Source organism: Python bivittatus, unplaced genomic scaffold, assembly GCF_059951505.1.
Source record: "Python bivittatus isolate LINGU-HERP-01145 unplaced genomic scaffold, Pbiv_v1 ctg000070_np1212, whole genome shotgun sequence".
Lineage (NCBI taxonomy): Eukaryota > Metazoa > Chordata > Lepidosauria > Squamata > Pythonidae > Python > Python bivittatus.
In genome coordinates, this window is record NW_028277034.1 from 46,450,510 (window position 1) to 46,561,186 (window position 110,677).

Consider the following 110,677-nt stretch of genomic DNA (forward strand, 5'->3'; position numbering starts at 1 on the left):
AAGGTGTATGTGGTCACTAAGAGTCAACACCAACTTGATGGGACATAGCCAATCAATCACCAACGTGCAACTGGAAAGCAGATTGCTGCCATTACTAGACCAAACATTGTGGCAGCAATAGAAATTTGCATAAAAGTCTCAGCGTCAACTAACAAAGATTGGATTCGGTTAAAATGCATTTGCTCTGCTTGAAGGCAACCATGTACTTCCAACTGTGGCTTTCAGCAATGCCAGGCAGCTGTTTATTTTTGCTGTGAAAGCATTGTCAAGCAGGAAACAAACTTCTGTAGTGCTTTTCTTAACAGAAGCAAAATACCCTATGCAGCTGCATAAACTGTTTGTGACAACGACTTGCCAATTTGGTCTTGGAACAAAGCAGATCAATCAAGGTTCTGTTGCAGTGTTGAAAATTGATGGACTTAATTGCAGAATAAAGCACATAGATATGAAGGACTCCACAGTTCAACCCTGAGCTACACATATTCTCTTCTATTGGAAGGATCATCTGTTTAGGTATTCATAAGAATAAGGACTTAACTGAGAATTGTTAAGTACGCTAATACTTTACAATTGAGTTAAGAGTTGCTTAATTCAATTGTTAAGCAGGATTTGCTACTGCAACTCTAACAATTGACAATCCTGCTCTCACAAAACTTCTGACAGGAGAGCTGTATTATGAACTACTAAGAAAAATGAATATGTTGCATTAGCCAATAATTATTGAGAAGAGGTGTTGGAATATGCAAGAGTTATGTCCCATAAACTATTTAGGTCAATAGCACTGTTACAGTAGATTAAAAATGTATACAGAAGGGGAAGAATTGAATTGAACACTCTGGTTGTGGTTGTTATCCTGTATCTGTGTTTGTTCTGAGCATTGCCTTTTCACCTAGCGTATTATGTCTGTTTTTCAACATTGCAGCCTTAAAGTACTAGATTTCTATCCATAAGCCAACTGGCAATTAAGCTTTCTTAAGAAATCCTTTTCTGAATTTGAACCCATTACTTTGCTTTGGTCATAGTTTATGGCCTGATGTTCTGTCAAGAGTGTGATGGCCCCTGATTGGTGGATTCCCCTTCTTTATCTCTCCTGGACTGATAAAAAGAAAACACCAGGATTGTATCATTTCTGCCATTACTCGGGCTAGAAAGGGTAAGTGGCAGAACTCAGTCCTGTCAATTTCATCTTGATTTAAAAAATATAATAAAATGTCCTTTCAGTGTTTCATCACTGAACTTCTAAACCCTCCTACCCCAAAACCACTCCAGTTTGGTATACTGGCTAAGACAGCAAATATGGTGTAGTGGGTAAAGTGCTAGTCTAGAAACTAGGAGACCATGAGCTCTAGTCCTTCCTTAGGCAGGGAAGCAGCTGGGTGATTTTAGGCCAGTCACTCTCTCTTAGGTCACTCCACTTCACAGGGTTGTTGGTTGTGGAGGAAACATTATATACACACCTTGAGTTGTACAAAAGAAATATGGGATATGCATCTAATAAACAAGTGAGCTCTATTTTTTTATTGTTTCATCAGTGACTGTGCAAACAGCAAGGAACAGGTCTGACGTTTCCCTGTTTCATCAGTGAACATGGAGGGAGGGGGCACTGGGTACACAATTAGAGTTGAGGGTTTTGCCTCCAATGAAACAGACAAACTGGACAGCCCTGCTTGAGCCAGCCCAGGTCAGAAATAGTACTCCTGAACTGTAGCAGACAAAGATGGGTCTAGGTTTGCCTTCCTGGTGGGCTGGGAATGGATAGGGACAATGTAGTGCATTCCTGCCCTCTAGGAACGGACAATGGCCAACACTAGTGTGGGACAAGTTGGTCATTCATATCACCTTTAAATTAACTTTAACAAGATCTGACTGGCCCCAACCTAGTTAGCCTTCAAGAAGGTGTTGAAGACCCAGATGTTCCCTCAAGCACTGGGGCCAAGGTGTGAAGTAAGCTCATCCTGGGAGGTTGAGTATGTGTGGTTATGCCCCAATAGTGTGATTGGTTCTTTTTTTATTGTAGTGCCTCTTGTTGTCATTGTGATTTGTTTTATGGTTGTAAGCCTCCTGGAGTTATATTTTTGTGAGTTGGGCTGCCATATAAATTTTATATTAAATGAATTAGTCTTATTTAAGTAAAGTGCCATTTGAGGGCTACCAAGTCCTTTATCAATTGTTGTGCAATAGAACCCATTTGGCTAACAAGCTGAAGGGCAGTGGGACTAATCAGGTGACCATGCATTCTACTTTACAAAGGGTAGGGCCTCTCTTTGAAGGACTGGTTAGGAGAAATTTGCTTTACAGCCAAAGAATCATAAGAAAGTGAATAGAATCCTTGAAGTTATCTGTCAACCGTCATTTAGAAAGCACGTGGAGATAGAAGGTGGAGAATGTGAACACAGTCTACTGCACTGTTATGCACTGTATTATTCTATTTATTTGTTGCTGTTCAGTCATTAAGTCGTGTCCGACTCTTTGTGACCCCATGAACCATATCGCGCCAGGCCTTCCTGTCCTTCACTGCCTCCTGGAGTTTGCTCAATTTCATGTTCATTGCTTCAGTGATGCTATCTATCCATCTCATCCTCTGCCGTCCCCTTCTCCTTTTGCCTTCAATCTTAGCTATGGTTTTTCCAGTAGCAATGTATGGCTGTGAGAGCTGGACCATAAGGAAGGCTGAGCACCAAAGAATTGATGCCTTTGAATTGTGGTGCTGGAGAAGAGTCTTAGGAGTCCCTTGGACTGCTAGAAGGTCAAACCAGTCAATCCTAAAGGAAATCAACCCTGACTGCTCATTGGAAGGATTGATACTGAAGCTCAAGCTCAGATACTTTGGCCACCTAATACGAAGAGAGGACTCTTTGGAAAAGACCCTGATGAAAGGTTGTTCTATTTATAGCAATTCCCAACTTGAGTCTAACCTTATATATTTATACATGCAAGGATCTGGGTGCGTTTTTTGAAATATTGTTTTTTATTCTTTTACTTGGTGATATTTAACTCACCCACCAGCTGACTATACTAGCTGAGTGAGGGCATTTTTTCTTCTTAGACTGCCATGCTATTTACACCCTGGCAAATTAAACTAAAGCAAACCACGGCTATGGAAGTTTTCAGGATATCAGCAAGTCTTTCAAATTACTCATTACGTCAAAATAGAAAATTCCACTGTTGTACAAACCCTGTCTGAATTATCAGTTTATTGTAGAGTGTTTTTACCGAAACTCAGTAAATTGGGTTGAGTTAAAATAGTATTAACTATGAAACTCTGAGAACCAGTGTGGTATAATGGTTAAGGCACCAGGCTAGAAATTGGGAGACCATGGGCTCTAGTCCTGCCTTAGATCCAAAGCTAGCTGGGTGGCTTTAGGCCAGTCTCCCTCTCTGAGTCCTGGGCTGGAAAGTCAAAAATATCTATCCACTGAGACTTTCAGGGGAGGTATGGCGAACTGAAGACGGCTCTGCGAAAGTGGAGCCGACGACCGCAGCAAAGACCAAGGAACCGGCGAGTATAACAGTTCCTTGGAACTTCTCAGGATACAGAGAAGAGGGAGATTGCCCACATGTGTTCTGACAGCTGCTCCTCATGAGGAGACCGCAGGACAGCAGTTTTCTGAGGGTTTGAGCACCAGGAGATGAAGGGATTAGCCATCTTGCTCGCAACTGCGGCAGAACCTTTTAAAGGACACCAAGTTCACCAACCACACTTTCTAATCACTTCTGGAAATTGCCTATTAACCATTTTAAAGCTATTAGAGACCTTTGGAATGACAAGTTTGAAAAGTCCTCATCAGGTGAGTTTATCTTCAACTCTGAACAAAATAAAAATTAATTATAAATTAATTATAAGCTTAAGAACTTAAAGAAACTGAAATAAACAGGAAAAAGCTAAATAAGATTTTAATCCTAGAAAGTTATAAACAGACTAAGGGTCCAGATACATTTTGAATATTAAAACTTTTAAATAAGACTTTGGGATTAATTATGAAGAACAAACAGCTTCTTGTGGGAAATAGATTCTATTTTGGTTTTTGGAAGACATAACGGAGGTAAGTAATTTGAAGATTTAAAAACTGGACTCTAGAGGGGACTAAAGATTTTAAGCGGAGGAAAAATGCAAGCGTATAAAATGCATCAGTGTAGTTCATTGCAAGACTCCCGGGGCCTATCTCTCCATGGACTACAGACAACTTCCTCAGTGACCAAAGATTGATTGATTTGATTGACTATGTGCATGCTACGGAAGTAATATCTAAAATCTTATAATGTGCCTTGTTGCCATGATTCACACATCTACTCACAAGGTGTAGCAGCAAAGAGAGAGCTTGAGGCTAAAAAGAAAAGTCCCTTTTAAAAACAAGGCTACATTCCTGTGGTGTTCCAAAAATATAGTTCTCAATGAAAGGCCAAATGAAAGAGGGATCTTGTGTGCAGAACACTTTGAAACCCTTCTCCTTATTTTTCGTTGTTGTTGTTGTTGTTTCTCTTGGTGGTGTACTATTATATGGGGGTGGGGGACAAACAGACATTGGGGATACATTTGTGTGCATAATTAAGCTTGAAGGTTTAATATTATATTTTGGCGTCCTAAAAAATATAGCAAAAAAATAAAATAAAAATGGGAAGGGCCAGACCCATGTATTTGAAAAAACAAAAACAAAAAAAACTGACCACAGAACTGTGGTGAAAAACTGGAAACATATTTAGAACACTGACAGCCCTTAAAGAGAATGAACATCAGTGAGATACTGACATTTTTTTTTTCAACGAAATAGTCCAAGAGACAGTATTTTGAGGGGGGAATAGGAACTGAATTAGAGGAGAATATAACTGCCACAGAAACGTAAAAATTAAAAGTAGGTTTTCTTTTTTGACGTGTCAAAGTTTGATTAAAAATACACGTTGCAGGCATGTGTCTGAAAGACCCTATTGTGCCGCAATAATAATTTATAGGCAATAATCATCAGAAAAAATTCCTGGACAAATTGCTCATGCCTTGCTTTTCTATCCAACATCCCAAATTTTAAAAAGGATCATTTGCTCTCCCAGCAGCTGCAGCTGTTGATTTCACCTAAACTAAGGGAGAACATGGAATTTGCTGTAAGGATATCATTTTGTATTTTAATTGATACTTACTGTTTTACCCATTATATCTTTTAACAACTTTCCTTTCCAGATTTAGTTATAAGAGAAAAAAAGCTTTAGCTCAGTGGTTTGTTCTTTCTTGAATAATACAGCAGATCTGGTTGTTTCCTTAACCAATAAAAGGTCACAATTATAAAATGTATCATTGATAATACTGTCATACTACTACCTCAGTATTGAGATAAATAGGACAATATCTAGGACCAAATAATTGAAAATAGTCTTTTAGACCATTGAATCCAATCCCCTGCTCTTTGCAGGAATACAAATTAAAGCACCTCTTTTGAAAGCATACTTTTGAGTAGAAGCCACCATCTCTCTGGGTGTATAACTGGTTCCCCCACAAAGTGCTCTTATATTGTTTGGAAGATTTTCCTAATGTTCAATTTAATTTAAGGCCATTCATCCATATTGTTCATTTTGGAATGATAGAAGATAGGTCTCAGCCTTCAATGTGACATCCTTTCAGGTAGTTGAAGAATCCTATGATATAGTCATATTTGCTCAAGGCTAGCTACATCGTCTATGCAGGGGGATGAGTGTAAATCAGAAATCAATTATTCGTTTTTTTTGGTGGGGGAGCTTGCCTGCAAGTCAGTCTTGACTTGGCAACATTTTTCAGAAAAGTTTGCCGTTGCCTTTTTCCTAAGATAGGGAGAGAGTGACTAGCCCAAAGTAATGCAGATGACTTCATGCCTAAGGCAGGACTTGAACTCACTCTCCAAGTTTCTAGCCCACTGCCATTAACCAAACTGGCTCTCTTCAGTCTTATAAGACACTCTACTCTAGACTTGGAAATCACCATGCTTTGGGTGAGAAGAAAGAGAAATGTTCTCTTGTGAAATTGGCAAGCTAGAGTTCTTTCCCAAAGTGATGTTATTAAGTGAGGTCTTCTTAATAGGGACTATACATTCTGTCCTGTTACAAATGTTGAACTGAGGAATGGCCATAGTTAGGGGTGCATGGTTTGAATACAGAAGGTCACAGGTTCAGGTTCTTATCATTCTTAGAGGAATCTGATAACAGGTGATATAGATGTCTTGGTAGATGAGACCCTGGAGAGCAGCTTCCAGTCAGAATAGCTACTCGTCAGCTAAATGGACAAGTAACTGGACCCCATAAAGGGGTTTCCTGTATTCCTACCAGTGTAGCTAAACTACAAAACTAGGAAGTTAGCGATGTATTGTCATCAAATAGTCCAGGCCTTTTAAGCATTGTATGGCTATTGTTTACAACAGAGTTAGGCAATCTGTTACCCTCCAGAAATTTAGGATTTCAGCCTCCACCACCAGCATGGGTAGTAGCAAGGAATTATGGGAGCTGAACTCCAAACCTTCTGAAAGGCACCAGATTGTCTCGTTCCTCCCCATTTCCAATTTTCCTTTTTATACCAAATGATGAAAGCTTGCACTTCTGACATTTGAAAAAAAAACCTCCCCAAAGTGTATGGTATGCATTTGTTTGTCTTTGGGGGTTTTGTTTTGCTTTGGTTTTTGGTTCTGTTTCAGTGTCATATATTATGGAATTGGTACTACTATGACAAATCTAAGATGACATTTTGCATAAGCCACAAAGACATTCCTAGGTTAAGGATCAATGAACTGAATTGGGTTACAGGAAAATCTCCTGGCTGATTGTGTGCATGAGTTAGGACTATGTTACACTTCAACCATTTCCATATTTACATGGTTCTGAGCCAACTCTAAGAACAGCCAAAGAATACTCAAGTTCACCAAGGAGCTCTGGAAAACCCTGAATAAATGGAAGTGTCCTTATTTTAGGAAATTGCTAATAAGTGCCTTTGAAAGAAATTGAAAGATTTCCTTTCAGGAATTACAATGACACTCTCATTCTGGTTTTATCGATCTGTTCCAATTGCCACGACAGCATCTTAACCTCAATCCTCCAGGAAGGATGCCTGAAGTTATTAATACTCCAACCCACAGTTTCCGAAGTGTTTAATCTTCTGTGCTTCCCAAAGCAGGTAGAAGAATTCTGCTACATTAATCTGACAACTGCAGAGACTAGTCTAGGCAGTCGCCAGGAGTCAACACTGACTTGAAGACACCAAAAAAACAAATCAACCCTGACACAAACTCTATGGTGTATCTTACTGCAGAGAACTTTTGACCCAGACATCTCAGGAGATTCAATTTTTTATGACCTTTAGGCATCATCAGCACTCTTCTTCCTTCCAGGTGAGATACACAGCTTAAGGCTCCAGAGCCACACAAGACCTGTAAAACCTTGGTTCTATCTCCCTGAGACCTCAGAGTTGATACCAAATGTTACTCAGTGTAACAGAAAAGGAAATTAAATTATTAAATACATGACTGAGAATCAATCATATAAAATAGGTTTAATTTTAATTAAATGTACATACAAATGACTTTTTCCCCCCGGCATGCCATCCACTATTTTTTGGAGTGCAACCCCTCAGCATCCCACTCGAGCACAGCTCATAGCTTGAAAATTTGTGCCTTAAGGACAATGCTGGTGGGAAATACTTGTTTGTTTGTTCATTATGAAGGTTTTTATACAGCCCACTCTCAAGATTCTACAACTTCCAAGCCAACTTTGGAACAGCAATAGAAATATCTCCTATTAGATACAGCAGATGGCTATCTCCATCCACATTCCTCTTCAGGAACTGGTAAAGCATTTCTCTTTAAAGGCCAAGTTTTCTTGTCAAGCTCCATCCCTGGTGATTTTGTGGACACAGTCATGTTGGTTTTTTAGCAGCAAGGTTGATGTCCTTTGCTATTGTCATCTTCAAGAAGTTTGTTCAACTTGCCAGCCTAGCCTACAATCCTGGTTCTTCTTATGGTCTCTCATCTCAATCAAAAACTTTTCAGGGCCATTTCTTCCATGAAATAAGGAGCAAAATCAGCTTCCAACCAACTTAACACACTTATTTTACTTTTAAAAATCCAGGCATTAAAAGCAAGATTCTTCCGATTCTTTCCTGTAATGTCAGTGTAATTACCATTCCCCTTGTGGATCACTTTCTTCAAGTTGAGCTCAACTCTAGGTGATTTCATAGACCCCTCCATATAGTTTTCTTGGCAACAATTTGGAAGTGGTATGCTGTATTCTTCTAGGAAGATTTTTCAACAACTCTAGACTGCAAAACAACCCTGATACTTCCTGATGATCCAAGCACTACATAGTTTAGTCCAACCTTGCTTGCTTCTTTGAAATGAGGTGAGGTCAGCTAATTGTGGGGCAATACTGTTTTTACTAGATCCCAACTTGAGTCCTCAGATCTTCAGAATATGGCAATATGCCAACATGATAATCTAACCATTACAAATTCAAATAACTTCAGAAGCCCCAGGACCACCTCCACACTCATGTATAGATTGCTGACACATTACTCTGATGTGAAAAGTGAGTCAAATTATTTTTTTCTTTAGGGAACACATTTGTGAAATTTGCTGGTATTGTTCAGACACAGTGATAAGAGAGAGCATCACCTGCTAGTCAGCTCTCCTTCCAGAAGAGAGAGAAAATACAAATCTTGCAGAAAAAAATAGGATTTGTTGCTTAAAAGACACAGAAATATGTATTTCCTTATACCATGCTCAGTTTAGAATGGCCTTCCTCAGCCTAGATATTTGGATTTCAATTCCAAAATCCCATGCAGGTTCCAGATTCTGAAAGTTTGTTTGTTTGTTTTATCCAATTTATATGGCCAGCCATCTCAACAAGTGACTCTGGTAGGTGAACAGATATAATAAAAATAATTATAAACCTTGCAAAAGTTAAAATACACAGTGGTCAAGCAACATCAACCCAAATCACTAACATAACCAAGAAGTGGGTCCCTGCATATCCTTGGGGCTTCAGGTCCAGGCCCAGAACCAGGTCTTCGGGGCCTTAAGAAAGGCCAGCAGGGTTGGAGCCACCCTGATCTCTGGTGGGAAAATGTTCCACAAGCTGGGCGCTACGGCAGAGAAGACACGTCTTCTAGGCTCTACCAACTCACATTCTTTGGCCAATGGAACCCAAGGCATGCCCATCCTGTCTGACCAGATCAGATGGGTAGAAACAACTGTGTAGGGACGGCCCCTCAAGTAACCCGGTGCTAAGCCATGAAGGTGACAACCAACACCTTGAATTGCACCTGGAAGCCCACTGGAAGCCAATGCAGCTCATGGAGTAGTAGTGTTACATGTGCTGAATAACTGGTGCCATTTATTACCCATGCTGCTGCATTCTGTATCAGTTGAAGCTGCTGAATGCTCTTCAAGGACAGCCCCATGTAGAACACATTGCAGTAGTCCAGACGAGAGGTCACAAGGGCATGAGTGACAATGAGCAGGCCCTCCTGGTCCAGGAACAGGCACAGCTGGCACACAACCCAAAGATATGCAAAGGCCCTCCTAGCCACAGCTGCTGCCTGCTCTTTGAGCAGGAGCCGTGAGTCCAGGAGGACCCCCAGATTATGTACTGGGTCTGTCTGAGGCAGTTCCAACCCACCCAACAGCAACAATGGAAGGCTTCCAGCACTAGAAGGTCCAGTGCCACTCAGTCTTGCTTTCATTGAGCTAAAGCCTGTTGCACCCCTTCCAGGCCCCACAGCCTCCAGACACCGGGACAGGACATTCATGGCATCACTCAGGCGGCCGGGATGGAGGTAAAAAGCTGGGTATCATCCACATAATGTTGAAGTCCAACTCATTGATTCATTCTTTTTTTAAAAAAACTACTTGCAGTAAATTGGCAGGCAAAGTAAAGACGAAGGCTAGATAATGTGAAGCAAGAATGGCAAAAAAAGAGGTGGGTATTTAAAATTAAATTCATTACATACAGTTAATATGCTTGCATACATGGAAAATTGAAATGCTAACATCAGAGGTGTTCCCAACCTTTGTGAGATACATCAATCCCTTTGCAGGTAGAAAGCAGACAAGAGACCACTTAGACAGTTTTTATATTAACAGAGCTGGAAGTATTTTAAACGTTTGTACTAGTACTAGCATAGATATATCTAAATCAGTGGTGCTGGTGATAGTGGTGTTGTTAAGAAAACAGTATGTTTTTCATAGGAAGAAATTAATCTTTACACAGATCATTATGCATTGCTGCAGGCACATTTCCAAGTGGGTTTAATAATCCTACAACCCCCATTTTTCATCATCTCTCTGGAGACACACCATCTTATGTGATTTCAGCATCTAATAAACTTGCATGGAATGTTTGCACAGCCAATCTCCAAGTCCACCCAAAAACAGTTGGGCAGTTACAGTTCTTGATGTTACACAGCAGTGCCCCTTGCTGGCTATTTGCAAAGTTGCAAAGAATTTTCACAACAGCTTTTCTGGTTAAATTGTAGCCTTGCGACAGTGTTGAGGTCCTCTGGCGCCACTGTGACTTCACTGCCTTGTTCTGAGGAAGCATCCATTACTCAGGGTCAACTCAGTTGAGGAGTACTTCAGGGGCCTACAGTACTGTGACTGGAATCCTTTCTATATGACAAATACTTTTAAAAACTAAACAGTGGCTGGGTTCATACAACATACTAAAACTTAAACCCATATTACCTAAACACAGTTGCTGCGTTAATGTAACATGCTATGCCCAAATAAAGAAACTATATTATGCCTGAATGGGATAGCCTGATTCTTTAGTGGGACAAGGGAATGGCCTTGAGGAAGAGGAGGAAGAGCCTCTGCCAAGACAATGGTCAGATAAAAAAAAAAAAAAACGGAGTCCAGGGCAGAACTATAACTTGACAAAATGTCTCAGACAAGACCTTTACCAGTTCTCATGAAGATAAAGGGGGGGGGGGGAGTGCATTCAGACTTGCAAGGTTCTGTTTCTATGTCTTTATAATAAAAATAATATTGACCTGCATGACTTTGGTTTCCTAGTCTGGTCTACCTTGAAGAGCCCTTCAGATTCATTGATGATTATGATCTTGTGCCATCAAGTCGTTTTCGACTCCTAGGAACCACACAGATAGATTTTCTCCATGGTGATCTATCCCTAACCTGTTCTTTCAGGACTCCCAATGCCACTGCAACTGAGTCCATCCACCTTGCTGTTGGTTGTCCTCTTCTTCTCTTTCCTTCTACCTTTCCCAGCATTACAGCCTTTTCCAGAGAGCTAGCTCTTTGCGCAATGCGTCCAAAGTAGGATAATTTAAGCCTGGTCATTTGTGCCTTGAGTGAGAACTCCAGGTCGATTTGTTTGATGATCCATTTGTTTGTTTTCTTGGCTGTCCTCAGTATTCTCAGGAGTCTTCTCCAACACCAAAGCTCAAAAGTGTCAATACTCTTCCTGTCCTGCTTCAGATTCATACAATATGGTAGATCAATGGCTGGGTTCCCACAAGACCCTAAAGCCTCAAGTATCCAAATGTTTTAGCCTAGCATGTTTTGAGAATCCAGCAGTAGCAGCAATGATCAGCAGGAGCTGCAGCTATAGACAATATGGGTGCACCATGGCAAGACAGTGGGGGGACCAAAAATGATACCCCTTTCCAAGGGCATATGTTATTCTTTGCCGCATATCTTGCTGTGGCTACTGGCAAAACTCCTTCTAGGAGTTGAGTCCCAGACAACTGGAAGTAATTAGGTTGAGGAAGATTCATTTCATTTTGTATCCCACCTTGTGTCTAAGAAACCCAGGGTCCCTTGAGGTAAGTACTGCAAGTAGTGTTGTGTATTGAGTTATTATTATTGATTGATTAAGCATACCTGTGTATCATTAGTTAATTAACTTGGGCCTCATGTGTATGTTGTAATTCTTGCAGATTCACTGGAGTTAGTTCTTCTGCAAGTTTCAGAAAAAAAAGCAGCAGAAAACCTGCTCCTGAGGCACGCATCTTTTCTTTGATCAGTAGCACTGCTCAGACAAGAAGCACTGACAGAAAATGACTGGCACAAAGTCCTCTAGGTCTCAGCCTCAGTCCCCATCTAACACTCTAACTGCTACCCCACACTGGATTAGACTTAGATTCAGCAGTCTGTTGATGATGGAAATAAATTCACCACAAGGAAGACAGTTAAAAGCAGTCATAACCCAGAGTGTTTGTGCACAATGTGTGTTCATGTTTATAACTTGCATTTATCAGTATTGCTTGGATGTTTGTGTCTAGTTTCATGTGTGAAGGTACATATGAGGAAGATGGCTGAGATAATGAAGGGGAATTGAACAAAACAGCATAATCTGTATTTGTACAATGATTTATCACTCCCCTAACTCAGCTAATTGCTAACCCAACAGTAACACTTCCCTGAGCCCAGGACAAGCTGGTTGCACACGCTAGCTTTTCATAGCCTTGTACCCACAGGGTTTTGCATGTGGCTGCAACCTCTGGCTCTAAATGCTTCATGTCTCCTGAACAGGTCTCTCTTCTGGCCAAAAGGATACGGTCTTGGGGTGTGGTGTGGAAGGAGGAGATGGCAACATTTAATTTCTAAGAGTTTAGAAATACAGCAGACTGTTTTCCAGTGGGTGGGGAGGAAGGGCTGGCTTCTTGTGTGAGCCTCTTTTTTCTTTTGCTAGACATAAAGAAATTCCCCTTGTTGCTCTAAAGCAGCGCTGAGCAACTTTGGGGAAAGCAGCTGAGGACCACAAGTGGAGGGAAATGCTGGAAGCAGCAGTCCAAAAATCAGATGGGACCATGAGAAAAATGACATTTGGTTTGATTTCCTTTGTATTTAATTCAGACTGAATGTAATCAGTGAAATACAAATTATATAAGACTATTACCCTAAAGTCACATTAAAAGAAACCATTTTGGGAAAAGCTCTAGCAACTACAATGAACTTTTTCAGGTTGAGTACTTCTACTATAAGGTCTCACATTGGCCAGTTTGTTGCTTAAATGAAACCACCACCCTTTTCTGCCCCTGCTTGCCTGCTCAGAATTTGATTGCCATCCAGACTGACTGTGATGGTTTCCTTGCAAAATTAAGAGAAGTATTGTATACATTTTGTTTCATCAGACATCCAGATATTATGGTAACAGCAGCCTTTCTCCAACCTGGCCTTCTCCAACTCTGTTCTAAAATTTCCAACCAGCACAGCTAAGGATTGGCTGGGAATTCTGGTCACTGCAGTCCCAACATATCAGAAAGGTGCCAGGCTGAAAAAAAGCTGTGCTATCACAAAATGTCTAGGTTGCTTGGGACCTGTTCCCACAAGTCATCTAGGAGGAAGGTGAGCCTGATCTGGTTGTAGGCCTAGTTATAGGTGCATAGTTTTGGAAAGCGACTATTTCTCTTGAATTTTCAAATGCTTTTAGGCTTAAAAACTAGGGGGACGGGTATGAGGAGGAAGGATGACCTTCATAACACTATTTCCCAAATACATATTTGTTCTGCCATTACTTTGATGCACTGAACTTCAAACCTTAATACAATACATTAAAATCACTCCTAGCATAAATGTTAAGACAGGCAATCAACTTTTATATGGCTTAAAAAAACTTTATTGCTAAGAAGAGGATTGCTTTTTTTTAATTTAACTCCACTAAGGAGGGGTTAAAACACAGTATTTTCCAACACAGCTATACATTTATTACAAAATATTACATACATCCCATATTATTAATGATATTTCTAAGGCTGCAGACCAACTGAAGTGCATTGGAATTTAACACAGGACATGTATTCTGTTTGTCTTGTTCTATGCGGTCCCTGTAGTAACTAACTTGCTTTAAGTGCCACTTAGTCATAGGCCATTGAGTCTAATCCTAATACACTAATGTTGTACCTATAGTGTACTACTGTCACTAAGCAATCAGTGGAAAGGGACAAGGATTCCTTATGAGCATGGCTTTACTTCAGGGGAAAGCCTGCTCCTAAACATGAATAAAACATGTCTGAACACCCAGCCAGCCAACCCACCTTGCAATAGATTTTTTTTAAAAAAAAAGTTTTTAGGGATGAAAGCTGTCTTGCATGTACTCATCCCATTGAAACAGTAAAAAAGAAGACAGACATTTATTCTTCCAAAAACCTTTCAAAATGGCAAAGTATCATTCCATCTTATCATCAACAATGTCAAGGCACTAGCCAGTTGATGCCTGGAACCATGACAGTATCAAGGAGCTTCTGTATAGAAATAGGCATTCCATGGCTGGATAGCAAGAATCAAAAAAATTCTAAGATACTAACCTTTATTCGGATGGGTAGAGCTTGTGGAGGAGGAGAAGTTACATTAAGAAGCTAGCATTGGACAACTTTGCGTGGCCAAGGATTCCTCCTCCTCCTCCTCCAAACCCAAACACACTCCAAACAGTGTGCTGATGATATGTTGACATCATGATAAAGAATTGGGACTGAAATTTGCACTTTTTGAAAGATTTGCTATTGGAAATTGTCTTAGCATGGAAGGATCTGTGTTGTGTCACCAGATTTCAGCAGTGTAAATTAAGGGACAGGGGCTTCCATGCACACACACACACACACACACACAAAAGGGGGAACCATGTGTGGCCTGTGAATCCAGGTTGCCCAGCCTGTCATGTGTACTTAAAGGGAAAACTTCCTGTTAAATAGATCATAGGCACAATCTACAACAGTAATAAACTACATGTCCTGGATTGTTGTGTGCACATATGCGCACAAGTATAAACTGAATCTCTTTTTAGTAGGGTTGTGTGAAAGAAATGAATATCAGCCTCTGAAAAAATATTCAGTGACAGCAGAAAGAGTTTGTGAAGGAAAACTGCTGACAGCTGCCACTGTTATCCAAACGCTTTCAGTCTCTGCAAAATTCTTCAACTGTTCATTCTGAGAAATATCGCCCAACTTTAGCTCATATTTCTCTTTGAACTTCATTCCATGACAATCAGTGTGTGTCAAATCTTGCCGAAACTGATTTTGTCGTCTTTGACACCTCTCAGGTGCATTTGTGCTTCATTGGAGCCTCTGGTTCTCCTAGAATTGCCAATTCTACCTGTCAGCTTTCACATTGCCAGAACAATTAAATAAATTAAAAGAAAGAATCCTGACCTCAGACTACTGTACAAAGTTGAGTTTCTTTGTTTTTCATGCATTAAATTAATACCCATCCTGGCAATCATTATCATCATAATCACTAAAGGGTTTGTTATGGTAAATGTCAAGCATTAACTTTCGGTTTTCAAGCTCCATGCTTCTTGACCAGCTGTTATCCTCCATGCTGTCAGACTGGCTCATTGCATCCTCTCTGGATTGACTACTTCGTTCAGTAGGATAGCTATCTTCCTCTTCTTTGGATTCACTGGTTTCTGCTGATTGGCTTTGTTGATCTTGCCCTTCTTCATTTGAATTACTGTCATCACTGCTGGCACTTTCTTCAGATAATTTGCTGCTCTCAGATGATGCACTTTGAGACAATCTGCTGTCATCCTTTGTATCTTCAGCTGATTCTTCACTCTCTTCCATAGAAGAACTCTTCTCACTTGATCTGCTGTGATGCCACTTGAATTCTCTGGATTCAGTGGCTCTTGGTGGCATGTTTCCTGATTTTTCAACAGAGTGACTTTCCTGATTTTTAGATTGGCTAGAACTGTGCTCATCTGATTCCTCTTCTGTCTCTTTAGACTTTTCCACAAAGTCTTTTTCTTGGGAACTTCTGGTATCTTCAGTGGATTCACTCTTTATATCTTCTTCAGATATTGTGTCTTCATCCTCTCTCGATTGCCTAGAGAGTTCTGTAGACTGACTGTGTACATCATCTTCCCTTGATTGGCTATGTTTGTCTTCTCTGGAATGGCTGCTTATGTTCTCTTTAGACTGGCTCTGACTATGCCCTCTGGTTTCATCTTCCCTGGACTGGCTGTGTTTATCATCTTCCCTGGACCGGCTGTGCTTATCATCTTCCCTGGACCGGCTGTGCTTATCATCTTCCCTGGACCGGCTGTGCTTATCATCTTCCCTGGACCGGCTGTGCTTATCATCTTCCCTGGACCGGCTGTGCTTATCATCTTCCCTGGACCGGCTGTGCTTATCATCTTCCCTGGACCGGCTGTGCTTATCATCTTCCCTGGACCGGCTGTGCTTATCATCTTCCCTGGACCGGCTGTGCTTATCATCTTCCCTGGACCGGCTGTGCATATCTTCTCTAGAATGGCTGTTGAAGTTCTCTCTAGATTGGCTGTGACTATGCCTCTTGGATAAACTCTCTACAGACTTCCCAGAATGACTGGTTGCATCTTCCCTGGACTGACTGGGAACATTTTCTGTTGATTGACTAATATCTTCTACAAGACGGCTGTCTACTTCAGAGTTATCATCATCTTCTTTCAAGGATTTGTTCTTTTCATATTCAGGGCTGTTATCTTCATCTGAATCACCATCAACATAATTATATACATTTCTGTCAAAATGTTCTATGGTTTTGCTCTGATGTATGGTTTCCCCTTTCCCCCTTTCTCTGCTGATTTCCTGGCTGCTTTCTTTTGAATGAACAGCCTCAGGAAGCATGTGGGAATCACTGTCAGGGCTCTCAAAAGCCCTTGGGTCATCTCCTTGCATTTCTTCACTTTGATAATCATATCTGTCTTCTTGGCTGCTACTGTAACTATCACCTCCATGTCGTCTGCCATAATCAATAATGTGGTTGTCATCTGTCTCAAGGTTTCTGCTTTCACTGCTGCTACTGCTGCTGCTGCTGCTGCTACTATCATCAGAATGTTGACTTACAGTATTACCATCCTGTTCTCCATGAGTTGCTGGAGGTTGCAGAGCATCTACTTCACTTGGAGATTTAGTGTGCCCAGGATCTTCATCTAAAGAGTCATCACCACTGGTGTCTTCCTCAGTTGTTAGATCACTTCCTCCTTTCTCCACAAAAGTATAAAGGACTTGTTCTGGGGTATAAAGCATGCCATCATTCTCAACATCAAACTGTTCTTTGGATTCTTTGTTAGCCCCATAAAGGTGGCCTTCACTTTGGTCCTCCTGTGCCAGAAGACAAATAGGGAGGAAAACAACATAGGCTCATTTTAAGGTTTCATAGAATAATTGCAGCTCTTGCTTCTACCCACCTTCAATCACAAAAATGCATCTCATAGTATAGGGCATTATTTCCTACATTATTGAAGGGCCTCCCTAAAGCAATGGTCATAAAATCTATTTAATAATTTATATTTATACTGAAGTGGAACAGATGTGTTATGAATCATTCTTGTCTCTGAATAGCTGGTAGCTGCTTCCACTTCTTTTATCCCTCTTCATGTAGTCCTTGAAATCCATTTTGCAACTCCCAATCTTTCCCCAATCATAATGCCTAAAAAATAGGCATTATCATTTCATCTAAAGATAGGAAACATACCAAAACTGAACTCTGGCCCCTAAAATAGGCTTTATGCTGTTAAAAATGCAAAGAATCCTTGCAGTCATTCCTCAGACCTGAAAATATGGAAATCACAGTTCTGATAGTCTTCCCTAACCATTTGGCCTCCTTCCCCCTGTCCAAATTAACTGCATTTTGTATCATCAATGTTGACCATCCCTAGCTTCTGTTTTTCTAGGTTATTCCCAGGTTCTTGAGAATGCAGGGTAAATTTCTCATGATGCTTTTTGAGTGCATGTTACTGTTGAAGATGGCAGAGAGTGCTATTGCTGGCATTGTCATCTTCCATTAAGTATCTTTCCATCACTCTGAAACCTTCTTGGCTGACTATACTTTCCAATCTGGAAAAAAAAACCTTCAAAAGAGTTCCTTTATAATATCTCCACTTGGGAAGACTTACTGAAGGAGGGAAAGTGAGGAAGGCTTTCTGCAATCTGTTGGAGAGATCTCTGCATAATGAAAGATAGGACATTCTCATACCCCCTTAATTCCTGTCCCCCACCCCATAGCTAAAAAAGTGCAAGAACACTACCCACCACTACAATAATTTTTCTTACATGTTCTTCACCTTAAAAAAAAATGGAAAGCACCTTCTTTACTAGCATTTTGAATGAGAAGTGGGAGAAAAAATGCAGAATAGTATGTATGCATAGCTGTAATGTGGATATCTGAAGAAGACCCTTTAAATGCCATCTCTCATAAGAGGAACACCTATTCAGAAGCCTACTGATTATGGGCAAACAAATAGAGCAGGGCAAGCCCAACAGTGCTTCTATTAGGAGGGGCAGCAACATCATCTCCATCCCTGTTCAGAAACAATTAGTGCTATGAAGAGCTTTGGAGTCCAAGAAGAAAAGAAGCATCAGACCACGTGAGTCACTCACATAACACCTTAAAGCAGCTATGTCTTTCCCCCATGATCATATAGCTGCTAGCTGCAGATGCAGCACAATCCCAGGGAAAGATACCTTAAAATTGATTTAAGCAGTGACCAACAGAGGTTACATGTGCTCTGAAGCTCCTTTTTCGCCTAGAATCTAAAGTGTTGCAGGCCCAGACTAATGACTGACATTCATATGAAGAGGACTCTGATGGAACCAGAATTCAGTGGGGATAGAATGCAGCATAGCATAAAACTGGAAAATAATATAAGCAGGATGGTGATTATCTGGGGTGATGCTTTGGGTCTTCCATTTTATATTCAATGGGACAAATTAAGATGATGAAACTGTAATTTTTTCTTTCTAATGGGAAAATAATTCCACCCATTGCACTTCAGTGCTTATATAAGAATGTTGTGAAGACCTACCAATGACATTCTGCCAGCAGATTCATCATCAGAACTCTCCTCATTTATTTCCTGCTGGTGATCGTGGTTATGGGAATCCTTGCTGTCTGGCCATTTCCTATGGACCATTTGGGGTCTGAAATAACCTCCCTCTTCATTGTCTTGAGTGCTCCATTCATGATCATTTTCTGCAAAGCTCTCAAGGCTACTGCTGGAAACCTTCCTGGGGAAACTGTTCCTTTCACAATTTTCACAGCTGTTGTCTCCAAGTTCTTTCCTTCTGTCTTCTGTGCTTGAGCTTCGTCTGTTTCCTGCATCTTCATGGTCTGTGGAATCAGCTATCTTGTTCAAGCTTTCTTCAACTGAAATAGTCTATCCAAGAAATGGAAATAAAAGGACACATTGCTAGTTATATCTGGTACATATTCTTATGCTGAATATAGAAACAAGATAATCTTATTGTAATCCTAAGAACAGTTTAATATCAGATGTTTCAAGAAATACAGCACCTGATGATCTTCTGCTGGCAAGACAGAACTCAGAAAGGAGATGTTTTGCCACCCTTTTCATCTAAAGAATCTTATCTCATTGCTTACAATGATAGGGAATGTATCTGCAGCATTTTCAGGGCTAATATAGAATCTTGTCACACCAAAATCCTCTGGACTTGCAATGCATCCCCCATGAAGAGCAAGTCCAGTCCACTGACTCTCCATGTCAGTCTCATTACTACATTACTACACTCACTCAGTGTGAGCTGAGAGTCAGAGGGTGAGGTGAGGAAGTCTAACAACTTTCCTCCATGGCCATTTGGCTGAGCAAACAAAGAGCACTAGTCAGGCATTATACAGGCTCTGAATTTACATGGGTAGATAAACATTCTGTCTGATCAGCATCTTGCACATTGGAGCAGTACTGGCAGAAGCGGGAAAGTCCACCCCCTAGCAACCGTCAAAAGCCCCTGTGGCAGCTTTTTTTTTTCCCCACAAAGAAACAAAGCAAGAGAAAGATGCACAAGGGGGGAGGATGGGTGAGTGAGTAACAGAAAGGATAAGTGAGACGTGAGCAGTAGAGTGAACAATGAAGCAAAACAGTAGAGGAGGTGACAGACTGCCTGAATAGTGGAACAAGCAATGGAGCAGGTAAGTGACAGAGCAAGAGATAGATCAAGTGACCAATAGAATGAGATAGAATGAGCAAGACAGCACAAGAGAACAAGTGAGGGAGGAAGACCAGTGGGCGAAAGTAGGCAGGAAAGAATGAGAGAGAGAGAGAGAGAGAGAGAGAGAGAGAGAGAGAGAGAGAGAGACTGTGCAATGGAGAAACATCAAAAGAACAAAAGAGATCATCTGCAAGGTAAGCATAGGCTGCAGCCCTTGATCTACAGGGTAAGTGGTAACTCTCCTGCTTTCACTGGGAAGCCCCCACTGACCCTGTTGTGACTTAAATTATTCATGACTGGCTTTACTTAAATGGGGCTGCTGTAAGGGCGACCATCTGAACCCAACTCTCTTATGTAGATATTCCCACTCTCTGGCCCTAGAGGACTTATGCAGAAGCTGCTACCTAAGAAACATCATCAAAGGAAGACTTGCTTTATTCACAGGTCAAGTTCCAGCTGCTCACCTACCATTCCCTTAGAAACCATAAGTGCAAACATAAGCCTAACAGAATTACAGAAGCTCTTCAACCAGGATAGAAAATGTTGCTTCAATTATGCTGCTGCCATGCAGCCCCTATGTGATTTCACTGGCATTACAACTCAGAATGTTGGGGGTTCACTGAGTTGGCTTAGTTTGTGTAGCCACGTCCTTTCCTGTCTTTGATTTCCAAAATAATTTTGTGACCGAAATTGAGAAAATATAGTGATGTTGATTTACTTACCCAGTGTTCTTTGGAGCTGCTGTGGTGTGCACCTGGATATCTGGATATCTGAAAATATTAGAAAGAAGAATCATATTACTGTCCATCATTGCGAGGTACCCAGAGTTTGGTTTTAAGAAGGGTGGCTATACAATGTTATAAATAAATAAGCAAACAAATCTCTTAAAAAGGAACTTGGCTCAGAGAGGCAAAGTTCAAACTTTCAGAAGAATATGTTGAACCACCCTAACACTTTAAAGAGTACTTACAGGACGAGCCCAGCAAAGAGACCATAATGAGATGAGCAAGAGACCAGTTGTCTTCATTTTTATTTTAGGATGTCTGTAACAACAAAAGAAATGTTCCCAAGTTACACTCAGCCCTTGATTATAGCAGTGGAAGGGATCTCTTATTGTTACTTTCTTTTTCTTGTGTTGAGATATGTCTTAGCTCATTCAGGGCAAAAAGGCTCTGTTGACAGAATGGCACAAGTAAATGATAAATCCACTGGTGAGTCAAGTCAGCTTTGATCCATGGGCTGCCAGATATAGCTTCCCAAGACACAATTTTCAGAAACATTGTGCCATATTTACTATAGGAAGACAAGGACTTTTCCTCCCAGATAATTATCTGTGAATTGGGAAAGATGTTGAAAAGTGTGAATACCTTTGAAGTCTAGTCCTTTGAAGTTTAGCCATGGCTAAGGAGGAGGCTCCTTTCTTATGGAATTTAAACCCTTTTTATGACAGCTAAACAGGACTTCTCTTTCTTTTATTTCTTTGTCCAATAACCTCTTTCATCACCTTATCTCCTTCCGATTTTGCTTCTCTTTTTTTCCCTTTCTCACCCCTTTCTCTGACTACATCTCCATCCTATTTTTCTTCTTTTTAGCTGTTTCTGTTGGAAAGAGGGAGGGAAATTGGTGCATATGTGTATATGTTTATGCGTGTGTGGATATTTGCGCATTTGTGGATATGTGGTATATATGTAAGAGAGAATGGTTGCTATGTGCAGTTGGGGACACCAATTAATTTTAAAATGAACATTTACAAATTAAAATTCTTAGTTTACATATAACTAATTTTAATCAATAGGTATTACTTCAATTACTATTAATTTATTTATTCTTTGTCCTGGCCCTGTCTTTTTCTGGAGTTCTGGATTTCTGACAGGTATACCTACATATAGACACACAAAAGTGAACTATTGAAGTAGGGAAGTTGGGCACTGCACAAGATTTTTACTGTTTTTAATTTATTTTCTGTTTCTTCATGGAGAGAGCTTCTTAAATTCAGGGCTTACCTTTAAGCATCTTAAATGCATTTTAAATTTTAGGTTAGTGGAGAGAATGCATGCAGAAATCCACCTTCTTATTAGCAAGCTGTGTTCTTCCTTGAAGAACACTAATGTTGATAGTTTGTCAGAGACTGAATAGTAGAAATGTTGTTTATTTCCCCAATACTTTCACCAACTTTTAGTTATAGGCTGGAAATGCTGAAAAGACTCCATAAACACATGGACCAACACCTACATTAGTCACAATTGTTGGTGTCCTTTAGACAGAACTCCATACACACCTCACACCTTGTAATGTCAATTACAACTTGCTCATATACACATAGAAAGTGTGCACAACTATCAAACTACTGATTGTACTTCCATGATCATGGTAACAGAGAAGTGAACATCATATATGTTTGTATGTACACAGGTTCATATGTACATGGTCTTTTCATAATTCACTGAGAACAATTTTAATGGTTGTCTGGAAAATAAATTTATAGGCACCCTAGTGCCATAAATTAGACCTGCCTTTTCCCTCCACATACACAACCTACAGAAATTTTATTTTGTTGGCTTAAATTTTGTCCAACCAAAATCAGTGAACGTATAAGTTTTTCCCTTGTTCCATAAATTGATACCTAGGAATAAATTTTCCTGCTTCTGAAAGCCACCCACATCTTCTATAGAAATAATTGGTTATATCACACATGCTTCTCTTGTTTACTGTAGCATCAGGTAACGACTTCCACATATTTTCTATCACAGATTAATAATGTTTAATTGATTATTAATAATAACCTTTGGCTAAGACTCATCAATTAAGGTGAAAGATAGGAAACAGTGAGCAGAAATATATGAATCATCCTTAAGTCCACCAATACATTTAGCTGAGGGGCAATACATAATTCCACAGTTAATAATGAAATCAAAATAAATCTTATTCACAGAGGTGAAATTAATTTATATTCAAAATCCATTGGTTTTTGTTTGCACCCATTCAAATTTTATTTTCGTTTTTTTAAATTATAATTGTTCAATATTTTAAATTATTAATTATCAAAATGATTTTAAAATGTTACTTTTTAAAAGAAAGTCTTCTTTGAGGCTCCTATTCTAATCTTTGACATGTACAGACTGGAAAAATGAGATAATTAAAGCTATAAGATTTATAGGCTTTGCAGTTAATAATAATCAACTTATTCCCTAATTTCTCTCGCTAACACACACCAGCAGGTGTTTTCTGTATTAGCTTTTATTCTTAACGATTTCAGAACGAAAGAAGGAATTATTATTTTTTACCTTTGCTTATTCCAATGGCTTGCTCCAGAAGTCCTTGTCTTAAAAAAAAACAAAAACCTCCGTATAGCAGAAAAATATTGAATCTTATTTTCAAATATCAGGTTTTGGTATCCTCTATGACAGTGCATGAATTTAAACTCTGCCGCAGTTAAGACAGGACCAATCAGCTGTCTTGGGAAAGAGGGTGATGTCATCAGTTGTCACCATCTATCCAGCCTGCCTACGCTTCCCTCCTGCCTCCAGAAGGATAGTTTTCCTAAAAATAATCTGTGGTTCTCAAAATGACTAGACTAGTTTTCTTTTAATGAGAGATCTCACTAAGGGTTCATTTGGCTTTCTAAAATTATGCTGTTTCACATGAAGGCAGGTTTATGAGTATAAACAATTGCAATGTCACCCCTGTATAGAGCCAAGATACTGTCATACCAGAAACAAGGATGCTTCCTGCTAACATACGTGTTGTACAAACCATGGGTTTGTCTTGAAATGCTCTCAAGAACTGCTTTCCATAACATTATTTAAGGGCTATCATATCTTCTGACTTGACAGCCACTATGTAAGAAGGTACTTGGAATACCTTTCAAATTAAATTGCAATTGTTGATTTTTTTCCCTTTATAACACTAACACAACAAAACTGTATGTTTGCTGTAGACAGATACGCAGAAGTGGGCAGTTTCAGCTGGGATTTTATCGATATTTCCATTGCGGCTGTTTTCATTGCTGAAGAGTCAAGCCATTTTGGAAATCTGGCTTTAATGCTCACTCCAAAAAGTAGAGGAGACATACTGAATGGCTTTGAATAATATCTGGAAATAAATCTACAACTGAACAAACACTCTCACTAACTCTGTATTAGACTTCTTTAAACTATGGTACTAAAGTACCTTGAAATTTGTCAAACTTCAGGTCCCAGAATTCTCAGTGTGGTTGGTGGGAACATGGAGAGCAACACATCTGGAAGACATAGATTGGGAAAGGTCACTGTTGTAAGTTAAAGTGATCTTTATTCACAGTGATCTCCTACATTCCTGAAACACTCATCCTTAGGTTAATAAATGCACAATGAAGTACTGTAGTAAGGAGCTTGAGGAATTTGAAACTGATGCAATCCAGGTTTTGTGCATTCATGGCTGAATGAGGAAATAGTTATCCATCAAATTTTGAATTTCGTCCACTGCTGACATGTATTTTGAGCTATGTTTAAAATGCATATTTAAATGCATGATTTTAAAAAGTCATGGTTTAATGTGGAAATAGGACAAAAAGGAATGAATCAATGTGAATATGACAAGACCCTTTCTAGAAGATTTGTCTATGGCTATGAAGAGACACTAGGAAGCCTCACACCACCAACTGCACCCAGCTGGATTGAAATAAAACTTGGCCACATCCTGTTAGTGAGACATGAGGAACTGAGGCAGAGAACTACTTAACCAAGTAGAAGGAGAACAGGGAGAGCAACAAGCAGTTTCCTCACTTCCCCACGCAGAGCTCAGCCACTTCCTTGTAACACCCACAAAGAATGTTAGGAATAGCTGCCAGGAAGGGCTTCTCCCAGGCTGGTTTGAAAAGCCAAATTTTCTGACCCATTATGGGGACAAGCTTTCAAAAAAACTTAAAACATCACTAATGGTCCTCAGAAAGGTTCTTACCACAAAAACTGGAAATTGGTTTCTCTTTGTCCAGCTTGCAACTTGGACAGTCCTCCATCACACTTCTCCTCAATTTTTTTTTTTAATGTTATCAATTTTTATTAACTGTTGGTTCTGATAGGGTGAAGTTTAGCTGTGGTGCCAGCTCTTTTTCGTTTTTTGTCTTATTGTTTTCATTGTTGGTATATATTTCATTGTTTCATTGTTGGTATATATTACTTTTATTCTTGGGTTGTGAGCCACACAGAGTTTAATTTAAGATGGGCATGTTTTAAACAAACGAACAAAGTATAGTTTATTATGAGAATCCTGCTATAAGGTGGAACTGCAACTTAGTGGTTAAACCATGGTTGACAGGATGAATGGTCTTGATTCAAATCTTAATATTTCCAGTTTATGAAGGGCAGAGCTTAAGAGATGGTATGAAGGATTATTTTAGGGTGAAATGAAAACATGCGTAACATGGCAAGAACTTAACCACCATATATATAAGCTGAGTTTGCGCACTGTTCTCTGTTATATTATGGTTTGTTTGTTGTTAGCTTGCAAGTTGTATGAATCCAACTAGCATATATTGTAAGGTTTTATGGCTTAGTCTGCTGTGTGATCTCAACTAATTGTGGTTCATTGAATAAGACTGGGTTTACAGATGCTGAAACATATTTTTAATTATGGCTCGTTGAATAAATCACAATTGCATGAGATACTTGTTTAGAAGGCCAGGTTAGGGCCAATTTCAAACCACATTTGATCATGGAATTGGCACCCATCTGGTTATCGCATAGTAACACCAAGATCTCTTCACAGTTGCAGTTTACATACTGTGCACATTGGACGTCTCCTGTGATAAATAAAAGAGGTTTATAGCATGGGTTTGCGTGCCAAAGACAGCAGACTCATTTCCGCAGCTGCATGTTTATCCTGTTCTGATAATTATGAGGTTTAGAATATAAAAAGAACAAATGCTCTTAAAATATATTTTTCATACCTTAACGTGGTACTCAGACACAGACTGTTGAATCTGGTTGATTTTTTCTTCCACAGTGAATTTCTCAGACACACCTTCTGCAATAGCATCTGGCACTATTTCTTAGCCAGGCCAGAGTTTAAAAAATATTTTATATCTATGGCTTCTTGGGCTATGAAGAACACCCCCTTTTCAAACCTTTCCCCTATCACCCAATCATTAATATTATCAATTTCAGGTCAGCTCTAAAAAGAAATGGCAAAGCATGGCATAATAAACCAGTGGGAAAGTTCTTGATTGAGGTAAAATACCTTTGCTGAAGGATGTCAGTTTTGGAAAATCTGATTCTAAATTGGGAGTTTTTGTGACTGAATAGAGATGGTCAAATCTGCCAATCTGAATTTCTCTGTTTTTACAAAACTAATAATTTTGATTTCTCCCAGACTATATATTTTAATTCAAAATACAATTCATTCTATTCCTACAGTATATTAAGCTGAGAACTTTGGATCTTTGTAGCATTAATTTAAATATCTGTATTTTTGTACACAACATGCACTTTTTGCAGAACAAAAACCCTCTAATACAATACATTTTAACATTATTTTCTTTTGGGGCTGACATTTCTCTATACATTTTTTTCCAGTTAGTGAATGATATTGCATAATTCAGAGATGAAATATTTAAGCTTTGTACAAAATACAATATTAGATAAGTCTATATTCCAAAGCAAATTAAACAAAGTGCTCCCTATCCAAATGAATCAATGGGAACAAGTGTTTTAAACAAACAAACAAACAAACAAAAATCATACTCAGGCTTTTTTTAAATTTTATTTTGCTTTCCCCTATATTAAAGTAAGTTCAAAATGCTATAAGCCTCCAAGGTTTTGGGTGGGGTATTTTTCTGAAAATTTGAATCTGTTGCTACAGCTGTTGAGAGTTGGTCTTTTCCTTCAGAAGGACCAATCAGTCTCTGAGTAGGAGTGAGGAACAAGATAGAAAAGCACCATAAAAGAACTTGTTCTGAAAGAAGAACAAAACTGGTGGATTTTATAATATCTGTTCAACTGCTGTGCTTATGAACATGCCTACTCTTTAGAGCAAAAGTCAGCAATCTCTAGCTTTCAAACACAGCTCATCCTTCAATATTGGTCATACAAGGAGGAATTACAGGACTTAGAATTCAACATCTGAAGGAGCCCAGAATATCTGTCCTTGCATTAAAAGAAACAGAGAAAAAATGGAAACCACCCGGTTTTAAAGATACTTATTGGATATACCAGATCCAAGAATCTAGATTTTCAGTTTCAGCACTCACCAAATTCTGTCTGAATTGGATTGCCACTTGAAAATGTTCCTTGTAAATAAAGGGACTATCTAGGAAGAGATTTTGGGGTCATCAGGCAAAAGGCATTTTTCAGCTTTTTCTTTTGTTTCTGCCTTAATAAGAGCTTACCCTAAGAAAAAGATAAACTCAAGGCGGCTTACAAATAAAAGTCACCTTCCATGTCTAAAGCAGGACCTTTATGTAATAAAAGCTCTGCATGGAAACTAAGTTGTATCAAATAGTGCTTCCCCTGACAAATTATATTTAAGATAAGATTCCTGGATGCAGAGAAGACATTATAGCCTCTGCCCATGGATAAATGTATGCAGTTTAATCCTTTTTCTATTTTGAATCAGAGAGTAAAAATTGGGTGAGCCATTCCCAAGAAATATTCATGAGACACCATGAAAAATAATAATTTATTTTATAGTTTACACGGGGTATATGTGGAGTTAAACATGTGATGTTGGAGCCATAATACTAAACAAGTAAACAAATCAGATCCATGGAAATTGTTCACAGATCCACACTGGATTGTTCACAGGAGATATATCAGTAAAGGCTCATTCACACTTGCAAGCCATCACTTCACGTTGCAATCAAGTAATGAATGTTCTTATGTAAATTAACCCCACCCTTTTATGAGCAGACATGTAATATGAAGACTTGAACTGGAGGTTTAATTTTATTTTCTATTTACTGACAATCAAAATTCCACTCGGTGAAGCTACATAATTCATTGCAAGCAAAGTGGCTGTACTTAGAAACAAGAGCTCTGAGCATTGTTGACTCATGTCTATCAGAACTTGACATGGTTTTCTCTTAATATCTCTCTAATTTGCGTTAACTGCACTTCCTCTGAAGTCTGATGGATTTTTAGAAAAGCTTTCAGATAACCAGGTTTAGGACTATAGACTTGGCTTCTACAAATTGGCTTCGGGTTTTTTTCCCCCCTCTGCCATCACAATAGTTCCCATTGCTGTAAAATATTGTCATTTGATCGTTCTTCTCTTTTGGTCAGTAATCACTGGTTAAATCATTGCTGTCACTTCCTTCACTTACAGACTCACTTTTAGAGCCTGCACTGTCTGGCTGAGCACTGCTGCTATCATCCTCGCTTGCTTCCGATTCAGTTTCGTTTGAATTCTCCGTTGTATCTGCAGCACTGTCACTGCTGGACTGGCTTGCTGAATCACTCTCATTGTCACTGTCGGACTGGCTGTCATTTTCACTGCTGCCTGCTTGAGGGTTACCATCATTCTCACTGCTACTCTCAGAATCGCTCTCGCTGCTGCTGCTGCTATCACTTTCACTGCTGCTGTCAGATTTGCTGTCACTCTCACTGCTGCTGCTGCTATCACTCTCACTGCTACTACTGTTGCTCTCACTGCTGCTACTGCTATCGCTCTCACTGCTGCTCTTGGAGTCACTGTCGCTCTCACTGCTGCTACTGCTATCGCTCTCACTGCTGCTCTTGGAGTCACTGTCGCTCTCACTGCTGCTACTGCTATCGCTCTCACTGCTGCTCTTGGAGTCACTGTCGCTCTCACTGCTGCTACTGCTATCACTCTCACTGCTGCTCTTGGAGTCACTGTCACTCTCACTGCTGCTCTTGGAGTCACTCTCGCTCTCACTGCTGCTCTTGGAGTCACTGTCACTCTCACTGCTGCTCTTGGAGTCACTCTCGCTCTCACTGCTGCTCTTGGAGTCACTGTCACTCTCACTGCTGCTCTTGGAGTCACTCTCGCTCTCACTGCTGCTCTTGGAGTCACTGTCACTCTCACTGCTGCTCTTGGAGTCACTCTCGCTCTCACTGCTGCTCTTGGAGTCACTGTCACTCTCACTGCTGCTCTTGGAGTCACTCTCGCTCTCACTGCTGCTCTTGGAGTCACTGTCACTCTCACTGCTGCTCTTGGATACACTCTCGCTCTCACTGCTGCTCTTGGAGTCACTCTCGCTCTCACTGCTGCTCTTGGAGTCATTGTCACTCTCACTGCTGCTCTCGGACTGGCTTTGGCTGCTGTCTGGTTGACTGTCACTTTCACTGCTGACAGATGGGCCACCATTCTCACTGTCATCGCTGCCTGGCTGACTGCTACTTTCATTACTTTCCTGCTGGCTGTCACTGTCTTCACTTTTGCTCTCTGACTGCTCACTGCTGGCATTACTACTTTGCTCCTCTTCCTCTCCTAAAGATGTGCTTTCCGGTTCTTCCCCACTACTTGCCTGGCTGGGGAGATCTTGCTGGCTGCTGTTTTCTGAGCCTTCAGAATCTTGGCTTTCGCTGGGTTCATCCCCTTGCATTGATTCATCACTGAAGCTATACACACTGTTGCTCTCATTTTCACTGGTGTCCTCATGACCACTGCTGCCTTCCCCATCACCTCTGTGCATAGTCTGGATGGTATCTTGAGAGGAGGTTCCATTGTTGAGCATATCCCTACCATTATCATTTGTATTACCACCACTTGTGGCGCTATTATTTACAGCTGCAGTGTTATTTTCTGTGTCCTGATGACAAAAAGTAAAGGAAAGCATAAATTTAAGCACATCAAGAAACAGCCATGTCCTCATCCAAACCCTTAACGCCAACATTGGTCAAAGCTTCCAATGCAGTCATCAACACTGAAGCTGGTAGATGTAGAGCTTTAGTCTATTATGTCCAAATATATTCCTAGTAGGCTGAATTAGTAGAGCCACATCTTACAAAGCAGGATGTGTTGAAATACTGTAAGATGGTAATATAAGTATGATGGTAATTTTAAAGAAAGAAGCAGTGAGGGTTGGGGAGTATCTTCTCTTCCCTGAGGCTTCTTCACTGTCTTGCAAACTGGCAGGAGGAGATGTCAGAGGGGTAAAGTTTGCAAGCAGTGAAAGAATTCAATAGATCCCTCAAAATACAGCTTCGCCGCTTGCAATAATTTCTTCCTCTCCCTGTTACTGTATAATACTTTGGCATGATGCCCTTTAGAGATATACTGGCCTACCATTGTAATTTGTTACCAGACTTTCAGTTTAAATCTGAGGCAGGCCCTCAAAACAAACATTTGTTACTAAAGCCAGAACAGATCAAAGTCCCAGAATTTGCAGGCATCATTTCTTCCTGTGAAAGAAGCAGAACTTCTTTCTACAGTTCCAGATAATGTGCTGAATGTATCTGAGTTGAAATTCAAATTAATTAGCAAGGCAGAGGCTTGCTAATTATTTCCTCCAGGAGCTCAAGCTGGTATACACAGTGCTCCCTAGTAGGCTAAGATAAATTGTTATCTCCAAACAACTCTGTGAGATAAGCTGGACTGAGTGCCTTAGTCCAGAACCATCTAATTCTGTGGCTGAGGATGGACTTCATTTTGGGTCTCTTGATCACAAATGGGCATCCAACAACCATTGGGATTGTGGAGGCAGTGGTGGAACTGTCTTAACACTACTTTGATCAATCTTCTTACCCTGTTCCTAGAATCCCCAGCCTACCATGGCCTGAAGATTGTGAGAATCGAGGACTTCCAATTTGAATACTGTATGTCTAAAAAGCATCAGATGGGGGAAGACTGACTTAGAGGTTAAATGTCCCAAAAATCATTAGAATTGTAAGTTAATTTATTCTGCAAAATACATAGAAGGAAACTTTCCTTTTCTTTATCTCTTCCTCCATCCCCAGTAGCTGTTTGCATGCCTGAAAAGCAGTCTGAAGAAATCAGTGCAAAGAACAGCAAGAATTTATGTCCCATGATACTAACACCACTATCAACTGAAAATCATAAACTGATGATTTGATCTTTTCTAGCCACAAACAGTAGGTACATAACAGAATAAATAAATAATCAGCTCACCTTAGCATTGCCATTTGAGCCCAGAACATCATTTCTTTTCTTTTCAAAGCATGTCACATGCTTTTTTTCAGGGCTCACATCACCACGACCTTGAAAACCCTCTTCATTACCAGTGTTGAGTGAATCATCCACATTGCCTGCATCACCCTCTCCTTCCTTGTTTGGAGTGTTTATTTTTGTACCATTAACACAAGCCTGAGTATTGTTCCCATTACTATGGCTTTCCCTCTCATTTTCTCCAAGGTTTGTTGTACCTTCTGAGGTTCCATTTCCCCAGTCATCACTGGAACCTTCTTCATTGGGATCTCCATCATTACCACTCCCACCTTCATCAGTGTTTGCCCAGGGTATACTTTCCCCATGCTTTCTTCCTATCAATATATTTATTGTGCCATCTCCAGGCCCATTAATTGCATATCTATGTCCATCCATGTCAGGTAAGCTTTGAATGTGATTGCCCTGGATTCCTCTACTGCCTCTGAACTCTTCTCCAGTCTGATTGCTGATATTGGTTTGATCTTTAATGCCATGCTTCTTATAATTTGGATCACTCTCAGAAAGTTCTGTTTGTGTTCTATAATTAATATTCTCTTCCCCAATTCCATAACTGGAATCATTGAAATATTCACCTTCTAAAGTATCCCTATGTCTTTCTCTTTCAGTAGCATTTTCCTCTGCAGGCATATCTTCTCTGTTTCCATTTGTTCTTGGATTACCTTCAGGTCTTTCATTTTCATTTTCACTGACATTAACAAAATTAGCAGTTCCATCAACTCTCTCTGCATTTGTAGTAGATTCTTCTCTTTCACATTCTTCATGGCCAGGGGCAATACTCCTTCCATTAACACAATTAATATTTCCACCAGGATATCTTTGGTTGTTGAATAAAACCTTGACATTCTCTGCAGCATTGCCATTATGACCTGCATTTGATGTATCCTATAAAGTGGTAAAATATTAAGAACAGGAGTAAAGAAGCAGGAATGAAAGGAGTGAGATTTTAAGGGTGAACTTATCGGTTGATTCATGTTCCATTGTTATAAGTGGTGGTTGTCATAAGAGCATAAAAACCTAAGAAGAGTCTTGAAGGATCAAACCAAAGGCTGAGTTAGATGAGGTTTCTGCTCTCAGAGTAGGAACATAGCAACACATGAGCCCCCCAGCACCTTCACAAAATTTGTAGTTGATATAAAGAAGATTCAAAGCTGGGCCATAAGCTAAGTAGCTGAAAAATCTCAAACACGATATCTGCTTCTTGGTGGTAAATGGAAATATCTGATTAATCTGGATGGCTGCTGTAGGAAAAATAAGTTTTGTTTATTTTTACAAATTAGTACCTCACTTTTTAATAAAATCTGCTCACAAGAGGAGATGTGTATCTGTATGTCAAGATCGATAACTCAAAAACAGCACAGCTGACATGATTGATTTAAAAAGAAGAATTTAAAAACAAAAGATAAGCGGACTTCCTAAATAAAAATGTTTGCAAGGAATGCAAGGAAGGGAGCTCATCAGTTTCCCATGGAAAGGGAGATTCTGTAATTGAAATCTGTGGCAAAAAGAGCACAATTTCTAATACATGCTGAACAAGTTTATTTAAGGTCAGAAGAAGCAGCCTGGCCCGGATTTTATTCCCTCAAGGCCCAGTCAAATGATAAAGAGAAAGCCACAAACAGGACACAAGTTTGAGATAAAGAATATTGGGGAGCAGAGACTGAGATGACAAATTTAAGCAATTTATGTTTTTAACAAAAACAGATCCAAAACAATTGCAATTAAGAACCTAGTTTATTAATCAGCCTGATCACCCCTCTCTCTCCATCTGCCGCATTCATTATAATCATTACATTGTTTTTAAAGAAATATATCTTTAATAATATCTTTCCTAACATGTTTTAAAAATTGTAAAGTTCACTCCCTGTTGATCAAAATAGGAAGATGTCCTAGCAAACGGATGTGTCTCTCTTGCTTGGTCTGAAGGGTGGCAATGGCAGATGGGTAGGGTGCTGTTGTTAGGTTTAAGGCCAAATGCTGGCACCTGTGTGAGAAGCTAAAACAGGAGCTTAATTTGGCACAGACAGGAAAACCACTGTTCCTTAAATATTAGTTTGTCAGGAAGTACTAAGTTAAACCTGGACAGAATGTCAGAATTCAAAGGCACACGGGATCGAAACGACACAGTTGGTGTAAAGATAGCATCACCTGACCCTTCTATTTCTATCACCAAGAAAAATGCCAGAAGAGTAGCTGCATTATTCTTTGACCTTTCCTGTCCCCCCACCCCCAATGCTTCTTTCAAACTAGAGATGTATCCCAGCTAGGAAGCCTTTGTCTCTGAAAGTTCATGACACAATCATCAATTTGTACTGCGAATGGAGAAAATAGCATTATGGTATATTGGTACTATGCCCATCAAGATTGTATAACCAGAAGCCATTGGTGGCCCCTGAAAACCTTCATGTGGCCAAGTCCACATTTGCCACCAAACTATGTGACTTCTAGTGACCATTGTTAAATATACAGGGAGAGAGAATGTCGTATCTTAAGCATATAATTAACATAAAGCCATTTTAAATTAAAATTGAAATAACTATAAATCAAATACTTTCTGGACTTGCCCCACTTACTTCTTTGCATTTCACCTTTGGCATACCACTCAAAGGCCAAGGGCTTTTAAACAAATGGCTTGAGCTTATCCTGGTAGCAATCTCTTGTTTTTTGACATAGGTAACATGGTAAATATTAGAAGCAGGTTTTACTGTCCCTGTTCTGTCTTGGATATGACAATAATTCCTTCTTTGCCTTCAAGAAATGTTTGGTATTCGTTCCTATCACTGCCAGTCATCTCAGGAAAAACACCTTCTGTGGAAGAGCTGGCTGCATAGAAAAATGGCAGGCCCCCGTGCTGCCTTCTTCCCCTCCCATCTGAGCCCCCCCCTACATCCGCATGGCAGAATGGCATGGCAGGTGTGGGGGGAGATGCGTGTTTTCGAAGCTCTGCAGCCGCCAGCAAACAGAGTAAAGCAGCGGAATGAAAGAAGGTGTTTTTCCTTCAAAGGGAGTAGATGGTCCAGAGGAAAGAAGCTGAGAGGCACAGGAAGGGACAGTGCAAGTATAAAAGCACAACATGGAAAGTTGCAAATACTCTACGTGCTGGTTAGTAACAGAGAAGAAAAAAAGCAGAAGAAATTTCAGAGAGAGGAATTAAAGCAGAACAGCATTTGTAAGAATAAAACATTGCTATATAATAGAATAGTTATACTATAGAATATAGTACAGAGGAAATATTGTAATAGCAATAGACCTGGTTATGCCAGCAGGCCTGGAGACCCCAGGGGACAGGTGAACGGGTGAGGTGGCTCTGTTATTTTTAACATCCCTTCATCTATTAATTTTTGTCTTAGTTTGGTTTTTATATCTTTTAATCTATTTATTGTTTTTAGCCCTATTGTACACAGTCCAGAGTTGCTTGTTTGTAAGATGGGCGGCTATATAAATTGTATAAATAAATAAAATAAATAGGATACGTTGTAGAATAGAGGTAATAGACAGTACTCACACATAGATTTGGATGTTTCACATTTCACTTTTATATCTTTTTCTTTCTTTTTTTCAAAATAAAACATCTCCCCAACACTTGTAGGGAGATATAAAAAAACTACCTGCCCAGCGTCCAATGCTTTTATGTCTCTCTTGAGTCTGGGTCAATCTAATTGGGTACAGTTTAAAAAAAACCTGTGATAATTGGTGGTGGCAGTGGGATTGGGTCAGACTTAAGGGACTCATTAAATACTGTGCTTGAAAAGGAAAAAAAAAAAAAGCTTAGCTGCTAAAGGAAGGGAATTTGGCCCTCTCAGACCTCAGACTTTGCAGGCAGTAGCCAACATTCTGGCTGCAGAAACCAGACCTCTCACTAGAGCCTATATCAAGCAAGCAGGGATGGAAAAGGTAGAAGGGGCTGCTTCTCCTCTGGACACGGAGGAGGGTACTACTTTGGTAGAGACAGGTGTCTAGCCTAAGCCTGTAGTTAAAACAAAGAAGGTAGAACAGCCAGAAGAGGGGCTAGGCCCAGATACATGGACCAACATCATATCAGAAATGTTGAGGCAACAGCAAGAGTCAAGGCTTCGATTAATTGAAAAAAGGAGGAAGTGCAGCTCTGGAGGAAGACAGAGAGGAAGGATAAGTTAGAATGGGAAAAGAGTGAGAGAGAGGCAAGGAAGGAAGAGTTTAGGGGGCTGATAAACCTACTTAGAGGGGTCTAGTGTCCAGGAGGGGCATGTTTACCACTAGAGTTTCCTGAACATATAGAGAGGGGAAATGGTCCCAAAGATATCAAAATTCCTAAATTAACAGAGAAGATATAGAATTTCATTATGTTTGAAAGGATTGCTACCTCTTGTAAATGGCCTGAGAGTGAATGGGTGGTCCAGTTGGCCCCTAGTCTAACAGGAAAAGCTCTACGGGCTTGTAGCAGTCTTCTAGCTAAGGAAGTAATGGATAGTTACCATGTTAAAGAAGTACAGGTATTATGTAACTTCTTATACCTATAGGCAGCAGTTTAGGAGCTCCACATATAACAAACATGAAGGGGTTCATGAATTATGGGCAGGACTGGAAGACCTAGGTAGGAAATGGTTGAGTCCAGATGAAAGGAGCAAAGAAAAAGTGGTAGAGGAAGTCATTTTAGAATAGTTTCTACATGTACTCCCTACCAAAGTGAGATTTTGGGTACAGGAATACCACTGGGAGATACTGGGGGCAGAAGGACATTAGTACATCCTCACTTAGTAAAAAAGGCAATATATATGGGAAAAGAGCCTCTCACAAGTGTGATTGGGCAGACTGAGATGGTTGCATTGGTTAAAGCCAGAATACAGTCAAAGGGAAATGAACAGATAATGGTGGTAGGAGTAATCCCTAAATTACCTTCTAACCTAGTGATTGGAACAGATTTGCCGATTACTGAGGGTTGGATTCAAACAAAAGGCTTCAGAAAGGAGGTTCAGATAGTGGAGTAACCACAGGATCTCAGTCTAAGGCAGAGATGAAGAAGGAGCAGAAGCAGGAGGGGAAGGAACCTGGCCATACCTAACCATACTGATTTAATAGGGGGACATGGGATATCCTAGAAAGGAGAAAGGCTTGCGAAAGGCTGATAAAGCCAGAGGTGAACCCATAGGGATAGGCCCTCCTAAATGGGAAATTGATTTAGGGCCCTTACTAAAGGATCACTGCTTAAAACACTGTTGGTTAGCAGCAGAACAGGAGGGAAACAGGGACACAACACCCACATTCCAAGAAAAATCAGGGCTGCTGTTTTGAATTAGGCTTCATCTATATACCAAGGAACAAAAAGTATTATTTTGCCATTTTGTTGAATTATACAAGTGAATTACTGCATGGACTACCCTGGATAGCACCAAGATAGTTTATTGCTCAAGATGGAGGAGATTTATGATACCTGAGACTGAAAAAAATTCACAATGTCTTTCTACCTCCCCATTAAATAAAAGTGGCTCTCCTTTCATCATAATACCCCAAATTTAGAGGATGTTGCCTCACCCTCTGTAATGGCTCTGTGAGAAATGTGAAGGATATTTGTGGAACAGAAACGCCCAGTTCAACAAATGTAGTACCAAACTGTCCTGTTTATTAAGCTATTATTTCCCTACCCTTAACCATGTCTGCAACTTAATGTGGCTAACTCTTCTGCCATCCTTTTTAATCTGCTGAATTTTTCAATAAACAGTATTCTGGGGGGAGGCCTGAAAACAAACTTCAAGATTCTAAACTATATTGGAGTTCTTAGTAATGAGAAAAGCAGTATAGAAATAATATCCTAAACCAATTAACTATACACATATTTTAAAGGAAATCTGATATGCCATTGTACAATTAAGTCACATACACGCATGCTGAGATTTTATAGGGATTTACTCACCTGATTGTCCCCAGTGCTACTAATATTCCTTTGTTCATTGTGAAGGAGCTTGTAAATCAGAAAAACAATTGAAAGAACAGTTAAAGTTTACTGAAAATAATCATCAGTGCAAAACATCCAGAAAATTTGTGCTTGATTTGTAAATGGCATTGCAGGAATGTATGCGATATGACATAACAATCTGGGAAAGGATGTAGAGGAAGAGGTTGTCAGCAGTCCATACAAGTTATCTATTTAATTTGTACAAAAGTGATTTGTCACTCGAGTGAATATTTTTTGCACTTTGTCATCTGAGTACTTTAGATATTTATTTCTTCCTCTTTCTGATATAATAATGATTAACAGATTACCAACTTCAAAATGGAGTACCCACCTAATAATGAACAGTAAAGTAAATGAACAGCACAGTTCTGAATAATAAATTACCAAATAATTAATTGCTCCTGAACATGAGCAATGTTCTCTCTGACCAGATATGGCATGATAAAACCATTGCATAATAATTGAGTATGGGGCATTTTCTCCAAGAGCTTGACGTGGCCCATAATAGCATAATGAAAATTCTGGGCCACACTGTCGTTTACACATACAGAGTTGTGTATGTGTAACTCTGGCATGTTGCTGAATTAATTACGTAATTCATCAGGCAGCATACTGGAAGTATATTTTATCTACCTCTATGTACAGCAATGGATGGGGGTAGGGGGTGAGGGAGGAATTAGTTGGCTGGTGTGGGTCTTCCGGGCTGTGTGGCCGTGTTCTGGAAGTTTTGTTTCCTAACGTTTCGCCAGCACCTGTGACCGGCATCTTCAGAGTGCAGGAACACAGAAGGAGCAGTCTGAAGATGCCGGTCACAGGTGCTGGCGAAACGTTAGGAAACAAAACTTCCAGAACACAGCCACACAGCCCGGAAGACCCACACCAGCCATTGTATGCCGGCCGTGAAAGCCTTCAACAATACAACGAGGAATTAGTTCTCAGGTTTTATACAAAATATCCAGTTTGCATCTTGATCAAAACACAAATTAGCACAACTCCTTTGGATTGGATGGTGCCTAAATCATTGCAATAAATAAATGGGCAGACGGATGTTCCAAATGTGCAATTTTCTGAATTTCACAGTGCTGTTTGCAACTGAATAAATGCATACAAAAATGCATCTACTAAGAGCAAAATGCACAGAAAAGCCTAGGTTGGTAGAAGTACAAACAAAAGCATATTATAGCAAAGAAAAGTCACTTGAAAAATGGGAGCATGCTAGGAAAAATAGTTTTAAAAGTGATTTTTCAAAATAGTGTACTAAAATATGCAGACATCTTATGGACTTCTTTTTTACTGAATTCTGAGACTGATGTAGAAATAAGCCAAAATGGGAATACCTACATCCTGGCAGTCTGATCTACGTAATAGTCTTTGCTTTCCTGTAGAAGAATATTAATTTCCCTCTATAAACTATGCAGTTCCTAATTTATGCTAGTGAACAGATCTGACATTGATGCAATGAAGCCATGGAAAAGACTTACCGGGAGTGCCCAGGCGGTTACAACAATGCAAAGAAACACAATTGTTTTCTCCATCCTCACTGACAGGCACAGCCTGACCTTAGAAACAGGCTGCAAATAAATAGATCATTCAATGAACCTGAAATCCAAAGACACTGTAGAATGTGTACAGTGATGTGTACAGTTTTGAGGACATTGTATTATACTATTTGGGACAGACTGAAAGGAAAATGGAACATTTAAGCAATGGGGTGTGCATGTTGCAGACAGGAATGCTCCTGCTGAGGGTTCTTTCCTGGATACTCCATCCCCTCCCCTCCCCTCCTCTCCCCCAACAGCTGGCCAGCAGTCTTTGCCATAGAGCATGCTCTGAACTCACTGGCCTTTGTTGGGTCTCTCCCCACCAACCCTTAAGCCAAGGACTTTTTAAAAAAAAGATACTATTTTGTACTTTCCAAAGTTGGGGTGCCAACAGGTTGGCTGATATCTGCCTATGGGGCTGGAGGGTTGTATGGTTGTGGCTACATAGGAAACATACTTGGACAGCCAAGCAATGTTTTGGTGACCAGAGACTGCACTAAATGGGGGGTACAAGGTCTATAGTGGGTGGTGTGAGGATGCAGACTGGTTGTGGCCAACTCACATGTGTGGGATTAGCATTTTTTCTTGCTGTCTTCCACCCTCTTTTCCACCCAATTTTAAAATGCTGATACAGTTTATCTCTGAATATTCTGGCTTAGCAAACTGACTTTTACTGAGTCAAACCTTTGTTTGGTCCCTGCTTTAATATACAGTATATCAGCTAACAATAGTAAAAAAAAAAAAAGAGAGAGAGAGATAGTAAAGATAAATAAGAAAGATAAAAAGTAAGAGAGACTGGTCTACAAATCCAGTGTTGTTCCCTCTGAATAAACTCTTCAAGATTACACATTTCAAAGGTCTTTCTCAGTTTTATTGAGACCTAATCATGTCCCATTCCATAATCTCAACAAACCCTTCCAAATTAGTTCAGTCAGCCTCAATTTCTGTCAACAGCTGCTGAAAATACTTTTTTTTTTTTTTTTGCTGTTTTTAAATGTTTGATTGATCAAGCCTGCCATTGCTGCAGTTTAGGCTGTTGCTTATACTCTACCTGAACCAAGGCTTTAACATTAATTACAATTAATTAAAATGAGAATGAGCACTGTATTATATTATTGTGATGCATTTTATGTATTACTTATTTAGAAACATTTTGGGTACAGAAACAGATTGCTATTGTTGTTGCTGCTGCTGTGGTTATTTTCTATACACTTTTCACTGAAAGACTTTGAATATTAATGGGCATATCTGGAAGCCTTACTTCACTGTAGGCAACTGTAAAAAATCAGAAGGGCCAACACCCTACCACCGTCACCATCTTTGGTCTGCTTCCATTCTATTCAGTTGACTGGGATGTGATCAATTTATCTGTACAAAAGACTTACTTTCATTCTCAGAAGTTCCAAAATAAAACATTTGAGACTGATTTCACTGAAGATACACATTGCTTCAATTCACATCATGCATATGATGCAACTGCTATGTGCACATTAGCGGTTTCTGCCTTCAAAAATAACATACATGAAGGCTTAATCTGATAGCTCACTTCTTCCAACATGCTAAGATAGCACACTGACCTACAAAATATCCTATCCAAGATTACACTAATGAGCTATACAAAGCATACTGCTTTCCATCAAGTGTGAGGAATGTAATATACTCCAACTTTAATGTGAAACACATCTCCGCCTTGCAGCAGCTACTCCAGCTTTCTCACTGGAAACTGTTTGATGCCACAGGACACCCAGAGTATGAAAACAGGTTGGATGGAGGGAGTGATTCTTGCTTTTGCTGTTTTTTTTTCTTTTCTCACAATCCTTCCCCAGACAAGGATTGTCTGAGTTATGGTTGTATTTACAAAGCCTTGTGATACAGATTTGCACATTGTACAATGTCATCAAAAGCTTTTCTCTGGAGTTATTCAAACGTCTTAACTACAACACTACTGTATATTCAATGGCAAGTGACTGTTCAGTATTTTCTCTTTGCCATTTTGACATGCATACTAGCAGAAAAGAGATCTGAAATGTTTCCCCAAGAGAGGAAAGAGAAAGGAATATTAAGATTTCATTCTGCATGCAACTGGACATTTCTTGCAGTTGCATACTCACAGATAGACCTACTGAGTGGGAAGAAATCCCTCATCTCATATACCGAGTTATCTAAATTATGCTGCATCTTAAACTTTAAATTGGGCTCTCATCCTTGAAAGCAAATGTCACAATAAATCTATTAACCTCTAAGGCATCATGACTCCTTCCTGTTGTTCTAATAGAAATAAAATAGGTGATGGTCAAACTCTGTGATTTCTTACCTTGACTTCCAAGAAAGGCACTACTTCTGAGATCTCAAAACACTGCAGCAAGTCTGGTGGAAATTTTCCCTGTCACCTTTGAACCTTCTGAAATTTAAACTCTTGCCTGGGTAAGATACTAACCAATCATTGCTCTTGGGGCGCTGTACGATGCAACTTTGGTGGTGAAGTACATATTAACTGCCCACGCTTCCTTAACTGGACAACAGGCTTTCCTAGCCCCCAAAATCAACCCGGTTCCAGTGTGACTAGACTGCTTTCTGTCCACTTAATTAAAAAGCTCACATGAAACGAGTTTACGCTCTCTTAAATATATAGAATCAGCTGGCTACAGTAGCGAGCTCTGCCTCCAGACACGGTGACCTAGACATTTTCTTCTCCATTGTGGTAATTCAGCTTTATAATCAACTTTCTCCAGGGAATAGCCTTTCTTGGTGCATCCCCTGGTTTGTTTGAGATGGCATTAATTAACCAAATAGCGTGATAAAAATTGCCCAATTGATGTGTCATGATACATTCAATCTCTCGTTATGTACACTAAAAGGATACAAGCGTGGGAGTTGGTGAAAGTTAATAGATTATCCAGTAAACCCGTTAATATGGGAGACAGAAACCTCTGTACAATACGTTCAGTCCTATATATATCTATGCAGTCCTAAGTCCTAATTAGTTCAGCAAGACTTACTCTCAATTAAATAAGGTTGCAGTTGAAATGTTCCAATTTTCGAGAATTTGATAAAGCCTATCCAAAGGTTCTTTTTATTTCACCACCCATCCCTGACAGTTCCCTGGAGAAAGTTTGCAGATATGCGGGTGTATATATTTAAGAAATCAAAGCAAGCCATCAAATTGATATCCGTTCTCCATCATGGTCAGCCAAAAACTCCTGGACAGCTGACACGCAGAGTATAAGGATGATTATTCTCCCAGTGGTTTGCCTCCAGTATATTCCCATGTGATGGTGAACACACACCAGTACACACTGGACAGTGTTGATGTAGAAAATCCTTGCAGAGTGCAATGTAAGAATGGACTATATGTATTATCTGGGTGACAAGCAAACAGTTGGCAAGAACGTTTATTGATCTACAGTATCTTACTGATGTTATAAAAGATAAAAACAGCATTCTGCAAGTTCAGCCAATAATGATGGCTAGTGCCTGGTGTCAGATTTACAGAATCATACAGCTGGAAGAAACCCTTTAAACCATTCAATCTAACTCCCTGCTCAGAATAGGAATTCACATTAAACCATTCCCAGTAGACAGTTGTTCACCCTGTGCTTATAGCGCATCCAATGAACGACGGTTCTGCTCCTTAACTGTTCTTACTGGTAGGGAGTTTCACCTAACAGAGTCACTTGGAAAAGTGAGATGGACGGCTAATAGATTGTGTAAATAAATAAATAAAACAGAACTTGTATTTTAGGAACTAGCAGACTCGGTGATGCAGAAAGACAAGTCAGAGTCATATTTCAGGGCTCGTGATTTAAGGTTATTGGGCAATGCTTCAACCAGAAAAATGCACAGAAGTATTTCAGCAGTGGCATTACCATTCTTAGAACTTCCCAGCAGAGACATGACATGCACTGTTCTCCATTTGTGTTAACATTCCTTGGCCCATGGAAAACATGTTTTCTTCCCACTTTTAAGTATAATGCACTTCTCCCCTTCCCTAGTGTTATTATTAAGGTACAGTATTACTTCTTTTTGCTGGATCTGAGATGGGTATTGTGCCTCAGAGAACTGAATTATGAAGAACGCACATGTGCCTACATACACACACACACACACACACACACACACACGCATAGGAGAGGAAGATCTGCCAGTTTCTATTTTCCTCAATTTCTCACTTTTGTGAATCTGATTTCTATCAATTTCTCATGTTTCTGTTTGTTAAGTTTTATTTGGTCCCTTCCTTTCATACTGTTTTTAAAAGTTTATGTTAATAAATGCAAGTTTGCATTTTTTTTTCCCTGCACATTTCTCTAAACATGAGTTTTGTTTGCATTTTGCCTAATGGATACATTTTTTGCAAATAATTTTGCCTGCTATACCGCTGATGCATTTTTACATTCTTTTCATGAATATGTGGCTAATATGAATTATTTTAAATAGGTGCACTGACTTGCAAAATTCAAGGAAGTACTCATTTCAAATATTTGGTCATTGAGCATAATAAAGGATTTGTATGGCTATCGCCAGTTTTAAAGGAATGACAGAGTTTTGATCCATATTGGATTCAAAAATGCAAAATTAAGTAAGTTCTTCTTCCAGTGCAGAATAAACAAATATCTTCCCTATTCTAAATATGTATGGTAAACTCCGGAAATTTTACTGCACTGTTCTGCCGTAGAAGCCGTCCACAAAACTCCCCTGTGTAAATAACAAAAACACTTCTCTAGAGTACAGACGATAGAAGTGGGACATTCTAAGCTTCTATTGCCCATGAATGGGCAATCCATGATCTGCTGGCACAGGTTATCATAAGAAACCCCACTGTCATGCATATCATGAGCTCATTAAAAAAAAACCTTGCGTCAGTCAAAGTGTACAATGACATAATGATATATGTGACGTCACTTGCCCCTTTTCGCCTGAGGTTTTTGTCTCAGTACTAATCACGTGGAATCCGTGGAAACCCTGGAAAAACTTACTGTACATGCTACCCAGGGCTTCCCTGAATACAGTTTGAAAGTTAGTGCAATAAGAAATCATTATTCAAAACAGGGGAAATATTGGCATTTCTTTTGTATTTATCAGGCCTAGGCAACTTGATCTTCAAGTTCTTGTTGAATTCTAACTCCCATTGGCCCAGTAAGTATGCCTAATGATCAGGACAATGGGAGTAAGTTTCCAGATTAGAAAAAGCCAGGCTAGATGAACAAAACTACAGGCAAAGTTAGTCATTTTTTTCTTAAACTTGTTTTGATGCAAATTCTACGGTATAGTCTGTGTTGTCCTACATTCAACAATGTAATGTAACATTTTTCATACAAATGGAAGGCTCTCAAAGTGTACCAAAGTCTCCAGAGCACAATGTGACAAACTCTCCTAAATAATATACATGCATATAATTTACCTCTGGACTTACCTTTAAATAAAAAAGAGTAAAATTCAAAATGCTGTATTTTTTGCAGTGACATAATTAAAAGTATCAATTAAGCAGAATTTTGGAATAAAATAATGGTCCATCATTCAGTCTGTGGGCATAATTTTTTATTCAAAATGAAAATTTCAAGAAGCAAAATGGTGTTGAGAATCTTTTTGTTTATGTTTATTATTTTTTTAATCAAGGGTTATCCATCCATACAGTAATAAGAGCAGCCTGTGATGGTATCCATAATCTATAAGAAAAGCAAACCAAAATGTATAGGTTAAAAAAAAGGGGGGGGGAATCAATTGATTAAAAAATGGACCTTTTAAAAAAATGTTCAGTTTGAACATTTTCAGCTCATTCATGCATGAGAATTAAGGTCCCATTTAATCACTGCTAAAGGCAAATGTTGTTTATTAATGTTACTTATCCACCAATTTTGACCATTTTTGTACTGATATTTTTGCTGCAACTGAATTATTCTTGAATAGCCACTCAGCCCCTTTAAGCGAAATACAATTAAGCATTATACTGTTGATCAGATGATGCTACAAACTAAGTGGGAAAACTTATAAAGCCAATCATTATAGTATTTTCAGTAATATTTCCTTAACTTTCTAAAAACGGCACAAAATCCTAACAGAGACCAAGGAATGATTTATCTTTGTCTTGTCCAAACTGACACCTCCCCCATTCCCCAATTTATTGACACTGTAATACCCAGAATTTACAGGTTGAAACATCTTGGAGATTTTTATCATTCTGATCTCTGTGTGAGGTGACTATCAAATACATTTTCTTTTTAGTTACATTACATCCAACAAATATTTAATAAATCTCTGAGTTTATGTAGTAATAGACTAATCATTAAAACATACAAGACTTCACACTATTCTCAGAGTGATTTTACGTTAGACCATTTTAAAAATGCAATAATATCCCAATAAAAACATATAAACGGGGATAAAACCATAAAACCTTAAAGACCTAACCCTAAACACTCAGAACAATGCTAAGAGAATAAAAAGGTGTTTTTCTGGTGGGCATTTGTTGGAGGGGGAGTGAATCTTGATGAATGTGTGAATGATGTGAATCATGATGTCACTGCACAAATTGTGACATTTGAACGGTGATATAGTAACCCATGAGACGTCATCACGGCTTGTACCGGCCCACCTATGGGAGTTAGAAAAATAATAAGGCAGATACTAGGCAGTGTTCTCTGAGTCTCAATTGCCTCACCAAAGACAGAAATGAACAACTGAAAGAAGGTTTGAATTTCTCAAATTTGACTTTTCCCAACTTGTAGCACTTTCACCTACAGGAGAGATAGTTGCATATTTAACCAATTAACACACAAAACTCAGCTGGGGAGAAGGCAAAACTACAGTCCTTTCTTTTATTGATAGGTTCATTTGAATTGAGCAGGATTTTTCCTTCGAGTTCAGAAAACATTGTTACATCCAACATCCAACATGGAACATTCTGGAAAAGTCATTGGTCCAAAGTTCTACTTTTGTGCAGCTGAGATGAGATCGGAGGCAACAACAGACAGACCTCAGCAGATGGAAAAATGAAGTCAAAGCAGATGTCAAATTTAAAATGCAAAGAAGGAGAGAAACATAAGGGCCCCAGAGGGAAAAGAGCATTTCTATAGGATGCCTAAAGCCGTTCTCATAAAAGAAGCCAAGGACCTCTGGTTTTGCGTGCCACAATTATGCCTCCAAGCGATCTAAATATATGAGTTCTCTCTGTAGCAAATCAGGGAGTAGCCCGCAAGCCTGGGAAAGCGGTTTAGCTAATGGCACCAACATTCCCAAGCAAGACGTTACTCCGGGTGCTATGCTTTTTGCCTATCTCTTAATTGATTTCTTAGCAAATAGCCTTTCTGTGTGTGCCAGTATAATATCCACAAACCAGGATATTTCCAGGTGTGGGTGAAAGTCTGTATAGTAAATGCTGCAAATTGCACAACTTAGTAGTGGTGTTTAGCACTTGACAGACAGTATCGGACACTGTATTGGACCGTACTGCTGATGCTGTCTGGGAGTTTTTTAGGAGCTGCAGCCCAGCAAGCCTGCAGGAGAAAGGGAAGGCTGTTCTCAGGCATTCAGCCCACAAAGCTTCATCTTCCCCTTCAGGATGCCTAGCCCTACCATTAGACACAAGGAAGTGGCTGTTGCTGGATGTGAACGTGGAACATTAATTGTGGCCACACCACAGCCATTCAATATCTAAAGCAGGTGCCCAGCTTATTGCCCTCCTAAGATGACATCACAGCAGAGCTCTGGAGCAGATGGCCTAAGGCAGTGTTGTCCAAACTTGGTCACTTTAAGATGAGTGGACTTCAACTCCCAGAATTCAGCATGGCTGGCTGGGGAATTCTGGGAGTTGAAGTCCACTCATCTTAAAGTGGCCAAGTTTGGACAACACTGGCCTAAAGCCTCTTTGCAGGTGCTGCCAGAGTGATGCCCCGAGGCCACTGGGTGCAGGGAAGTATCTAGCGCCACTTGCAAGAGCACACACTAAGGATGATGCAAGGTGTGAGGTGGTTGTGTCACCTGCTGCTTATGACATCACAGCCCCTGGCTCTAAGGAGCATTCCCCCCCAGCAAACCCTTTGGGCCGCCATATGTCCCTCATTTATGTCCTGTTTCTTTTACATTTTATTTAAATATGCAGTGATGAGCCAAGCGCTGAAAATAAAATAGGAATAAAATAAGTGTCAAAATGCAGAACAGCTTCGCTCAGAAACCAACCACCAGAGTGGAGGCCAAGGTGGGGCAATGATGACTTTGCTTGTCGTGCTCTCATAACACAAGTTCCGCCCCTTTGGATGATGTGTGGTGGTGTCACACACACGTAGAAAAAGAGCAGCGCTTGTGTTGTGACAGGGCAACCCTGCTTTCGTCGCTTTGCCAAAAGCCTCCAGTCCTGTGGATGATTCTGGCAAGACGACCTTTGCACAGTCTTCACAGTTGGATCGTTCGGGAAAATTTTAGTTCTCACCTCCTCATTAATTTTCTCACAACAGTCCTGTAAGGTAGGTCAAGCCAAGAGAGACGGCTGACTCAAAGTCTTGCCAAGTGTTGAATCTGGGGCTCCGGTTCACTTTTCCAATTCTTCACCAGCGTTGTTTCTCACCCACTCTTTTCAAACTGGGGCTCAAGAGTTAAGCAGGAAAAGCTGAGCTGGTGGAAAGCTGAAAGGGACAGGTTATTTTATAAAGTTACCTTTTTGGGACTCAGTAGGATCAAAAGAGGTGTGCTGTCTAAATAACTATGCTCACCCCAGTCATTATCTGTCTGGCAAAACAATATTCATGTGGGATGAGACGGGCTTTAAATAGATAAACCACCATACATTAAATACAAAGGGGGAAGTTTCATATGCAGGTCATTTGGGAAAGGAAACAAAATAGCTCCAACCACAGACACCACACAGAAAATATATACATACATTTTAAAATATGAGCTTATCAGAAGAGCAGGTCTGAGGAGTCCTTTTCTCTGCTGATTTAAACAAAAATGGATGTCACTGTATCTAAAAGTGGTACTTCTCAGCATATACCTGTCCTAGAGAGGGATTGTCCACGTAGCCCGATCAATGTGCCTTCCTCCCGTCCTTGAAAGAGCAGAGAAGTTATTACGAAAAAAACCTGTCCCTAAATGGTAGTAAATGTTCCCTTTTACTACACTTCACCAATAAGGTCGGCAACATTGCTGCCCTCCCATAAAGCAGCTCTCAAGAAGAGGTAGAAGCTGAATTAGTCTAATGCTTGGTTTATAACGTTGAAGTATTGATAGTCGTTCTGTTTTCTTCACGGGGTCTGTTCCTCCCGTCCCGCTGTTCCTTCCATTGCTTCCTTGCAGCTCTGGAGTTGCATTCATGGTAAGCAGCAGCCAACAGAGAAGGTTAGGAAGGAAGGGCCTGCCTGAGAAGGAAGGCAAGGGGCGGGGCTTTGGCTGCATGGTTGTGGCCACCATCTTGACTTTTTTTACCCTTTCCCTGCAAGGAGGGCTGAGTTTGGCGTGGCTGCTTGCTGGATGGTAGGCAGCGCCTTCTCGGTGCTTACTTAGTTTTCTTTGAATTGTTTGTGAATTTTGGTTTTACCTCTGTTGGCCACCCGGTGTTCCTTTGGTAGATGGGCAGCTATACAGATTTCTTTAATTATTAAAGAAAAGCTAAATAGTCAAGTAAAAGGGGTTTACCAATGAGCATACTGACCTTATGCAAGGCCCATATTTGGTCTTCCAAAAGTCTGATATTCTCCTGAACAAACCACAAGAAGAAAAGAAAAGGAAGAAAAGCACAGAAAGACAAATGGTACATCAGCTCCCCAGAGCTGGGCAAGACTGAAGAAGGAAGAATATCTTTAATGCTGGTCTGGGGTAAGTACAGAAACTTGGAAGTTCTGAATAGGGATGTTCCAGACTCTTTTACAGTATGTTCATCAAGGCAGGGACTCTGAATGATCTGAAATGCTTCTTCCCAGACCTGAGCTACTGGTTATAAGATAAGCTATCAGTGGACTCCCTTCTATCTCTGGATGGTTTGTGTCTTCTCATCTCCCTTCAGTTTCATTCCCAGCTTCCTCACAGTCTATCACGCTATGCAAGCAAGTTGTCAAATCTCTTGGGCAGCCACAACCCTCGGAGTCAGAGTGCCCAGAGGATAGATGGGAGAAAGTGGCCCTGGAGCAGACCAATTTGAGCCCACCAAGTCCCCAATCTGCTCACTTTCACTCATGTCTTTGTGACCTCTCATCAGGACTACTGCAACGTGCTCTACGTGGGGCTGCCCTTGAAGAGCATTTGGAAGCTTCAACTGGTACAGAATGCGGCAGCATGGGTAGTAAATGGCACCAGTTATTCAGCACGTGTAACACCACTACTCCATGAGATTCCACACTGATTGCCAGTGTGCTTCTGGGTGCATTCAAGGTGCTGTTGTTCACCTTTGAAGCTCTTCATGGCTTAGGACCAGGTTACTTGAGAACCGTCTCTCCCCACTTGTTTCTTCCTGTCCAACCCAGTCAGGCAGGATGGGCATCCTTCGGGTCCTGTTGGCCAAAGAATGCCATTTGGCAGGGCCTAGAAGACATGTCCTTTCTGCTGTAGCACCCATCTTGTGGAACATTCTCCCTCCAGAGATCAGGATGGCCTTGACCCTGCTGGCCTTTCGTAAGGCCCTGAAGACCTGGTTCTGTGCCCGGGTCTGGGGCCCTGAGGGTGTGCAGGGCCCCACTCCTTGGTTGTATCAGTCATATGAGTTTGATGTTTCTTGGCTGCTTTGTATTTTAGTTTTTGTAATGCTTGTAATTTTTAAAATTTTATTTTAATTCTGTTTGCCACCCAGTGTCATTTGTTGAGATGGGCAGCCATATGAATGAATGAATGAATGAATGAATGAATGAATGAATGAATGAATGAATGAATGAATGAATACTCCCTCTGACCTAGACTGTCTGCATGGGAGATCTTCTTCCATTTTCCCAGGGAAAACCCTACTGTTCTGCCTTGGACCAATTTTAGCCTACCTCAATAGTGGGCTGGTATCCATTGTAAAGACATGTCCGCAAACAAACAGTAATTGGGCTTCTTTGAACCTGGGCAAGGAGGCTGGTTGGATGAAATAAAAGTTATACTATTTGAAATATTAAGTCAAAAGTAATATTTACATTGCCAGCTATCATAAGGTTCTGTAGGTAGTTTTCAAATTTTGAAATATGCCAGCCTTTTCTTCCTTCACCCATATATGCTCAAACACAGGTATTTCAAACAATAGTTTCCTTCCTTCCTTCCTTCCTTCCTTCCTTCCTTCCTTCCTTCCTTCCTTCCTTCCTTCCTTCCTTCCTTCCTTCCTTCCTTCCTTCCTTCCTTCCTCCCTAGGACAAAACTACTGCCCTCTTTACATTAATTGAAGCTGACCTTAAGGAAGCATTAATGCTTCCAAAAAATGCCGGGCTTTATTCAGATCCTTCTGTACTTTTCTACCCACTGAAAAAGTATTCTAAGAGTTTCCAGTCTTCACCTAGTTATCATGATCCTTATTATTAAGAACTGCAAATCTTGTTTTTAAAGTGCTTCAACACTCTCTAAATTGCAACATACTGAAAAACTCTACTTAGTGTTTAGGAATATAAATCAGTCTAAAATACCTGCATCTATCACTTAAAAAAAAAAAAATAGAACCAGTGTATTCATCCCTTATATGGGAGGAATAGAAAGTCCACAAGCCTTTTACTCTCCAGACACCACCTTTCACAAGCTGATACTGTTGTCTGTGTTGAGCTTGAGGTAATTACACAGAACCCACTCTGGTTGCCCTCAAGGAAGTGGAATAAATATCATTTTCTTGGGAGACATTCTTTTGGAGAACAACACCAGCAGTAGGGAATGCATCTCCATATAAGGACTTCCTTGTCATAGCCGTGTCTCCCTCCTGGATTAAAAGCCAAGATAAACTGAGAACTGCCATGTAGGAATAAGGGAGTAACCCAGTTTCTTACACACCTCTGCACACTCATTATTTTCAGCTGTGTGGGCAGCCAACCCCAAGGTACACTGAATGCACCCAGAGCAAATATACATAGGTTTGTTGCACATTCAGAACGAGCATGCTTTATTTCAACAGTGGAAATGCTTTCCATGAAGTTTTTTATAATATATGAAGCAATCCTAGAGGTGGGTGGGGAGGAGAGAAAGCCAGCATGGTCAGGCTGCTGGACTAGGGCTGGAAAGCACCAGGTCCAGGTCCTTATTTAACCATGGGAAGTTCACTGGATGACTTGCTACTATCTCAATACTCCTAATGCCCCTAATGGTCAATAGGATGAAAAGTAGAGTTTTGACATTCTGGACTTGCTTCTCAAAAGCATACAGATTTATGAATTAATTGTGATGGTCTCACTGAATTAGTCAATGAAATTTAGTTTTTCTTCCTCTACTTTTCCCATCCAGAGCAGTTATTGGCTGGGTTGCACTAACCCAGATTATAGCATGATTGGCTTTGGTTTAGCATTTTGTATGAATCCGGGCATCATAGTTTGTAAACTACAAATTATGGCTAGGACAATGCATGAACCTAGCCAAGTGTGGATTATTCAGCCAGTCGTGGCTAAGCAAATTATGATCTGAATGTGTGAATCCAATAATTTGTATGAGTTGCTTATCGTGTTAGCCTATATATGTTTCTGTTGCTATACCATTTTGGGAAAATTGTTAGATATATATTTCAGTAAGGGGGAATAGGAGGGTGTCACTTGCCAATATTTATCCATCTGTCTCTGTAAAAAAGAAAGCAAGAATCAGCTTTTTTACCATTTGAAAACAGGAGGGGCAGAAAACTCACATGTTAAAAAGTCAATTAAAAATAGCTAAATTAACAACAGAAGAAAGAAGTTCACAAAATGAGATAGGGTAATACGTATGCTGTTTAAACACCCCAGATACAGAGGTATACTGGAATTACACTGGAGTACACAGTCAGGAAGAAATAAAATAAAGAAAAATATAAGTTTTCAATTAATTATGAGATGAGTCAGAGATGTTATTGAGGAAAGGAGGAAATATTGCTTTTTCTTCAGGTTTCTGATTAAGAGAGGACATATTAATTACAGCAGTAAATAAGCAGTGGGTATTCAGTTTCGCCTGACTTGATTCAAAGCCAGCCTTCTGCACCTTGGTAGTCCCCTAGCCCAAGACCCCAGCCAGACTAGCGTTGATGGGTGTTCAGCCCAATCCATCTGGATGGTACCATGTGGAGAAAGGCTGTCCTACTGGAAGCTGTTATCTGAAGGAAGGAAACCAAGTCTCGGATCCAAGCCTATGTTCAATCAAAAGCAAAAGTCCAATAGAAGAGAATACTGTAGCTCAGGGTTGAACTGTAGAGTCCTTGGTGCTCTCTGAGCTTGGTTGTTTGCTTGCAGACATTTCATTACCTGACTAGGTAATATAATCAGTGCAAAAGCAAAAGTCCCAGGTTACTCAATGACCTCAGTGGCTGAGCATGGATTTAAAAATCCAATTTGTTAATCCTATCTAGGGATAGAGGATAATTTTATGTTGTTTGAATGTTGATGGCACTGGTGATGACACTGGTGGGAAATTTCACTCCAACACTGTAATCACTATGCAGTATGCAAATCTTAGGTATGTTGTATAAAAATGTGAATTACCATGGAAAATTATAGAAAGCACCACTATATTAAGGAAGGTACAACTACATGGAAAATTGTATGTATTTCTCAGTATTTTAAAAAAGAAAGGGAAAGCAGACAATATGGAAAGAAATGTGTGTTCCACTTTATTTTGAATCTAGTCACAAGAATATGCTGGAGAAATTTCCATGGAAATATAGATTAAACATTTAAAAATTAATAGATGGGTGGGCTCCGTATGATTCAATATTTCTTTACAGAAAATACAGGTATAGTATTGTCTCGAAATACAGTATTTATGATAGGCTGAGGTTTTCAGGCTGTACTCCTTAAACATCTAATTTTCTGGGGAATGGAAAATAATGTTTACTCTGTGTTCTCCAGTATAATATTTCCATGCCATATTTGTTTACTTTGTTATTTCTTCATTCAGACCATATAAATATAAAAGAGTGTATCTACGTACAAAATAAAATGTGTGTGGGTGTTTCCATAACTTGATTGCTATTTCCACTGCCACATTCCTGAATAAAATTATAATTTGATAGAAATCCTTCATCTCACCACAGTTCTTTTAAGCTTAATTTTTAAAAAAAACAACCATGAACCTATCAGGGTACTTCCTTTCAGGAATAATCTATTCTCTGTATTGAGTTTTCCTGATTACATCCTTGAAGGGAAAAGCAATCTACTTGTGGTCCATCTCACATTATTCTGAAATAAAAATATGACGCACCTACCGGTCCTAATAACATTCATACCCCACCCTGTGAAATACAGCCTTGCTTTTAGTAGCCGTTCCTGTAGGTCATGGAAAGGCAAACAAATGCTTAAAATTTTAATTTAGGAAGGAAGGTTCTCTGTGGATGTTGTGGTGGGTTTTTTGTTTTATGTTAGCGGGCAGTCTTGGGTGCTTTGGGGCATCAACAACAACAATCCACAAAAAACATTTTTTTTAATAACTTTACTAAATTTTAAAAAAAGAACAGTAAAAACTAACAAGAGCTAATATTATGAAAAAGAATGAGAAGACGACAAATTGGGAAAAAAGGATAGTAAAGCTCAAGAGTGCAGGAAAAAAGGAAAGAAGAAAAGAGACAAAAGGGGAAAAAAAGAATTGACTTCTGACTCTCCTTGCAACCGATATAAGTAACAATATACTTAAACTCTTGCTCTAAATATACAACATAACTTCCATTATTTCTGTTAACCCATATTATTTCAATCATCAAATCCATACAACATAATTGCATTTTTTTCTGTTTCCCGCAAAAAGTTCAAAAAAGGTTTCCAGTTAGCATTAAAATTACACAATGTCTTGTCTTGAATCGAAGCTGTCAGTTTCGCCATCTCAGTCAACTCCATTAGCTTCACCACAAAAAACAATATCATTAAACCTCTATCGACAAAATCTCCAAACAAAATTCAGATAATCATAATACATGGCCCACAGTTGAAAACTGCCATAACGAACATTAAGAAATAGTATAATAGAATAGAAACTGTTCTCTTCAGTTCAGTAACACAGACAGCTGAAGAATACAACGTGACTAATATTTTGTGCAGACTGTCAATTAACTTAGGTAGTTTTATCCCACCTTTTGTGAAAGAGTTTGGGCAGTCTTAAATTGTTCTGGTATGGATCATGTCATTATATGTTATGGTCACTAGATGGCACTAGACTACATAGTATCTGGATAAAATCAGGAGTGCTTCTTACCATTCAATTTGTGTTAGAGAGAAAAATAAAGCATTGACTTCCTATCTAAACTTTCCTTGGCACACTCCATTTTATCCTCCAGAATCCTAGGAGGCAAATTATAGAGGAGGAGAATGAAACCTGAAAGAAATAATAAAACTGAAGTTGGCTCCAGATTTAGTCATCAATAGAGTTGATCCATTGGAATCCAGCTTAAGTCTTACTGACTGAAGTGTAGCTTTTCTGATTGACCATCTGGATCCAAAGTTTTTCTTGGCAGATGTAGTAGAAAACACATATTATTCTCATTCAAATGAGACTTTGCATTTGTAATTTGTAATTTTAATCCAATAAAAAAAAGAAAGGAGGGGTCATAAAATGGCTTTTTAGAAAAGGCTGTTTCTTAATAATTTTATAAAATATATTCTTGACATATTTCTCTTGCTTCTTTATCTTAAAATGGGACAGTTAAATTTTATTGATTATGAACTCTTTTTTTTTTTTTGCCTCTTCCCCATTTTAGTTGCTGTGAAACAAGCAGAAATAACTGCAAACCTGATCCTAGTTATTTTTAAAAACCTCAATTTCTCAGAGGTCCAGAAAGGGCCGCTAACTGAGGAAATTTGCATGCTTACCCAATTTCCAAATGGGTGGAAACTTCTATCTTTATTGCCTATCCTTGTTAGTTTCGGAAGTTCTCAAATACAATATAATTTTCCAAATGATAACCCACAAGGATATTCTATGGTTAATTTTTTTTTTCAGGGAATTTTTGAAGAAAAATAAAAATAATGTAAGGCACACCCACACAAACAGAAGAAAGCATACTTAAATCAATATTTGCTTGTATTAAAATACTATGCAGTTTTCTTCTACGGAATAGAAACAGGTTTGCAACAGAGTTGTTTGCAACAGAGAAGAAACATGATGAAGTGACTTGTTGAAGTCAACTTTAATTATGTCTAAAATTGTTCAGGACTTTGACCGATCGGGGAGGTGGGCAATAGCATTTTGTTTGTTTAAATATTATATATATGTATGTACAGTATGCATGTTAAATACTGTATACTATTTTATATATCCCTAGTTAAAAGTCAGGAGAAATGAAATGCATCAAAGTTTATATATGAATGAAGGCTATCTGTGTATGTTGATCCAGTTCCTTAATTCTTTTTAATTATCTTATATTGCACAACTTTTCATGGTGATTTTAACTGACTTACTATTATTCCCTGGAAAGGAGGATCAAATAGGATAGTGAACAAATGTATTGTGAGTTGTGGGACCATGCAGTCCCAGCTTACTCCATGACCATTGTGCGGCACGGAAATATAGCCTCACCATTGACTAGGAATGGGCTTATCTGTCAATACCATTTTATTCATTTTACATTTTTAGAAATCTGTCAAATGTGATTTGTCAAACTTGAGAATGATTCTTAAGTTTTCACTAAAATGTCTATGCCTTTTGGTGCACAATCTTCTGAATGTTTGCATTTTGTTTGCAATTTTTTCTGTACCTAATTTTGCAAACAATTTTCTGTAAAGTAATTAATTTTTGAATATGCCTTTATGCCTTTTTGTTCAATTTATTCCTAAGGTATATGTTTTTCTAATTGGCCAACTGCATTGCAAAGTTTGAAAACTGCAAATTAAGTAAGTTTGCGTTCCAGTGTGAGTGAAATAAATTTCTCCCCCAACCCTACCACAAAAGAAAGGGTTAGAATCATAGAACTATTGAGGTAGAAAGATCCATTTAGGCCAATGGGTCAAATCCCCTGTTCTGTGCAAGCATCCATAAGGGATGGTTGTCCAGCCCTTGCTTGAACATATCCATTCAGGGAGAACTCATACCTCCTCTAAAAATTGGATTCCATTGTTGAACTGCTCTTACTGACAGGAAGTGCTCCTAACATTCAACTGGAATCTGACTTTTTTTAACTTAAGATTGTTATTCTATGTCCTCACTCTGGTTTGACAGAGAACAGGTCTTGGGCTTCAAAGTATTTGAAGAGTGATGTCACTCTCTGTTATCTTTTCTCAAGGCTAAACATACTATTCCTCTAAGTCTCTCCTTTTAAGAGTTTAGGACTTTTCCAGATGGTTGCATTAAGTTATTATCCACTAGCCTTTGAACCAGTAGAAAAGTATGCCAGCATAAACTATGATGCCCTATCGTCAATCACTATTCTGTTTGGTGAGTGACGGTACCCTTACATACCTAATGAAGACCATGTTCAGGAAAGTGATTACTGGACTCTCCCAGCTCGGTTTCCTCCAACAAAAGGCCACTGGCCAGCCAGCATGAGAAACAACTACCAATAACTTTCTTTAAGGTGGGGGCGATCGTTTGGTCAATTGACGGTGAGTGGTTTGAATGGCAGGTTTAGTCCCCTGTCCTGTTGCCTGACTAACAGGTCACACATCCAGTGGGGTACATAGTGTGAAGGGGAAGGAAGTTCTCTGATGCTTCTTCTGGGCAGAATCCATCTTCCAGTCCTTTGACCTATTAGTTGAGCCTGATTAAGCCTGGCTGACAGGTCAGTGGGATGGAGGAGGGGTACAGGATAAAGCAGGAAGGAGAATCATGAGCAAGCTGCATCCTCAGCCAGTGCTGAAAGGGAATGTCAGTGCCAATAGCAAGTAACCAAGAATTCAGGTTCTAGCCTGGCTAGGTGCACTCAGAAGTAGCTGGTGGACAGCTACGGAGAACATGCAGTTGTGACTGTGCAATAACTAATGCTGCCAAAGTGCTACCAATGGAGTAAGCTAAATAATGCCAAATTCCCCTCACCAAAGGCAAGATAAATCACCATGGGGCATTGCACAAATGTCCATAGCAACCACAGCTGGATGATACTGGTCCTGGGAGTGTTTACCAGTCAGAGTAACAGTCCTAGGTTGATCCTCAGAAAGGATAAGAATAGCCAAAACAGTAAAAATATGGCCATAGAAAACCCTGTTTCAGCAGAAGCAGTGGAAAACTTGTAACAGAATCAGTAACATGATGCTGGCAGAACCCAGCTGACTGTCCTGACTTAAATTGATATTTTAGGCAGGTTTTTAAAAGTGCACTCCTTGAAAAGGAGCCCACGTAAGACCTGAGAAGTGTTTGGAAGCTCCAGTCAGACATGTGGGAAGATGCCTCCATGTGAGTCTGGTGACCATTTCTTTTGCAACCTTATCCAAATGACCTTGGAAAGTGACTGGGAGGGAGGGTGCTCACAAGCAGCCAGAAGTTACTAACAGAAGCTGGGCAGCGCCTTCCCCTTGACCACATCAGCAACAAAATTGTTGACGAAGCATGTCAGATCATATCCCTGGTGGAAACTGTGTTGGGAGTAGAGGGGAAACATTACTTTAAAATTGAAATGACTAAGGATGAGTTTAAGCTGAGTCAGTAATGAAGGATGAAGACATGAAGGAATGAAGGATCACATTGGTCGCACTTGTGGACGATCTTTGGAGGACTTGGGATGGGGGTGGTGTGCCCATCCTGGCCCTTCTGGATCTCTCAGTGGCTTTTGATACCATCGACCATGATATCTTGCTGGACTGGCTCCAGGGACTGGGAGCGGGGGGCACTATTTTGCAGTGATTCTCCTCCTTTTTCTGGCCAGTACCAATCAGTGCTGGTGGGGGAGGAGAGGTCTAGCCCTAGGCCCCTATTATGTGGGGTGCCTCAGGGCTCAAGTCTCTCTCTCCTATTTAACACCTATATTTAGCTGCTGGGAGAGGTCATCCGCCAGCATGGGGTTTCATATCATCAGTATGCTGATGATACGCAATTATACATCACTACCCTATGCCATGCAATTTGCTGTTCAGGTGCTGGCTTAGTGCCTGGATGCTGTAAGACCTTGATAGGGAGAAACTGGCTGTGACTCAACCCTAGCAAGACCGAGCGGTTGTGGATTTTTGGGCCCCCAGGGTCAGGGGAGTTGACATTGACATTTCTGACTGGATGGGGTAACATTCCCCAGTGCACAATTTGAGGGTCCTCTTGGACTTTCAGCTCCTGCTGGAAGAGCAGTGGCAGCCATGGCCAGGGGGGCCTTTGCACAAATCTTGTGCACCAATCGTGCCCATTCCTGAACTGGGAGGCCTTGCTCATAGTCACCCATGCCTTAGTCACCTCCTGCTTGGATTACTGCAATGCATTCTATACGGACCTGCCCTTGAAGACAATCCGGAAGCTGCAACTGGTCCAGAACGCAGCGGTACATGCAGTTTTGGGTCTCCCATGGTTCACCCAAGTAACACCACTGCTTCATGAGCTGTACTGGCTTCCAGTTGCTTTCTGGGTGCAATTCAAGGTGCTGGTTATCCCCTTTAAAGCCCTACAAGGCAAAGGGCCAATTACTTGCAGGACTACCTCTCCCTGAGGGTATCTGCCCCTCCTACTAGGTTACATAGGGTGGGTGTGCTCCAAGCCCCCTCCCTTAAATGTTGCCATCTGATGGGACCTCAAACATGTGCCTTCTCGGTGGTGGCCCCAGCCTTTTAGAACAGTCTCCCACTGGAGATCACAGGGACCTCTACCATTTTAGCCTTCCAGAGGGCTGTGAAGACCTAGCTCTTCCCCCAAGCATTGGGCTAGGATAGCGGGTTGCGCTGTGAGGAGGTTTGGTGTGGCACCTAGGGGGAAGAGTATGTTTTTAACTATGTTTTATGGATTGTTGTGAGCTGCCTAGAGTCCTTGTATGAGATAGGCAGCCATATAAGTCCTGGAAATAAATAAATAAATAAATAAATAAATAAATAAATAAATAAATAACATGGATATAGCAGGGGGGGAAATGAACACAGTATTCAAGAGTACTCTGGCCAATGCAGAATATGGAGTAAAAGAGATAAGTCCTTCTACGTGACATCCTTGGTGGAATTTGAAGAACACGATCATATCCCTACTCAACTGTCATTTTTCAAGGTTAAACATGCTTAGCCCCTTCGTTCTTTTTCTAGTCCCCCTAATCAACTTTGTTTCCCTTCTCCAAACTTAACCTGTACCAGTCTGAATACTTTTCAAAATATATTTTCCAGAATTGGATGCAGTATTTGAAATGAGGTCTGACTACAGCAGAATAAAGTAGAATGATTATTTCCCATGAAATTATACCTCTCTTGATGATATTCAGTACACAGATGTGAATAATGTCTTTATATAATGTGGTTACACTCCCAGGATTCATTTAATTAATTCAAAGATTTTTTTGGAATGCTCCTAATTCCTACATATTCCCCCATCTGTTCTTGGTTGCTTCTCATACCTAATTTCCTGATTTATCTAAAGTATGTAGGTCTACCAGATCTGGGCTGCAAAAATCCAGAAGACCAGTAGATGGCAAATAAAAGGAACAAGAGACTCTATTTGGTGACATCTAGCAGTCAGTTGGATTTTTGCAGGTGAAATCTGTTGGCCCTAATATTGGGCATATATCCTAGCAACATGGTTAAGAAAATGGGGTAGTAAAAATGTTTGGGGGAGAGAGAAAGAGACAGCACACATTTAACAAGCAAACCATATTTTGTTTCTTTGTTTCTCTAAGCATATTAACCTAGTCTTCAATGGCTGGCTTGCAATGAAGACTCACTCACAAGGTTTTTTGGAACTTGTCCAACTCCTGTTGGCCATTTAAGACTGCTGTAAGCATCCTTCTTCTTCTCCAATTACTCCACTCAGCTCTCCATGACATTAGTGTCCATAGTTGATTATTATGACACCCCCCCCAAAAAAAAGAGTAATGACACGCACACCTTGGTGTCCTGACACAAACCCCACCTTTTTGTCTTGTGTCTTGATGGGGATGCAAGTACGTAAGTCATGGAGTTTGCATATTGAGATAGTGACATTACAATGCATATTTCATCACTTTCCATCCCTCCTGTGGATTCCTATGCTTTAGAAAAAACTTCTTTGACATGGGAATAGTAGTAATAATAAATATAGTAATGAAATGGAGTTTGTTTGTTTTTAATTCTTACACCGATGCCTAAGGAATCAATCACTGTGGAATTGTACATAATCGTCTTTCTGAAAAAAGTCTATTTTTGTTTTGCACTTTTGCCTCAAAGGAAAAACAACTGAGACAAGTTCTTAAGTATTTTTATTAAATCTGAACATTACTGTATAATCCAGAAGATGGTGATGTCACTGGAAACACTCCCTGTGGTTTCCAAGGGATTTACAGAGGAAACCAATTAAACATTTGCAAGTTAACACCAGTTCTTGAAGTAGGTAATGTGACTGGAGTGATAAGAAAAACCTTATGTAACATTTTGCAAAAAACCCCATGTCTTGCAGAGGAACATCTGTGTTGAAGGATGGAAAATGGAAGGGAATGTGAGATTTGCCCCGTTCGACAGAGAAACTCTCGTGACACGTGTGGTTCACAAAGAAGGTTTACTCATGCGTAACGTAGTAGTCACAAGCAAAGCCAGGACTGGCTTGGTACAATTGCATCACTTGTTATATTCCCCCCTTCCCGCGCTTTTTCCCGCCTCGTGATCGCGTTGCGGCTGTGGGCTATTAGGCCCCCCAATGTCCCCCCTGATCGTTCATGATGGCAGGGTCGGTCAGAGTCCATTGTCCTTGATTGCCAGTCCCCCTCCGGCTGGGTTGGTCCCTCCCTGCTACGTGCAGACCCGCGGGTTCTGTGCTGCGTTGCGATCTTGTTTCGCTGCCCTGCGGCCCCGTTCCTTGCTTGCTCGCGCCGTTATCAGTTCATAGTTAAAAGCTTCCGCTGCGGTTTTCCTGTTTAGCTGGCCACAGGTGGCTCGTTAATTAGCGGCGCTTTCGGTTCCTCTTTTCCCCGCTAGCTACCGCCGGTGGATTCCGCGTGGTCTGGTTGCGAGCTTCCCTGCAACCCCGTGCTTCCCTGAAGCCTCGTGCTGACCGAACCTGACATGCCGCCCCCCTGACGACAACTCCCCCCCCTCGGTCCTATTTCGGCTTCCCGGGGTATTTACTGTAAAAGTCCCGCACTAGGTCCGGCGCCCTTATGTGGGTTTTACTCACCCATTCGCTGTGGGACTTGGGGAAATGTTTCCATTGCACTAGGAGCTGGGTCTGCCCCTTGTGCCTCCGGGCGTCCAGTATCCGGTTGATTTCGAAATGCTGCTCCCCCCCGACCATGATGGGTGGTGGTACTCCCTCCGCCTTGTGCCAGGCGTTCCCCGGCTGGTGCAACTTTAGCAGGCTGCAATGGAACACCGGGTGGATCTTCCCGAGGCTTTTCGGGAGCGTCAGCCTGACGGTCACCGGATTGATGACCTCCGAAATGGGGAACGGCCCCACAAACCTCGGGCTGAGTTTTTTCGATGCCTGGTGCGTCTTTAGGTTTTTGGTTGACAGATACACCTGGTCCCCCACTTTCCACTTTTCCTCGGGGAGCCTCTTGTGGTCCGCGTGCTTCTTGTAGTCGGCTTTGGCTCTTTGCAATGCCGCGTGCGCCGCTCGCCGGGTCTCGTCGATTTGGGCGAACCAGGCGTCCAGGGAGTTGATCTGGGATTCCGGCTGAGGCAGCTCCGGCATGGGGACGAATTCTCTCCCGGTGGCTACTTTGAACGGAGAGAACCCGGTGCTCTTGTGGACGGCGTTGTTGTATGCCACCTCCGCGAATGGTAGTAGCTCCGCCCAATCGTCCTGTTGGTGCCCCACGTAGCAGCGCAGGTACTGTTCGAGCCCCCGTTCAGGCGTTCCGTGGCTCCGTCCGTCTGCGGGTGCGCCGCGGAGGATAGGGCTTGTTTCGTCCCCACCCGCTTCAGGAACTCCCGCCAGAACCGTGCGATGAAGTTGCCGCCCCGATCGCTGACGATACGTCGAGGTGCGCCGTGGAGTCGGTAGACATGTTGCACGAACAGTCTCGCCAGCCCCTCGGCCGTGGGGACTCGCCGGCACGCTACAAAGTGCGCTTGTTTGGAGAATAAGTCCGTGACCACCCAAATGGCGGTCTTCCCCTTACTCTCCGGGAGCTCCACTATGAAGTCCATGGCGACCTCTTGCCAAGGGCCGTCGGGTTCCGCTACCGGCTGGAGTAGGCCTCTAGGTTTGCCTTTGGCTCCTTTCGCTGTTGCGCACACCGGGCAACCCCCGAGTACGCCTCCACGTCCTTCCGGAGCGTGGGCCACCAAAACTGCCGCCGGATTAAGTGGAGTGTCTTTACGAAGCCGTAATGCCCCGCGCTCCGGCTGTCGTGGGCTCTCTCCATGACCTCCCGTCGGCAACCCTCGGGCACGTACAGCTTTCCTTCGTGCCACCACAACCCCTCTTGGCCGGTTAGCGCCTCTCGGTTCTGCTTGAGCCAATCGTCCCGCTCCGCCGCCTCCGCGAACCCTTGCCTTACTTCAGACGCCGCGTCCCGTCGCTCCCCCTTGGTCTGGCTTCGGGTCACCGCCTTTGCAGCCAGCCTGCTGGCGGGGATGACGGAGTCCACGATCTCCTCCCGTAGGCTGGCGTGTTGGGGCATGCGAGACAGTCCATCCGCTAAGAAGTTGCGCTTCCCGGGGATGTGTTTCAGTGTGAACCTGAACCTCCCGAAGTATTGGGACCACCGTGCCTGTTTGGGGGATAGCTTATGCGGGGTCTTCAGGGCCTCGAGGTTCTTATGGTCCGTCCACACCTCGAACGGTTCAGTTGCCCCCTCCAGTAGATGCCTCCACGTGGCCAGCGCCCACTTGACCGCGTACGCCTCTTTCTCCCACACCATCCACCTCCTCTCCGTCTCGGTGAATTTGCGGGAGGCGTAGGCGCACGGGTGGATGGCCCCCTCCGGGCTGGGTTGGAGCAGGACTGCTCCCGTTGCCACGTCTGATGCATCCACTTGGATTATAAACCGCCGGTCTGGGTCGGGATGGCGCAGGATCGGCTCCGCGGTGAACCGCTGTTTTAGTTCCTCAAACGCCCCCTGGCATTCTGCAGTCCACGCGAGTGCCATGCTGGGCTTGGGGGTTTCCCAGTGCCCTTGGTTTTTAGCAGGTCGGTTAGGGGAAGGGCGATTTGGGCGAAGTTCGGGATGAACTGACGATAGAAGTTCGCAAACCCTAGGAAGCTTTGGAGTTGCCTCCGGGTTCGCGGCGCTTCCCAGCCCAAGACATCCCTTACTTTCGCCGGGTCCATCTCAATTCCCCGGCTGGATATTCGGTAGCCGAGGTAGTCTAGTTGCTCTCGATGGAACTCGCATTTCGAGAGCTTTGCGTACAGCTGTGCCTTCAGCAGTCTCTGGAGCACCGTGCGCACCAGGCTCACGTGCTCCGCCAGGGTCTCGGTGTAGATGAGGATGTCGTCCAGGTAGACCAGGACGCCCCGGTAGAGTAGGTCGTGCAGCACCTCATTTATTAGCTGCATAAATACCCCCGGGGCCCCTTTTAATCCGAACGGCATCACGGAAAACTGGTAGCTTCCGAGCGGGGTGTTGAACGCCGTCTTCCACTCATCTTTTGCGCGGATCCTAACTCTGAAGTAGGCTTCGCGCAAGTCCAGTTTTGTGAACACCCTCCCCTTCGACAGATGCGACATCAAGTCCTTCATCAAGGGGAGGGGGTATTTGTACTCCGTGCTGATTGCGTTCAGCCCCCGGTAGTCTACGCACATACGGAGCGAGCCGTCCTTCTTCTCCCGGAATAACACCGGGGCCGCTAATGGTGACTTCGCGGGTTGGATGAATCCCCGCGCTAGGTTCTTGTCTATGAACTCGCGCAGGGCCCCCATCTCCCTCCTCGACAGGGAGTACATTTTCGGCTTAGGCAGGGTCGCTCCTGGCTCTAGCTCGATGGCGCAATCACTGGGCCGGTGTGGTGGGAGCTGGTCGGACTCCTTCTCCCCGAACGCTGCCGCCAGGTCTCGATACTGCCTCGGGATTCCGCCGCCCGTCGGGGGTTCCCCGGGTCCGGCCCCTCGCTTTGCGGTCGCCTCGCCAGTCGCCGCTGCCTCCCTCGCCTCGGGATCGTGGCGGGTCTCCGGGGTCCCGGCGCTGCTGCTGCTGCTGTTGCCGCCCGGGTCTCGGGCCCCATCTGCTCTCGCCCCGTCTCCCGGTGTCCCGGACCCTCCGCTTGTCCGCCGGTGGTTGCGGCTGCCTCCGTCTCCACGGCTCGGTCCCCTCTGCTCTCGCCCCTCGCCGGTCTGTCGACCCCGAACCGCACTGCCTCCGCCGTCCAGTCGACTCGTGGGTTCCGCCGCCGCAGCCACGCCAAGCCGAGTACCACCGCGTAGTCGGCCACCGGGACCACCACGAACCTCAGTTCTTCCCGGTGACTCCCGATCGTCATCTGGACCGGCTCGGTGTAATACTGAGCTGGCCCCACTGCCAGCGTGCCATCTAACTGGCTGAATGAAATGGGCTCCCGGAGGCGCCTCAGCTGTAGCCCGAGCCCCGAGACCACCGCTGGGTGCATCAAGCAGTGGGTGCAGCCCGAGTCCAGTAGCCCCCGTAGCTGCGCCTCCCCTCCGGATCTCACCCCCCGGACGTGTATCCTCACCCGGAACGGTGGGCAGTCCTCGTCTCCTATTGGGTCCGCGCGCCTCGACTCCCCTGCTCGCACTGGGACGCCGTTCAGTGCGAGCGCGCCTCGTTTCCCGCCGGCTCCGAGTCCTCTCCGGAGGATGCTGTCTCCGGGGTCGACCACCCCCCGCGTCCTTTCTCGGTCACCGCCGCCACTGCCCCCTTCCGCGGTCGGTCACCGGTCCTTTTCCCGTTCGCACGCGGGGTTTTGACTTCGGGCCATGGTGGGGCGCCTTCCCGCTCCGTCGGGCACTGCGCCGCTCGGTGGCCTGTGCCTCCGCATCGGAAGCACAGATTCGGGACTCTGGTCGCCTCTCGCCTCCCGGTGGACTGCCGTCGACCGCTCCGTCTCTCCTCGGGGGTCCTCTCCCTCGGCCGGTCCCTCGTCTGGTCCCGTCGTCTTGTGCTCTGTTGGATCTGCCGCCACGCCGATTCCGCCGTTCCGGCCAGCCAGATCCAATCCTTCACTGTGGACGGGTCGTCCCGCCCCAGTGCCCGTTCCAGGATCTCTGGGTTGAGTCCCCTCTTAAAATACTTCACCTTCAGGGACTCCAGCCAGTCCGCGAGCTTCTCGGCCAACCTCCGGAACTCCAGGGCATATTCCGATACCGATTTGCCCCGCTGTCTGAACTGTAGGATGTCGTCCTCCGCCCGCTTGGCGCTCAATGTGTCCTCGAATCTGTCCCGGAGCGCCTGCATGAAGTCCGGGAAACTCCGTAGTTCCGCCGCGTTGGCATCGTACAGCCCGATCACCCAGCTGGCTGCTTGGCCATCTAGCAGCTCGGCCACGTAGGATACCCTGTCCTCGTCTCTAGCGAATAGGTGACCACCCCTCTGCATGAACCCCCTGACGTGCGTCAGAAAGTGCGGCAGCTGTTCGGGGTCCCCTGAGAACTTCCCAGTGATACCTCGAAGTCTCAGGGCGTCTGCCGCCCGTTGGTCCTCCGACCGGGGCGCCGTGGGTGGTGCCGGTGGGGGTGTCGGACCGCCCCCCCGTCGCTCGCCTCCTCATTCACCGCCGGTGGCCCCACTCTCTGTAGTAGGGTCTGGAGCATCGCCTCCACGGCGTCTAGGCGTCGCTCGACTCTCTCCTCTAGTCGGGCGAATTTCTCGCTCCACTCACGGTTCCGGAACCCCGAACCCCGGGTCATCGTAACGCCTGAATCGTCTGGTCCTTGGTTCACGCCCATCGACCACCGCTCGGATGGAGTGCGCCCGGCCCTGGCCGCTGCCCCGTCGCTCCCGGGCGGCTCCGACCGCCCTTCCGCGAGCCTGGATCCCTCGCGCTCCAGCTGACCCACAGATTCCTCGTCGCTGGTCATGCCTGTATTGAGAAAGAAAACGCTCCTCGGTGGTACCGGGTAGCGCTGACGGTGAGTCCTGGCTTTATGTGAGATTTGCCCCGTTGGACAGAGAAACTCTCGTGACACGTGTGGTTCACAAAGAAGGTTTACTCATGCGTAACGTAGTAGTCACAAGCAAAGCCAGGACTGGCTTGGTACAATTGCATCACTTGTTATATTCCCCCTTCCCGCGCTTTTTCCCGCCTCGTGATCGCGTTGCGGCTGTGGGCTATTAGGCCCCCCAATGTCCCCCCTGATCGTTCATGATGGCAGGGTCGGTCAGAGTCCATTGTCCTTGATTGCCAGTCCCCCTCCGGCTGGGTTGGTCCCTCCCTGCTACGTGCAGACCCGCGGGTTCTGTGCTGCGTTGCGATCTTGTTTCGCTGCCCTGCGGCCCCGTTCCTTGCTTGCTCGCGCCGTTATCAGTTCATAGTTAAAAGCTTCCGCTGCGGTTTTCCTGTTTAGCTGGCCGCAGGTGGCTCGTTAATTAGCGGCGCTTTCGGTTCCTCTTTTCCCCGCTAGCTACCGCCGGTGGATTCCGCGTGGTCTGGTTGCGAGCTTCCCTGCAACCCCGTGCTTCCCTGAAGCCTCGTGCTGACCGAACCTGACAGGGAATAGGAAGTGAGCACTTGGAGATGTCATGGTAAATTAAGTAGGAAGTGGAATAGAAAGGAGTATGAAATAATAATGAGAATGTGGTTGTCAGCTGGATGAGGAAACGGGTAAAAGCTTGATATACATAGGATTAAGAGTTGTAAATAGGTGTAAGAGATTATGTTCTAATCACAACACAGTAAACATTCAATTGACTATAAACATGATATTCTTACTTTTTTTTTTAAGTAAAAGTGGTCAGTTCTGTCAATTTCAGTTTACCCCAACGTTTTTTTCCAATATTGAGTTTGGCTCATCACTTCATATATCCATTTAAGTTAGTTGGGAGGGAGGGGTGTCAAATAATATTTGATGACATTTTGGTGCACATTTCTCTTAGATACATTTCTGCAAGCACATTTGCCTAATATCACCATTATTTTACAATGATTTCCATTAATACAATGCTCAAAAGTCTTGTGAAAAAGCAATATATTTGTAACACGTTTCAGAAGATGACTGACTCCTGCTTGTATATTAGCTTGAAAATTAGAAGTAATTTGTATTAGAACAAGAACTGAACAAAACGTTGCTCCTCAGAGAAACAAATGTTATTTGTAACTCCTGGACAATTATTAAAGGAAATCAAATTGAAAGGGTTTGAGCCACTACCTCAATACCTAGCCTAGCATTATGAGCCAAGCTAGGAAACATTTTGAATCTGGTATGGGTATGGGTGGGACAGGGAGAGAGCAGATGGTAGCATTTGCTGAGGACAACTCTCAAGCTTGGAGCTAGTTCTGTTGATTGACCATGGTTATTTAGAAATCCCCCCCTTCCAACACTGACTACCTTTAATTCTTAAGCCATAATGCCACTCTTTCATTTGCCTTTGGACCTTTCCCAGCTGCTGAGTTGATGCTCTTTTTTGCCTCAATACTTGGCTGCTTGCCAAATGATGTTGTCCTGAATTCTTATTGTGCAACACAGAAAGCCAAGCAATTGGCTGAATCTTCTGGCTTTGCTGCTTTTCTCAGTTCACAACTTGGCCTCCCCATGAGAAAAAGCCATCAGTCCTGACAATGATCGATTAGCAATGTGGTGGGAATGGAGTAACAGGAGAGTTGACAATCCCTTTGCTTAGTGTACTGTGCAGATATAAAGTCAGAGCACCATTTGGCAGCAGAATCATGCAATTAATGTAGGTTAGAAATCAACAATGTGGGCAAAAAATGTTATAGGGATATACTTTTCTGCCAAATAAATGGTGGATAGATAGTACTTCAATGGAGCAGTGAGAAAAGGCCCTGACACCAATTCAGCTGGCTGACCAAAGGCTATTTCATGCAAAAGCTGAAGATGAGATGAAGGCAGCATCATGGGGACACAGCAGAAGGAAATGTTAGGGGATATTCAAACTGTGGTTAGGTTAAACTGTTAGATTAAACTGTGAGGGAAAGCCCTTTTGACTTTATTACATTATCAGACTTTCATTCATAGGAGTGTAAAAGCAGTAAATTTAGAGGGTGTCAGCATTCTGAGGTGACAAAAGATGGAATTTCCCTAAACAGCCATGGGACTCCTGCCGCAAATAGGATCTCCTATTGGATTGTATCTTCCACAATGTATAGTAGTAAACAATTAAGCCAATTCCAACAACCCATAGCCTAACCTTCTTGAACTGATTTAGACTTCATGGAGACAACATCTCCAGAACATGATGCTATCAGTACTCCTTTGTCAGATCTAGAATAGCTAGCTAAATATTATCAAGGGCAATGCATGCTGAGAACCATATGTAGAGAAATCTGATAGAAAACCATAACAATTATGACTAAGCTCTGTCAAAAACCATAGAAGAGCCACCAGCAGAAGAGGATTGGGTATTTCTCAAGCTGAGACTTTAATTATGATGAAATTTCAGAATGGAAAGACTTTAAAATATATGTTGTATCCACTAGTTAATCTCACATAAATATAATAAATCCTGTATAATCATTATACATTACAAAGCAAGTTTCTGGATTTACTAGGATTAGGACAAGTGTTATTCACACACACACACATACACACACACACAGAGTCAATACATCATGCCAATTTCTTGTTATATATTATCAGAATCTCAGGATTTTAGAACATCACAGAACATCACAGAATTCCTCCTGATTTAATAGGTAGATAGCTATATGTTCAGTCTGCAAATGATGGTTATTATGGCTGCAAAATAATTTGTACCTCATATGGTGACTTATATATGAAAGGAACCTGGGATGAACCTATGAACCCAGTGAGGTAATGTCATTTAAATTCCCCATTATGCCATGATTTGATATTATGTCACTACTTGGCATTACACAAAAAGTGGCTTACGCCTGCCCAATATTTGGTGCAGGGATTCCAGGGAAATAACAATGGGGCTAGCCAAATTTCTGAAGACAGAACTGGGGATGTAAAGTTTTTACTCTGGTCCTGAACCTGATGTCCAAAATAATGATTTTCCACCCATTCCTCATTTGCAGTTGCAAGACAACAGAACTCTTTTATACTTTCAAAAAAATCATGTTCTTGTTTTTGAAAAATCAGCTTCCTTATTTTGTTCCCTTCTTATTATGTATTAGTTTAGGAAATGCCTTGTTGTTAAAATATAATTTGCTAAGTCTTGGCAGATCTTGCTTGCTTCCTTAGAGCATCTTGTGAAGTGTGGAGTGGCTCCTACATTTAAAGTACAGGCATTTAAATGCATGTATGTAAAATTAAGGCACAGTTCAGCATGCCTACTCTATTTCACACATTGCAGTAGCTGAGATAACCTAGTCATTGTATTCAGCCATAATGACAAACCTTTTTTGCACAGACCCATAAGAAGTCTATGTTGTACTTGTACTTGTACTTCCTATTTAGACAAACTACTGTTCATTGCATCATCTGAACTTGAGAAATTGTGATTAAACCTACCCATACCCTGCTTGAAGCAAACCAATATCAAGTGTACTGGGGTATTCTTATTTACCTCCTGTTTTTGTGTTGTTCTTTACTTTGTGAGCCTCCCAGAGTTGGTTGGAGTTGGGCAAAATCAAAATCAGATCAATAAACAAAACAAGGAAGCTGGCATATTTAGACAAACCACAATTAAAATAACAGGCTCAAATGGCACCTTTATTCATAATTAGTGAAAAGTGATTTTCCTTTGCTCCTTTTGTGGCCTCTCCACTTTTGTGGCCTCTCCACATAAGTGAACCCAACATTTGCTGGCTTTATTCTCAAATTAAACTAAGGTCATTATAACATTTAATATGCAAATTAAATTAAAGCCATTATACCATCCTTAGGGTTTTTTAATCCATCCCTTACAAAACAACAGTTACTAATGGAAGAGATTAAATAAGTACAGAATACAAAATATAATGCTGGGGGAGGATGAAAGAGAGTCCTTGCTGTGAGAATTAATACCGTTCTTTTTATACTGCCTTTACTGTTGTACCTGAGTGCCAAGGTTGAGCTGTAGTAGGTATCAGTTTAGAGGTGACCAATGACCCAAGAGATCAAGGTGAAGAGATATACAGAAAGATATGAGAGCCAGGTATATCCTATTGCCCAGTCAATTTCCCAGGTCATGCAGGAAGTTGTTTACAGCTCCAGTAGGACCCAATGGCCAACTATGGTAGATAAAATCAACTCAGCGTAGAAGAGTATATTGCTGCCAAACAGACCTCCAATTTGATTACTTGTCGCACAAGGCAGCTGCGTGCTAAGTCAAAGGTTCTTGATTCTAGTACTGATAGATCCTAACATTGAATCTACAACTGATCAAGTGTTTAACAAGCTTACTTCTACCTCTCTCTACAGCTGTAGAACAGATACTCAGAGCGGTATGGAAGATTGAAATAAAGAGATAATTATTTGTGGCATATGATATCACTAATAGTTCACAGAGGGATTTTGTGTTGTTCAGGGATTGTTTTTGCAAAGAGAATTACCGATTGGCAAAGACTCAGAGAATCAGCTTTCAAAGTAAACAAGCTACTTGAGCATAGAGAATGTTTGGCTGAGTTGATTCCAAATGAATGCTTGAAAAACCTTGCTAATAATAAGAGTGAAAGAATTGGTTGCCTCCCTTTTGCAGGACGTGTTCAAGAGGAAACAAAACAGCCATTTGTCTTGGTTGCTTCAATTTGGACTCCTGCACTGAATATTGGGCAATGGTCCTGTCTAATTCTATGATTCTGTGCTGAAAAATTCTGTCCAGAGATCCAACTGTGCCCCTTATAAAGCAGTCCTAGTTGTGTATTCCTACCTATTGTGACTAATGGAATTTACTTACATTGACCTCCAATGCAATCATTCTAATCATTCCAATATTTGCTACAGGACAAGATCTATTCGATGGTCCTTAGAACTGTTAAACAATTTATTGCCCAGGAAATTCTGTCTTCTTGGTATGTATTTTTATGCGCCTGAACAATATGCACTACAGTATATACCTCGACATTACCCTTCAACAGAAAAACACACAGGTTGTATAAATTATTTTAGATATGTTAGAAAGACATTCTTCTTTTATTTATTCCATTATTTTTTTTAAGAAACCCTAATAAATGCATATTATGAAGTAATCTGGGAAAGCTTTTTATTCTTTTTATTTTGTATAGAACAATTTCTTTCTTTTTTTAGATAAAAAGTATAGGTTCACACCCAGGTTGAGAAATGCCATCAATTTGTGGCCAACCCAATAACCACATTTAACATAACATTCAGATATCGAAAAATTTTCCATGTACTGTATATCTAAAAGAGTAGATCATGGCAGAATATTCCCAGTGAAATAACATAATAAGTAATAATCACCTTACTATTCAGTTGAAGAATCTATGAACTTTTGCTGAGAGGCTCACTAGCATCTGGACATGCTTGAAGACACTGGCAGGCCAAAGGCCTAGTCTAGAAATCATGATCTCCCAAACATAATGAGTAATTCATTAGTAAACATTCATTAGTAATTCTAGTTAATATTATTAGAAAGAGTTGAATTACATTTCTCTGTCTGTAGAAAAGAAAACAACTGATTAATAGTGTCTTTTTCTTACTGTAATGGCTGGTCCTATAATAATGCAACCTAGGGTGACTTCCTCAGGGAGAAGTTGCAGGATGCTATCCAAGTAATGATATTCCTTTTGGTTATTCCAGCTGTAGATGCCATTCCTTCCTCCCAGCCCCTCCACTAAATTAATGGATGATGATATAATGAGAACAGTATCCCATTCCAGCATTGAAATAAGGTCCAATTACCAATCCAGTCAGTTTCTTTATATGTAAGGTGGGTACAATTCCTTTTCTTGCTTTCTTCTGGCAAAACACCATAGGCAGCCCTTCTTCAATAACTAAAAACATCCTTAAAAGGCTCTTTATTACAAAATGTTTTCAAATTGTACTTTGGGTATTTCTAGCCATATGGAAAAATATGTAACATAAATCAATTAGAGCAAATTCTTTTCACAGCAAGTTTTGTGTCAAGATGAAACATTCATCCAGGGATTTCTGTAGGTAAGTCACAAAACCCCAAATTCTTAACCCAACAGGTGTTTTCCAAGTTCTGATTCATGTAACCTATGATTATATTTTTAATAAATAAAACCAGGTCATCAGGACAGCATATAAATACCAGCTACTGAGAAAACCCTCCTGGATCCAGCTGATTTCTTGGTTCTTCTTCTGCTAATCTTGATACAAAGCAAAGGTAAGGCAAGGATTCTAGTATAATTTAGAATAAGCATCCAAATAAATTGGATGTATTGTAATATGTATTCTATATACAGTTACATACTGTTTAGTTATATTTTGTGATTATTTAAGATACGGTTAGCTTAGTTGCAGATAAAACTTCAGGTTCTTTCAGACAGAGATCTGGTTGCCAAAATTATTTTCTTCAAGAAGTCTATAGTATTTGGCCATTCTGTTCAAATAATCTATTTGGCATTTCCAAAACCATTCTCTTGCCTATACTGAATTTCAATCAGTCCAAATGAGAGGTTAAAGACCTAGCAGAGCCAGCATAAATTGTGTAGTCCACCTTTGATTTGTATGAAGGACTGACAATCTTTTCAGCTACTGGATAGCCACATCCAAAAGCATTTTTTTAAAGTATTAAAATAACCAAAACTTTGCGAGAATACCAATATCTTGAGCTTTCTCACATAAAATACCATGAGGTTTTGGCATTCTTGTTTCAAATCTTGTAAGGCTTCATGAGAGAACACCAAAAACTCATAAATTTTAGTTTTCTAATACAGCAAAAAAATGCTTATGTTTTTGTACCTTATTCTCAGGATTCCTGATAATTTCTTTCAAAATTCTTTGAAAGTGGAGCTGAACCTGCTGTACTGTTAGAGATAGCAGAGGATGCTCCTATTAGTACTGGTGTTTCCCATCATACATCTTAATTATTCAGAAGCCTTCGTAGCTACCCAGATTCTGAAAAACTCCCTGGGAGGAGTTTTTCTTCCTGATATCTTCCCTTGGGGTTTTACTGAAGTGTAGAAACCGGGGGGGGGGGGGGTCATACAGCTGGAGACAAAACTGTCCTATGACATTCACACACATACAGCCTTTGGCTTCCTGGTCATTAAACAACTGCAAGAATCCATGAGATTTTCTTTGAAATTATTCTCTCCTTTGAAAGAAAGTTTGAAAGCAAATCCTCTTTCATAAAACGGACCAAAAGAAAAAGGAAAAATGCAGGAGTTTTTTTTTTCTGAATAAGACTAAACCTAACAGAATGTCAAAAAGGGGTTTTAACTAGAACAACACCCTTGCACATCTTCCAAGTTACAAATCCATATGGGAGCAAGACTGTTAAGTCATCTTGGAGACTTTCCAAAAAAAATTATTATTGGACATAGGCCACATTTACACCTGCACCTTTCAGCCTATTTGTGCACAAAGATAAGAGTGCAAAATGAAAGCCTCTTTGGTCAATAGGTAAATAATTTGTGAAAGGGTAGATGGAGATTCAGCACATTAAGTTTAAATAGAAAGAAAGCTAGCTACAAAAACTACATGAGCTATTACCATAGTGACTATGAGGAACAAGTAGAGACATATATCTTACTGTCCAAAACCTGAAGAAACTACTTCTGAAATTAACATCAGATGGACACTGAAATGTGATGGTGAAATTCTTGAGTTTTACAGCAATCAATTTTACTGTTTGGTATTTCATAGAATTTAAAAAAAAATAAAAAGGAAGATTGAGGGGCATTCAAAAGCAAACAAATCAATTAATAAATTAGTTTCAGGATAGAAAAGGACTGATAAACTTTGAGAGCAACTTAAGGAAAAGACTAGCTTTAATTGTTTCTCTATTAAATCACTTCAGGTTTCCCTACCAAAATGAAACTGTTGATTCTTCTTGCCTGTCTTCTGAATGTAGTGCTCACTGTCCCAGTCCGTGTAAGTAGCATTGAATTAAAGTAAAAACTACCTTAGGCTGAGCTGAGCTCCTGGTGATTCGAAGGATCATCTGTGTAGCTTTAAGTAGAAGTTGTTTGCCATTGCCTTTGAGGTTTCTTCAACTTCTCAGTCTAGCCTACAACTCTGGGATTTCCCATTCCCCCATTCAAGTTCTTACCATGAGTATTGTTTCACTAGAATAAGTCTACCCAAATGTTGACACTACAGTGGCCAGATTTCTTAGGTCATGTTGGTGGGAATTCTAGTTCCAAGACATCTGGTAGAGACCAGGCCATGGAAGGTTGAACAAGGACATCTTGATAATGTAATTGTCCCTATATGATAAACAATTATGGCTTTTTTTTTTTTAATCAGTGGAAAAAAAGCGCAATAGAGATAATCACAGCAATTTGGCAGCTTGACATATGATGTACTTCCTACACTATTTATTACTTTATGTGAGAAAGAACCATGAATATCTTTAGGTGTACAATTTATCCACTATACATGTGAAGGTAACCTACATTGGTAGGTTCTCCCTGACATCTGTATACAATAGGTGGTTTGTATTCTTACTTGAATAGTGTTCACAATGCAAGAGATATGAAAGTCCTAATACAGTCATTGTTGTTTTTAAACAGCACCTATGTGAATGGGTGGAATATTATGAAACCGGGGGCTTTCATAAGAATCTTATGAAAAGGCCATTCCCTTTTCTGTCACTTTGGTTCTCTACTTACAAATTTTATTTTAAATCCATGAAGGAAAGACACCCAACACGAGTCACAAAGAAAGCAGAAGCAGATCATCATAGCGTCAGAAGTGGGAGACGTGTTGAGGTAAATCTATCACTTCCCTTGACCAATTCCTATTTGTCACAAGTGTGTGAGAGAATAAGTTTCACTTTAGTCCCTTTTTCTATACTGCTCACCCCTAACTGGATTATGGGGTGAAAAAAGGAAAAAGAAATGAAGAAAACTGAGGAATCTGATAGGTAGGAATTTTTGAATAATACTTCTCAAAAATATTTTCTCACAATATGACAATAAAGGGCTGTTTCCCAAAAGCTAAGTTTTAACTCTATTTTATCTGTTTTCACAGCGGTCAGCAAGTGGATCCAGTGAACAGGTAAATTGCTTCTTTGCTATAATTTCCCATCTGCTAATGTATTAGTGTTAGAAGAACATGCACACTGCAATGACTCCTCAGATTGGGTTATGAGATAGGGCTACACAAATCTGGATAATTACCAGATGGCAGCAAAGAGAAAACTCTAAACACCATCTACTGGCCATCTAGTTTGCAGCCAAGATCTTGTAACTTATCCTTAGATTCTGAAATGAGTTTTTAGGATAGCGTAAATGTATTTATTTTTATCCCATCTGTTAGAACAATCACACTAATACGGGGCTTACAAAATTTTCTCTTTCAAATTAAAAAAAAAAGTACCAACAGAACAATGAAATTATCTCAGGGACCCTTCTCAGGTTTCAGGGGAGGAGATTGCAAAGATATGGGGCCAGCACTAAAAGACCATTCCCTTCCACCATTAACCTGATAGCTTTTAGAGCAAACAAAAAACAGATCTTCAGAAATGATGACAGAACCCAGACAGATTCACAGACATGAGGTGACCATTCAAGTAAACCGAACAGGGCTTTACAGGTCAAAACCAGTTTAGGCTGAGCCCAGAAATGAAAAGGCGACCAAAGTAACTGGTACAGAATCCTTTAGAATCCTAACTCATTAAGAAGAATGAGAATGGTGCTCTGTTATACTTCCACAGCGCATTCCTCGCTTCCTAATTCCTCTACCTCCTCCTCCTCCTCCTCCACCACCACCAATACCTCTGATACCACCACCGCCAATCTTACCTCCATTACCACTACCAGAGGCACCTGCACCACCGAACCTACCTCCTTTACCAATACCGGTAAGAGCATCCTGATTTTAATTGAAGTGACTATCTGTAAGGACCACGTTGATGACACCTATCCATTCCAATGACACAAGCTGTACTTAACAAAACAGGAGGTTATACTTCCATGTTCAAATATGCTTCACCCATTAGATATGACAAAGGGTACTAATTACAGCAAGATGTTTAGTGGTGATGTTGGCAGGTCAAGGATAGGGATTCTCCAGACCATGATGCAAATGCAGCCTGCCATGCTTTCCTATTTTAGCCTTCTGCATCTCATTTGATTGTAGGCCTGGTCAAAACCTTTTTAGCTGAGAACTGCCACTTGCTTTGACAACATTCATGATAAGAAAAGATTTCTGCCTGGTGACAGATAATTCAGAAGGTCCTATTATGGAATTCACAGAAATGCAGGTGGCCACTGATTGCTGGCCCACTCAGGATCTAAGGACCACACCATAGGTGTGCTAAGATTTGTACAGCATTGCTATCACTAGATGGCACTGTAGCATCAAGTAACTCATGCTGATCAAGTTCATAACTTTTCCAGCTCAGACTCAATCCATACCGTGAAGAGGGATGGAGGGGAGAGACAGAGAAAGAGAGAATGTGGCTGAACATTTTATTGAGGAATGTTTCAGCAATTTGTAAGCATCTTATCTGACAGCGTGTATTCAATTCCCATTGCTCTTGTGGGCAGAGACAGTAGAGATTGCCAAATAAATAGAAAAGCAGGCTAAATGAACGTTGGTGGGTATGAAGGCAAATAAATAAGCCCTATTGTACGTTCTTGTGTCTTATACAACTGATTAATATACTCATTTTATTTTACAGCTGATACCTATTCCAATACCCATTGATCCAGCTCAGGTATGGGAGAATTCAATCATAGGGGGAGGGAGGAGACAAAAATTCAAATTAGATTCTTTCACCAGTTTCAAAACGGTGCCAACCAAATCTCATGTATTTCAATAAGTGACTAATTAAGCATACAAAGTTATTACCTTTTTGGGGATTGCTCCTCAAAGGATCTAGAAAGACAATATGATTTCCTATCTCTTCACCCTCACTTATGGCACAGTTTTTATATGTAAAAAAGTAGCACTTGAAGCAAAATGGCAGCAAGACTGAAATCAGAGGGGCATAGCACTAGGAGGCATACTGAATTGACTGAGACATATCCGTTTTCTTTAGGCAAATGGCGCAGCGATGCCGATACCTCCATTCCTAGTAAGACAATTTATCAATATTAGTTTTGCATTGCTTCTCTCTAGGTTGGCATATAGAAAGGATAAGCATTTCTGCATTACAAACTTAGGACTGTCTGCTACAAAAACCCTGAGTAAGTTTGCAGTAGAGTCAAGTCTTCTCCTAAAGAAGCTTGAATATTCTGTGGAAGTTCCACAATTCATCTTAATCAGCCTTCCCCATCTGAGATCTTCCCCAATGTGCCAGAAATACAACACTGCAGTCACAACAGTTCAAGAGGATGCCAAACTGGGAAAGCAGTAGTTACAAACTCTTCCAGACTGTACAATGGAAGTTCCCTGAATAGACAAAGTGACTCCCCAAAACTAGGATGAACATGGGTAGTAAATAGTTCATGTTTCTCTCTTCAGATTTAATTTTTATTGGATTAATTTCCACACAATTCATGACTGGGGCAGGAATTTTTTAATCCTTCTAGTTAAGCATTCCGTATTGCATATGTCAAAACTCATAAGAAGCCTTCTGTATTTCTATAGCAATTGTAATTACCTGGTTTCAAAAGCTGATTATCTACAGCCTGTTTATGTCATCTCACAAGCTAGACCTTCCAAAAGAAGGACACAGAGCAGAGGATGAGATTCAGCTTAGCTAAAGTAAATTACCAAGGATAAATGAAGTACAAAGATGGTGAGGGTATATCTCTGGCCATGCTCTATGGTAAAGGAATTGATTCTATATGCGTATGGATTAAGAGGTAGTCTCCTTGAAATTTACATGTTCCCAAGCTGAAACTTGGCACTGAGAACAGATACTAAGTCTTAGCTTTGATTCAACTAACAACACCCATTAATTTTAATAAGCTCAACAACGTAGTAAGAATTTAAATCTGAAGTTGAGTCTCAGAATACATTTGTGTACCTCCCATTAGATGAGGTTACATGCCAAGTTTCCACAAAGATAATTGAGCCCCGCAACATTCCTGTGGCAGTCAGCAACATGAGCTGTTTCTAGGTGAAAGTGAGAGGTGAATGTGAATGCTTGTGCTCATACTACTTCATGTGACATGGTAGATTTTCCCCACTTTTTCTGCCTTTTCTCTAGGTTCCAGGACCTGCTCCGGTAAGACTTTCACTCAGTCCTATTTCTATCAATAAGATCTGAGGGTCATTTGAGGGCATCCCAGGGTACTCTTGGTTTGAACCTTGGAGGCTGATTGTCTTTTTAAGAACAGTGTGACATCTAATTCCCAAAACACTATATAAAAAACTAGATGGCTCAGGCAGCTGAGGACCAGCAGTGGGGAGAAGGAGAAACAGCATAGCATTTCCTGGCCCATATTCCAAAGTGTCCTCAGCTAGAGATGCTAGATGCTATGCTAGAGATACAGTCATCAGATACATGTTCTGTATCAGCTAAGCTTGTCTGAAACTCTCTCGTGTATTAGAGGACTTTTGCATTGCCATTCAAAGTTGTGGCAAATTTGTGCTGTTATTATTGTTACATTACATTTATATCTTGACTCCCCTGCTCAAAGCAGCTTTCATGAGGGGTGGGGGTCTCCCTTCTACAACCTAGTGAGGTAGGCTGGACTCAGGTTCTCCAGCTTGGACTTTGCTGAAGCTTCTCAGCCATGTTGTTTTGAGTATCCCAGGTAGCTTGCGCTGAGGGTGAGCAAGGAAACCCAGCAGGAGGATGAAGCCACTTTTAAGCTGTTGATTGTCCTTCTGTCTAAACACTCTTTGCACTTTTAATTCAGCACTTCTTTTCTCCACCTTTCCCATGACTTAACAGACACCTTGCTTTGCATTTCTCAGGCTTGATGCTAGGCAACACTTTATTGTTAAGGTAACCATCATTCCTGTTCTGGAAAATTCTAGCTCTCAATATAATTGCCATAGACTGAGACATCAAGGGTTGGGTTTCCCATGCCCAGAGCCCCCTCACAATTTCATAGGGAGATGGGGGCACAACCCTTACACATGAAAGGGGCTTCAGACGGTTAATTAACCTCTATTATGAGAATTCAAAGTACTATACTGATTTTATGTTTCTTATCTCCCTTTGTTCTTCTATCTCTTTTTAGTTTTTCCCTGGATTTCCCGGAGTGCCGGTAAGATTTGCATTGCATCATACTCACATTACTAAGATGCAAGGGTCTACTCCAGTGTTGTCCAACCTTGGCCACTTTAAGATGAGTGGACTTCAACTCCCATACTGGCTGGGGAATTCTGGGAGTTGAAGTCCACTCATCTTAAAGTGGCCAAGGTTGGACAACACTGGTCTACTCAGACAGTGTCATATTGTCCAATTATTTGAGTAGGACTGACTTTTTATATGTTAGGAATGAAAGATATCCAACAAAGATGTGGAGAAAGGAAGGTGGAGAAAAAAAAATGAGACAACTTAATTTCTAAAGTGCAAATTCCTGTGCGTAAGTTTTAGGGCCTACATCCTCCCTAAAACTTGCATTTGATCCAACACCAGACAGCCCCATTCCCAGATTAGTGGCAATCCTTTCCAGTCCACAGGGAGCATGACATTTTCTCACTCAGTGGCCTTGACATCATCTCCCCTTTCATAAACATATCCTGAGTTTTGTGAGAGCTGGTGGACTTTTAAAAATTATTTTTGGAGTCCTTGAGACCTCCAAATGCTTCAAAACATGGACTGGCACCCTAGTTCTTTCTATATTACTCTAATCATATGTATAAAGCAGATGGGAGGAGGAGTCAGTAATAGGATGAAGAAAAAGGACAATTTTCATCAGAGAAAGAAATATGTGAAATGCAAGGCACATAGTTGTCTAGAACAGACATTCTCAGCTGAACACATTTTTCAGTGAGGGAATGGAATGCAGTCCATAACAACATCTCAGGCATATTAATTAGTTTACTATTAAATACTTGCTATAATAATCTCATGTCTACTCCATCTCTAGGGCTTTCCACCTATCATAGGGGTAAGTAGTTTATGCTATACTTATATAAAACTCACTTGTCCAGCTTACACAGAGTTAGAAAGGCAGATATCTAGGTGATGACTATGCAATCAAATTTGAATGTTTATCCCTGGAATTCCATGTGTTTTGAAATGGGCTCTTCACAAGTTTCTTATTCCCTCCCACCTCCTACTGCCTGAAGCAAGTGCTCTCTAGTAATTTCATACGCAACTTTATCTTACAGTACTTGGCTTTATTTCCTGTTTCTCTAAGCAGCAACATACAGAACTCTTGCCTCACACTGGCCTCCGACATTATTCGTCACAAACACAAAAATGGGAAAGGAGTCCTGGCAGCAAAATAACAATATCTCACCAGCGTCACCATTTTCAGTGGAAATTTCTGTGCAGGAAACATGATGTCTTGAAGGCCAGCAGTTTACCCTTGTACCAGCAGCTGAGATTTTTCTAGACAATGGCCAGACACAGCTTGTATTAAAAATATAGTAAAGGGTTTGAAGCTAGCAGTGTATTCCTCCCCCCCCCCCAAAAAAAATTCTATATGGAGCAAGGGGATTTTAGTATCCCTACCGTAGCCAGTCCTTGTGATGGAATGGAATTATGAAGGCCAGACTCAGGGAGAAAAACATTTTCTTACATTTCCTGAGGTGGAAGGAAAGATAAGAGGATGAGACTGGCACCTCCCTGAGGAATTCAGTGTTGTGGCTGGCATTACTTGGGAGCTGGGGTTTCAATCTGGGAAGGTTCTTGCTAGAGGTTGTAGCTAATAAACATAGCTGGACTGAATTTACATGGTCTCTTGGAGTTCCTTGAGCTAGGCCTGACATCAATCTTCCCAGACTGAAACCCCAGCACCCAAGTAATGCCAGCCACAACACTGTGAATTTCTCAGGGAGGTGCCAGTCTCATCCTCTTGTATCTCCCACGCTCCTCAGGAGATGAAAGAAAATGTTTTTCTCCCTGAGTCTGGTCTTCATAATTCCATTCCATCACAGTCCTGACTTAATAGTGATATTTACATCCTTGACTGGGGAGCAGTGATTGATGCATGATTTTCCTTCCCAGCATTCTGAGATAAGCAGGAACACTCCCACTGACTTCAACATTCCTGGGGCAGAGGGGGACCGAGAAGTGAAAATATTGGCCGTGTCCTGATTCTGCAAGCATCCTTTTAGACCATGTTGTACTTACAGAATATTGTAATAACTACAACCACCAACAGCTTAGTTTCTAGAGTCTCAGACAGGAAAGGACTAAAACCTATAGACTATTAGTACATGTAACACAAGTGCATGCTTATTAGCTTAGTAGCACTTCCATAATATCTTTCCATAAATGCAAAATGCAAACCAGCCTTCTCCAACCAGGTGCCTTCCAAATGGGCTTGGATGACAAATCCTAGGTGTCCCACAGAGCCTACCGACTTGGGGAAGGCTAACAGCTTGGAAGATCTTTCCGGACCTCATCAACTATGACCGTAGCATCCAGGTGAAGCTCTCCTAGCCCCCCTACCCCCCACCATCTCAGATAGGGAACTCTGGTTTCAGGTTTTCAAAAAAGGCAGAGATTATTAGTAAGGATTGGGGTACATGAAGATAGGATGTTGTTTTACCTAAGACAAAGAGCATTTACTAAAGACAGTGAAAGCTAATGGTTTCTGTATACTAACCTTTACTATGAGAAATCAAAGAAAAATTACTTTTTTCAACAGAAATAGCATCCCAGCAGATAAAGCCTTTCTCGGTATGTACTGAACACTCATTGGTATTCCATTATATTATTTGGTTACTTTATTAAATGTTTATTGTCCACAAGATTTGTCACAGAATTTATAATGGGGGAAGGTGTCATTTTTGTGGCCGAAGGCTATAAAAAAAAATTCCCCTCTCACCCCTATGGGTAGTATGTGTCTTCCTCCATCTCGAGTCCTCTGCCAGAGGCCTGGGAGTCTGAGGGTTCTTTGCAGTATCTTAGCTGTTCCTAGCACTGCACTCTTCAGGACAGAGAGCTCTGATGTTGTTCCTGGGGTCTGCGGAGCCACTCTCCCAGCTTAGGAGTCACAGCCCTGAGTGCTCCTATCACCACTGGGACCACTTTGGCCTTGACTTTCCACAACCTCTCTATTTCCTCCTTCAGGCCTTGGTACTTCTCCAGCTTCTCATGCTCCTTCTTCCTGATGTTGCTGTCACTTGGCACTGCTACATCTATCACTACCACTGTCTTCTGGTCTTTGTCTACTACCACAATGTCTGGTTGATTGGCCAGTACCTGCCTGCCTGTTCTCCATTACCTTCTGTGGAATCTCCCATCTGGACTTCAGGGGGTCTAGCCCATACACTGTGCAGATGTTCCTGTACACAATGCCAGCTACTTGGTTGTGCTGTTCAGTATATGCTGTTCCTGCCTGCATCTTACACCCTGCCACTATGTGTTGGACTGTCTCTGAGTCTTATCCTTAATCTCCACACCCTTCTGTAGTTCTACCAGCTGACTACCTTCTCTCCAAGTTGCCTTGATCCTTAGCCTCCAACCTCATTTTCCCGGGGGGGGGGGTATGTACTGCTGTTCTTCTTGATCGTGTAGCCAAGCATCTCCAGGATTACAGCACCTGTAGCATATACCAGTTCATTAATTTGACTTATGGTGATAGTAGGGATTGTCATGAGGGCTGTATTGGCATCTTCTAGCATACTATCTGATGGTGCTTCTCCACTGAGCCTTGGTAATCAGTCTCAAGGGTTGATTGTAACTATTTATCCATTATCTTATCCCTCGTATCAGCTGCTGTGCTCTGTAATGGAGGGAGTGGCAGTGATGTTCCAGCTTCAGGTGTTGGATGCACATCCAGTTGTTCTTCCAGGTCTGCTTGAGTCCAGGATGTAATGTGTAGTTGATCTATCTCAAGTTGTGAGAGCAGCTTCCTCTTCACTATGTTGAAGCATTGGGTAACTTACTGTTTCTCAGTTAGTGTGGATGTAGGCCTTCTGTCCATCCATATTTTCCTGATACGTTTCATGTATCCCCTCTCATTAGGTCTACTGTTGTAGTAGCATTCCATCAGTTCCAGGTTCTCTTGTCTCATCTGTGTATGGTTTGTTCCAGTAGCCCACTTATTGTCAGATCTCCTGGTTCCCCAACATCTGGCACAGACCTTGTTAATCTGGGCAACTTCCAAGCTGTGTGACTTAGTTCATGTCACTTTCATATCTGAGGTAGGCAGGTGAAGCGTTACGGGACTTTGCCCAAGGACCCCTACTGGTAGGGTAGGTACCAGCTGGGATTCAAACCCCAGTCTCCCGTGTCAAAGGGCGGTGCTCTAACCAGTATGCTATCCAGTGTATGTATGTGTGTGTGTGTGTGTGTGTATAATTACAGTATTTTATTTTCAGCAGGAGGGTATTAAGTAGCTGTTTAACTCCACCTGAAACTACTTAGATGTTCAGAGACTTGGACCCTTGTTTGCGTTTAGCCGATTTGTAATACCCATGCCTAAAATGATGTTGTTTGTGAAGGGAATCAGAGCATATAGCATCACATCACAAGAACTTACAATACCCCACTGCAAGAAAACTCTAATTGGAGATGCCAGAAACTGAACACGGTATCTTGTCCACACTCCATCCTTGAGTAGTACTCCAGCCATATAACGGCTGAGCATGCAACCCATTCTGCTTCTTCTGCTTCACACCACTGCCTATCACTGCCTCAGTCAATTGCAGCAAAGGTATTCCTGGATGACTGAGCCTTCACTTCTCATAATTCCTCAATCGATTCTGGAATTCTGGAAGTTGAAGTTCAATCCATCTGAAAAGCACCAGAGGAGGGAAGGCCAGATTAAAAGCAAAATCATTCCAGAATTGCTTGTTTATCATTAATATTGTATATATCATGTGCTGCAGGGAAACTATCCCTGTAATTTGGAACTGTATGGCCAAAAATGTTGCTAGTTAAATGTAGCATGACATAACTCAACAGCTGTTCAACTATAAAATCTGATTTTATTTCTAAAGGTGACAGCAAAAATGTGAGAGAGATCATCCAAGAAGACTTACCTACTTTTAATTTCCTGCTACAGTTGCCAAACCACAGCTTTAATGCATTTTAAATGTTGTATTTACTCTAAATGATTTTAAGAAACTGTGTTCATTTCCTTGACAAGTATACATTTCTCTTCTCTTGAGAAGATATGTTCTGAATGATATGCAAAAACATTCTAATAAGGCAATGATAACGTTGGTAAAATACTGAACAGTGACTCTTTCATTTTAAACTTCTGGAGTTTTTAAAAGAAGCCATAAAAGCTTTGATTTACCAATCTACCTGACTTCATTTTATTGAAATGTCTCAGCAGCTTCTAAGCTAATATATTTTGTTGAGTTTATTGCACAAATGAATTGCCTCTGTAAGACATACACTTAAGCTATCCAATGGGCTCTTACACCATCTTGAACTGACTTTTTACATTATGAATAATTTTTAAAATGAGAAACTGGAATGCTTTGGTCTCTACATCATCTTTATTTCTAAAAAAGCCTCTGGATCTCACATCCTTAAATCTTGGGGCGAGGGGGAGGGGAATCACAGGTAGCTATGGCCTAGCACTTTCCTTAAGAATACCTACTTTCTCAGAAAAAGATGAAAGATAAACAAGGGTAGCACAGAGCATCCTATAAGAGAGGAATGAATAGAAACTTGAGAGGAATGTTAGAGAAGGTAGCAAGAAAAGAATTGGTAAATTGAGACTTCACAACATGTTGTCTGGTGACAACCATTTTGTAAACGGGCTAGCCCTTTGCCTGTTCTGCAAGCATGCCCAGATGTTCTCAGAATGTCAAATGTTCCCTGTCAATGAGAACCTCTGAAATATCAATTCCTAGAATATAAATGGTATTCTCCTTGTAATTGAAGAATTGTCCAAATTATATTGTGCTTCCTATTTCTCCAGTACATTGGAGATCAGGGATCAGGCCATGCAATCTGAGTACTGTAGCTGTGCTTCAAAGCTTCCCTCTGCCCACTGCAGCACACAAAAAGAAGGTACAAAACACAGAAGGAAATGCGCCACGCAGACAAATGCATTAAGTAGTATTTCACGTTATAGGAAACATCATAGCAGTGAAAACAACAGTGTCCATAAAGAGGGGCAACAGCAACTCTAAACACAAACTCATTAAGAAAAGCTAAGTTCTGCTTTATACTAACAATGCTTATTGGCACTTGGGGTTTGACGCATTGGTGATTTGCTGCCGACTCTTCCACTTAGAGACATTTCTGGGATGTTTCCAAGGCACAGAAGCCTTTCATTCACAGCACAGAAAAAAAACCTTAAGCTTTAGAAGTATAATGTCTGAGATATTGGACTCATTGGAGCTTAGAAACAGGTTGCTGAATTGCTGGGGGTTTCCAACAAACAATTGCCATGACTGCAGTTCAAAGGAGAGCATTTCTATTAGGACTTCCAAGCCCTCTTTCAGTCACTAAAGCAACTTGCTCTTGAATATCAGGAATCTTTTCAGAGCAATTACCACATAAAAGTGATTCCTTCCAAGGAAGAAAAATGCACTGGGTGTGTGCAAAAGTAAGAGTAATTTTTAAATTAAGGAAAATTCTAAGCAAACCACAGGAGTATTTCATGTTAGAATTTCACATGCCCTTGTGCTGAAACTTAAATCAGAATGTTTCCTTCAATTATATGTAATCTTTCCCATTCACCTTTTTTTTAATTACAGTAGGATCAATGTGTTAAAATGAAAGCCATATGATTACACAACCCCCCAGTAAGACAGTAATGAACATTACATCAATTCAGATTCTGACTCAGAAATAAATGTTCAATTGGGCTTATTCTCTGATATGCATGCACAGCATTGCAGCTTTATTTGTCTTATTATCCTAGAAAGAATATAGCATTATCATGCAAAGTTTATTACTATTAGTAAGAAAAAAAGATGTGAAACCTAAGGATGCTAATGTGCACTATAGAATCAGTTATCATTCAGCTGTTATCTAATCAGCAAAATATTATCAGTGCCTGAGAACAACAGAGGATTTTAGCAGCTGTACATATCTTTCAACAATATTATCGGTGAACCACAAAACCCTCAACTTTACTCATTTATTTTCCATACAGAACAGGTATAGAACTGATATATCCAATTCTTTAGTACTATGACTTGATTAAAAAGAAAAGGTATGATGTAACTAATGCTAAGCATATTTAAGCTCCAATGATTTCAACACAAGAGTTAGGAATATGTTTAAAATCTTGCAGTTTTAAATCATGCACTAACAATATCCTAAAGCAGCGTTTATCTCCCATTCTTTTACTAAATTACCATCTGAAATGACAAGATTTAATTTATGGTTTGATGTTAGTCCCATCATGGCAACAAAAGTTAGGATTTTCCTTCCAGTGAGCTCTTCTTTTCTCCGCTACAAGTCTGACAAAGTCAGAGTGGCTGGCATACAGTGTAAGTTTTTCACTAATATCCACCCATTTCACTTTCCCAGCATCATCTCCTGCTTCCAGATGCAAATTACCCATTGCTTCACCTGTTAATACAAAGAGAGCGATTATGGCATTCATTTGATTTCTTGCCTCTTTTTATTCTACAAAATGGGCTGACACTTCATTTACTACCACTTCCTATCTGTATCAGCTGCTACCAAAAAGCATGGAACCAAAACATGATTGTTGCTGAATCTTCTGTTATGACTGAAATCTCTTAGAGCTAGTAGGATTTTCTGATGATGGATTGCCTACCTTACCCCAAGAAATCAATGGGAAGTGCCATAGCTGTGCTTTCCAACAAGAGATCCTGAATTCAATCTCTGACATCCTAGCCTGGACTAGGCTCCCATCCAAAATACAGAAGAGTCACTATCAATATGGCCAGTACATATCTAGATGGAACAAAGTCTTAACTTGATGCAGAATAACTTCTTGTATCTCAATCTAATATAAAACAGGACATCATATGGTTGAACTGTCTGCCATTAATAGAAACATAGGACTAAGTCAGTACAATGATATTATAATCAACACTACTGAATTAGCACCAAAGATTTTAGAATAGCAGACTTCTCTTCTCACCAGATTCGTCGTGATAGTTTACTGCTTCTGTTTCCATCCAAGCATTGTCAGTATTACGAGGATCATCCACATACCCCTTATAAGCCTAGAAAAGCAAAATATAGGGCATTCAGAGTGATGTGCTACAGTTTATTTACTGCTGAATTTATTTATTTATTAATCAGATTTACATCCCACCACCATCATAAGTAGACTCTCAGTGGCTCACAAATAAGAAAAATAACATAATCATCTATAATTAAAAAAATACAATATAGACAGCATCTGGCATCAACCCCCATATGCCTTCTAGAAAAGCTCAGTTTTCAGCTGTTTCCAGAAGGTGGATAATGTTGGAGCCAAATGAACTCCCTCTGGGAGGCTATTCCAGAGGGCCAGCTGCATTAAAGCAAGATGTGGCCTCCAAGATTTGGTGATCTGATCTCCTGGAAATGGGCGAGAGCCAGCTGCTTCTTCTGTCAACATCAAAGTGGCTGGGCTGACTCCAATGAAGAGAGGCACTCCTGCAGGTAACCTGGCATCAAGCCATAAATGGCTTTATAGGTTAAACCACCAAAGGACCCCCTGCCCAAAACTTCACGTAGATGTTAAATAATTGGGGGAGGGGCAAACTGCACCATGCCAGTCTCTCCTCCCTAACACCACTGACTGGAATTGAAATGAGCGGAACCACCATAAAACAGTGCCTCCAATTTCCAACCAATTTAACTACCCAAAACTGCTGGGTTCAGTGACCTGAAGGTTGCCACCTTATCTACTATTCAATGCTTATAAATGGAGAAGTTAATACTGTTCCTTATTGACTTGAAGAGTCTCATCAATCTTTTCATTTCATATTTAAAGAGCTTAAAAATATTATGGGAAAGATCACTTACCACAAAGTGATCCTGACTGAACAATCTATTCAGGTGTTTTTCCATCTCTTCTTTCTCGGCCTTAGTTTTCTGTAAGGAGTTCAAGGCCTCTTCACTAAATTCTCGCTTTAGAGCAGCAGATAATTTCTCCCCTGGATCTACCATTCCCTAAAGGAAGATTATCTAATCTGTTATATAGTGTTCAGGCACATAAGCAATAATAGCAATTGTGGGGAGAGTGGGAATGATGTTGTATGTATTGTAAGATCAACACACAAATAAGACCAATCATGTCCTGAACACTGAACGCCATAAAAACAATATGTAAGAGGACTCTTTGGACTCTTTGGAAAAGACCCTGATGCTGGGAAAGATTGAAGGCAAAAGGAGGAGAGGACGGCAGAGGATGAGATGGTTAGATAGCATCACTGAAGCAATGAGCATGAAACTGAGCAAACTCAGGGAGGCAGTGAAGGACAGGAAGGCCTGGCGCAATATGGTTCATGGGGTCACGAAGAGTCGGACATGACTTAACGACTAAACAACAACAACAACAATTAGCATCACTTGCACAATGACATTGTGACATACAGGATGTCATTTGAAGTCACTGTGGCTCCTCTCCGATGCCTATGTTCAGGAAATATTTTGATTAGTTATATGCTTCCCCTTACAGGACCAACAGTGGCTCTGTAGAAGGGGGTGATCATCACTCTGTGAACAGTATGAAAGGGAAAGCTGCTGATTTATTTTAAGAAACTGTACATCTCTCTTCCAAATTGTCATTAAAACCCTTAAAATAGTGGGAGATACAATGCAGCTCCTGCAACCTGGTTCACAAATTATTATGCAAAGAGGGTAGTCTTTTTGCAAACAGATCTTAACTATCTTTCACATGCTAAGCTAAATAAATCAACTGGAGCACACACAAACATATACGCACATATTTCAGAAGTGCAGATTTTTTCCCCCCTAAATCAATTATTTCATCATTCTTTTTCTCACCCCAGGAATGGCCCATTCTCCACAGTCCTTCCTTTTGATTGCAATAAACTGTAAGATGTTTTTACCAGATACTGGATGAGCTGTTTTATTGCCACTGCCATCTCTCTTCCATCTGCAAGTTGCACCAAAAAGAGAGTTAAGCCCTCAAAATTCAAGAAGAAATGCAGCATGTTACGGGTGACAGAGAGCAAGTAGGTCCAGATGTAACTCAAAACATGGGTATAAGAGCCATATGTTGACATATTCCTCCACCCACCACACGATCAAATTCATTGCATGAAATTGCAACTGGAGCATAAAGGAAGAGTTGTTGGGGTGGGGTGGGGGTTAAATATATGGTTCATCGTTCATTCACTTAATGTCAAACCATGACTAGGCATTAGATCTGAACAATCCAGAGTCCTGGATATGAAATGGCAGAAAACCCAAACCAGCAATGGATTACTATTAAATGCTTTCATGATATACAGTTCCAGTTTCCTGGTTTTTTTAAAAAGATTTTAAAGTAGAATGAAAAGCACACGTTGGCAAGAGAATCAGGATTTTTATCTATTATACCAGTAAACATTAACCATTCTCACTTGAATGTACATTTATGTTTTCTTCTCGTGCTAACTACATTGTCTGTATCACATGACTTACCTTGTTATTAGAGGATCGGCAGCATGATTGGGTCCCCAACATCCCAGCAGACCTCGTCCCACCAATCCTGTCCTGCCTACAGGATTCCTGAAAGTAACAGAAGTCTGGCTGTAATCCAGTGTTTTTCAAACTTGGCAGTTTTAAGATGTGTGGACTGCAGCTCCCAGAATTCTCCAGCCAGCATGAAGAGAGTAGTACAAATGTAAATTAACAATGCAGACATGCCATGATACCCCAATTACTCTAGGTTGCAGAAAAAGAAACTAATTACATACCAAGTTACAGAACTTCATACACAAACATATCTAAGGACTCAATTCATATATCACACTAAACTAAAATGTGGATTTACTGATTTTTAACTACACATGCTGATGAATATAATAGTGGTATTTTGATTGAAATATGTGGTTTATCCAGTTATGTGAACCCAGTGAACTGTAGTTTATTCAACAAACCATGGTTATCAAGCCATTGCTTAGTTTGAGGTGTCCACTTAGCCAAGACTGCTACATACCTGGGCCTCCCATTTTCCACTTTATATAAACCATTGTGGCTCCTCCTTTCCACTTCCCCATCCTTCTCGTTGAACTTTGGAAAAAAGTTTTTGGCTCTTTTCAAAAAAGAAAGAAAAACATACGTAAAGATTATATAAAACATTTCATGAAAGTTATGAACGTTGTAATTCAAAACACAGTTTTGTTTAAAAACATCTAATCCCAAATAAGCTTTTTGTCAGCTACGTTTTTCATTCCACTTTGAATATTTATTCCCATATTCTATCCTATCCTTCAAACCCCCTACCGGTTCTTCATTCTGTTCATGCACTTCAGGCACTGATGCTTGTAGTAGTAATTTGCTTAAGCGGTTCCTCAATGACACCTATTTACTGCCATATATTTGTGAGACCTATTTCCATAATTTGATAACTATTTGCTGCCTCTCTGGGAATATTTCCATTGTGAAGGTATGTGGGGTGATAAACTGTATGTCAGAGATGCTTTGGCAGTGTGCAAAAGAAAAAAGAAAACCATAATCAACTAATTTTCCTTCTTTTTTAGTAATTGTGTGTATAGGTTTTTAATTATATGTTTATTTATTGTTTTTAACGAGCTGTGAGCCGCCCAGAGTCCCCCATTGGGGGGAGATGGGTGGGGATAAATTTGATAAATAAATAAATAAATAAATAAATAAATAAATAAAGCAAAATAAATATCTCATATTTTACAGTGCTTTACAGTTTTTTAAAAAGATACTATTATGTAAGACTAACATAAATGAAATATAGAAATTCTTTTAGTCCTATCTTTTCTATGATGCTTGTAAAATCTATTACTTTTCTTTTGCCTTTTTTCTCATTTGTCTTTTTTTCCCCTTTCACAAATATGTTTAATAAAAATATAATAATAAAGTAAACCAGCTTTATATAAAATATAAATTATATAAAATAGGATGTTACATTTTGTTCAGAAGGCAATTTTGCAACTCAGGGACCATCATCTGTACATCAAGCAACTTCTACAACATTAATTTCAAATATGGCAATCTATCTATAGAATTTGGGGAGTGGACTTAGCTTCTACCATTAGTGCTTCTTCTCCTTCAGTGAGAGAACAACAGTTGTACATATGTTACTTTTCTTAATTAGAGCACAGATCACAGCACTTAGTTCTTCATAACAAAATACTTACTACCATAGCTGAAAATAAAACCTATCCTGACACTGATATTTCTCTTAGCACCACATACATTAATAACTTTATTTCTGTCTTTCTGGATCCTATACTGTACCAACAATACAGTAATGGAAGATAGGTGTGGAAGTTAATTTAATCTATGTAAAAAACCACATTCTTTATACACTAACCAGAAGTAATTTCCAGTTTTATAAGGCCTAGAGCAGTGTTGTCCGAACTTGGCCACTTTAAGATGAGTGGAGTTGAACTCCCAGAATTACCCAGCCAGCAAGGCTGGCTGGGGAATTCTGGGAGTTGAAGTCCACTCATCTTAAAGTGGCCAAGTTTGAACAACACTGTACTAGAGGCATTTGTATTTTATAAATCTATCAGCAGCCCTAAGTATAACAGAGATGATGCATAAATTACATGAAGTAAATTCATCTAATCATGTAAAACCTAGAAGACACATTGTTAAATAAAATATGCTGCAGTAACTTTCAGCAATCCAGAAATTTCAGAGCTGGGAAGACTATAGAAGATGCCCTATAATTTGGTGCAAATATCTGAAGTATGAATAATTTATCCACTATGTAATTTTCATAAGCACCCTGCCCATTTTCATATAAAGAAACCCAATGGGAAGTTATTTTTTTAAATTAAACCATTCTGTCTCTCTTCCTCCTACTGAGTGACTAACAACGCTCACCCAATCTCTGGATCTGCCCATTTAGGTCCTGCCAAAACACTTGGTGCTGTATATTCCACAGGGCTGTAGTTCTTCCAGTTGATCAACCAGTCCACTTTATCATTAGGTACTTGGCTGCGTTCAACTTTTGATCCTGGATATGGGGATGTCCTAGCTTTCTTATGCAAATTTTCTTTTGGCTCCTTACAATCTGACATTTTAGTTGTATCGCTATGGAACCAGCGATGTGCAGATGAGCTGTGAAAATAGAGGTACACTTAGACAGAAAGAAAAAAGTAAATCTGCGATGCTTCGTTCTTTACAGAATCTGACAGGCTATTAGAAAAATGTTGCCGGCTCATCTATTACACTTAGAATAAAGAGGATATCCAGCATTTAATCAGTACAGAAAAATACATCTCATTTTGTTAGATTTCAATAAGATTCAAATCATGTGAATGATTTGTTTTAATGTAAACAAAAAATAAAACAGAATTCTAGAAACATAGGAACTTTCCTCCTATCCAAGATCTAGACTCACTAGCAAACCTGTAATTTGAACACTGTGTAAATCAATATCACTACATGTGTACGGTGGTATGTGGAGATCACAGGAATGGCATGGCAAGCTTTCCTAGCATCAGTTTTTCAGAAAGTAGGAAAGGGTATGTGCAATACTTAACAGATAACACCATTAATTTACCAGCATTATTAGACAATTAAATGATTATTGCCTCTAACACTAAACTGACAAGGACACTGAGAAACAAGGAGAAGTATCTGTATATGTGTACATTTACACCAATGAGGGAATTTTGAATAACATTTGAGCTAAATACAGAAAATGGGCACTGAAGAGGCATGGGGTGATTCATAAAGCATAAAGCATAAAGCTGGTTAGAATCCTGGCCAGAAGCATTTCTGTTTGATGAGAATACATAGAATAATTTGTAAACATTGCAATGTAGTTCTTGTTAATACAAGCAAATAATTCTAAACACATTAAATGTGTACCTAAATTTATGATCTCATTGTTCTATAAAGATATCCTAGGTGTTAATAAACTCTCAGCACAAAATATTGGGTTATGGCAATTTTCTGGACTTGAGCAATGCATTGGTTGGCCTGCTAGGTTTATATCTCACCTTTTATTTAGAAGCAAAAAGTGGCTCATGTAGGGCCTTTTTCTCCATTTCCCCCCACAACATTTCTATGTAATAGGTTGCGCTGAGAGAGTGACTAGCTTACAGGCACTCAGGGAGCTTCTGTAGCTGAGAGTGGAGCCTGGGTGCTCCCAGTGCCAGTCAAACACCTTAACTGCACTGGCTGTCTGACACAGAGATAAGTATAGAAAGTAAATTAGACCATGGAATGAATACCTGTAAGCAAGATTCCTTGTTATCTGGAATACTGGAGAGAAATTGTGGCAGGACTTTGCAGTAACAACTGAAAGAGTTACAGAAAGAGAAACTACAGTAATGGTTTGGGCCAAGAAACCTCTTGCCATTCCATGAAATGAGTTCACAAGGAGCTGGCCTCTTCAGAAAAACACCAAATGCAGAAAAGGACACCAAATAGGAAAAAATTGAGTGTGATATATGCTGTCTTCACGTCTTCATTACCTACAAAATAAAGTGATTATCAGTTGAATATGCATATATTACAGGACTGGATATAAGTTGCATACTGTATTCAGTTCCAGATCCTAATTCAAAGTCTCTTCCCTCACTGACCATTTCTGTCAATTCACTTCCCAAATTCATACTTTTATATATCTGAAGATAATATATATGTTATCAATGACAACTCTGTGTTTCTTATTTGTAATAATTCTGAATTTTAATATTAAACTGTCAGTTGAGTTAAGAAAAGACACAGCTGCTTTTTAAAAAATACTTATCTTTGGCAGATCAAGAAAAAAAATTGATTCCTCAATATATAACATAGCTCAATAAAATGCACATATTAAGAAAATAGATAACGATAGTGATTGTTGTTGTTTAGTCGTTAAGTCATGTCCGACTCTTCGTGACCCCATGAACCATATTGCGCCAGGCCTTCCTGTCCTTCACTGCCTCCCTGAGTTTGCTCAGTTTCATGCTCATTGCTTCAGTGATGCTATCTAACCATCTCATCCTCTGCCGTCCTCTTCTCCTTTTGCCTTCAATCTTTCCCAGCATCAGGGTCTTCTCCAAAGAGATCTCTCTTCGCATTAGGTGACCAAAATATCTGAGCTTGAGCTTCATTATCGATCCTTCCAATGAGCAATCAGGGTTGATTTCCTTTAAGATTGACTGGTTTGACCTCCTAGCAGTCCAGGGGACTCTCAAGAGTCTTCTCCAGCACCACAGTTCAAAGGCATCAATTCTTCGGCGCTCGGCCTTTTGTATGGTCCAGCTCTCACAGCCATACATTACTACTGGAAAAACCATAGCTTTGACTATGCAGATCTTTGTCGGCAAGGTGACGTCTCTGCTTTTGAATATGCTATCTAGGCTTGCCATAGCTTTCCTCCCAAGGAGCAAGCGTCTTTTAATTTCATGGCTGCAGTCTCCGTCTGCGGTGATCTTGGAGCCCAAATAAATGAAGTCTGTTACTGCTTCCATTTCTACCCCTTCTATTTGCCAGGAATTGATGGGTCCAGATGCCATGATCTTAGTTTTTTTAATGTTGAGTTTCAAGCCAGCTTTTGCACTCTCCTCTTTCACCCTCATCAAGAGGCTCTTTAGTTCTTCTTCACTTTCTGCCATTAGGGTGGTATCGTCCGCATATCTGAGGTTGTTGATGATTCTCCCTGCAATCTTGATTCCGGCTTGTGATTCTTCCAGCCTGGCATTTCTCATGATGTACTCTGCATATAGGTTAAATAAGCAGGGTGACAGTATACAGCCTTGTCGTACACCTTTCCCTATTTTGAACCAATCGGTTGTTCCATGACCGGTTCTAACTGTTGCTTCTTGGCCCGCATACAGATTTCTCAGGAGACAGGTAAGGTGGTCTGGTACTCCCATCTCTTTAAGAATTTGCCACAGTTTGTTGTGATCCACACAATCAAAGGCTTTTGCATAGTCAATGAAGCAGAAGTAGATATTTTTCTGGAACTCTCGTGCTTTCTCCATGATCCAGCGAATGTTGGCGATTTGATCTCTAAACGATAGTGATACTAGAGACTATAATGATCTGTTCCAAAACTTCCTAGCAATAGAATAGGAGTTTTGTTCATGTGCATCATTAGTTCAACAGGGTATTTCTCTAGAGTCCAATACAGTATTTCTTTACATTTGACTTTCTCTTTTCATTGGTAGTATTAATCACAGATAAGAAACACATGTATATTAATGAGATTCTAATTAAAATAACATTGATACAGCATGGTTAAAATGAGTGAACAAGATATAATACATGAAATTATAGTCAGTCTTATAGATGCCCATTCCTATGAAAATCCTGAAAGTTAAATGGAAATTACCCCCCAGTTTCAGCCTTTCTTTTTTAGGAAACATATGATTTCTTTCATTTACATTTTACTTATATTTGTTTTACTGTACTTACATTTCTTATACCTTGCCATCCCTCTATTGATGGCAAGGCGATAGTTTTATTTATGGGTAAGGATATAGTTTTATCTCTATACTGTCACCCATCACCCTATGGGTAAGCAGAATATTATTTATATTTTACTTATGTGAAGTAAGATTATTCAGTTATGCTGGTTCAAATCACCCAACTAGGAAGCACGCTGGATGACCTTAAGGCAGATGTTACCTTCGGTATAATCTACCTCACAGGGTTGTTGTGAGGTAAAAACTGGAGAGAGAGAAAGGAGCCAGACATCCATCACCATTAAGTGACTTAGAAGAAAAGGAGAGATATAGTGAGGGCTGAGTTCAGGCAACACATTATGCCACAATGTGGTTTGTTTGGTTTTTGGGCCGAACGCATTGTGCAAATCCCAATTGTGAGTTATCCGACAAGCAGACATGGCTTAGCACCATGTCTCCAGCCTGATAATTAATAAATAAGGAATATATAATACATATGTAATATGTGATATATAGATGCAAATACTCCTCTATCTAAATATGTGTGTATGAAGTTACATATATATATATATATAAATATGATATGTTCCTTAAACGAGGTAATTATAATCTGAGGAGGGGGGAAACGAATTTATTTTCCGTTCCGCTCCCTCCTTCCTGCAGACTCACCCTGTCAAATTTCCTTCCGCCTCTTTATCGCGTGATCCCGCCTTCAAACAAATCGCCGACTCGTGATTGGCTAATGGCTGAACACCTGCCTATTTCCTCCTCTTACCCAGTGGCTACTTCTCTGCACTTCTTCCGCCCCTTCAAAAAAAGACACCAACTCCTGCCAATGCCACGAAAGTGCCATCCTAAGGCTCTTTGTAGCCCCGCCCACTGGATGTCGTAATTAAAACGGCGCGGTGGTTCGTTTCCCTCTGCCCTCAAACGTCGTCGCAAAGGGTTTACGTCACATGGGTGCAAGCTTCTGATTGGGTTTGGGCCGAGCATGTGACCGCCCGTTGGCGAGCCGGTCTTTTCATGCCTCTGTCTCAACCGTCTTCCTCAGCCGTAGAGATAGAAAAAGTGTAGAGCCGCGCTCAATGGCGTTAATTGTAGAAAATACTATTTTAAAATTATTTCGTATGCAAAAATATGCAAAGAGAGGAGAATTATACTTCTACGGACTCCGCAGAGATAGAAACGTTCTTTATAAATTCAGTCTTTATTAACGAAGCCATCATTGCCGCCCGTAAGAGTCCATTTAAAAAATCCACTGAGGCGATTCGGGTTCTCTCTGATTGGATTCAAATTTCCCCCACTCCATTGATGCATTTATTTCAACTTTTTAAAAATGCTCCGCAATTTTGATTATAATCTAACAGTGTTTTTCTAATTTGGTAACTTTAAGGTGGACTTCAACTCCCAGAATTCCCCAGCAATATCAATGGGCATATCTATAATAATCCGGAGTAATTCATCTATCAAATCAAAATGCATGAGCTTCTGCTCTCCCAGTAGGGAAGCCTGGCCCCTGAAATCAGTGTAGCCTCTTGGACACCTGACTGGAAATAGCTGGGTAGGCTTTGAACTTCTGGATGGATCTGTTATTACTGGGCCTTTGGACTTCCCCAAGAATTTCTGTAGGATGCTCACCTAGGATCATTAGATACTGGGTGGCATATCAAAACCAGATCAAACTACTGAAGAGGAAGGCTCACAAAAATTAACTGGGGCAGAGTGAAATAATGTTTGCATCACTTTAGGGAGTACCAGGAGGGAGAGAAGTAGAGCTTTGTAGCTAATAACCACCACTTTCAATTTAATCCAGAAGTCTAATGGTAACCAGGCAGTGATTTCAGAAACAGAGTTATTCTGCAGTGGCAGGGCTGATCCGCCAACAGTGCCTCATTCTGGACCAATTAAAGCTTCCAAATTTTTGATATTTATTAAACCACAGCAGTTCAATTATGGAAGGATTTAATCTGAGTTTTTTTAGCTTCATCCAGATCCTAATGGCCTCTAGAACATTTAAAGCCTTTATGCATTTCCCCACTTGCACCAAACTGTCCGAAACAAGCGACACAAATCTCTCTGAATTACCCAAAAGTAAAAAGTTTTATTAAAAGCGTTTGCAAAGGCTGGTGGGCCTCGCAGGGTGCAAGCGGGAAGCCACACCCACATACAAACTCAGGCATAATTATATACATTCCCGATGGCAAGTCCTTCCCCTTTTCCCCATTGGCTAAGGTACTCAGGGTGTACAGTCTTTCCGGCCACTCTAGGATTTCTTCCTGGTCGTTGCTCAAGGTTTCAGCTTTATACTGAAAAAGATTGCTCCAAATTAATTTGTATTTACATTGTCCCACACAAGGAGACAACTTCCTCTCCATCTGCCACAATTTGATAACCATAACACTTAACACTACTTCCTTATCTCTCACAAAACCGTGGCATAAATATACTCCAGTGACATCTTTGTTTCATTCGTGAGGCATGCTTAAGTTATTCCAATAGTAAATTAGCTTTTTCCTCCTTATGCCACTTCCATCCAAAAGCAGCCTCAAGGAGTGTAACCCAAGTGTGTTGGGTTTTGCACCTGTTATCTGCAGGGAAGTTAGGAGTCTAGCAGGGACCAAGAACAGAGACAATAGAGGCAGGATAAGATCAACAATGGAAATAGCAGTTTCTGTCCCTCGGTAGTGTTTTGCCAACTTAAAGATAGGTATGGATCATTTCCACTGAGTAGCAGGAAAAGTCCCATGAGAGGTTTCATAAAATTGGGGGAAAGAGCCATTAAGGGGGAAAAAAGAAGTTTCTCTGTGTGACCCTATTTTTCTATTTATCATATTTATATAGCCGCCCATCTCACATAAAAGTGACTCTATATCACCATTATGACTAGTTGTCATTACTAACCTTTTCCTCTATACAGTTGATTACTCCTGTTTTATAGCCAGCTGTCATCTCTCCATTTTGTGCAAATGTGTTCTATTGTTGGTAACAAGGGCCTGGGTAAAAAAGCAGCTCCTTTTATTTGTCCTAAATATGCTACCATTCAGCTTTACTCAACAGCTGCTACTCCTTCTAACTGAAAACATATTGTGCAGCTATTTTGTATTTTTTTAATGGAAGAAGGAATTGAATAATTGAATAATATTGCAACTTATCCTATCATAACAATCTCTGAAAGAGTCAGAACTGCTGAAAAGAAAAAGGCTTATTTATTACCCCTAGGTGATAGCTCTGTGCCAAGATGCTGATTGTCATAAACTTAAAAGAGCAGGTGACTTGACTCCTCTGCTTTATTTTCTAAGTGGATTTGCATAGGGTGGAGTTTTGCAAGAACTCTAGTTACCAGATGAATAGCCTATTATATTACAAAGTCCTCCCAATGATGTGTCAAATCCCAGGAGATTCTTTGTAGAAGAAAGCAAGAATGCATCTCATATTTGATATCCTCTGGTTTTTACTTATTATAATCTATTCCTATATTGAAGCTTTGGTGAAATGTTTTATTCCTGTGAAGAGGAAATCTGTCACTGATGAAATTGTCCTTATCACTGGAGCTGCCCACGGCATCGGAAGACTCACAGCCTTTGAATTTGCCAAACATGGGAGCAGATTGGTTCTCTGGGACGTAAACAAGGTACAGCAGTTATTCTACTTTAGAATGAGTGAGTTAACGAGAAAGACAGAAAGGAAGGGAGAGAGAAAAAAGAACATGCCAGAGGCTCACAAACATTCCTGGAAATAAAATCTAAAGATTTCCGAGGGACTGATCTCAGCGGAAATATGCTTTGTGTTACGTTTGGAAAGGATGTAAGCAACTTGTGGAAGCAAGTGTGTTCAATTAACAAAGTTTTCTCTCAAACAGCATAAAGCATGTTTACCTAGTATTCAGCCCAGTTTATTCTGTAGAAAGTGTAAATCAGATTACCATTTTCATATGTTATTTCAGAGCATTGGGGAAAATATATTTGGACTGGAGTCAGGTTGCTCTTTCTTTTATAAAAAGCCTTGAGGGGGAGAGAGATTGTAAAAGCAAAGGGAAGACTGTAGAAAAGGACCAAAAAGCCTTGGATGTAATAAAGTTTTTGAACCTACTCATCCCATACTGTTGCAAACTTGATTCTTATTCAGCAAAATATTTCTATGGTTTTCTTATATACATGACTTTAATTCTTTACAAAAATCAGTGTGTCATGATGTTGCATCTGTTTGCACACTATCCTTTTATAAGCAAATCAAGAATTAACATTTAAACTTAGAAGTGCACCCAGGGTCCTCCTTACAGGCATTTCACAAGGCTGTGAAAACACTTTCATTCAGACAGGCTTTTGAAGCTTAATGGGGACTGGACTGCTGCTGTTCTTGTATACGCTTGTATAGGTTCCTGCACTGGAGAAGGGGGGTACTATGATATTTTATTGTATGGATTGTTTTTATGTTCTACTGATATGGGCAGTATAAACATGTTGTAAATAAATATATATCTGGGAGATAAAATCTCCCACTCACTCCCAGATGTACACTCATCTTGTAAGAAGTTTACTTACAGGGTAGTGCTGAATTGTGTTAAAAGAGACCAGTATTCTTCAAGAAAGGCAGGGAAAGAGAGAGGGGGAAAGCAGGTACCATGTTGAATTTGAACATACTCAGTGTAGTATTAACAGTAGAGGTTATTGTAAGTTTGAGGACTTGGAGCAAAAATGTCTCATGCCATCTTATGGACATGATGGGAACTATGTCAAATAGGTCTTGCATTAAAATCTCTGTGATGGAGTGATGCTGTTCCTTGGAACATCCTTTTTGAGTGGTTTTAAAAATGTTTTATGATGGCAAAGTTAGGGGAAGAGAGGAGTGTAGCTCATGCCACAGTTTAAAGCTCAGGATTCCCTGAGGCCAGCCTTGACTTCTGCTGACTTATTATTTTCTTGACAGTAGTGTCTGGGATTATTTTTCTGACCCTCCAACGTAGCCGACAACTCTGCTACTTCCTGGAGATCTCCTTCCATATAGTAACCCTGTTTAGCTTTTTCAAGAGGATTGGCTACTTACAGGTGCTAATTTTATTATGTTTTGAATGTCATATTTTTCTGCAGCAAAATGCTATTTATTTCCAAATAAATGAACAAAGGAAGTTTTTCTTACAACTGCAGAATGTTTGCTTTTGTGTATATATGTGTGTGCATAAGTTTGTTTGTTTAAACAGTTTAGGAGTAAATTTTGCTGTTAGTTGCTTCTTTTGTTGTAGCACTGAAAAAGTTGTATAAAACATGAAACACAAGGTGGAAAATGTGTTTTACATATAGGGGGTTTGCTGGGGAGTAAAAGAAGTCAAGATCATGTCCACAACCGTGCAATCAAAGCCCTGGCCCTTTAGGGATGGGGCTTCAGGTATCTGATCATGGATGCCATCTTAACATTTTTGACCCTTCTTCCTGTGGACACCGCAACAGAAATAAGACAACCTAATTTCTGAAAAGTGCCTCCAAACATTATCTTGTAGAACTACTGATTAGAGGGCCGTATAAAGTAAGGAGAAGGAAATTATCTAGACAACATAGCATTCAGTGGGCAAAAGGTGCTAATTAGATAGAATGTGCTATAGGTGGCTCTCTTGATCCCTGTTCCATGCTTAACAAAGAGCATTTAGAATGCTCTGTGCTGCAAAAGAAGATTCCCACCCAGTTGGAGAGATTTTAAGATTACAGTCACACTTGAATGAGAAACAAAGAAATAATTTTTTTGATGATACCTTTACTACTGATTTCAAGGGATGACCCAATACATTGCAATGGAGGTTACTCAGGCCAGGCACATCTGCTGTGGAGTCTTGGGATGAGTCCCAGTGCTCCATACATTTGAATAGGATTTTATAGGTGATCACACTAAGATTACATGACCCTAAATCTTCCTTCTACCTTACAGTCACTATTTACATGACACAGTGAATTCCACGGTGAAAACTGAGCTTGCATAGTGGCCACCCAGTTCTGACTGTTCATTGGAAAGGGTTGGAAAAGTGGGGATGAAGTGGCACAAGACAAAGAGCCTCTACCATTGACTCAATTAACAGGCTAGTCCGTGTGGAAGGAAGTATCCTTTCAGAGAGGCCAATCTGTGACTGTTCAGAATGTCTGTCTTGATTTGGTCGTATGCTAACTTTAAATTCTGGAGCTGTGATCTTGCTCGCAGCAACCTTTTCCCCTTCTTTGACTCAGCAACGTTTTGTTGGCAGAATGCAAAGAAGTGAATGATATTTATCCTTTCCTACTGGTTGTAGCATGGCATAGAGGGAACAGCTGAAGAATGCAGAAGGCTGGGAGCCAAAACATATCCTTATCTGGTGGACTGCAGTTCGAATGAGGAAGTCTACAGTGCAGCCGAGAAAGTGAGAATTCTGTAAATGTGTGTTCTTTCCCTTGCTTTCATGAAGCTTTGGACAACAAGCTTTTTTTAAAAAAATATCACATATCATTTTCCTACTCAGTATGGTATAGTTATTGTGTAACAAATAACATTGATCAAAGATTTACTAATTTGGATATTGGTATTTTTTCATTTCTTACTCTTTATTGATATAAATTAGTATAGAGAACCTATAGATGAATACAAAATTCTGTATGTCTTGCCTGAGCTGAGTTCCAAAACTGACTAGATTTGCTGTCCATAGTGTGGAGTGTGGGGATGCCATCATGCCTGCAAACACTTCCCATGATCCTCACCAAACTTTGGTCCCGATTGCTGTCATAAGTGAAGGACTACCTGTATATTGTTATCAGTCTTGGGATGAGTCTACATCAGTGTTTCTCAACCTTGGCAACTTTAAGACGTGTGGACTTCAACTCCCAGAATTCCCCAGCCAGCCACACGTCTTAAAGTTGCCAAGGTTGAGAAACACCGGTCTACATCATGTAGGCATTTTTGAAGCTAAATTTTCTCCTAGTTATCTCACCCATTGCTACTTGAAGAAAGAAATGGAACATAGAAATGCACCTATGTTTGCTTTTCAGAGTCATATTTTTGTCCGTGAGATCCTGTGAATGCTTGCTTCTTTATTTGATGTATACCTCACTTTCTACTCTAGCAAGCAGTCAAAGCAACCAACAAAATTTTAAAACAAAATACAGGTAATCCCCAGCTTAAGAACGAGTTCCATTCCCAAGGTCTGTCCTTAAGTCAAATTTGTATGTAAGCCCGAACAGTATTGTGTAATTAACTCGAATCATTGTATATTTAACTCAAATTTTGCTAGTTTTACAGAAATAGTTTTTTCATAGATTCACTGTACATATAGGCCAACTGTGTTTCCTACCCTCTAAATCAGCCTTCCTTGGGTATCTAGATATATTGAGACTGCAGCTCCCCAAATAAGTAGAGCCAACATACTGAATTACAGTCCCAGCACCTCTGGAGAATGCCAAGCTGGGGAAGCCTGGTCTAGAATTTGTAAACATGTATGTTTTTTCTTTTTAAATATTCAATCTTTACTGTGCCTTTCAGTCTGTGCAAGATGCATGTAGCAGCGGGAGGGAGGAAGGAAGAGAGAGAAAGAGAGAGAAAGAGAGAGAAAGAAAACCAACTTTAAACAGTGCAAAGTTTAATCATTTCTGTTTCTTAATTTTAAAGGTGAGAAAAGATGTTGGAGATGTTACTATCTTAGTGAATAATGCCGGTGTGGCAGCAACAGGCAATGTCCTTTCCATACAGGACAAGCAAATACAAAAAATATTTGATGTCAACATTCTAGCTCATTACTGGGTAAGTATCACTGAGAGTTTAAACTTTAATTATACAGTAAATATTAGCAATACAGCGTTCAAGTTTATCTGAGTTTATATTGGCTTTGAGTGCAATCCTAACTAAAAATGTATCATTAGGGAAGGTTAGAATAGGGCTCATCTGCCTGTAAAACTAATTTCTGCTAGCTGCTTCAGAGATATGGCAGCAGAAAACTGTGCAAACAAATCTGAGGTATGCCAGTATGATAGCCAAAACAATGGGCTGGAACAGAGAACAGGAAGGACCAAGGAAGAACCAACTCAAGAAGATTCCATATGCACACATTTAAATTCGATTGAAAGTAGTCCTCATCGACTTCTAACACATACAATCCATTAAGAGCTCCAAATACTGTTTTCCATCTTCTGGACTGCATTCAGCATAGGTTCGGACAATCAAGAATTCCTTATTTGACCCTTGACCATTTTGGCTAATTAAGGTTGGGCTGCCTATATCAGCCAATGTACAATATAGCCCTGAGCATTCATGCACACAGTAGTTGTTCTGAAAAGCATTGAGTACATCAGGAAGTATTTGGTTAGTTATGGCTTTTGATTTTTATCTGAAGTCAGAAACTATGTTTAACAGCTTTGGAACAAGAAGATGTGAGGGTTCTTTGCTTTCCAAGGAGTGGACACAGCATAGCATAGCAGATCTGTACACAATACTTTATTGCAGCACACACCTTTCCCATCAACAGGTTATTGCTCTTCACCCTTCTAGACTTTGCAAGGTGATGTTGGCATGTAAATATGTCTTTAATGCTCAGTCCTTTAATAGGAAGGTCTCAAAATCTGTAAAGTGGCCTATAACCTTTGCCTTCTTCTAAAACTCCGGTTGGGATGAGGTGCTGCCTCAGTGGGGTTGCTCCTTTTCTGGTTGCTACTGAGCTCCAGGCCAAACTCTAAACCAAGCTCCAGGCAGGAATCACCCCAAGAGTCACTCATTGGGGGAGATGGGCGGCACACAAATTTGAAAAATAAATAAATAAATAAATAAATATGTTGTTCACTGTAGCTTGTAGTTCTGACAGTCCTCTTGCCTGCCTGTAATAGCTACCGATCTCCAGACATCGCCTCCCCTTCCCCATCTGCTTGCTGTTTTCTTATCTCCTTTTTTATTTTATTTATTTATTTATATGTCAAATTTATATCACTGCCCAAGTCCCCCACAAGGAGGGACTCTGGGCAGTTCACAACGAAACAATTTAAAATCAGTAAAAACATAAATAATACAAATATAAAATACAGTTATTAAATACAATAAAATCCAAGAGATGGTGATATTATTTCAGCCTGTGACCAGATAATATTGGTCAAAGGTAAGACTAGGGAACCAGCCAACTCCAAAACTGACTATTCCCATCCCCACCCCATGCGGGATGACAAAACCAGGTCCTCAGTTTTTTTCTGAAGTCTAAAAGGGAGGGGGCCAACCTCACTTCTGGGAGAAAAGTGTTCCAAAGGGCAGGGGCTGCTGCAGAGAAGGCTCGCCTCCTGGACCCTGTCAGATGAAATTCTCTTGCAGATGGGGTCCGTAGCATGCCCTCTCTGCATGACTGGGTGGGACGGGTTGATGTAACGGGGATGAGACAGTCCTCCAGATGGCACCCTGGACCCATGCCACGTAGGGCTTTAAAGGTGATAACCAACATCTTGAATTGGACCCAAAAGCAAACTGGCACCCAATGCGGCTCACGGAGCAAAGGTGTTATATGTGCTGATCTTGATGCACCTAAAATCGCCTGCGCGACCATATTCTGGACCAGTTGAAGCTTCCGGATACTCTTCAAGGGTAGCCCCATGTAGAGCGCATTACAATAATCTATATGGGAGATGACCAGGGCATGAGTGACTGTTTGAAGGGCTTCTCAGTCTAGGTTTTCTCCTACACACACACCCACGTTCTGTCTTAGTGTTTGCTTTTGTAAGCTAAGGCCCTGAGTGGGGTGAGGCTGCCTCTGAATGTCGCACATCCTTGAAAATGCCAGGGTGTGGCTCAGTCATTACAGATAGCTGGAATGCCAGCATGGATGCGTGTGAGTAAAGTTGTGAGTGAATGTATGAGGGAAGTGGGGTAGGAAATGTTTCTGCCTGGCTACAACTGTTTTCCCAAGTACAAACAGCAACCCCATCTTCCTTCCCTCACAGAAGCCAATTGGAAGCTATCTTTTCATCTCCTGTCCCTCCCCCCCACCCCCCGAGGTATTAACTACTGTTTTCCTGGTTTGGTCATAATGGAAAAGGGAAGTTACCTAAAGATTCTTGATTTGTTTGCTAAATCATGCAAAGTGGCTGCATATCGGAAGCACAAGGCTTGTTTATAGTGCAATTATTACATTAAGATTATTTTTTTGTTTTAAAACTACGTATGCCACTCATTCCCATTAGTGACTCTACACAGTTTGCAAATATAATAAAAATTATTAAAACTGTCCAAAACCTCTAAAGCAAATCCTTGTTTTTAACTTTCTAAAAAGCCTTAGCAAAAACTGTTTTTAGTTGCATCCTGCACTAAGCAGGCCAGATTCAGCTTTAATAGCAATTTCCAATAATGAAAGTCTCATGGTGTTATGCATGTCCGTAATGGGACTGACAAATAGACTTCTTAAAAATCTAAGCATATGAGGGAGAGTGTATAGACATAAAAAGTCCTGCAAGTAATCTGGGCTCAAGCTTTATGGGCACCTTGAATTAAGCCTTGAAAGTAACTTTCAGGGCTTAATCAACTTTAATTAACTTTAATCAGTGCAGCTATTTCAGCACAGCAGTGCTATAATACCTCTTGAAGTACCATTCGTCATCTGTGTTACACATTTTAGGCCAATTGCAGTATCCAGACTCTTTTTGAGGGCTGCCCCATGAATACCCCTGTGCACTACTCTAGCTTTGAGATTACTGTGGTAACTCTACTAGGGCTGTCTCTGTGCCAAAACTGAGTCTAAACCTGGACTGGAAAAGACCTAATACATAACTAAAACTCAGAGCTAACTCATTCCGGATAAATTGTTGTCAAAGAAATAGTATATGACTGAGGCTAAATATTTCCTGTGGTATGAAAAAGAAATACATTTTAAGAAAGTTAATTCATATGTATTTATCAGTACTCCTGCCCTACATACACCATAGTATGTATAAAATTACTAAGTTCACCACTGCTTCCAATGATTATTGTAGAGGGAGGAATCATCTAATTATAAATAGCTTGCATTTGAATTAATTTAAGAATATATGTGTTTTTGATTGAAAAATACCAAAAATACATGCATCTGGCAATGTGGGTTTTTGTTGTTGTTTGTTTTTGTTTTTTGTGGTCATGTTTTAAATCTTAATTGCAGACAACAAAAGCTTTCCTGCCAGCTATGATGAAAAATAACCATGGTCATATAGTCAGTGTTGCATCAGCTGGTGGGTTTGTGCCTGCCCCTTTTCTGGTGCCATATTGGTATGTATAAGAGTTTTTTTCTGTTAAAATCAAAAAGTAGTTTATTTTGGAGGAAAAACACCTTTAAGAGAAAGAGAAAGAGAAGTGTTTTAGGAAGTGTGTCGATATTCATATGGCTCTTTTGCACCATTTTTGCTCCATGCTAGTTCAGAGAATAGCATTGGTGGGAGACAAATTTCACTGATCTTCCTCTCATGTGCAAGAAGAGCTGGCATAATGGCAGACTAATAAAACAGGATTGCGCAATGAGAGTATTTATATGGGCATATTCATAGAGCTACAAGTAGCTTTGGCAACTAATACCTGCAGAGGAACTGAGATCTGTGCAAGACCTACACTGGACTCTCTTTGAGTGCAAGCCATTACGGTGACAATGACTTTGCAAACAAGAGTAGTGATTCCCATTCTGCCTTTGTGCTGACATAAAGAATGATTTTCTTGTACAACGCAAGATTCCCAGCGTTTGGGAATCCTCTTATACAGTAGTCCACCCTGCCCTCCCCCAAAGTTTATCCGAGTTTAGGGAATTTTCTAGAATTGATTAGGATTTGATTAAGAATTTCTATTGTATATATCTTGGTTTTCCCACTAGTGAGAACATTTGATTCCCTTTTGAAGGTAATCTCAGGAGACTCATTATAATATTTACAGTAGTTTATTTACAAATGCACAGAGTGACTACACCAGAGAGCCAAAATCTATGGTTCTCAGTTCAAATTTCCAAGGAGGCAGCCATCATCCTGAGAAACTTCCAGAAACTTCTGCCTAAAATCTTTATGGATCATTTCAGTTTCTGTGACAACATTTCACTAGCCTTCTGCTAAATGTTAAGAGTTATTCATATTTAGAAACTGAAGATTGGTTCATGAGAGGAGAAAGCCATCAGATCAGAGCTGTATAAAACTCTGGTCAATATTATGTTGCTTCACTCTACAAGATTGTTTATTTTAATTAGTTCTGGAAAGGCTTATTACATGTATCTGAGCAAGTCAGTGATCGTGGTTATACATTCAGATCCTGCATGTCAGACATATGTCAAGCCAGACTTGCTCTCCAGGTGCATTAAAGCCATATATGGCATGGGGCCAGGTTATTTGAGGGACCGCTTCACCTCAGTTACATCCACCCATCCCATCAGGTCCAGTAGGAGTGGCATGTTGCAGGTCCTGTTAGCCAAGGAGCTTCATTTGGTGGGGCCCAGGAGAGCCTTTTCTGCTGTGGCACCCACCCTTTGGAACATCATTCTCCCTGAGGTGAGGTTGGCCCCAACCCTGTTGGCCTTCCAGAAGACCCTCAAAACTTGGATTTGCCATCAGGCCTGGGGATCCCATGGAAGCATGGAGCCCATTAAATGGCTAGTATAAGTTTGATTGCATTCTTCCCTGTCTTTTTGTTGTTATACTTTTTAATTGTTTTAACTGTTTTAATGGATAAATTATATTGAGTATTTTTGTTTTAATTCTATAAGCAACCCAGAGTCATATGCAAGTGAGATGGGCAGATATATAAATTCAGTAAATAAATAAATATTTCAGATATGCCTTCAACCGCACTGGTCTGGGATTGTGCAAGTTGAGTACCGCACTGGGGAAAATTGTGAGAAAGTTAACAATAAAGAAATAAGATTTTTTTCTCCCCTAATTATGTAAATCTACTTTCTCTTCTCTCCTGTTTAGCTCAAGCAAGTTTGCTGCTGTAGGGTTTCATAAAGGCTTCACTAAAGAATTACATGCTTTGGGAAAAGATGGGATCAAGACCACCTGCTTTTGTCCAACTTTTATAAACACTGGTCTTGTAAAAAACCCACAGACAAGGTAAGAGACAAGTTAGTCTGAATGCACATTGCTAACCTTTTGAAGCCTACAGAATCTGGAGAGCATATTATGGAGTCTTGCCCAAAATGGCTGCCATGGGAAGTGTTTGCTGGGTCAAGAACCCCAATGACCAGAGGAAAGCTGATGAGCTTCTACCCAACCATCCCCTGAAAGTCCTTCTCTCCATCTTCCAACTTTATTTTTCCGGGCAATGTAGGCAGACTTCTGAACCATATCCTGGAGTAAGGTTGCACCCCCCCTTTTTTTTTTAAATTTCTGGAGAATGCCTGCAAGGCCAAAAGCATTCCTGTAAATAACAGAAGGTATGGTGGCAGCTGCGCAACGGGCTGGTGGTCATGAACCTCTGGGGTCATGGGTTTCTCACCACCATTCTTGGGCAGATGGAATCAGTATCACTGATGACTACAGTCCACAAGACCTGCCAGTCACCTCTTTTAAAATATAATGATTAATATTTGACTATTAATAACATCAACAATTTTGTTCCTTGTAATTCCAGGTTAATGCCTATTCTAAAACCTGATGAAGCTGCAAGTAAACTCATGGATGGGATACTCTGCAATCAAAAGATGATTTTTATGCCATCCTCCGTTAAAATGTCTCCTTTGGTGTCACTGTATGTATGCAGGGAGCTTAAGGGCTGAATTTCTGCATTGAGAGTTAGATTTAAAATACATGTTATAGCAAAGACAAAAAACAAGCAGTCAAATCAAGATCTTGTATTTAAGCAGATGTTGAGATTTTTATTTAATGTTCCTGTTTTTTTTTATTTTTTTCCAGAATTCTTCCTGAGCGTGCTTTGGTGGCTTTCGATAAACTAATGAAGATCACATTTGATATAGAGAAAAAAGAATGACTCAAACTATCAAAGCTTCAGAAGCTTCCCTAATTTTAGGTTATGTGCAATCACATTTCTAATGTCACCATTTAATATTCCTATTATGTAACCTGCAAAAGGAATCCCAAGCATTCTTCTTCACAAATCTATATTAAGATATCTTTTTAAAGTGCTAGTACAACATTGTGAAGAGTTTATTTCTTCCTGGCATATAAAGAAGACATAAACATAAATTCAAACCCACTGATTTTGATGTCATTTTCTTAGAGCAAAACTGATCTGCAAATTCTGTGTGATCCTGCTTCATTTTTGCTTTATTTATTTGATCTCATGAGCATCTAAGGGAATTAATTACTTGGCACAATATCTCAGAAAAAGTGCCTTCCAGGATGAGAGGAACACTTTGAATTATTAGGAATGGGGTACTTTCTGAAGAAAAACTTAAATTTGGATGGCAGGCAGGAAAAGATAGGGAGGCAAGACATACAAGTATTGGCCTGAATACTAGACAGCATTGCCAACATCAGGAAAATATGCCCTTCTAATGTCCTGGTAAATGTTCATCTAGAATACTTCTATTAATCTCAAGACAGATTGTTCCAGAATGAAGGAATGCAATTTGCTGCAGGTCGACAAGGATTTTCACCCGTATTCAACATTGCAAGGCAACCCTACCAAAGTGTAGCAGTCTAGCAAGATACCATGTGTTAAGACCTTTATTACAAAATCATGTTTACTTTATCAAAAAAAGTTTAAAATAATAAGTTAAAAATAATTGAACAAGTCACGTAGTACAAAACAGAAATACTTAGGCTAAATGGTTGTAAAGGTTTTGGTAGAAACCCATCCAGGTCTTATTCATCTAAAGATATCTCTTGAGAACTGAGATGAACCCAAAGCAAGGAGCAAGAAAACAATTGCAAAGATGGTTGGAACATCATATATTTTCCGGGTAGAAAACCATATGGCATAGTGGAAAAAATGTAGAACTGCCCCTAAGCAGTCATACAATTGACAGATTATATCACTGGATCCCACGTTCCTCTGTTTCTGAAGCATAAGGAATACCATTTTTTCCTATTCCTCTTTACATTCATGATCAAACAATAATATATTCTCTTTTTTCAGATCCCTGGTTGTTGATGAGACTTTGCTGCATTACTGATTATTTTGAGGAAAATATTGATAAAGAATTCTTATAGAATTCTTTATCTGAGCCACTTCTCAATTATCTTGGTGATAATTTGTATTACTATCGCTCAGATAGTATTATAATTTTTGTTCTCCCTGGAACTGATATGGGTCCTTATTTATTTATTTTTTTAAAAAATCACTAATTTCTCTGTTAAGAGAGTAAAATGGGTATGGATTAATAATATTCTTAAAATTAGAGATAAAATAATTGCAGGAAAAATATCTTCTCCATTCCATTTATACACAGAAACATTGTTGATAGTTTTGCTATAAATTTTCTGTCTACAGAGGGTTAGATTAAATTTATTCCAAGTTAACATTTTGAAGATTAAAAATTGGAATAAGATTGACATCCACAGGAAGCTAGAAGTGTAA

The 110,677-nt window shown here is 40.6% G+C and overlaps 5 protein-coding genes across 12 annotated transcripts; 2 read left to right on the top strand and 3 right to left on the bottom strand.

Moving 5' to 3' along the window:
• Positions 1 to 13,573: 13,573 nt before the first annotated feature.
• Positions 13,574 to 20,936, bottom strand: LOC103067966 (uncharacterized). Its single transcript, XM_025175967.2, has 4 exons — positions 20,856 to 20,936; positions 20,608 to 20,655; positions 18,745 to 19,095; positions 13,574 to 17,041 (listed from the first exon to the last, which is right to left on the bottom strand). Exons 1-4 carry the CDS (start codon positions 20,910 to 20,912, stop codon positions 15,158 to 15,160), a joined length of 2,340 nt encoding a protein of 779 aa, XP_025031735.2. The 5' UTR covers positions 20,913 to 20,936; the 3' UTR covers positions 13,574 to 15,157.
• Positions 19,732 to 84,030, top strand: LOC107326489 (uncharacterized). Of its 6 annotated transcripts, none has more exons than XM_088133080.1 (17): positions 19,732 to 19,865; positions 70,556 to 70,623; positions 71,372 to 71,501; positions 71,684 to 71,728; positions 71,823 to 71,921; positions 73,560 to 73,633; positions 74,398 to 74,472; positions 74,735 to 74,761; positions 75,420 to 75,566; positions 76,389 to 76,424; positions 76,749 to 76,784; positions 77,865 to 77,882; positions 78,847 to 78,873; positions 79,702 to 79,722; positions 81,089 to 81,209; positions 81,433 to 81,464; positions 83,732 to 84,030. In XM_088133080.1, the coding sequence occupies exons 6-15, from the start codon at positions 73,574 to 73,576 to the stop codon at positions 81,194 to 81,196; spliced, it is 555 nt and encodes a 184-aa protein (XP_087989206.1). In that variant the 5' UTR covers positions 19,732 to 19,865; positions 70,556 to 70,623; positions 71,372 to 71,501; positions 71,684 to 71,728; positions 71,823 to 71,921; positions 73,560 to 73,573; the 3' UTR covers positions 81,197 to 81,209; positions 81,433 to 81,464; positions 83,732 to 84,030. The 6 variants fall into 6 exon arrangements, with proteins under 6 accessions (XP_087989206.1, XP_087989209.1, XP_087989210.1 ...); XM_088133081.1 differs by lacking the exon at positions 19,732 to 19,865 and adding an exon at positions 20,009 to 20,079; XM_088133083.1 differs by lacking the exon at positions 77,865 to 77,882.
• Positions 27,065 to 40,937, bottom strand: LOC112542627 (uncharacterized). Its single transcript, XM_088133076.1, has 5 exons — positions 40,791 to 40,937; positions 38,417 to 38,506; positions 36,894 to 36,941; positions 30,950 to 31,888; positions 27,065 to 29,630 (listed from the first exon to the last, which is right to left on the bottom strand). The coding sequence occupies exons 2-5, from the start codon at positions 38,468 to 38,470 to the stop codon at positions 28,137 to 28,139; spliced, it is 2,535 nt and encodes an 844-aa protein (XP_087989202.1). The 5' UTR covers positions 38,471 to 38,506; positions 40,791 to 40,937; the 3' UTR covers positions 27,065 to 28,136.
• NUDT9 (nudix hydrolase 9) lies at positions 65,800 to 96,073 on the bottom strand. 3 transcript variants are annotated; one of them, XM_088133078.1, is made up of 9 exons: positions 95,891 to 96,073; positions 93,059 to 93,301; positions 91,701 to 91,937; positions 89,833 to 89,928; positions 89,316 to 89,402; positions 88,674 to 88,785; positions 87,690 to 87,836; positions 86,815 to 86,899; positions 65,800 to 66,194 (listed from the first exon to the last, which is right to left on the bottom strand). In XM_088133078.1, exons 2-9 carry the CDS (start codon positions 93,184 to 93,186, stop codon positions 66,109 to 66,111), a joined length of 978 nt encoding a protein of 325 aa, XP_087989204.1. In that variant the 5' UTR covers positions 93,187 to 93,301; positions 95,891 to 96,073; the 3' UTR covers positions 65,800 to 66,108. The 3 variants fall into 3 exon arrangements, with proteins under 3 accessions (XP_087989204.1, XP_087989205.1, XP_007441382.1); XM_088133079.1 differs by lacking the exon at positions 65,800 to 66,194 and adding an exon at positions 81,526 to 83,525 and having other exon boundaries at positions 95,891 to 96,072; XM_007441320.3 differs by lacking the exon at positions 65,800 to 66,194 and adding an exon at positions 84,027 to 86,273 and having other exon boundaries at positions 95,891 to 96,069.
• A 2,490-nt stretch (positions 96,074 to 98,563) lies between these two features.
• Positions 98,564 to 109,371, top strand: LOC103063064 (estradiol 17-beta-dehydrogenase 11-like). The gene is made up of 7 exons (XM_007441319.4): positions 98,564 to 98,852; positions 101,493 to 101,600; positions 102,839 to 102,970; positions 106,329 to 106,435; positions 108,112 to 108,249; positions 108,770 to 108,886; positions 109,051 to 109,371. The coding sequence occupies exons 1-7, from the start codon at positions 98,643 to 98,645 to the stop codon at positions 109,124 to 109,126; spliced, it is 888 nt and encodes a 295-aa protein (XP_007441381.1). The 5' UTR covers positions 98,564 to 98,642; the 3' UTR covers positions 109,127 to 109,371.
• Positions 109,372 to 110,677: the final 1,306 nt, after the last annotated feature.

Excerpts from the sequence above, each read along its gene's own strand:
- LOC103067966 (XM_025175967.2), bottom strand. The coding sequence starts at position 20,912 with ATGAAGACAACTGGTCTCTTGCTCATCTCATTATGGTCTCTTTGCTGG. Across the intron at positions 19,096-20,607 it reads GCAGCTCCAAAGAACACTGG|ACTATTTCAGTTGAAGAAAG; the intron begins GTAAGTAAATCA and ends TTTCTTGGATAG. Across the intron at positions 17,042-18,744 it reads CTGCTGGCAGAATGTCATTG|GAGGACCAAAGTGAAGGCCA; the intron begins GTAGGTCTTCAC and ends CTTCTGGCACAG.
- LOC112542627 (XM_088133076.1), bottom strand. The coding sequence starts at position 38,470 with ATGGAGAAAACAATTGTGTTTCTTTGCATTGTTGTAACCGCCTGGGCA. Across the intron at positions 36,942-38,416 it reads TAACCGCCTGGGCACTCCCG|CTCCTTCACAATGAACAAAG; the intron begins GTAAGTCTTTTC and ends CTGATTTACAAG. Across the intron at positions 29,631-30,949 it reads GCTCAAATGGCAATGCTAAG|GACACAGAAAATAACACTGC; the intron begins GTGAGCTGATTA and ends TTTTGTCATCAG.
- LOC103063064 (XM_007441319.4), top strand. The coding sequence starts at position 98,643 with ATGCATCTCATATTTGATATCCTCTGGTTTTTACTTATTATAATCTAT. Across the intron at positions 98,853-101,492 it reads TTCTCTGGGACGTAAACAAG|CATGGCATAGAGGGAACAGC; the intron begins GTACAGCAGTTA and ends TACTGGTTGTAG. Across the intron at positions 101,601-102,838 it reads TCTACAGTGCAGCCGAGAAA|GTGAGAAAAGATGTTGGAGA; the intron begins GTGAGAATTCTG and ends TTAATTTTAAAG.
- NUDT9 (XM_007441320.3), bottom strand. The coding sequence starts at position 93,186 with ATGGCAAGAGGTTTCTTGGCCCAAACCATTACTGTAGTTTCTCTTTCT. Across the intron at positions 91,938-93,058 it reads ACAAGGAATCTTGCTTACAG|CTCATCTGCACATCGCTGGT; the intron begins GTATTCATTCCA and ends CTATTTTCACAG. Across the intron at positions 89,403-89,832 it reads GTGGAAAATGGGAGGCCCAG|GAATCCTGTAGGCAGGACAG; the intron begins GTATGTAGCAGT and ends TGTTACTTTCAG.
- LOC107326489 (XM_088133080.1), top strand. The coding sequence starts at position 73,574 with ATGAAACTGTTGATTCTTCTTGCCTGTCTTCTGAATGTAGTGCTCACT. Across the intron at positions 74,473-74,734 it reads GAAGTGGGAGACGTGTTGAG|CGGTCAGCAAGTGGATCCAG; the intron begins GTAAATCTATCA and ends CTGTTTTCACAG. Across the intron at positions 78,874-79,701 it reads CTGGATTTCCCGGAGTGCCG|GGCTTTCCACCTATCATAGG; the intron begins GTAAGATTTGCA and ends CTCCATCTCTAG.